This window comes from Pyrus communis, chromosome 5 (assembly GCF_041283825.1).
Source record: "Pyrus communis isolate YQ-2024b chromosome 5, ASM4128382v1, whole genome shotgun sequence".
Classification (NCBI taxonomy): domain Eukaryota; kingdom Viridiplantae; phylum Streptophyta; class Magnoliopsida; order Rosales; family Rosaceae; genus Pyrus; species Pyrus communis.
The window spans coordinates 30,946,363-31,063,926 of record NC_142569.1 but is presented as its reverse complement, the minus strand read 5'-3'; the positions used below and the strand labels follow the sequence as shown (position 1 = coordinate 31,063,926).

General features: G+C 37.6%; 7 protein-coding genes, 2 long non-coding RNA genes and 5 pseudogenes across 32 annotated transcripts in view; 6 read left to right on the top strand and 8 right to left on the bottom strand.

The window, feature by feature from the left end:
• Positions 1-6,507, bottom strand: part of LOC148697137 (uncharacterized) — a 7,216-nt gene extending 709 nt beyond the window's left edge. The window contains exon 1 of the long non-coding RNA XR_015963097.1: positions 6,053-6,507. This is a non-coding gene — a long non-coding RNA (uncharacterized LOC148697137). The remainder of the gene's footprint in view (positions 1-6,052) is intronic.
• Positions 1,568-5,576, top strand: LOC137725972 (metacaspase-1). 9 transcript variants are annotated; one of them, XM_088694926.1, is made up of 6 exons: positions 1,568-1,937; positions 2,027-2,251; positions 2,817-3,150; positions 3,422-3,533; positions 4,310-4,352; positions 4,508-4,935. In XM_088694926.1, exons 1-6 carry the CDS (start codon positions 1,742-1,744, stop codon positions 4,660-4,662), a joined length of 1,065 nt encoding a protein of 354 aa, XP_088551052.1. In that variant the 5' UTR covers positions 1,568-1,741; the 3' UTR covers positions 4,663-4,935. The 9 variants fall into 9 exon arrangements, 6 of the variants coding, with proteins under 6 accessions (XP_088551052.1, XP_088551048.1, XP_088551047.1 ...); XM_088694922.1 differs by lacking the exon at positions 4,508-4,935 and adding an exon at positions 5,339-5,576 and having other exon boundaries at positions 1,569-1,937; positions 4,251-4,436; XM_088694921.1 differs by having other exon boundaries at positions 1,569-1,937; positions 4,251-4,436; positions 4,849-5,137.
• Positions 6,508-14,005: 7,498 nt separating the features above from the next.
• Positions 14,006-16,118, bottom strand: LOC148697136 (uncharacterized; annotated as a pseudogene). Its single transcript, XR_015962162.1, has 3 exons — positions 16,110-16,118; positions 14,190-14,514; positions 14,006-14,103 (listed from the first exon to the last, which is right to left on the bottom strand). The product of XR_015962162.1 is annotated as an uncharacterized LOC148697136 (transcript).
• Positions 16,119-33,952: 17,834 nt separating this feature from the next.
• Positions 33,953-35,856, top strand: LOC148697135 (zinc finger BED domain-containing protein RICESLEEPER 2-like; annotated as a pseudogene).
• A 1,935-nt stretch (positions 35,857-37,791) lies between these two features.
• On the bottom strand, positions 37,792-41,270 carry LOC137725048 (metacaspase-1-like; annotated as a pseudogene).
• Positions 41,271-43,279: 2,009 nt separating this feature from the next.
• LOC148697134 (uncharacterized) lies at positions 43,280-43,953 on the top strand (annotated as a pseudogene).
• Positions 43,954-48,071: 4,118 nt separating this feature from the next.
• On the top strand, positions 48,072-48,722 carry LOC148697133 (uncharacterized; annotated as a pseudogene).
• Positions 48,723-55,994: 7,272 nt separating this feature from the next.
• On the bottom strand, positions 55,995-59,751 carry LOC137726446 (uncharacterized). The gene is made up of 2 exons (XM_068465380.2): positions 58,822-59,751; positions 55,995-56,551 (listed from the first exon to the last, which is right to left on the bottom strand). Exons 1-2 carry the CDS (start codon positions 59,660-59,662, stop codon positions 56,196-56,198), a joined length of 1,197 nt encoding a protein of 398 aa, XP_068321481.2. The 5' UTR covers positions 59,663-59,751; the 3' UTR covers positions 55,995-56,195.
• Positions 59,752-60,597: 846 nt separating this feature from the next.
• LOC137722942 (uncharacterized) lies at positions 60,598-62,337 on the bottom strand. The gene is given in 5 exon segments (XM_068462076.2): positions 60,598-60,698; positions 60,701-60,855; positions 60,957-61,024; positions 61,423-61,515; positions 61,630-62,337. Coding segments are annotated over 5 exon segments (978 nt in total). The 5' UTR covers positions 62,269-62,337; the 3' UTR covers positions 60,598-60,675.
• Positions 62,338-63,791: 1,454 nt separating this feature from the next.
• LOC137726027 (outer envelope protein 64, mitochondrial) lies at positions 63,792-71,007 on the bottom strand. Of its 6 annotated transcripts, none has more exons than XR_011067581.2 (14): positions 70,628-71,007; positions 70,368-70,520; positions 70,126-70,250; positions 69,720-69,845; positions 69,451-69,633; positions 69,112-69,256; positions 68,816-68,984; positions 68,059-68,193; positions 67,763-67,963; positions 67,220-67,347; positions 67,086-67,137; positions 66,000-66,069; positions 64,826-64,965; positions 63,792-64,162 (listed from the first exon to the last, which is right to left on the bottom strand). XR_011067581.2 is itself a non-coding variant. In XM_068464884.2 (13 exons), the coding sequence occupies exons 1-13, from the start codon at positions 70,870-70,872 to the stop codon at positions 64,883-64,885; spliced, it is 1,815 nt and encodes a 604-aa protein (XP_068320985.1). In that variant the 5' UTR covers positions 70,873-71,004; the 3' UTR covers positions 64,559-64,882. The 6 variants fall into 6 exon arrangements, 1 of the variants encoding a protein (XP_068320985.1); XR_011067582.2 differs by having other exon boundaries at positions 63,792-64,273; positions 70,628-71,004; XR_015963091.1 differs by having other exon boundaries at positions 63,792-64,264; positions 70,628-71,004.
• Positions 71,008-73,532: 2,525 nt separating this feature from the next.
• LOC137727027 (tobamovirus multiplication protein 1-like) lies at positions 73,533-77,061 on the top strand. Its single transcript, XM_068465974.2, has 11 exons — positions 73,533-73,834; positions 73,947-74,037; positions 74,134-74,186; positions 75,263-75,355; positions 75,454-75,525; positions 75,643-75,715; positions 75,943-75,988; positions 76,095-76,158; positions 76,255-76,308; positions 76,390-76,467; positions 76,752-77,061. The coding sequence occupies exons 1-11, from the start codon at positions 73,637-73,639 to the stop codon at positions 76,842-76,844; spliced, it is 915 nt and encodes a 304-aa protein (XP_068322075.2). The 5' UTR covers positions 73,533-73,636; the 3' UTR covers positions 76,845-77,061.
• A 731-nt stretch (positions 77,062-77,792) lies between these two features.
• On the bottom strand, positions 77,793-86,019 carry LOC137725142 (calmodulin-binding transcription activator 2). Its single transcript, XM_068463731.2, has 13 exons — positions 85,782-86,019; positions 85,576-85,695; positions 85,010-85,125; positions 84,756-84,844; positions 84,472-84,514; positions 83,356-83,533; positions 83,055-83,168; positions 82,607-82,905; positions 81,646-82,146; positions 80,388-81,079; positions 79,422-80,004; positions 78,645-78,968; positions 77,793-78,214 (listed from the first exon to the last, which is right to left on the bottom strand). Exons 1-13 carry the CDS (start codon positions 85,819-85,821, stop codon positions 78,101-78,103), a joined length of 3,213 nt encoding a protein of 1,070 aa, XP_068319832.1. The 5' UTR covers positions 85,822-86,019; the 3' UTR covers positions 77,793-78,100.
• A 16,826-nt stretch (positions 86,020-102,845) lies between these two features.
• Positions 102,846-110,214, top strand: LOC137726216 (Tetratricopeptide repeat (TPR)-like superfamily protein). Of its 10 annotated transcripts, none has more exons than XR_015963088.1 (5): positions 102,856-103,141; positions 103,299-103,432; positions 105,562-108,029; positions 108,493-108,878; positions 109,477-110,214. XR_015963088.1 is itself a non-coding variant. In XM_088694910.1 (5 exons), exon 5 carries the CDS (start codon positions 105,658-105,660, stop codon positions 107,704-107,706), a length of 2,049 nt encoding a protein of 682 aa, XP_088551036.1. In that variant the 5' UTR covers positions 102,856-103,141; positions 103,299-103,432; positions 104,515-104,591; positions 105,429-105,480; positions 105,562-105,657; the 3' UTR covers positions 107,707-108,200. The 10 variants fall into 10 exon arrangements, 6 of the variants coding, with proteins under 6 accessions (XP_088551038.1, XP_088551039.1, XP_088551036.1 ...); XR_015963087.1 differs by having other exon boundaries at positions 108,455-108,878; XR_015963089.1 differs by having other exon boundaries at positions 108,455-108,878; positions 109,474-110,214.
• Positions 110,215-114,048: 3,834 nt separating this feature from the next.
• On the bottom strand, positions 114,049-115,701 carry LOC148697132 (uncharacterized). The gene is made up of 2 exons (XR_015962092.1): positions 115,195-115,701; positions 114,049-114,294 (listed from the first exon to the last, which is right to left on the bottom strand). It is a non-coding gene; the product is annotated as an uncharacterized LOC148697132 (long non-coding RNA).
• Between the last annotated feature and the right edge of the window lie 1,863 nt (positions 115,702-117,564).

Genomic DNA, 117,564 nt, shown 5'->3' with positions numbered 1-117,564 from the left:
TGATGTGACTGTCTGCATCAAATACCAACTAAGATGGTATAAAAATGTGGTACAAAAATATAGTGTGAATAGCATTACTCTTGAGTAAAAGCAAAGGCATCTAGTTCTTGTTGGTTATGTTGGACAAACACGCTTTCTTTATGATCTTGTTTTCGATAGGCTACAACATGACCCACAATTAATAAAGCACAAAGAACAAACAAACAACCAAAACACCACACATAAAGAAAACGCACGCCATGATCACGAGGAATTATAGTAGTTCGGCTAAAACTGACCTACATTCGCTTTGGTGATTACCGAGTTATTTCACTAGTATGAAAACCCCTTTGGTTTACAAGAAAAATCCCCTTTCCTTTCACAAACCCTAGGTCTTAATATCTCTCACCCCTCACACTCTCTCAAAGTGCTTTACTCTATTGTTCATGTGAATAATCAGCCCCCAACAAGTCTATTTATAGTACAAAGATCAATTGTTACATACCTATTTTCTAATTAAGATTCCTATATTCTAATAAGGCTTCTAGGATTTCTAATCTGAATGGTACAAGCAAACTTAATTCTTTCCTAATTCTTTTTAGACAACAATCTATGCACCTTTAGTTTCCTTAATACAATCCTAAAAAAAAAAAAAGGACACTAACATTGATGAGCTAAATTCTTAATAAGTTCTAGAACCTGCTTTAGCACAATTTTGCCGGTTTAATTTTACGGATAACTCGACCTTAGTTTTATTTGAAACTTACGTTTGGCATGCTTGCCCTATGTAATTTCTTAACTATGCCAAATAAAATTTGAATTGATTTAAATTAAAAAGGTGAGTGATGTCAACACATTTTTTTCAAAGGATGAAAAGAAAAAACAAATCCACAAACAAGCAAACCATGGGCGAATATGTTGAGTGATATATAGAGATTGGTTTTTATCGGCCATTCCCCCAAAAATATAAAGTATGAATTAAAGTAAATCGAATCCCATGATAGTGGCTCGTCTTTCGTAGGGCATCTAATTCTTACTTTTATTACATGACTTGGAATAAAAAAAGAAGCATGGTTCATGCATACACTGCTATTTGATTGGACATGTGAATTAACGTACACTGTACCTTTAAATTAAAATGTATTAATTTTTGCAATATGTAGTGGATTGACCTGTGTTTGTGTTAAGAATGATCTGTGTTAAGAATGAGTGTCATATTAATGAGAAGATGAACATTACATTAGTTAATAAGTGGTTAGAGCTTTTCTTTTCAACGCTTGCATCTCAAATTTTCTAGGTATCAAATTGTATCCAAAATTTCTTTGATCGGTTGTTCTCCCACATTTTAAATAAGGCTAGGGATATATTTGATAAAATGAAGATGCTCAACTCAGCGAGAGATTTTCCAGTGTAACTAGTATACCGGGTTTTTAGTGTGACTAGTACACGGGATGGTGCATTTGGTATCATTATACAAATTGTAGGATATGTGTTAAAAAATTAATCACTTAAAAAATAAAATTTTCTATCACTTATATAAAAACACGTGGTGTACCACTCATGTTCCCGTCACAGTGAAAAATTTCTCTAACTCAAGGGACCAAAACGTCTCTACCATTGTTGGTTTTGACAATTAATTATTAAAAATCCCAGATGATATGAAAGCTCGACGTATTATGCTTCCCTATATGGCTACGCTTCTATATATTGATATTACTTAACTGGCCTTGTAGCCTTTGATATATATTATACATAGACAATTATGGCAAGCAAAACAATCGCTTGCCCTAGTTGCAAGCAATGGGTTCAAATGACGCCGTATGGCACACGGCACCGATGCGTCTGCGGTCATGTACTCACAACTCGCAGTGCTGCTGCAGAAACACAACGAGAAACTAGTGTTCGTGGTCGTGGAGATCACAAAGGTGAGCGTCATAGCTTCCAGAGATGGCAAATTGGTAGGTGTTTTCAAACCAAGGAATCATCATCAAACAATTCTTCTAGTACTAGTAATTCAAGTCGTAATATATAGTTTCAAGCAATCTAGCTTATACAGGGACAGGGACAGGGACGCTGATGTCGTTGCCCTCCTCCTGCTCGGACAAGCCAGTATGCAGTGGATCACGACCAAACAAGCGTGCACTTCTTTGCGGGGTGACATACAAGCAACATAAATACAAGCTCAAAGGCATTTATAATGATGTGAAAAACATGGAAAACTTGCTGACTAAAACCTTCGGTTTTCCTGCCAACTGCATACGCATACTTTCAGGTAATTAATTATTAATTAATTAGCTTTTCTTTATTTGTCAATCGTAATCCTATAACCATTCGCAAAGGGAATTGTTATTGGCACTCTAAAAATCTCATTCTACACTCCAAACTTTCTATATTGAGAAAGAAAAATACACTTGGGAGGAGTTTAGAATGAGATTTTTGGAGTGCCAATAACACTTCCATTCGCAAATTACATGTATAATTATTTCTCAATTAGAAAACATTGGTCTCCAATATTATGTATAAACGTTAAAAGAGAAGCCAATCATAAAAAATGAATCGAGAAAGAAAAAGGGGAAAAAGATGAAGGTAGTGGTTATTTGTGGTGACCCTGCGTTGGCATCAAACCTTTCACATCGCTTGGGGGAGGAAATGTAATGTAGTTTATAAGCTCATATCTGATCTCTCGTAGCAAGATGTTTTTTGGGTATGGAGACCCACGAACAAAACCGTTTAGGCCTTGCTCAAAGCGGATATTATCTTGTTGGAGAGTGGGCTATGACATTATTTGTGCTTTATAAGATAATATGTTTACGTTTTCAATTTACCAATGAATGCAGAAGATGATCCGCGTGACCTAGAGCGGATTCCTACAAAGAAAAATATAGAAAATTCCTTGAAATGGCTTGTGGAGGGATGCCAGCGGGGAGACTCGTTGGTGTTTTACTTCTCGGGGCATGGCTTACGACAGCCTAATTTCAAAGATGATGAGCTTGATGGGTTCGACGAGACCATTTGCCCTGTTGATTTTATGGAAGAGGGAATGATCCTTGACAATGATATTAATGAAACCATTGTTTGGCCACTCGAGGAGGGTGTCACACTTCACGCTATCGTTGATGCTTGTCACAGTGGAACGAATGTTGATCTGGAGCACGTGTATGACCGTAAACTGTGAGTATATTTACTTAGTCTTTAACTTCAAATTTATATGATTACATACGTTCGATCTGTGACATCAAATTTATATATTATGAAAATATAATACCACGTATTATAAATGTGATTAAAGTTTCACAATTTAGTTATCATGGGCATCAAATCCATAGTTGAAGAGTTAATACTGTCCATGCCATAGTAGCATGCAATGTAATCTCACCATAACTCTATAAAAATTCTCCTTCAACTGTGAAAATACGTTTTCTTTTTACGTGTTAATTTGCAGGAATACTTGGAAGGATAATATTCCTCTATCTCGTGCTAGAAAAAGTACAAGGGGTGGGTTAGCGATTTCTCTTAGTGCTTGCGAAGATGATAAAATGGCAATTGATACTACTGTAAGTGATCCCTCTATTATTGTGTTTAAGGAAAATATGATGAAAAGCCAACTTCTGAATGTTTCCAAATTGAAGCTAGATGTTAGTTGGTAAGGAGGGAAAGAAAACCTATCCCTTCTTATCTCCACTAAATGATGGGATTGGAAGGCATACGTTTTCTTTAATAAGGCCTTTCTAAACCGTTCAATAATACAATAACAACAACAAAACCTTATCCTACTAAGTGGGGTCAGTTATTTGAATCTGAGAACGCTATTGGGCTCGGTTTTGCCCAAGTCTCCATTAGCTCTAAGTACTCCACGTCTTTTCTTAAAGTCTATGTCCAAGTCTTCCTAGGTCTTCCTCTAAACTTTTTCCTTTGAGCTTCTTTCTCATAATCGTATTTTCTAACCAGAGCATATGTAGGTCTGCATTTAACATATCTAAACCACGTTCACCGATTTTCTCTCTTCTTATCTTTAGTTGCGGTCCCTCCTACTTTACCTCAGATGTCTGTGTTTTTAATCTTGTCCTTTCTCTTGTGCTCACACATCTAACAAAACATTCTCATATCCGCTACACTCATTTTTGCACGTGTTAATGTTTGACCGTTCAACATTCCTTGTCATAAAGCCTTGCTGGAGTTAAACATTCTCTAAACCGTTCAACATTCCCCCTTTCTTTTTTTACTTCATTTTCATTTGAGCCAATATAATATAGTATTAATCACAAATGCAGGATTTTTCTGGAAAAGTAATGAATGGTGCAATGACATACCTTCTCACTGACACTGTTAGGAAGAAGACCGACGTAACATATGGAGTTTTGCTCGACGAGATGGTAAATTACATTAAAAAGATTAACAGCGAAGGATGTACTAACTCAAGATTCTTGAGGACTGTACTTCGTCGCAAAACCATACAGGTTTGCTTTCACTTCATGCAACATGTTAAATCAAATGGGTTCGATCTTCACTTTTTTTTTCTTACATATAGGTGTACCATATGTGACATGTATGTTGACTACAAAGCTCATTCAGTTCTTATCAAAGTTGATATACCACACAGTTACATCCAGGCTCCGAATCATGAGTGCACATTGTAATAACACTAGTTTTGTTTTGTCAAGAGTATTCTATGTGGAAGGATGAATCTTTAGCATAAGTTCTTAAAAGATGTTGGTCCTCTCCATACAATGCCAATTGGATTGGATGCTTAAATGCATATATCTTACTTCGGTGTAAAAAAAAAAAAAAAAAAAAAATGCATACATCTCACTAGTGTCAAACTAAGAAATTGTCTTAGTTGCTAAATTTACTTAATGTGGTTGTGTGCAGGAACCTATATTGTCATCTTCAGAAATGTTTGATGTTAATTTGAAGAAATTTGTCTTGTAATGACATTTTCTTGGGTGAAGTTCTTGTCGGGAGTTGTGTCTTGAAAGCTAATTTTGTAATATTGAATATTACGTAACAATTTCATTTTAAATAATTAATAATAGGGCAATTTTAATTCATTCTTGAGTTTAGGCTTTTACATTATAGGGGTAATATACTATGAATGAGTTTATATGATTTAAGGTATGAAAATGATGTCCTAAACAAGGTTAGGGCAAAGAGACTTGTATTTTATGGTCACTTCGTCCTTAAACAAAGTTCATAGTTTAGTGAATAGTGACCACCCAAGAAGTTTAAACGTATGGATGGTTACAACATGTTAATAGCTACAAAGTTTCAGGTTGTAGTATGCAAATAGTTCTTAGATCGGATACCTTGTGCTTATAGATATGAACTTTGACTTCACATTAACGCCCCCACTATTGCGCAGGGCCTTATAGTGTGTTGCTTGGGTTCATATGCATGATTATGGAGATATATGAATGCGCAATAAGGGATCTATCACCTTCTAGTAATTGTTCAATAGAAAGAAATATCCCTTGATGTCACTTGAAGATCCATCTCAGAATTCTTCGGCCAAATTACTTGTTGATCAAACTATGTTTATAAGAACTGCTTCAACATGAGATGCATCATGGTGATCAAAGATATTTACACATGTTTTGACATTATTCCATATCACATAAATCTTGATCGGGATATAGATGATAGAAAAATCGAATTGCACTGTAACTACAATCAAGGTTCAAAAAAGTATCATAATTAGTTAACACTCTATCTTATTCGGGTAATCATGAATGCTGATAGGTGCCACTTATGGCTTTTAAAATTAAATTAATTTATTAATTAATTTTATTGCCAGCTATAATAAGAGCCTAAGAGGTCCCATACCTATTATAGTACTAACAACGTTACATGGATGGTGAGAAGATATAATTAATTGTTAATTGTACTGAATTAATTATTTGGATCTATTGAACATGTTCCCCCAGCCATACCAACTGGGTCACAACAAAAAGCATGATCAAAATACTTTTCATAAAACCTTGCCGGACTTATCCAAGGCACTTTGGTTTCCAATAAACCGAAAAAGTCCTGCTCCCTACTACTGCAAATTAAATTTAAGTTATAAAATAAGGCTTACCCAGCCCCCCACGGTTCCACACCACACACTTCATCAGTCTAATTCTTCCAATAACCCACTAGGACCCGCCTCTTCAGCAATCTCCTCACAAAGCCTCTTCCTTGGACTAATTCTTGGACTCAACTGTCCAACTTTTGGCCTTGTACATAGTAGTAGAATCCTCTTCTGCAGCCAACAAGGCAGTAACTAAATTCCCAGAACTTCCACCAGCTTCAACTGCATTCTTCGTCACACTTGACATATTGACCTCCTGGTTTAGTTCATTGCGACAGACATAGCAATCATCATTATCAAAACTCGAGTTATACTTACAATCGTAATTATCCATGCTACACACATTTATATTTTCAAGAGGGTCGATAAAGCAACCAAGACTCTCATCAAGCCATCGACCCTTAGTCTCCCTAATATTAAAGAGATTATATAATAAACCACTAATAATAAAATATTTAGCATTCGAAGAGCTTACCTCCTGCTTACACAAACCAGCACCCAACGTAGCATGGGATGCCAAACAACACTCACAAGCAAGAAAAGCGCGGAGAGAATTCCAAAAAACAAAGTTAATACTCAAACTTTTTGTCAGAATTCTACCCCATCTCAACCAAAACAACAGCAGATTAATCCACGTGACGATGAAACCAGTGCAATCCAAATCTTGCAACAAATCACATATATAGAATCCAACAGACCAAGTATACAGAGACTAATCAATTTTAGGTTGTAGTATGCAAATAGTTCTTAGATCGGATATCTTGTGCTTATATATATGAACTTTGACTTCACCTTAATGCCCTTACTATTGCGTAGGGCCTGATAGTGTGTTGCTTGGGTTCATATGTATGATTATGGAGATATATGAATGCGCAATAAGGGATCTATCACCTTCTAGTAATTGTTCAATAGAAAGAGATATCCCTTGATGTCACTTGAAGATCCATCTCAGAATTCTTCGGCCAAATTACTTGTTGATGAAGCTATGTTTTATGAGATGCATCATGGTGATCAAAGATATTTACATATGTTTTGACATTATTCCATATCACATAAATCTTGATCGGGATATGGATGATAGAAAAATCGAATTGCACTGTAACTACAATCAAGGTTCAAAAAAGTATCATAATTAGTTAACACTCTATCTTATTCGGGTAATCATGAATGCTGATAGGTGCCACTTATGGCTTTTAAAATTAAATTAATTTATTAATTAATTTTATTGCCAGCTATAATAAGAGCCTAAGAGGTCCCATACCTATTATAGTACTAACAACGTTACATGGAGGGTGAGAAGATATAATTAATTGTTAATTGTACTGAATTAATTATTTGGGTCTATTGAACATGTTCCCCCAGCCCTACCAACTGGGTCACAACACAAAGCATGATCAAAATACTTTTCATAAAACCTTGCCGGACTTATGCAAGGCACTTTGGTTTCCAATAAACCGAAAAAGTCCTGCTCCCTACTACTGCAAATTAAATTTAAGTTATAAAATAAGGCTTACCCAGCCCCCCACGGTTTCATACCACACACTTCATCAGTCTAATTCTTCCAAGAACCCACTAGGACCCGCCTCTTCAGCAATCTCCTCACAAAGCCTCTTCCTTGTACTAATTCTTGGACTCAACTGTCCAACTTTTGGACTTGTACATAGTAGTAGAACCTCTTCTGCAGCCAACAAGGCAGTAACTAAATTCCCAGAACTTCCACCAGCTTCAACTGCATTCTTCGTCACACTTGACATATTGACCTCCTGGTTTAGTTCATTGCGACAGACATAGCAATCATCATTATCAAAACTCGAGTTATACTTACAATCGTAATCATCCATGCTACACACATTTATATTTTCAAGAGGGTCGATAAAGCAACTAAGACTCTCATCAAGCCATCGACCCTTAGTCTCCCTAATATTAAAGAGATTATATAATAAACCACTAATAATAAAATATTTAGCATTCGAAGAGCTTACCTCCTGCTCACACAAACCAGCACCCAACGTAGCATGGGATGCCAAACAACACTCACAAGCAAGAAAAGCGCGGAGAGAATTCCAAAAAACAAAGTTAATACTCAAACTTTTTGTCAGAATTCTACCGCATCTCAGCCAAAACAACAGCAGATTAATCCACGTGACGATGAAACCAGTGCAATCCAAATCTTGCAACAAATCACATATATAGAATCCAACAAACCAAGTATACAGAGACTAGTCAATTTTAGACCTAAGGACTGTTGAATTATAATCTTATCTTGGCCCAAAGATAATTGATCCGGCCCATACACAAAGAAAGATCCATGCACATGCTAAAGAATTCTAGCAAAGTTCAAGTTGGTGGAAGAGTCTAAAAGAACGGTGAGAATTCCATCAACATACAAGATTAGTGTAGATAATTCTAGCTTAGGAAGGTAGTGGAATTATCTAGATATCTCTAGCATGATGCTTCCATGCTTCCCCAAGGTTCCATCCATGCCTATAAAAGGAGAAGGCATCCACACCATTTGTAACAACCAAGAGAACAATTAGTGCTAAGTCAGAGTGCCAAGTGAGAAGAAGCAACAAAGCTTATAAGAGTGTTTGAGTGTTTCCTCTTGTACTAAGTTTGTGAGTGAATAAAAAAAAAATCTTGTGTAATACTTTGAGTATTCTTTCTTTCTCTTGCCTATTAAATTCCGCTGCATTACATTTTTCTTTGTGAGATAAACATCTCCAAAGTAGTGAAGCATTTTTAAACCCCAACAAAGTGGTATCAGAGCTATGGCTAGCAATGCTATGGCAGCCTTCCAAATTCCAGTGCTCGACAACAACAACTTCGATAATTGGAGTATCAAAATGAAGGCCCTTTTGGGTGCACATGATGTTTGGGAAGTCGTGGAGAAAGGCTACACTGAGCCAGAAGATGAAGCTACTCTATCTCAACCCCAGAAGGAGAGTTTGAAAGATTCAAGAAAGAGAGACAAGAAGGTTCTCTACCTCATCTACCAAGCATTAGATGACAATGGATTTGAGAAGGTCTCGAGTGCAACCTCTGCCAAGCAAGCTTGGGAGAAGCTTCAAACCTCTTACAAAGGAGTTGAACAAGTGAAAAATGTTCGTCTTCAAGTATTAAGAGGTGAGTTCAAATCTCTACAAATGAGTGTGAATCAATCTCTGATTATTTCTCAAGAGTTTTAGCCATTTCCAATCAATTAAAAAGAAACGGAGAAAAGTTAGAAGATGTTAAAATTATGGAGAAGATACTACACTCGTTGGACCCCATGTTCGAGAACATTGTTGTGACGATTGAAGAAACTAAAAACTTGGAAGAAATTAGTATAGAGCAATTAATGGGTTCGCTACAAGCATATGAAGAGAAACATAAGAAGAGGCAAGGGAATGATGAACAGCTCCTTAAGACACATGTTCAGTCAAAGAAGAAAGAAGAAAGCTTTGACAACGAGAGAAGCCAATATGAAAGAAGTCGTGGCCGAGGTTGCAGACGTGGACATGGACGTGGATGTGGTTGGAACTTCAACAACCATAGCAACTATAAAAGAGGAGGAAGCTCAACAAAAGGTAGTGGAAGAGGACGCTTAAACTTAAGGTATGAAAAATCTTAAGTTCAATGCTATAATTGTCAAAAGTTTGGGCATTATGCTTGGGAATGTAGAGCTCTAAACAGCAGACTTGATGAGAAGGTCAATTATGTGAAAGAAGAGAAAGAAGATAATGGCGTTGTGCTACTAGCATGCAAGAACAATGATGAAGACCAAGACTATACATGGTACCTTGACACCGGCGCTAGCAACCACATGTGCGGAAGAAGAAGCATCTTCGTAGAGCTCAATGAATCAGTGAGTCGCAACCTTTCTTTTGGAGACGAATCCAAAATACCCGTAAAAGGAAAAGGTAACATCCTTATTCCCCTGAAAAATGGCGGCCACCAATTAATTTCAAATGTCTACTATGTGCCCAATATGAAAAGCAACATTTTGAGTTTGGGTCAACTCTTAGAAAAAGGTTATGATTTTCATACGAAAAATTATATCCTTTTTCTTAGAGATGACAAAGGAAGATTAATTGCCAAGGCGAAAATGTCAAAGAATAGGATGTTTCCTATGAACATTAAATGATGTTGCAAAATGTCTCAAGATATGTCACAAAGACATATCTTGGCTTTGGCATCTTCGTTCTGGGCATCTTAACTTTGGGGGACTAGAGTTATTATCTAAGAAGGAGATGGTGAGAGACTTACCATGCATCAGCCACCCTGATCAAGTTTGTGAAGGATGTTTACTTGGGAAACAGTTCAAGAAAATCTTTCCAAAGGAGTCGACCACAAGAGCTAAGAAACCACTCGAGCTCATTCACACCAATGTGTGCAGTCCAATAAAACGAAGCTTTTTGGGTAAAAATAATTATTTCCTTCTCTTCATTGATGATTTTTCAAGGAAAACCTGGGTGTATTTCTTGAAGTAGAAATCATAGGTATTTGGAGCATTCAAGAAGTTCAAAACCGTTGTAGAAAAAGAGAGTGGTTGCAAGATCAAAGCATGAGATCTGATCGAGGATGCGAATTCACTTCGAAGGAATTCCAAGAGTTTTGTGAAGCAAATGGAATTCGTCGACCTTTGACAGTTCCAAGATCCCCTGAACAAAATGGTGTGGTGGAAAGAAAAAATCGAAACATCCTCGACATGGCTCGAAGCATGCTCAAAAGCAAGAAATTGCCTAAGGAATTGTAGGCAAAAGCTGTAGCATGTGCTGTCTACCTATCCAATCGGTCTCCAACAAGAAGTGTGTAGGGAAAAACTCCGCAAGAAATATGGAGTGGAAGAAAACCAAGTATCTCTCATCTAAGAATTTTTGGAAGCATAACCCATGTACATGTACCAGACAAGAGGATAACTAAACTCGACGACAAAAGTGAGAAGTTCATCTTCATCGGCTATGACACAAATTCAAAAGGCTATAAGCTGTATAATCCAGACGGTGATCAATCAAGACGTGACGTTCGATGAAGAAAAAGAATGGGATTTTGGCTCGCATGCAGGTGATCTTCACTTCTTTCCTCAGTTTGAAGAAGATAATGAATAAGGGATGATGGAGCAAGTAATAAAGGTTCAACAAGAATCCACTACTCTACCTGCTTCACCAATATCAACCAATCATGGCAATTCACCAGCATCAGCATCGTCAAGTGGGAGTCTAAATGAAAGAGAAGTACCACACACAAGAAGTATACGAGATCTCTATGAGGTAGCTAAAAGACTTGATAATCTTACACTTTTCTGTCTTTTTGCTGATTGTGAACCAGTCGACTTCCAAGAAGCAATGGATGAAGAAATCAAAGCAATCCAGAAGAATGATACATGGAAACTCGCTATTCTTCCGAAATGACACAAAGCCATTGGAGTCAAGTGGGTGTACAAGATAAAGAAAAAAGCCAATGGAGAGGTCGAAAGATACAAGGCAAGACTAATGGCGAAGGCCTAGTTAAAGAGCCAGAATCGACTATGATGAGGTATTTGCACCCATTGCTCGTTTGGAAACTATACTATTACTAATTTCTTTGGCCGCTCAAAACAGTTGGAAGATTCAACAAATAGATGTGAAGTCCACCTTCCTAAATGGAGTCTTTGAAGAAGAAGTCTACATTCAGCAACCGTCAGGCTATGAAATTAAAGGGCATGAAGACAAAGTTCTGAAGCTGAAAAAAGCCCTCTATGGATTAAAACAAGCGCCATGAGCATGGAATAGCCGCATCGACAAGTACTTCCAGGAGAACAACTTCATCAAGTGCCTTCATGAACATGTTTTCTATGTCAAAGTCAAAGATGGAGATATTTTGATTATGTGCTTATATATGGATGATCTAATCTTCACCGGGAGTAATCCAAGCATGTTTGAAGAGTTCAAGAGAGTAATGACCAAAGAATTTGAGATGATCGACATCGGGTTGATGGCATACTACCTAGGCATTGAAGTCAAGCAGAACGAAGAAGGCATTTTCATCTTCCAAGAAAGCTACACAAAGGAGATACTGAAAAAGTTCAAAATGGATAACTGTAAGCTGTAAGCACGCCAATGGAGTACGGAGTCAAACTAACCAAGCATGACAAAGGAGAAAGCGTAGATCCAACATTTTTCAAAAGTCTAGTTGGAAGCTTGCGCCACTTGACTTGCACAATACCAGATATTCTCTATATCGTCGGATTAGTTAGTTGCCACATGGAGAATCCCACAACTACACATTTGAAAATGGCCAAATAAATTCTTCGTTACCTTAAAGGTACTATTAACTTTGGCTTGTTCTATTCAAGTTCTGATAACTACAAACTTGTTGGATACAACGATAGTGAATGGGCAGGAGATTCTGATGATAGAAAAAGCACTACTGGATTTGTGTTCTTCATAGGAGACACTGCATTCACATGGATGTCGAAGAAGCAACCTATTGTCACACTATTTACCTGTGAAGTTGAATACGTAGCGGCCACTGCATGTGTTTACCATGCAATCTGGCTGAGAAACTTGCTGAAAGAATTAAGCATGCCACAAGAAGAGCCAACAGAGATGTATGTCGACAACAAGTCTACAATAGCTCTAGCAAAGAATCCAGTATTCCATGACAGGAGCAAACATATAGATACTCGTTATCATTTCTTAAGAGAGTGCATTGCAAGAAAGAATGTGCAAGTGGAATACGTGAAGTCTCAAGACCAAGTTGCCTACATATTCACCAAGCCACTCAAACAAGAAGACTTTGTCAGACTAAGAAACCCAATTGGCGTCACAAGACAAGATTAAGGGGGGATGTGGAATTGTAATCTTGTATTGGCCCAAAGATAATTGATTCGGCTCATACACAAAGAAAGATCCATGCACATGCTAGAGAATTCTAGCAAAGTTCAAGTTGGTGGAAGAGTCTAGAAGAATGGTGAGGATTCCACCAACTTACAAGATTAATGTAGATAATTCTAGCTTAGGAAGGTAGTGGAATTATCTAGATATCTCTAGCATGATGCTTCCATGCTTCTCCAAGGTTCCATCCATGCCTATAAAAGGACAAGGCATCCACACTATTTGTAACAACCAAGAGAGCAATTAGTGAGAAGTGAGAGTGCCAAGTGAGAAGTGAAAAAAAGCAACAAAGCTTCTAAGAGTGTTTGAGTGTTTCCTCTTGTACTAAGTTTGTGAGTGAATAAAAAAAAAAAATTCTTGTGTAATACTTTGAGTATTCTTTCTTTCTCTTGCCTATTAAATTCCATTACATTACATTCTTCTTTGTGAGATAAACATCTCCAAAGTAGTGAAGCATTTTTAAACCCCAACAAGGACTTCCCCAGATTAAGCCTTTCAATATACCAAGGAACAAAATCATTAATCCTTGGGACAATACAAAACCAACCAGGAGGAGAAAGCATATGTCTAATTAGCTTCCCTAGACTTGAAATCCCTACAATTATTTTAGCCCAATCAACCACTTTACATTTTCCCTCTACTTTCCTAATTATCGAAACCCTAATTAGCAAATCCCCTCATTTCTTATCCCAAGAAGTAATAAACCCTAGATTCATAAGAAGAAGAACTAGTAGGACCTTTATTTTAATCCAAATTAACCCATCTTTAGCTCGAATGAATCTCCACACCAACCCTGTCGCTCAAATCCTAGCTCCCCCATCTAAACTCATTGAATCATGCAATATATATACTATTGGTAAATATGTCTTAGATCATCTCCTCAAATATTGAACCTAAAATTTAAATTTGACAGCTTATGTGGCATTTTGACATATTTTCATGTTTTGCTCTCCACCCGATATGTCAAATTAAACTATTATTTTATTACATTATTATTTTTTCTTAATTTATGTCTTATACTTTAAACTATTATTTTATTATATTATGTCAAATTAAACTATTATTTTATTACATTATTATATTTCCTTAAATCTCCACCCGACAATCAGGATTGAGAGATTGTGAATGATTTCCATCCGCATTGCGTACCTACGTGCTTCACCGATCCAGGCAGTTTAGTGAAGCCATTGAACTAAGCCAAATCTGAAATGGAACAAAAGGGATGGTCAGGATTGGGATTCAAATGAGGAAAAGATGAGCGAAGAGCCGTTGATTAATTAAGAGTGTACCTGATTGGGAGGGGACGTGGGAGAAGAGGAAGAGGATTAGGAAGCAGAGGAGGGTGAGGACCAGGATGACATGGATGGATTTGTGTGGTGCAATGGATGGTGGTGATGACAGACGATGAGGCTTCGATGCTTTGTGGTCTTCGTCGTCTTCGTAGGCTGCAGAGATTGAAGAAGATGAGGAAGAAGCGGTGGTGGAAAAGGCTAAAAGATCCCTAATGTGGTTGGGGGAGTCATCGATAGTGAGAGTCTAGTCCTTGGGTCCGCCGTGGGGTTGGTGGAGCTTCGACGGTGAGCTGCCCAGTGACTATCTTTGTATGGTCACAGACTCACGGACAGGGAGAAAGACAAAGAGAGAAAAGAAAGATAAGAAAACCGTTCAACAATCAACTAATGAATGACATTAAAATATTAATAAAAGACATTTAATAATTAGTAAAAATTTTTGAAGTTGCTGTCAAATTTGACAGCAAGCTCTTTTGCTACCATTTTATGTCATGCCATATAAAATTTGACATTTTAGGTTGGAAACAATTAGTGACCGTCTTTTTTTTTTTTTACTGTTATAGCTTCTGTGGACTAAATTGGTATACCAATAGTATTAAATGTTTTTTTTTTTTTTCTTTTTTTGGTCATTAAATGCTTTTGTTATTTAGGCATGTTATTGATCAATACTATTAGGCATATTCTTAGATATTAGGCACAAGGGTTATTCAGTATTTAATGCTTTTGTTATTTAGGCATAGTATCATTTGATAGTATTAGGTGTATTCTTAGATATTAGGCATATTATTGATGCTTTAAGTTGCTTATTAGTTTCAAAATATCACAATAATATTAGAATAATAAACCATAATATCACATAATCAAGGCTAACATACTGTGAAGTCATACCCTCAACTCTTCAAGCCTTACAACTCGGAAAAAACATAGACAAACTCGGAAGGTGGTAGTGGGAGATATCATCCAGATGAAAAGAAGAAAATGAGCTCCTTCCCTCCACACCCTTCATGCAGGGGAGTATAAACACACACACACACACACACACACACACACACACACACACACACACACACACACACCTTCCTCTTCTTTTACTTTTTATTCTTATTATTATTATTAAAAATAGATTCTAACCTACCTACATAATAAAGCTTAAATCAACTTTCATCAATAAATTAACTACCACATTTGCATTAAACTCCATATAGTCCAATTAATTACTTGAAACGTACCCCGCTGGCTTCCTTAATCTTTCGCTTTCTATAATCATTTTCTTTATACCTTCTCTCAAATATCCAAGAAACATTTTGGCATGAAAAAAAGTCAAACTCCCATTATAAATCAAGGCAGTCACATAAGGCTAGTTTATAAGTACATTGTTGATGAATAAAATAGATGAGACTTTGGAACAACGTATAGTATCAAGTTTGTGACCTTCACAAGGTTGCTCCAGTTACCTAGTGAGGACAATATGCAATGTTTGCATTGTTGAAGAGACAAATATCTGAAGTATATTCAAGAAGGCTAAAGAGCTTTGGAAAATGACCCCTTTGCATGCTTATGACAATAATCTTGTAAAAGTTTGGCCTTTGTATACAATATGTAGCTTTCTGGAGCTTCAAACTTGTCCAAGAGACTTGTAGATAATATGAGGTTGAAGTAGTACGCGTGCATTAAGGCCTTTGTTGGCTTGTTGGAGCATCACATACTATTGAAACCCTATTTGATTAGTAATAATACTTTGTTGTTGACAATATCCCTTGTTGGGCTTAAGTGTTCTTCTAGTTGGGTTCAGTTGAGTTTGTCTATGCCTTTTTCGAGTTGTAAGGCTTGAAGGTTTTCGTCTATTTATGAATACTAAGAATTCATAGGTACAAGTTGTACCATTCTTCACCTAGTTGGTGAAAAGAAGGTAAGTACCTTCGTCATCCGGTTGGTGAGAAGAGTGACGAGTTGCCGAGGCAAAAATGTTTATTAAAGTACTAGTTGTATCCTCCTAGTGATACGAATGTGAGTTCCTTCACCATCTAGTTGGTAAGAAGAGGGGCAAGTTACTGAAACTCAACACTGTTTATTAGAGTACTAGTTGTACTTTTCATCACCTGGTTGGTAGGAAGAGTGGCAAGTTGCTGAAACTTAAAATTATTCCTTAGAGTACTGGTTGTACTCTTCATCTCTTGATTGGTGATACAAAGATACGCTCATTCATTACTTGGTTGGTGGAAAGAACAATAAGTTGCTGAGGCACATTGTAACACGTGCTAAAAGGCAAAAATGTATGTCGACACACTTGTGTTCCTCACTTGGCTTATGTATGAATATGTTGTTTATGTTGATTGATATGAGTAATGCTTATGACATGAGTGATGTTCATGACATGCGTGTTGTTTATGAATGTTTTGCTAAGCATGAAGGAATCCATTGTTTCAATATGTGAACCATGTTGGTTGTACTAATTAGTTTCACTTACATTGTTTTAACGTACGTATGTCGAAACTTTGAGTTGGAGTATAGAGGTAGGTCAGCGTAGACCAAATGTTCTAGTGTTAGGAATGTAAAAGACTTAGACGAAGTTGTCTGAATTCTCTCTTCATTAAATATTTGCTGAATGACTTGTGTTACAAAGGATCTTAAATAGTTGAAGGTCAAAACATTCGTAATGTGTATTTCTTCTTATAATAGCCTTTCATTCAGTACCATGTCCCCCACTATGAAAGAGCAAGGCTTAACCTTATGGTCATAATAGTTGAAGTTATGTTTACCCTTGGTTGTCTTGATACGAACCTTTATCCCTCTTATTGTAATAAGCTTCCTGAGAGCAAAAATCCTTCCTTTTGCCAAGAGATGAATAAGTTTGGTGACTTAGCGGCTAGCTAAGTGAGGCATGAGGGGATGTAATGGGTATCTGAATGATCAAAACTTTCCCACTTGGTAAAGCTTGACTTCTACTCCCTACTTGTTGATAGGGGTTAACCATATGAAGGTTCCTTTGCTATGTCATTGTCTCAACAAATGCATGATTGTAAGCTTGCGGCATCACCTCATAGTAAGTCTTCCAAGTGTTAGCATTGATTATGTACTCGAAGAAGCATTCATGCACACCTACTATGAAAGCCCTGAGTGCTATTTTGTCATCTGCCTCAACGCGATGAGAATACTTGTGGCTGAAGCAACCGACATATTCATGCAATGACTTGTCTGATTTCTGATGAATGGTGTATAACTCATCAGCAAAGTGTAACCGTTGGGAGATATGTTAAGGCATGAAGAATCTTCTTAGCTCAGCAAAGGAATCCACTGTATCAGGTTGAAGATGACAATACCAATTGAGAGCTCCACCATAGAAAGTGGAGAGAAAAATGAGACATCGTTCCTCATCATTGTGTCTTTGGTATACCATGGTGGATTCAAAGACATATATGTGTCCAATTAGATCTTCCTTCGCAGTATATGATTAACAAGCCAAACTTCTGTTTCATTTCTCCTTGTAGAGGTATGCCAACTATCCTCCTTGTTAGAGGACTGGGACTTGGCTGATTCCAGCCAAGGATTGGAAGTAGGGAAATTTGGTAAAAGGAATGTGGCTTTTCCATAGATTCACTGTACTAGCTTTAGGGACTTGCCTGTTGAAAGTCTCTTGAGTTTTCTACACCTTCTTGCCCTTCCAATGTTTGTTGTCCATTTCTGGATTGGAGGTTTGCTCAAGCTATGGTAGGGGACCGAGTCCATTGATGACCCTTGGATCATTGATCCTTGAGCCTATATGGATAGGTTTTTCTCAATGTTGCCTCAAGAAGTATCAATAGTCACGGTAAATGGCTTTTGAGCCTTCCATTCCTTTTGCAAGGAGATGTCTTCCTCTACTTTTCTTATTTCGGTTTGAAGCAGTTGGGTTGAAAGAAGTCTCATATTGATCAATATCTTGGTGAGAAGGCTGTTCCTCACTAAGGACGCCTATGTTGAAGACATGTAAAGCTTTGCGTTGGTGTGTACTCATGTGGTGCCATGATCATGGGTGCGATAAGCTCATAAGACTGAGTCTGCCTAGGCTCGTTGAGCATTTTGAAAAGTTTCTCATATTGTTCAAGGATGATCTCATTCCTGATTGCTATTTTGTTGTTTTGAGTTTCCAGCTCATCAACTTTAGCTTGGAGGGCAACCTTCTTCCTTTCTATCATTCGTTTCCTCATACTAGGCATGATAGGGTGTCGTTCTGCGTGTTGTGGCTTCCTTCACTCCTCATATTGGAGAAGGATGCCTGATAGAAGGAGAATGTGTGAAAGATGGAAACCAACTTGATGAAGCTGGAACAACTTAAATTGTCAAGTTTGTGACTTTTGCAAGGTTCCTCCAGTCACCTAATGATGATAATAGGTAAAGAGATAGAGATAAGGAAACAAACACAAAATGTATGTGGTTCACCCTAAGTTGGGTTACGTCCATGGGGTAGAGGAATTCTCATTAATAGTGAAGAGTGTACACAATACCTAAGTTCAAGCATAATCATTATTAGTGAGTTCTAATGATGAGTTTAAGTGTAATAAGGGCATTAGAAATTCATTGAAGGGGAATGGCCTTATTCTATAGTTGAGTATGCTTTCATCAGTGGTTGATGTGGGACTCTAAGATCTTTATTCTGACGTTGACAGGCGTGGCATCATGATTGGCCTCCTAGTTGAAGAAAAACTTTTGTGCCTCGGTGATGTGATGATAGGAGCATATTTATGTGACTTAGTTTGCTTGTTTTCGTGCATTTATGTTATTAATTCTTAGTTATTTTAGTTCTTTAAGCTTCTTTTGTGTGTTTTCAGGTTCATGAGACGTATTTGGCGAAAGGATGCATTTTGGAGCCTTTTGGAGCGCTTTTGGGCACAAATTGGATAGCTTATGCTTGGAGCAAAAGGAATGGACGAAATTGAAGAGTTGATGTCGCAAGGATTCCTACTACGACGAGGATTCCAATTACGAGAAGGTTTCCAAATTGAAAGAGGTTTCCCACTCACATGAGGATTCCTAGTTGGACGAGGATTCCTAATCACACAAGGATTCCTACTTGAAGTAGGAAAGTTAAGCCAAAGTTTCCTATTTTGGTTGACCTTTCCTAAATCAAGAACGCTCTAAGTTTTAGCACTTAAGATGTCTCCCGAGCACCCTTGGACAACAAACAAAGGTTCTTTGCAAATTTCCCTTCCTTGCCGTGCAGGGAAGGTTGTTTCCCTTTCTTTGTGTAAACTTCCCTATTTTCCATAGGTGTTAGGACCTTTCCCTTATTCTAATACCTCTTGCTTTGTGCCTTACCTTTCCCTAAGCTATGTGCCGCACCCTTCCCTTGTGTTTCCTGATTTCAATTTCTTATTTCGTAGTTTAATTCACTTTCCTAGTTCTAAAACTCTCCCTAAAGTCCTAATTTCTGATTTCTTGCAAGGAATTGACTTTTCCTTCCTTCTTTTGCACCAATTTTGTACCTTACCTTAAATTCCCTTTCCTTGCTGTGCAAGAGGTTTAATTTTTGACTCCTTGCAAGGCAAGGACATTCCTTACTTGTTTTAAATTCGTGCATTCCCCTTTTCTGATTTTATTTGGACTTTATTCACTTACCTTTTCTATTTAGACTAGGAAATCTGAATCATAACTCAATTAGGTATGTTATTAACTTCCCAAAACACATATAATCAGCCCTTGGCTGAACCCTAGAGGGGATTCACCACAAAAACTCGTCTATACACTCCCACACACATCCATTCATCCCAAAACACCATTCTACAACCCAGAAACACAACCAGCCATTCCACCTTTTTCCACCATCATTGCCGAGTCCTTCACCACCTTCCAACCATAAAACACTTATCCACACTCAACCTACATCCCTTGATGTGCCTCTAAACACCCCAAAATCCATTCTACATCATCAAAACAACCCAGAAACCATCACCACCCAATCTGCCGCAAGCAAGGGAAAGGATACAGATTCACTCAATTGTTTGGCTCTTCATTCTGAGTTGTTGAACAATTTTAGGTGTATTCTATCTTATATTTCAATGTCTAATTCATGTAATCTTTGTTTTGCTTTGAGTATGATTGGCTAAATTCGTTTTGGCTAAGGGTGTATTCGAAACCATGATTATATATGTGAAATAAGTTGATTACTTCCAGTTATCGTTGCATAAGTCGTGAATACAATTTGCTTAACCGTTTGATTTAAAACTTATTCTTGTATGTTGATTGAGAGTGCACACTTAATTTGCATGCTTGAATCTGGTGCTAGGGTATAAGTTTGTTTCACCTAATCATTATGAATTTATATTCGCAAGTAGTGAAGGTCGCTAGTCACGATCGTGTTGAGTAGATTTCTGGCAGGAGTATCATGCTTTTCATAGTTACAAATGCCTTGTCAATGCTTATGATTTCCAAAGAACGTAATGATTCTAACTTGTGTTTTTATCATGCTGTTCATATAGAGAACTTGTTAGGAATAATTTGGTAGCGATGCATATTCATCCAATTCAATGATTCTAGGGAAATCTGAAGGTTAATTTAAGCGGACCTAATTAACTTGGAGTGTCGAGGTTTTTGATAACTAGAAATTGATTTATGTTGCATATATTTCATGTGTGGAGAAAAACCCCTTAGCTATTCCATCATCCATTAGTCTTTATAATCTGTCTTATTTTGTGTTTTTAAGTATTTTGAGTCACAATCACTTTCAAATTCGTCCAAATCAAGTTTTAGTTTCTGTTTGAGTCAATTTGATTGTTTTAGGTAGTTTTGAGTGTTTCAAATCTGTTTTGAGTCATAGTAGTCTAGTTAGAGTCTTTAAGTTTAGTTTTTGTGTTTTTAAGTCAATTTATATTAGATTAGCACCCCTAGTTAATCCCCGGTTAGAACGATCCCTACTTACATCATTACTACAATTGTCACAAATAGGGTTTAATTTGTGTCACATTCGTAACGCATCAAATTTTTGGTGCCGTTGCCAGGGATTAGCAAAGTTGCTAATCCCTTGTCTTGAGTCTTGTTTAAATTGTTTAGTTTTCTGTTTTGTTTTAAATTTTACACCGTGTGTGTGTGTTTTGATTTTGTGCCGTGTATAGGCACCTTACTTTGTTACTTGTGCCGAGTCTATTAAGTTGGTTACTGACCTTGTTTGCTCCTGTGTGCAGGTACTAGTTTATGACCCTAGCTCACAACCTGTTCGTGAGCATATCTTCGACTTTGACGGCGATTTCGAGAGGACTTTGACAAGAAAAAGGAAACTGCAAGAGTCTAATCCTCCTAGTCCCGAACCTAAATTAGAAGAGCAAGAAGTTGAGGTTGAAGAGGAGCCCACGGCAAGGTTTGAAGAGGAAGTACCAACCATGGCAGCGGACAATCGAACCATCAAAGAGCTTTCTGCTTCGGGTTTGGACAATGCAGCCCCTCTTTGCATCCAATACCCTAGGGCAACCCCTGAGAAGACCGATGAATTTGAGTTGAAGTCCAATTTGCTACATCATATACCCAAGTTCCATGGGTTATCAATAGAGGACCCCAATAAGCATTTAAAGGAGTTCGAAGTAGTATGCTCAAGTATAACACCGGTGAACGTGGACAGCAACATATTGAAGATGAAGGCTTTTCCTTTTTCTTTGTTGGAGAACGCCAAAGATTGGTTGTATGAGTTGGCTCCCAGAACTGTCACATCATGGGAGAGTATGAAGCGAGCCTTCTTAGAGAAGTTATTTCCGACATCACGAGTCATTCTTCTTCGCAAGAAGATTAGTGGAATTCAGCAAAGCCAAGGTGAATCTTTTCCAACTTATTATGAACGTTTTAAAACTCTTGTTGCTTCATGTCCACAGCACCAAATGAAGGAGGAGCTTCTTCTTCAATATTTCTACGAAGGTCTCTTACCAATTGAACGTCAAATGTTGGATGCATCCGCGGGAGGAGCTCTAGTGGACAAGACACCCATGGATGCCAAAACTCTCATTGCTAATTGAGCACTCAACGCAAAACAATATGAAGGTGTTGGGCAGAGAGACACCCTACGGCCACATCATGTAAATGAGGTAAGTTCTATTTCTGAGTTACAATCCCAAATGGCTAACCTTACGTCTATGTTATTGCAGTTTGTTGAAGGCCCCAAAACGCAAGGAACTACAATCTGTGGTGTATGCTCCATTCAAGGACACCAATCTGATCAATGCCCTCAATTAATTGAAAATGGAGGGTGGGAATCTGCCAATGTTGTGGGTTATGGGAGTCAAAACCAACCAAGGGGTGATCCTTTCTCTAATACATACAATCAGGGATGGCGTGACCACCCCAATTTCAGATGGAGAGGTGTACCACAACTTGCCCAACAAAGTGGATTCCGACAACCCCCGGGTTTCTTTCCAAGGCCAATGGCACCACAACCACCTCCTCAAGCACAATCATCCCAAACCAACTCAGGTACATCTATGAATGATGATAAAACATATCAGTTATTAACCACAATGGCACAGGGAATGCAGAACCAAGCAAAGGAGGCTAATGAGCTAAAGAAGCAAATGGGCCAATGGCAGAATTTTTGGGACAATTTCGTGAAAATGGTAAGTTACCAAGCACTACGGTGGTCAATCCCAAGGGTGGTTTCGAATCTGCAAAAGCTATCACACTAAGAAGTGGAAAAGAAGTGGGAAGCAAACCACATGAACCTGCCCAAAACAAGGAAGATGAGAAGATACAAATTGAAGAAGATGAGTAATCCTACCCCACGGCAAGGGTTGCACCACCCATTCCGCAGCCATCTAAGCCCTCCCATTCGTCCACCTCAGGTAATGTTGTCCCAAATGTTATGATTTCGAACACTAATCTGCCCAATGTCCCTTTCCCTCGTAGATTTGCACAATCGAAGAAGGAAGAATGTGAAAAGGACATTTTGGATACCTTTCGAAAAGTCCAAGTAAACATTCCTTTACTTAATGCTATTAAGCAAGTGCCCAGGTATGCAAAGTTTTTAAAAGAGTTATGCACAACTAGGAAAAGAATTTCAAACAAAGAAGTTGTGAAAGTAAGTGAAAATGTATCCGCAGTTTTGCAACGAAAGTTACCTCCAAAGTGTAAGGATCCAGGGAGCTTTACTATCCCATGCATAATTGGAAACACTAGATTTGAACAATGCATGTTAGATTTAGGTGCTTCTATTAATGTCATGCCATATTCCATTTATGCATCTATGAACCTTGGTGAGTTAAAACAAGATGGCGTTATAATTCAATTGGCTGATCGTTCTAACGCTTATCCCAAGGGAGTCCTTGAGGATGTTTTAGTGCAGGTCAATCATCTTATCTTTCCTGCAGATTTTTATGTCTTAGAAATGGAGGATTCGAGCCATGCTCCATCATTGCCAATCTTGCTAGGCCGTCCATTCATGAAAACAGCGAGAACAAAGATAGACGTGTTTACGGGAACATTAACCATGGAGTTTGATGGGGACATTATTAATTTTAATCTTTCTGAAACCATTAAATATCCAATTGAGGATCATTCTTGTTTTCCTATTGACATTGTTGATTCTTTGGCACAGGTGCATTTGGATCAAATGAACGAAGATGCACTTGAGGTAGCCTTAGTGCATGGCATATGAGCAAGAAATGAGGGTAGGTAAATCCTTGCAACCCATGGCATGCAATCTGACCATATTGCCATGCCCCCTTGTGGTGAAGTGATTGAAATGGTCGCTGCCCTCGAGTCATTGCCCTCACAATCTGGTAAGTCTCCACTCTCAATTTTAGATTCGGTTTTGACTAACAAGTTACTTCCATCAATTGTGCAGCCACTTACACTTGAGTTAAAGCCATTACCTAGTCACTTGAAGTATGTTTTCTTGGGAGAAGATCAGACACTACCCGTCATCATATCTAGCTCACTCACGGCCCAAGAAGAAGACAAGTTGATAAGGATGTTAAAGGAGTTCAAATCTACTATTAGATGGACCTTGGCGGATATCAAAGGCATTAATCCCACCACGTGCATGCATCGCATCCTTTTGGAGGAGGGAGCCAAGCCATCTCGTGAAGCTCAACGTCACCTTAATCCACCCATGCTGGAAGTAGTGAAAAATGAGGTTATAAAATTGCTTGATTGTGGTGTTATATATCCTATTTCTGATAGTCGTTGGGTGTCACCCGTGCAGGTTGTTCCAAAGAAGTCTGGAGTTACGGTGGTGAAGAATGAAGAACAAGAGCTTGTACCCACTCGTGTTGTGACCGGTTGGCGTGTTTGTATTGATTACAGGAAGTTAAATGCCATGACAAGGAAGGATCACTTTCCATTGCCATTCCTTGACCAAATGTTAGAAAGGTTAGCCGGTTATAAATTTTATTGCTTTCTTGATGGATATTCCGGATATAACCAAATTGTGATAGCTCCGGAGGACCAAGAGAAGACAACCTTCATGTGCCCCTTTGGCACCTTTGCATATAGGCGCATGCTATTTGGTTTGTGCAATGCCCCTGCGACATTTCAACGATGCATGGTGAGTATATTTTCTGATTATGTGGAGAAACTTATTGAGATATTCATGGATGACTTTAGCGTGTTTGGTAATTCATTCGATCATTGCTTGAATAATCTGACCTTAATTTTGAAACGTTGTGTTGAAACGAATCTTGTGCTTAATTGGGAAAAATGTCACTTCATGGTTAAGCAAGGTATTGTTCTAGGATATATTATTTCTAAAAAAGGCATTGAAGTGGATAAATCTAAGGTAGACCTTGTTCGTCACTTACCCTCTCCAACTTCGGTTAGAGAGGTTCGTTCGTTTCTTGGTCACACAGGTTTTTATAGGCGTTTCATAAAGGATTTCTCCAAGATTGCACAGCCACTATGCCGATTGCTTCAAAAAGAGGTGGCTTTCGAGTTTGATGATGCATACTCCACGGCATTCAAACACTTAAAGGAGGCTCTCACTTCGGCTCCCATTATCACACCTCCATATTGGAGCCTTCCATTCGAGTTGATGTGCGATGCTTCGGACTATGCAATTGGTGCTGTTTTGAGGCAGCGAAAGAACAAACAACCTCATGTTATTTATTATGCATCTAGGACACTAAATGATGCTCAATTAAATTACTTAACCACTGAAAAAGAATTACTTGATGTGGTATTTGCATTAGATAAGTTCCGATCATACTTACTTGGTACTAAAGTTATTATTTTTACTGATCATGCAGCTCTCAAGTATTTGCTCACGAAAAAGGAGGCCAAGCCTAGACTAATTCGATGGATGTTGCTTCTACAAGAGTTTGACATTGAGATTCGAGATAAGAAGGGCGTGGAGAATGTGGTGGCTGACCACCTAAGTCAAATGGTGCATGAGGAAGCATTGCCAATTCCTGAAACCTTCCCCGATGAACAATTAATGTCTATCCAGGTAAGTGAGCTTTTTGGTGTCTAAACATACCGCTAGCACACTTAATAGGAATCAACATGATAAGCTTAAAAAGGATGATAGGTTTTATGTTTGGGATGACCCATACCTCTGGAAATTTTGTCTCAATCAGATTGTACGATGTTGTGTGAATGAATATGAGTTTCAATCTATTTTAACATTCTGTCATTCATATGCATGTGGGGGACATTTTGGCACCCAACGCACTGCCCTTAAAGTCTTAGAATGTGGGTTTTATTGGCCAACCATTTTTAGGGATGCTAGGACATTTTGCCTTACATTTGATCATTGTCAACGAATGGGTAATATAAGTGTTGAGGATTAAATGCCACAAAACCCTATACTTTCTGTTGAAATATTTGATGTGTAGGGAATTGATTTTATGGGTCATTTTCCTTCATCACATGGTTTTCTCTATATCTTGTTGGCGGTGGATTATGTTTCCAAATGGGTAGAAGCAAAAGCCACACGTACTAACAATTCCAAAGTGGTTGCAGATTTTGTGAAGTCTAACATTTTTGCTAGGTTCGGAATGCCTCGAGTCCTTATAAGTGATAGAGGTTCACATTTTTGTAATCGCACAATCGAGGCACTGCTCAAGAAGTACAACGTTACACATAGGGTTTCGACACCCTATCATCCTCAAACAAGCGGGCAAGCCGAGGTATCGAATCGGGAGATAAAAAGATTCTTGAGAAGACGGTTGGGCCAACCAGAAAAGATTGGAGCTTGAGGTTAGAGGATGCATTGTGGGCTTATAGGACCGCCTACAAAACACCCATAGGAATGTCTGATGCGAGAATTATACGCGCACAAATTAAACCCTCTTTTTGACAATTGTAGTAAGTATGTAAGTAGGGATCGTTCTGGACCGGGGATTAGGAGGGATTGTTAATCACTTGGAAACTGACTCAAAAACGTAAAAACGCAATATAAAGCTTAAAACACTATACTAGACTCAAAGAATGCAAAGCTCAAAATAAGTCCACAAGACTCCAAATACTTAAAAACACAAAATAAGATAGATTAAGACTAAACAAAATATGGGGGGGGGGGGATTGAGTTTGGACGAGATTAAATTAAATGGACAGATTATAATTAAGGGCAAAAATGTAAGTATGAATGTGATGAAAATATGGATGGAATGCTAGCTAGAAGGTTCTTCTCCACACATGTTACACTTGCATACAAGATTGATTTTCAGTTGGTCTTTCGATGAGTTATGAAACTCAACACCCCGGGTTAATTAGGTCCGCTTAAATTAACCGTCAAGTTTTCCTTAAGTTAATGAATTGGATGATTGCATGCGACAACCCAAAGCATTCCCCACAAGTTCCCTACATGAATTGCATAATAGAGATACAAGCAAGAATCATTAAGCATCATGAAAACTATAAGTGTTGACGAGGCATTCGTTACTATGATGAGCATGAAACTAGTGCCAAGAATTCATTTAACGCGATTGTTTATAAGCAACCTCCACTACTTGTGAATATAAGTTCATAACTATTAGGTGAAACTCACTTATATTCTAGCGTCGTATTCATGCATGAAAATTAAGCGTGCACTCTCAATAAACATACATAAATAAGTTATCAATCAAACGGTAAAACAAATTGAATCCACAACTTATGAAATTCCAACCAAAGATAATCAATTCATATTGCAAGCATAAGCATAGTTTCGAATCACCCCCTAGCTAAAGGGGGTTTAGTTCCTCATACGTACAAGACAAAGAGAATTGAAATTAAACATTGAAATCAAAGAAACACCTAAACATTCCAACAACTCAAACTTGAATTGTATGAACGTTTAGGCCCTCTTCTCTTCCTCTTCGTTGCGGCACAAGGTCTAAGGAAGTGTTTAGGGCTTTAGGTGTATGTGGAATGGAGTGGGGAATGGTTGGAGTGGCTGCAATGGAGGAGAGAATGCTGGAAAACTGGAAGGGGATGCACGGCAAAGGTATTTGTGTTGTGTGTTGTGTTGTGGTGAATGGAATGAATTGTATGAATGCAATGCATGGTTTTATAGGGAGAGAATGGATGGGAGAACATGTGAATGGCAGCTAGGAATGATTAAAGAAGGGAATGCATGTGTAATGACAACTAGATTGGTTGGTGGAAATCTGAAAATGCAAATGGGAATGCTGGAAATGCAAGGGTGGCCACGGCATGGGTGTGTTTGTGTGTTGTGGCTGATTTGTTTGTTGGTTAAAGCTTGTGAGCGAATGATTAAAGATGCATGTGGATGAATTATACAATGGGAAAGTATGTGATTGACAACTAGGGTGAATGGTGGCTGCAATGATGAAGTGTGATGGCTGAAAATGGCAAGGGAAGGCACGGCAATGGGTTGGTTTGTGTGGCTGTTTTGTGTTGTGAATTATGATGAATGCATGTGGATTAAAGAAGAGTATGGAAGTGAATAAATCATAATAGGGCTGCAAGTTTAAAGGGCTAGGGTTTAAGTACATAGAATGGGCCTAAAATAGGTTGGTTTGCATGGCATAGAATGTGTTTGTGTGCATGTGGCTGAAATTGGTGGGTTATGCATGGGTTAGGCCCTTTGTTTTATATCCTAAGGTGCATACAAGGCCTTCAATTTCATCCAACACTTTGGCTCCAAGCATAAGCTATCCATCCTTAGCCCAATAGTGCTCCAAAAGGCCCCTAAATGCACTTCTTTGCTCCTTAAGCCCTTAGAACCTGAAAACACACAAAAGAAGCATAAAGGACTAAAATAACTAAAGAAACATAACGTAAATGTACGAGAACAAGCCATTTAAGTCTCATGAATATGCTCCTATCAATGTCCCCCTTTCGGCTTGTTTATGGCAAACCATGTCACTTACCTGTGGAGTTGGAGCACAAGGCTCATTGGGCCGTGAGGAAGTTCAACATGGATGTAGATGAGGCGGGAATTCATCGTAAGCTTCAATTGAATGAACTTGAGGAGATACAGAATGAAGCTTACGAGAATGCCCGCATTTACAAGGAAAAGACAAAGGCCTTTCATGACAAGATGATTCGCACCAAGTCCTTCTCTGTTGGACAAAAAGTGTTGTTGTTTAATTCTCGTCTTCGTCTATTTCCGGGTAAGTTACGTTCACGTTGGATTGGACCCTTTGTTATTACTAATGTTTTTCCTCATGGTGCAGTCCAAGTTCGTAGTTTCAAAACAGTTCAAGAGTTCAAGGTGAATGGGCATCGATTGAAGCCTTACTACGAGAGCTTTGTAAAATATGATGTGGAGGAGACCACCCACTATTCCGTGGGTTCCCATGAAGGTTGATCAATGTGGCATCGTCCGGCTGCAAGACGTAAAAGAAAGCGTTACTTGGGAGGCAACCCATGCAATCAACAAAGGACGAACTTAGGAATCGCTCCAAACTCAGATTTACATCCCTAAAACTTTTCCTTTGTTGCTTACTTTATGTTATGTGTGATGTGTTTATTTGTGTGTTCTTTTGCTGTTAGTTTAGTCTAAAACATTGAGGACAATGTTTAGTTTAAGTGTTGGGGGGGGTGTAACATTCTGTTTTGAGCTATTTTTGCATGAAATTCGTAGGCTATTACCACCTAACATGTCTAAACTTGTTTCCCACTGTTTTAAGTGTTTTTAACATGTTTTGAAGTCTTTTTATGTGTTACTTTGAAAAAATCCGAAAAACAGTTTGAAACAACTAAAAAGAGTCAGTTTAAGTCAGTTTTGTGTTTGTTTTTGTGTGTTTGTGTCTTAGGATACCTTCCAACACAATGATGAGGATTTGATTTTTATATGCATGGCTGTGAAAGAGAGTTATAAAAATGGATGGAAGTTTGATATATTCTTGGTTTATACTTGGTTATAGTTGTTGTTTATGAATTCATGTTTAATCCCAAAGAAAAAAAAAACAGTTTTTGTAATATGCTTGAAGGAAGGAACTTAGAATAACATTACAACCCTGAGAGACTTGAGCTTTAAACATTCTTTGGAGAGTATTATTCTGTGATTCTTGTTTTCAAACTCGTTGCATGATCTCATTATTCTTGCTTGGTTGCTAATTAGAAGGCGTTTCATCACTTAGTTCCAAATGCTAGAACTTGCATCCATTCCATTCGAAGCATGATATTGATTGCATAATATATATCAAGATGAAGTGTGTAGTGAAGCCATCAACCAAACAGCCAACCCATGCACTATATATTGTAGGTCATAACCCCCATTGAGCCATTGTTAGCCTTTGTTCTTTGTTTACCCATGTCATCCCTACCTAGCCTAGATTAGGACCACCCATACCCTTGTTCTTGAAGCATAGTAAGCATGACTTAGAGGGAATCCTTTTGATTTTGCAAAACAACAAGTGTGGGGGAATTTGTGTGTGTGTGTGTGTGTGTTGATATGCCACGAAAAGAAATAAGGCATGAGTGAAAATAAAAAGACGAAAAAAAAAATTGTGGAAAAAGAAAAAGAAAAGAAAAAGAGTATGAAATAAGTGAAAATAAGCTCACATGTTTGTGGTAGTTGAAGAAAGGGTCCAAAACATTGAATATGGCCCTAAGAGTTATGTGAATTCTCCCCTTGTGTGTCTAAGTGAGTTTCTGCAATCATAAGTGATTCTAAGTGTCAAATTTCATAACTTTTCTTGCTATTTCTTAAAGAACGTTTGTTATCTTTACCTTTCATTGTTAGCCAATCACCCTTAAACCGGTACAACCCTTATGCTTCAATCTTGATCATTATGTTTTCAATAATGTGGAGTTTGGAATTGATGTAAGCATATGGTGTCCCTGGTTCTCGCATCTAATTAGTAGCATTCCTTTCATGAGATCACATTCATATACATTCCAGAAAAGTGCTTTCATTGTTATAAACATATGTGAATGTTTAGTTTCATATTTACATCAATCTTCTCACATATACTTAGTGTAGGGTGTGTAATCAGAAATTCTGTGTGAAAATAAGAGAGTATCTTGTAAGGAATTAAGTGAATTCTCTAAGGCATGTTACTAGATTCAAATGTTGTTTTAAATTGATTAAATGAGAACTAGTAAGTAGTGATTATGATTACGTATGTGCCTAAGCGTAAGGATGACTAAAATCTATATGAGTAATGATCTTGAACATGTCATGTGCATTAAGAATCCCTGAGACCATTGTTGGAAGGTTTAGGTTTTGTTTTGTTTTTCCGTTTTGTTTGAGGACTAGCAAAAGCTAAGTGTGGGGGAATTTGATAGGAGCATATTTATGCGACTTAGTTTGCTTGTTTTCGTGCATTTATGTTATTAATTCTTAGTTATTTTAGTTCTTTAAGCTTCTTTTGTGTGTTTTCAGGTTCATGAGACGTATTTGGCGAAAGGATGCATTTTGGAGCCTTTTGGAGCACTTTTGGGCACAAATTGGATAGCTTATGCTTGGAGCAAAAGGAATGGACGAAATTGAAGAGTTGATGTCGCAAGGATTCCTACTACAACAAGCATTCCAATTACGAGAAGGTTTCCAAATTGAAGGAGATTTCCCACTCACATGAGGATTCCTAGTTAGACGAGGATTCCTAATCACACAAGGATTCCTACTTGAAGTAGGAAAGTTAAGCCAAAGTTTCCTATTTTGGTTGACCTTTCCTAAATCAAGAACGCTCTAAGTTTTAGCACTTAAGATGGCTCCCGAGCACCCTTGGACAACAAACAAAGGTTCTTTGCAACTTTCCCTTCCTTGCCGTGCAAGGAAGGTTGTTTCCCTTTCTTTGTGTAAACTTCCCTATTTTCCATAGGTGTTAGGACCTTTCCCTTATTCTAATACCTCTTGCTTTGTGCCTTACCTTTCCCTAAGCTATGTGCCGCACCCTTCCCTTGTGTTTCCTGATTTCAATTTCTTATTTCGTAGTTTAATTCACTTTCCTAGTTCTAAAACTTTCCCTAAAGTCCTAATTTCTGATTTCTTGCAAGGAATTGACTTTTCCTTCCTTCTTTTGCACCAATTTCGTACCTTACCTTAAATTCCCTTTCCTTGCTGTACAAGAGGTTTAATTTCTGACTCCTTGCAAGGCAAGGACATTCCTTGTTTTAAATTCGTGCATTCCCCTTTTCTGATTTTATTTGGACTTTATTCACTTACCTTTTCTATTTAGACTAGGAAATCTGAATCATAACTCAATTAGGTATGTTATTAACTTCCCAAAACACATATAATCAGCCCTTGGCCGAACCCTAGAGGGGATTCACCATAAAAACTCGTCCATACACTCCCACACACATCCATTCATCCCAAAACACCATTCTGCAACCCAGAAACACAACCAGCCATTCCACATTCTTCCACCATCATTGTCGAGTCCTCCACCACCTTCCAACCATCAAACACTCATCCACACTCAACCTACATCCCTTGTCGTGCCTCTAAACACCCCAAAATCCATTCTACATCATCAAAACAACCCAGAAACCATCACCACCCAATATGCCGCAAGCAAGGGAAAGGAGACAGATTCACTCAATTGTTTGGCTCTTCATTCTGAGTTGTTGAACAATTTTAGGTGTATTCTATCTTATATTTCAATGTCTAATTCATGTAATCTTTGTTTTGCTTTGAGTATGATTGGCTAAATTCGTTTTGGCTAAGGGTGTATTCGAAACCATGATTATATATGTGAAATAAGTTGATTACTTCCAGTTATCATTGCATACGTCGTGAATACAATTTGCTTAACCGTTTGATTTAGAACTTATTCTTGTATGTTGATTGAGAGTGCACGCTTAATTTGCATACTTGAATCTGGTGCTAGGGTATAAGTTTGTATTTATAGGCTTAAACCCTAGGGAAATCAGATAAGGTTTGCAGAATCCTAGGGGAAAAGGATAAGGATTCCACGGCAAAGACCAAGGAAGAAAGGGAAAAGGATTGCAGATTCTAGGGCTTTTAGAAGAGGGAGAGGCGCCACTTTTGTAGGGATTCTAGAAACAATATGTTTTATGGCAGAAATTGGACTTCTAGAAAGAGTATTTAGGCAGATTTCTGGACCTAAAGGACAAGAACACATGGCATAGGTGTAGGATATGAGTTACAACTCCTAAACTTTAAAGGAATGGCATCTATGCAGCACATAAGGGATTAGGCTTCTAGAATCTGAGTTTATGTGTTTAAATGTATATCTAATCCCTTCTAAATAGCTAGAATTAAGGCGCAAACTGATTTGGATAAGATAAGATAGGATAGGATAAAATAAGGTTGGATAATGTTCCTTATTTCTTGCTCTTTCCTTATCTTCTTTGTATTTGAACTTCTTTCTCCAGATTTGTAGTCTTTCCTAGCCTCTCTTGACTTCAATTTCATCCATCCACTTTGCTTCATAGTTAAGCTATCCAATCCATGCCCAAAACTGCTCCAAATGGCTTCAAAATGCACTTTCTTGCTCCTTTTGCCATTATGACCTAAAAACATACGAAAATAGCTTAAAAGACTATAATAAGTAGTACTTAACTAACTAAATGCAAGGAAACAACATAGCTAAGTAGCATAAATATGCTCCTATCACTCGGCAAGGGTGCCTCAACACGAATCCTTCAACAGGTCCTTGAAGGTATGAAGTTAATTAGTGCTCGGTAGTTTTGGGATTGGTGAAATATGGAACAACAAACATAAAGCCTCCAAATGCATACTTAGATTTAGAAAACACATGAAAATGCACATTCTAATGTATTATTCAATCACCAATTTCAAATGAACCATCTCAATAAACTAATAAATTCATATCAGTACGCATCAAATCCACCAAATTAACCAAATCCAAAATACAGAAGAAGATGATCAATTGCTAGCATATGTACAAAATCACTTCTTGAAAAGTGAGACCAAACAAAGAAACCACAATCAATTCAACCCCATTCTATAATTCAAAGTATCAAATTTTATAAAAAAAAAATACAACATTTTGTAGAATTTCACCTAAACATAAAGAGAATATGTAGAAACAAATAGTACTGTTAGATGTTGAAAAGAAAAAAAAAAAGGAAAATGGAAGATGGGTTTTATCTAAGGAGTCGAGTTGGGTTCGTGATTTCTGAGAGAGATAATTCACTAATTAAAAAAATTCCTAGATGAAAGATGAGAATAATAGATTTTTTTTTTATTATTATAAGCAAAAACCAAATGTGAAGATGATGCATAAGTAAGTAACTCTGACGAAAGCGTAGTTGGGCTTGGGAGCATTTTACAACATACTATGACGAAAAAAGTGAACACAATCAATGATAAGGGGGAGGAAGTTTGGGTGGATAAAAAACTTAGGAGAGCTAAGTGTAATTATTGCCCAAAAAAGAACAATGATGGTGACTATGTAGTTGAATCGAGAGTAAATGGCACCTCAACTATGCAACACCACATTGAAAAATATTGTAAATTTTATCAGGGGAACAAATGTAAAAGGCAAAAAGTGTTGGTCGAGGATAAGAGTAAAGGTAACAATCTAGTCGTTGTTGGCTTTTCAAAAGCTAGTGTATTAGAAGCATGTGTCAAGATGGTAGTCATAGATGAGATGCCATTTAGTACCGTTGATAAGATGGGGTTTTGGCTTTTTGTGCTATTGGTATTCCATTGTTTAATGTGCCTTCTAGAAGAACACTTGTTAGAACTTTTCTCAACATGTATAAAGAATGGAAGACTTATCTGAAGAAAAACTTAAGTGGGCATAGAATTTGTCTCACCACCGACACTTGGACAAGCACACAAGACATCAATTATATGGTTCTTACTACACACTTCATTGATGATGAATGGAATATGCACAAGTGGATCATAAACTTTTGTGTTATTCCTAACCATTATGGAACCACAATTGCAAAGTTAATTGAAAATTGCTGGTTGGAATGAGGGATAGACGAGTTATGACAATCACAATGGATAATGCTTCCACAAATAAAGTTGCTTTGGATCAACTATGGCAAAAATAAATAGGTGGGAAAATTCACAAGCTATTTTCTAGGTGGCAAGTATTTACATGTATGACACATTGCTCACATAACCAATATAAATGTGAGTCATGAGATGAAAAGGCTAAAGAATGGTCTTTTAGGTATACGAAATTGTGTGATGCTTGTGAGGAGCTCTCCACAAAGATTGGAGTTTTTTAGGCAAGTCTTGAATTTGGTAAAATTAACATGCAAATCAACGGTTTTCCTTAATTGTCCTACTTAGTGAAATTCTGCATTTGTTATGTTGGAAGTAGCCTTGAAGTTTAAGAAGGCCTTTGCTACTATGGCGGACGATGTAGAAAGTCCCTTTGTGGCTTACTTTAAGGAAGTTGAAGATGAAAAAGATGAAGATGGGGTGATTATTGCTTGCCAAACTAAAGGGTGGAAAAGGGTCGGACCATCTACGAAAGAAGATTGGCTCAAGGTGGAAGTTTTTATCCAGTTTTCACTGGTGTTATATGATGTGACTTTGAAGGTAAGTGCTTCTACACATCCCACGGTTCATACCGGCCTCCATGATGTCATAAAAGTAGAGATCGCTATAAATAATTTGGATTCCCAAGCTAACATGCAAGTTGGTCTACCTTTGAGGCAATTATTGAAGGCAATATGGCTTTCGACATGAGATCAAAATATGAAAAATATTTTGACTCATACCATGAATTGAACCCTCTAGTAGTGATTGACTTGTTTTAGATCCAAGGTTCAAGTTGAGGCATGTCACACAACTCTTTAAAAAGAAACTTTCCGATTTTGAGGCACAATTGAAAGCTAATGAAGTAAAAGATCTATTGCATGCCCTTTATGATGCATATGCCCCAAATGCCGAAGGTGGAAAACACATGAAGAAAAACCATTCACAAGCACAACATTCTTCTACTTCATCCGATGTGACATCAATGGAAGATGATCTTGTTTATGAATGGATGCATTTTGTTGAAGAGAGTAATGAGAAAGTGGTGAGAGATGAGGTGGACTCTTATTTGTTGGATCCTTTGGTACAAATTACAAAAGAGGAGTCCACAAAGTATTTTAACATTCTCTTATCTTGGTCGCCATTGCAAAAGATATTCTTGTTATTCAAGTCTTTATCGTGGCATCGGAGAGTGCTTTTAGCACCGGGGGTTGAGTAATTTCAGATTTTAGGAGTTCTTTAACTCCTAAATCGGTAGAGACCTTAATATGCATGCAAAATTGGTTGAGGGATGAGAACATTATTACTTTGGAGGATGATGCACATTCGGTTGAGCACATTGAGTTCTACGAAAGTATTCAATCGGGTAAGTATATCATTTCAAGTTAAAGAACTTTCTTAGCTTTTGTTTTTCAATATATTTTGTTACTTTTGTAGGCTTTTTAAAGTTTATAAGAACTACAAGACAAGCAAAATGAAAAACAAACAATACATGTTGCTTATATAAGAGAATTGAAGTGTATATCAAAGGAAAATGAAATGAAATACAACTAGGTAACCATAATAGCTTTTTCAAACAATGAAACCAAACCAAAACCGTTTAAAACCAGATCGAACCAAACCAAATGGTTTGATTTCATTTCGATTTTAGCCTCAAAACCGCACTGAACCAAACTGCAAAAACTTGCGGTTTTGGTTTTGGTTTCACTCAAAACCATACCAAACCGAACTGCGCCTGCCCTTAGTTGGGAGAGAAAAGAAGGAAGAAAATTAGAAAATGAAAGGGTAAGGGAATGAATTAGATAGCTAAAGGGAATTTTTATAATTATACTGTGCATAATAAAAAATAATAAGAAAATGAAACAATGAAACAGAGGCAAAAAAAGTCAAAACGCTTTGTCGAGTGATAACCATTTTTATGGATTTTTGGTTTGCAGCTTTATATTAATTACTTACGATAAATTATGAATAGATTATCAGCTGTCAAGTTGATTACAATATTGAGATAAAATGAATAATACTTGGTTACTCAAAGAATGAGTAGGAGTTCTTATTCAAAATTGTTCGTTGACGCTTCATAAAACTTTGTGTTTAAGATCAGAACAGTTCATATTATAAATCATTCTATAAAGATCACTTGCAAAAAATGAATTAAATCTAAAGTCGTTTAGTCATTGAATTGTATAAAAACAGATAAACGGAATTGTTAAAAGCATTACGAGCCGTCAACCTTAGTTTTAATTCATCTTTTGCAGATATGATCTTTATAATGTGATTTATAATATGAACAATTTTGATCATAAGCACAAAACTTTATAATTCAAATCAAACACAAAGACATTTGAATAGAAATTTTTACTTATCTTGTAGTAGTCAAGTATTGTTCAGAAAATTTCATACTATGCTACCAAGATATTACTCAAAAACTTTCATCAAAATTATTATCTATTTTCAGTGGGAGTGATGGAGGATAGGGAGAAGGGAAGGCGAAGGGGTTAAAATTGGGTTGCTGAAGTAGAAAAAGGAAAATAAAATAAAAACTTACACTTATTCATATATTGATTAACTCACATTGAAGTACACATAGGCTACGACAGTAGCATGGTAAGAATGACATGTATATCTTAATTTCTAAGTTACAATACCAATTGTCTTGAGTAAATATCAAATATCTTAGATGTTGACAACTGGGGCTCCTACAAATAAAAAACTAAACATTTTAATAAGTTCTTAAAACATAAAGAATTAATGTCTAATCAAACTTTCAAATTTATGGGACAACGAAAGTACACTCTATTTTATATTAACTATATTTGGAAAGGACCTAGCTTATCTGCCCTCCTACTTTCCATATACTCTCATCCCCTCCTATTTTGTGCGGTCACGGTTAAACCACGTCAACATTTTATATTGATTTTTTTATAGAGATAATAAGACAAAAAGCAATAGTAATATAAAATGTTGACATAGCTTAACAGTGACCGCACAAATAGGAGGGGATGGAAGTGTATGGGAAGTGGGAGGGCAGAGAAGCCAGGTCCATTTGGAAAATAGGTTACCACCTAATAGTTGTAGTGTTGCTTCGATTTGTGTGTGTGTATGGAGTGTTTGTGGGTTTATCCAACGGAACTGGATCCCCTCCAGATCCAAAAAATTTGTCCCCACTAATCAATGCATCCAGACTATTGAAATTTGATCTAATGGCTACAATTATTATAACTTTCAGAGAAACCCCTTATTTGTAGTCATTGGATCAAATTTCAATGGCCCAAATGCATTGATTAGTGTGCTCATATCCCTTGGATCCGAAGGAAATCCAGTTCCTTAACCAACTACATGATTCTTGTAAAGATACTTAAGCGTATCAATGCCAGTTTTAGCTTCACGAATTTAGTGGCATATAGCATTCAGTAAAGAGTCGTATGTCGATCCACGATCATTTTCCGCTACTTGGATAAAGCTATAAGTGAAGGCACCCATTGAAGTGTCTTCAGACAAAACCTGCACAATCCCATGAACTTGTGTTATTTTACTTTGCATTTTTTGTGATTTGAATTTAATTGCGTGTAGTAGAATATCTCTGCTCCTTGATATGGTACTAATACAACTTCAAACAGGTTGTCTTTGTTTAACACACATCATAGTATAGGGTTTAAGGTTATCAATATGGAGGAGGGAGAGAGTTGAACTTGCAACCTCTTTCAACATTGTGGAAGAAAAAAATCATATTAATTAAAAGCTAGGGTTTATCGCACATCAAAATTATAGGGTTGATTTCCTCACATATTGATTATACTCATAGTGGTGTCTGTAGATTTTTTATGGTCGTCACAAGCGCTTATGGAGACAGCTAGTCTACCACTTGTACCTCTATAAATAGGCGAGCATTGTTGAACTTCCCATGAATATCCTTCTCTACATTGAAAAAAGATATATATACACACACACACACACACACACACACATCATGTTTAAATTCTCAATTAGTTGGGTATAGTTAAGAAAATGTGTTGAGGATAGTAATTAAGACATGTAGCTGGGTTAGTGCTGCAAAACATTACCTGTTGATCTTGCAAACAAATCGTAGGTCAAGAACAATTCCATTATGGCAGGCATTGACTGTGGCGTTAATTTCATCATCAATGATCATCCCCTTGGTCTCAAAATCAACAGGGCATATCGTTTCATCATTGCCGTCAATCTCATCATTCGAAAAGTCATGCTGGGTTGAGCCATGGCCAGAGAAGTGGAACACCAACGAGTTTCCTAATTGGCAGCCTTGCATCAACCATTGTAACGTCATTCGCATGTTTTGTTTTGTTAGGATCCTGAAAGGGTCCGTCTCATATTCTACAACACAGCAATATCAAGTCACCTTACATACTTTTGGTGATCATAACATTGAGAAAAATATGTAAGAATAAAAAAAAATTTGATTCTTAGTTTAAACCTCACGAAATGTGAAAAGAAATAGCTTTCGAGAGAAATATTAGTATGCTTTCCACGATTGATAGTGTGAAATTAATTAAATAAGAATACCTGTGAGCATGAGTATGGAAGCAGCTGGAAATCCTAATATGTCAACAAGAAAGTATTTCATGCACTGAACATCGTTCACCGTTCCTTGGAGCTTGTAACTTTTCCCATTGTAACTCACTCCACACAGCACCGCGCGCTTTCTTCCATGCGCAGAAAGTGGCATCAAGGGTTTTGGTACTAATGGCTAGGAAGGCTGATGATGGTAGTATCAAGGATTAGCAGGGAGGCCCGTATTCGCTCCCCATGTTGGAGAGGGATGCTTAGTCAAAAAAGAGTTTCTAGCTTTGTTCTAACATTGACACATGTCGTGCTGTGATTGGCCTCTGATGTTGACACGTGTTGCGCTGTGATTGGCCTCGACACGTGTCACGTTGTGATTGGTCTCCTAGTTGGAGGGAAACTCTTGTGTGTCTTTGATGGTATAATGTTGACCGATGCTCAGCAGTTTCGGGATTGGTCAAGTATGGTACAAATAGTGCTCCCCTAAGTTCCTGAGTGAGGGAAGCTCCTCGGTTAGGTGATTGTTGTTTTCCTTCTTCATGCTAGAATATGTTTAGTATAATGGCACAAGTAAGGGTGTCGAATCCACAGGGACTAATTGGACCTATATAATCACTTGTTTTGCAAGAACTCTTTACTAGAGAAATAAAACTAATCAATGTAGGCAGATTTGTTGTTGTAACTTGAAAGCATAAGGAAATGAAGTAAACACAAAATGAATGAATCAACAGCTAATAAAATGAGATAGTACCAATGGAGATGAAGCTAGGGATTCGATTTTACCATTGCTAACCCAAGGCCATGCTTGTTGAATCAGATTATACTCATCCATCTACCTATTTCTTGAGTTTGTTTCACTTAGATATGATCAACCATATGATGTGTGGATTTGATCAAATGTCTCTAATCATGAGCCTAATTGTGATGTGCAACTTTGGTTCCTAATCAAGAATATATAGTGCACAAGAAACTTTCACAAAACCAAAGGGAACACTCGGCAGGATGTTTGCAAAACATTCCCTTCATTCATTCACATATCCACCAAGATTATGCATGATGTGTGCTTTAATCTTGGCTAAACAACCTGTGGTTAATTCCAATGATGATCAAGCATTAAAATCAACACACTAAGTCACAATTAAAACGGAGAATGAAACAAGAAATAGATAGATTAAATGAGAATTCTGAATTAACTACATGGCAATCTTGCAAGGCTACATCGAATTCCTAGAGAGAGATTAGTTACACTTCATGTTTACAAAAGGTTTGACATAAAAATATATAACATGAGTGAACATAGGATTAAGAAGAAAGAACCCTTGAAGCAAAACTGATGTCGAAATCCCTTAAGAGTTGCCTTCGGTGTGGGTGCTCCAAGTGTGTTGTAAATGAAGGTGGAGCGGCTAAGGTTGAATGGTTTCTGCGAATGGAAGAGTGTATGGAATGGAATGAAGCCAAGAAGAGATTGTGTAGAAATGGAAGGGGATTTGCGGCAAAGGGGAAGATTGGATGTGTTTGTGGTGTCTTGTGTATGAAAATGAGATGTGATTTTTGTGTATGAATGCATGGGTTTTTATAGGGGGAATGGGAGAATATGTGGGTGATTGTTTAAGAGTGAATGTGGTTGTTATGATTGAGAGTGCATGTGGATGAAATGATGAAGTAGGAAGGTGGAAATGCATGTGTTGAATTGGTGGTGCAATGATGAAAGAGTAAGTGCATGTGTGTGTGAATGGTGGTAGCTAGGGTGAATTATGATGAATGCATGTGGAATAAAGATGGAGAAGGTGGTGTAATGATGAAGGATTAAGTGCATGTGTGTGTGAATGGTGGTTCTTGATGGTTTTGGGGTTGTGATGCATGTGAATGCATGTGGCTAAGGGTTGTTGATTGGGCTAGAGGTTTTGCATGGCTCAAAGGATTGTTTGATTGGGCTAGGCCCTTTGTTTTATGTCCAAAGTGCATACAAGGCTTTCAAATTCGTCCAACACTTTGGCTCCAAGCATATGCTATCCATTCCAAGCCCAATTTTGCTCCAAAATGCATCTTTTTGCTTCCTTAGCCATATGAACCTAAAAACACACGAAAATGGCTTAAACTACTAAAACAATTATGAATTAACAACATAGATGCACGAAAACAAGCTAAGTAAGTCGCCTAAATATGCTCCTATCATTAGGGACTTGCAAGATCCAAGCCATTGAGTAATCACTAAACTTCTAAGTACCGAAGCGTGATATCATTTTCACTTGCCTCTGCCCCATAGGTAGATGTGGCCTTTTCTCTGGAAGTACTTTTCCTCCATCCAGGAATGGTATCTTTATCTGATGTTGACACACAAGGTAATGTATCATTTTCATTTGAAGCTTACTTGTAGTTTCGGGCTTGGTTAAGTGCGATACAAACCCTATAGTAGAAGTCCCCCAAGTCTCTGAGTGAGGAGATCTGCTGAAAGAGGTAACAGACAAGGTAAGCAATCAGAGTTCCAAGCAATCAGTCTTAGATTAGAAGTTTTATTTCTGGTTTTAGCTTATTGTTCTCCTTCTCCTTATCTTACAGACCGTAAGAAGAACAAAGAAAATGATATGGAGAATAGATGATATGAGATACTTTTGCTTTTGAAGAAGTAATGGATGAATGGGCACGTGTTTTGTTGCACTTGTTCACTTTCCATAGGCTTATTCTTGAATTGGGCTGGAGGGTTTTTCGGTTTCCTCCAAAGAAATAAGCCGACTCAAGAATTTGAAGGTCAAAACAAGTCCGTCAAATCTATAAGTACGTTCGATCCTGATAATATAGGATACTTCTGCTGTTGACACAGCAATGGATGTGGTATGACGAGGCTTTGTTCTTCGACGTCGATGCTAGCAAAAGGCTATTGAAGTTTCTCGAGCTCTTCAATTAAAGCAACGATGCCGATCTTGGATTTGACTTGGACTCATCCGTCTGGATTGCACGGTTCTATAGGAAGGGCGTCGTGTTGTAATGATCTGTTCCAGCTTATCATTGAACCTTCTGCTTCAATCTTTTGCATAGTAGAAGTGGTGCGCAACCTTTGCATTTGAATTGTCCTTCAAAGCATCACTTCTTGACAACTCATCCACGCTTGGCAGCTTCAGTGTAAAGGGCCACCATCATATCAACTATTCTGAGGCATTTACCGAAAGAATTTGTGACCTTGACAACAGTTAAGGATGAGTACTCAAGAGCAATGCTATATAAGCAACAGGCAAAGGTTTCCGGCAATCAGTTCCAGATCGGAAGTTTGATTTCAGGTTCCGACTGATTGCATTATTTCTCCTTGTCCTGCAAGTAAGAGCAAGGGCAAGGGAAAAGACAAGGAAAAAGCATGATATAGGATACTCTTGTTTCAACCCTGATGATATGAGATATTCTTGCTCTCATGTGGCTGGTTGGCAGAGGAATTATTGAGGGGGAAGAAAACGGAGTATTTCGAGAAGCTATGTTGGGAGTCTCCTTTCTGATGTGAGGAAGGGTTGAGCATTTTTGCAGGTCTGCGTAGCCGTTGAGGATGGAGGTCGACATATATAGGAATTCCTCCAACAGCAAGTAGTAATGTTGTTTATTTACCCTTCTCGGTCGTAGCAATGTAGTGGGAGCTGCAAGGTTCACATGTTTTAACTTTGTCAGAGATCTTTGACAAAGTTGTTAACGTTACTTGGAAAGCTAATGTTACGTGTGAAAAGCGTGGACAATTTTTATCCAAGAAAATTCGGCTCTCGAGGTTCGGAGATGGTGCTCCTTCGATTTTCAAAACAAGCGGTGCCTCTTCGATTTCTGAGCAAGCAATCTTGTTGGGAGTGCTTTCTCAAATGTGAGGAAAGGTTGGGCATTTTTGCAAGTTTGCTTTGCCACGGAGCACGGAGGTTGACACACATAGGGATTTTCCAGTTATCAAGCAGTGGTGTTGTTCCTTTACCCTTATGGGTAACAGTAAGGTAGTTGGACCTTCAAAATTAATATGTCTTAACTTTGTCAGAGATCTTTGGCAAAGTTACTTGTGGTATCCAAGGAGTTGATGTTGCATGTGAAGATTGTCGACAAATTTTTCTCAGGAAAATCTACTTTTCAAAATCCGGAGAGTGGTGCTTCTTCGATTTTTGAACAAACGACCATGTTGCCCTTTCTTTTATATGGGCACCAATTGTGTGCAAAAAGTACGTTCAGAGAGTTATTGCTTGTAGGAAATTTTCCCTTATTTTTGTACTTTAGAGATTTATTAGACCTCATTTTTCCTTCATCATTTCTGAAAATGTCTAGCCCATCTGACAGTCATTTTGACTTGAACGTTGGTGAAGAAGCAGCCATGTCTCCTCAAGACAACATATGGCGCCCATCATTCTTATCCCCTACTGGTCAGCTTATCGTTGAGGACTCTGTGATGAAGAATGATATGACCGCTGCGGTGGTGGCCAGGAACCTTCTCACTCCCAAAGATAACAGACTACTTTCCAGACGGTCTGATGAGTTGGCTGTTAAGGATTCTCTAGTTCTCAGTATTCAGTGTGCGGGTTCTGTGTCTAATATGGCCCAACGCCTATTTGCTCGAACCCGCCAAGTTGAATCATTGGCGGTTGAAGTGATAAGTCTTAAACAGGAGGTCAAAGGGCTCAAGCACGAGAATAAACAGTTACACAGGCTCGCACATAGCTATGTTATAAGTATGAAGAGAAAGCTTAACAGGCTACAGGAATCCGATGGTCAGATTTTAAGTGATCATCAAAGGTTTGTGGGTTTGTTCAAAAGGAATTTATTGCCTTCATCTTCTAGGGTTGTACCATGTACTGAATCTCCAAATTACCAACCGTCGGTCCTCCTCTTTCTGGGGTTCTGCCCAGTACTGAGGCTCTGAATGATCAACCTCTGGTGCCTCCTCTTTCTGGGGCTCTGCCGAGTACTGAGACTTCTCATAAGCAACCTTTGTGAAGGCTCCCTTCTGTTCGTTTGTTTAGATTCATTTGTATGCATATATCTATAATTTATCAAAGATATCAATAAACAAGCTTTACTTCATTCAATGTATTGTGTTAAATACAGTAAGGCATCCTTCACTAAGTTTTTTGAATTTTTTCTTTTGTTGAAATTTGTATGTTGAAACTTCGTGGGTGGATCCTGTAGGTTGAAACAATGCTCCTTTAATTTCCCGAGTGAGGAAAACTTCTTAGTTGGGGACTTGAAAAATCCAAGTCACTGAGTAGTCGCGAAACTTTCGAGTACCAAGGTGTAGTAGCATATGGTAGGAATCCCCCAAATTTCCGGTCGAGGATAGTTGCTGAGGGAGGTGTTTTGCTAATAGCCAAATTGTCAAAGTAACGAAGCCTTTTTTTTATGTCACACTTTCATGTATGCCTCATCCCAAAAATATTTCAAATTAGTTTGAGCTTCACAAAGGTCCAACATTTTCCTTTTGTGTTAGAAGCCCAAAGATTTCTAAGCCTAGCCCCAAGGCTTTCATTTTAGATGTTGTCCCACAAAAAATTGCATAGGGCTGAGACCCTCTTCCTTTTTTAATTATTTATTTATTTTATTATTATTTTTTTTTTTTTTTTACATTTGTTTGGCCCAAGAGAGAGAGGATCTGTGCCCAGCCTTCCTTTGATGTGCAGCCCAACACCAGTGGCCCTTGTTGGCTGCTGTGAAAGCTTTTGAAATTGTGTCCGACTCCCTTTGTACGTGGAACACAAGATTAGCTCCCTTTTGGGCTGCTCTCTGTGTGTGTGTGTATTATTTTTTTTGTTAGCTAAGTCCGGTCCAGCTCCTATTTTATGTGAAGCCCAATACCAGCCTAGCCTTTGTTGAAAGCGGCCCAAGGCCTACTCAAAACCTAGCCTTGTTCCTTGTTCCACCCTTGCCTCATTCCCCATTTCCTCTAACTTTTCTCACCCTTGCATAGCTGTCTGTGTCTGTCGTCCCCAGTGTTCTTTCACCTCTTTGTTTTTTTATAAACTTTTGTTTCGTAAATTTTGGGACCTAGCTTGAGATAAGCCCTATTTTCACATCTCTGGAACCTTTGTCTTTGTGTGAATTTTTCTGTTGAGATTTGGGGGAATCTGGGCTGCAAGTTGCAGTTAGTGTATTTATGTATGAGGCCTAGGGACTCAGGGAAGCTGCAATAGGGATTAGGTGAAGCAACAGGTAAAGTCGGTCTATGGATGATGTTGGTTGCAGGTTGTAGTACCTTCACCATTGGTGAACTTTTTGTACTTTTGTTCCACCATGAAACTTAGAACTTTGACTTCTTGTTTCACCTATTATAACATGTTTGAAAACATATATATATATATATATAGTCAAATAATAGAAGTAGGTGTGATATCATGTTTTCTGGTAGTGGTATGTGATATCACATACATAGCAATAATAATAACATTAAATAATGAGCTATCACGGTAATAGGCATGTATGTCTATTTATAACAAGGACTTTGTGGATGTAAAACAAAAAAAATGTTTATGTTTACCCACGTGTTTTTGTACAAACTTAAGAGAATGTTGGGTTTTGTGAACCAAATTTATTTATTTGCAGCAAAGTTTTGTTTTTGGAAAATAGTTTAATGGGTAAGGTTTGTTGGTAATGGGTTTTTGTTTGGGTATATAACTTGAATAGTTGAAGCCATTTTTAGAACACAAAACTTGATTTTGCTTCACACTATCTTGATCAAGAGTGTGTGAAGCTTTCACATGTTTTCGTGTTGAAGTTTTGTAGTGAAGCTTTGTAGGTGAAACTTTGTGGTTGAAGGTTGAAGCTTTGTAGGTGAAGCTTTGTGGTTGAAGCTTTGTGTTGGTCACCATAAATTGGTTTTGCTTCACACTATCTTGATCAAGAGTGTGTGAGGCTTTTGACATTTGTAGTTGTCCTTCATTTGTAGAAGCTTTTGTTGGCACCATAAATTGGTTTTGCTTCACACTATCTTGACTAAGAGTGTGTGAAGCTTTTGAGATTTGCGGTTGCCCTTTCTTGATGAAGCTACTGCGTTCCCCCTTGCCTTTTATTTTTTTTTTTTTTTTGGAGTGAGGGAACTGAAAATTTGAAATTTGAAACTCCCTAGCTTGTGTGGAAGTTTGAAGACTTTCTATGTGGGGCTTTCTCATGGTTTGAATTTGAATTTTGAATTTCTTTGGCCCTGTTGAACTATATAAAAAGGATAAGTTTCCACTCTTTACCTTGCCTTCATTCGCTCATTTTGTAGTAATTTTTGAAGACAAAGTGTTCTCTAGTTGAGAGGAATTCCAGCACTGCTTTGCACTATCTTCAGGTTAGTAGTCTTCTCTACTAGATCAAATGCTTTCATTCTTGTTGAATTGTTTCAGTGTTCATGTATTTGGTTGAGAACATGGTGAATTGGTTGAGCTTTTCTTCATGCCCTAGGGACTTCCTTATGTTTCGATCCTTCATGTAGTGATAGAGTTTGTTTCTGTTTGTTGTAGATGTCAAAGCCTGGAAGTCCTAGTGATGAGGGCTCCCCTAGCTCTAGCTCTAGGTTTGAGCCTACAATGTCGGAAACTTTAGATGATCTTCACAACTGTCAAACCTTAGTTAATGTTAGTTCTTCCTCTTTCATGTTCGTGGATGAGGAGGTTGTTTTTAACACCATACCCATATTTCGCTCTGAGTTCGCAGCAGACCATTTAGAGAACAACGTGTTAGATAGCAAAAAACAGCTTGAAGCCCTAAGGCAGTCATGTAGTATCCCCCGTAGTGTAGGAATACATTTGGTACATTGTGAAGAATTGCCCTCTGAGCCGCCCAAGGGTCATGTTATGTTCTACACCCAAATACTAGTGACCTTAGGGGTAAAGCTACCTTTGCACCGGTGGTTGCAACAGATGTTATCTTTTATCGGATATGCGCCTGGGCAAATCAACCCTGGTTTCTAGGATACCTTAATCGGGTTTTATATCATTTGGATGAAGTGTGGGTTAGGTGAGACTTCCTTCCATCAATGGCGTTACTGCTATAAGATGTGCCCGGTGAAATCATGCGCTGGTTATGCTGAGTGTGCGTGTCGAAGCGTGAGAGAACGTATTGTCTTTGGTAAGAAAAATGTGTAATGCACATGGAAAAATCGTTGGTGCTTTCTTTATAATAATTGGGAACATGCTAAGGGTGTCACGCCTGAGTGACGTGTTCCTACGCACTTCCAGATTGTAGGTTGTAATGTATCCATTGTTCGCATTATTTGCTATTTGTTGTGATTTTCTCTTGCTTCTAACATTTTTCTTCATGCAGTGACACGAGGCACCATCATGTTGTCTAGACGGGAGCTAGCTGACGTAGAGAAGGTGTTGAGGATGCCCAAAAGAGATAGACACCTGGGCAAGCTGCGACCCTTATTTTGACAGTACGGTTTCCAGCCCGAGTGTTAGAGACGAGCGAGTAAGTTGTATCCTTCACTTGACCTTTGTTCTTCTTTTTTTGGTTTTTTTTTTTTTTTTATAAAGTTGTATTCCTTACTTTGATTTTCCTTGTTCAGTGGAGAAGGTAAGCAAGAAAGGGGAGGCTAGGATTAAGAAAAGGAAAGCACCCATGTTAGTTTCCTAAAAAAACATTCTGTTTCACAAGGAAGCTCGCAAGCACTGGGTGAGACTAGCCATTAGACCTAAGTCTCAAGATGAGGTCCTCAAGATTGCTGCCTCGAGGAAAGCTGAAGCTGAGGCTATCGGATGTGTTATTGCCATAGTTGCAGAGGAAGAGAAATGATTGTTGCCTCATCTTCTTACTATTGATCTCATCTTCCCTTCAACTATGGAGCACACTAGCCAAGAAAGTGATCATGGTTCCACTCGCAAGAGGAAGGACAAGGAAGAGGCTGGCAGTGTTAAAGGTTGCTATGCAACCAAACAGCTTTGGGTATGTCAACAATTGCTTGGCAAGGCGTCGATTCACTTTTGATGAGCTCGAAAAGCCACTAACTAAGAATGAATCAGATCGCGACCGGATGTTAAAGTTATCTTCTTATATGAGTGTTACTTTGCCATTTCCTTACTTTCTCCTATTTATTATTTTTTTTTTTTGGTAGTGATGATCATCTTGTCATGCAGGTCATGACTGAGTACGACGATAGACTTCGAGAGGCTGAGCGGTATAAGGCAAAATTGAAAGAGAATAAGCATCTAGTGGATGATGCCAGGAAGAATAAGAAATTTTTTACTGAGGCCGTCCAGCTCAAGGACCAAACCATGGAGAGGTTGACGAAGCGAAACGGTGAGAACGTAAGACTCAAAAAACTATTTGAGACGACTAAGAAATAGTTAGAGGCGGCTACCCTTGAGGCATCCAAGGTTAGGGAGAAGTTGGATGGTGCCTTGGTCGAGGTTTCTGAGCTAAATGGGAGTATCTCAATTGAGAAGGAAACTGCCTTGCAAGAGTTCTTGGGTTCCCAGGTCTTTCACTGTGCCATTAGACCTCACTACACCCAGGAGGTTCACTTTGAGAAAAGGAAATGGATGGCCATCCTTGAGCGTTATGACGATGGAAGCATTATTCGAAAGTATCGTGAGGAGATACATGAGTATCGACAAAAGGGTGAAACCTTCATCCTCGCAATCGATCCTAGTAGTGAAGAGGAGTCTGACAATGAGGCTAATGTTGATGAGCAGACTCAGCAGGGTGAGGATGATCTTGGAGATGCAGAGCATGGTGGTGGGATGCAGAGTGATATTGTCAAGGGTTTGACCTCATATGAGGATGACTAGTAGTGACTTCATTTTCTACACGTACTATGGATATACTAGTTTGTTATCTGTATGGCATGTACTATGTACTCTAGATGTACTAGTTTGTTGTTTGTATGGCATGTGACATGTACTCTGGATGTACTAGTTTATTGTTTGTATGGCATGTGACATGTACTCTGGATGTACTAGTTTATTGTTTGTATGGCATGTGCCATGTTATAAGCCTGAGAGCTTTTTGTTTATGGATGTTTATGACTTTGCACCATATAATCTGATGTTAATTTCCAAGTGTTTTGCACTATCATTGATGAATGTTTGGCTATGTTTGAATAGATACTTTGTTTGGATATAAGCCATGACTTGGGTATGATTGAACGAATATACTGTGGAGCTGCTCGTTTATTGGTATAGTCTTGTTGACATATACTTACACTTTATTTCATGTTGAGAGCATTCATGTTGAAGCTTTGTACTTGAGTGTTTCATTGCTAGGAATGTAAAAGAATTAAGACCGAGTTGTCTAAATCACCTCTTTATTGAATTCATGCCAAATGGTTTTAGTTACATAGGATGTCGGACAGCTGTAACTTAGCACTTGTACAATGTGAGTCTACTTGTAATAGTACTTCAAGTGATCAGCGTTCCATAGATGGCCAAGGGTCTTGTCATCGAAGCTTTTGAGCTTATAAGAGCCAGGGCGACCGATGCCAACAACTTCAAACGATCCATCCCAATTTAGACTGAGTGTGCCTTCACTCGGGACTCTATCGCATAGTAATCTTTTCTTCAATACCCAGTCTCCTACTTTGAAAGAGCGAGGTTTAACCCTTAAGTCGTAGTAGTTGAAGATGTGCTGCTTGTAGGCAACATTTCTCAAGTGAGCTTGGTTTCTATGTTCCTCGACTAGATCCAAGTTAAAAGTAAGTTGTTTCTCATTTTCACCTTGCATGTAGTTCTGGACTCAAAACGTTGCTTGCTCAAGCTCAACTAGGACAACTGCCTCTGTACCAAAGGCAAGTGAGAATGGAGTTTCTCTTGTTGAAGTCCGATATGAAGTGTGGTATGACCAAAGAACTTGGGGTACAAATTCTGGACAACAGTTTTTAGCCTTATCCAAGCTGGCTTTCAAAGTGCGCTTGATTATCTTGTTGATGGCCTTAACTTGTCCATTAGACTAGGGATAAGCTCGGGAGGCAAAATATAAGTTGATGTTGAACTTAGAGCAGAACATCCTGAACTTCTTGTTATCGAATTGTCGCCCATTATCAGTGATTATAGCATAAGGAATGCCGAATGTGCAAATGATGTTCTTCCATACGAAGTCTTCTATTTTTGTCTCAGTAATGGTTGCCAAGGGTTCTACTTTAGCCCACTTTGTGAAGTAGTCAACTGCAATAATTGCATAACGGACCTTGCCTTTCTCTATAGGCAATGGGCCGATCAAGTCAAGTCCCCATTGGGCCAAAGGCCAAGGGCTAATCATAGGAGTAAGAGGCTCGGGAGGAGAGTGAGGAATAGTTGCATAGCATTGACACTTATCACATGAGTGAGATATTCTAATGGCATCTTGGTGGAGTGTTGGCCAGTAATATCCTTAGCGAAAAGCCTTGTGTGCTAATGACCGAGATCCAGCATGATCTCCGCATACTCCTTCATGTATTTCCCGAAGGATAATTTCCACCTTTGCAGGTGTAAGACATCTTAAGTATGGTAGGTTAAAACCTTGCTTGTAGAGTTGGTCATTAATAATCAGGCGGGTAGACTTGTATCGAATCTGCTTAGCTTGGACTTTATCATTTGGGAGGGTGCCATGAGCAAGGAATTTATAAATCGTGGTGATCCAACTATCCCTCTGTTGTAAGTTGCACACTTCTGCGAACATGATGCTTGGTGCTGCCAACAATTCGACATGAATTTTTCTCCCAATCTTGTCTTCCACCGCTGAGGCTAGGCCAACCAAGGCATCTGCATGACTGTTTGTCGCTCAAGGAACTTGGGTGATCTGGTAGTGGAAATGCTTGAGCAAAAGTTGTGTTTGCACAAGATATGCTACCATAGAGCTATCCTTAGCATCAAAGTTGTTTGTGACCTGGTTAACCACTAATTAGAAGTCACTGAAGATATCAATTTGTTTAGCTCCAAGGTGTTTGTCCAAACGTAAGCCTGCTAGAATGGCTTCATACTTAACCTCATTGTTTGATGCCTTGAATTTGAAACGAAGAGCATACTTCATTGTCACTTTGTCGAGGGTTGTCAGTACTAGTCCTTCTCCACAACCATGTTGGTTGGATGAGCCATCAACATATAGAGTCCATACTGGGAATGTTGGTTCTGAGCTTCCGTGGGTAATAAAGCCACCGATTTAGGTGTAGAAGCCACATCAACAAGATAAGTGAATTCGGCGATGAAATCTGCAACTGCTTGGCCCTTCTCAATTGGCTTTGGTTGATATGAGATGTCAAACTCACCTAGTGATATCACTCATTTGATCATTTACCCCGAAGTGTTAGGACTCTGAAGTATCTGTTAAATAGGGTGATTGGTAAGTACGATGATAAAGTGTGCTTGGAAGTAGGGGCGAAGTTTCCGAGTAGACATGACTAATGCTAGAGCTAGTTTCTCAATGTTAGAGTATCATATTTTCGCATCTTGTAGAGCCTACTAGCGTAGTAGATAGGCCGTTCGACACTACCATCCCTTCGAATAAGAACGGAACTGACTACTAAGCCTGAAACGGACAGATAAACAATAAGGGTGTCACCAATTTCAGGTTTAGAGAGTAGAGGGGCTTTACTCATGTATTCTTTGAGGTTCTTAAATGCTTCAGCACATTCATCAGTCCACGTAATGTACTTCTTACTTCCCTTAAGCGCTTTGAAAAATGAGTGTATTTGTCTGTGGCCTTAGAGATGAACCTGGTCAAGGCTGCCACCTTGCCAATAAGGCTCTGGATGTCTTTTGAAGTTACTGGTTCTTTCATGTCAATGATTGCTTTGACCTTCATGGGGTTGGCTTCAATGCCTTATTGGCTAATCATGAAGCCCAAGAATTTCCCAGAGCCCACGCTAAAGGCATATTTGTTAGGGTTCAACCTTATTCGATACCTCTTCAAAATGGTGAAGGTTTCAGATAGGTTGGTGATGTGTTGGTCAGCATGTTTGCTTTTGACTGACATATCATCAACATAAACTTCCATGTTCTTCCCAATCTATTCAACGAACATTGAATTGACTAATCTCTGATAAGTCGCCCCTGCATTCTTTAGGCCGAATGGCATGACTTTATAGTAAAATAGTCATCTATCAGTAGTGAAGGTCGTGTGTTCTTGGTTCGAAGGGTTTATGAGGATTTGGTTGTACCCTGAGGAAGCATCCATGAAGTTGAAGAGTTCACACCCTGCTATAGTCTATAAGTCTATCAATGAGAGGAAGGGGAAACTATCATTCGAGCATCCTTTGTTTAAGTCGGTGTAGTCGACACATATTCTCCATAAGATCTTTTGAAGCAAGAGACTTTCCTTGGTCGGATTTTTCTTAACAAGGACCACATTTGCTACCCATGTTGGATAATTGATTTCACAAACGAAGCCTATGCTTTTGAGTTTTTCAACTTCTGCCTTCATTGCCTCGTATCATTCAGGGTCATAAGATCTTCGCTTCTGTCTCACCGGCTTGGTCTTGGGATCAATACTCAAGCAATGATAGATGATATCAGGAAAGATGCCTGACATGTCTTCGTATGACCAGGCGAAAACTTCAATGTTCTTTTGCAAAAAAAAGATCAATGTCAACCAAATGGGTGGTGCCAATCTTCACTATGCACTCTGTATAATATTTTGAGATAGAGACCTTCTCCAACTCTTCAGCAGGTTGTGCTTGCTGTGTGAAAGAGTCATCTCGAGGATCGTCGGGTTGATTGTTACCACCATGAAGATCCAAGTTGGCTTCGTTCGAGCTGGTCTTTATGACTTAGTCATGTATAGAAAGTGTTTCTTTGGGCACAGGCAAGTGTAGTAGTTGCTTGACTGAAGTGTTGTAACATGATTGTGCACTAAGTTGATCTCTTCTGATGTAACCGTTGCCATAGGGGGTTGGAAATTTATCAACAACATATATATGGATACCATGGCCTTAAGATCATTGATGCCCGTGCGCCCAAAGATGACATTGTATGCCGTTAGGCAATCAACCACTAAGAAGTTAGTGATGACGGTGGCTATGTAAGGGCCTGTACCGATGGTGAAAGGTAAATGTATACTCCCTAAAGGTTGCACAACATCACCGAAAAAACTTATCAGATGAGAAACTGAGTGATTGAGTAAGTGTTCAGCTACATTAAGTGCCCTGAAAGTTTCAGCAAACATAATATTAACTGAAGCCCCCGTCTCTACCAGGATTCATCGTATGTCAAAGTTAGCTATGTGAGCCTCTGCGATCAGTGGGTCGTTGTGAGGGAAGGTGATACCTCTTTCTTCCTCAAGGTAGAAGCATATTGGATCCCAGTTAAGCTTTTGATACTTGACTCCCCTGATGTCTTCCACATGAAACACTTGGTGGTCAGGCCTCAAAGTTCATTCACTGTTTTTCATGGCCCTGTTGGAAGATTCAGATATGGGTGTGCCGCCGCTTATGGAATATAACACATTCACTTGGCATTGCTTATGGTTATCCCTTTGAGGGTGAATAAGGAATTGATCAATTTTTCCTTCACGTGCTAAAGCTTCAATATGATCATGGATTGTGATACACTTCTCGCCATCATAACCGTTATACTCGTGGTAGCAGCAAAACATGCCCGTGTTCTTCGTGCACTTGTAATCTGGTTGCCTCAGCTTTGGCTTCGGTATCAAGTGAGCTATACTAGGGTAAATGGCCGCACATGTGGCATTCAAAGGTGTGTACGTATCATACCTTGAGGTAGGGCCTGTCTTGACACGTGTTTAGCCCACTGCGTTGACTTCCTAAGGGCGGGCATTATCGTGGTGATATCCTTGGCTATCGCGATAATGCCCCTTACTCTTTTTACTAAAATGAGATTGGTAAGGATGGAAATATTTCCTCTTTCCCTGAAACTGATATATCTGTTGACTTGGTAAAGCATTAAGCAAGGCAGGGGGTGTCGTTGCCGTTTGGAAGGTTGAGGTCTTCTCATTTGGTTGGATCTAGCTTCCACTCCCCACTTGCTGATAAGGGGTGGCTGTAGGGGGTTTCCCTTGATATGTCCTTACCTCGATGAAGGTGTGGTTGTAAGCCTGTGCCATCACCTTTGAGTAAGTTTTCCAAGGGCTGGCATTGATCATATACTTGAAGACACAGTCACGTAGGCTTGCCGTGAAGGCCTTGAGGGCGGTCTTGTCATCTGCCTCAGCGTAGCGAGAATACTCATGGCTAAAGCGACTGACATACTTTCGCAGTGACTTGTCCTGCTTCTGGCGAATAGTGTACAAGTTATCTGCAGAATGCAAGCGATCGGTCTAGAAGATGTGTTGAAAAACGAACAGTTTCCTCAATTCCTCAAATGAGTCTACCGTCTCAGGTAGAAGACGACAATACCGGTTTAGAGCTCCACCAGAGAGGGTGGAGAGGAAGATGAGACATCGTTCTTCGTCAGTATGTATTTGGTATGCCATGGTCTACTCAAAGAGATTAAGGTGTTCAATCGGATCCTCTTTTCCAGTATAGAGTTGTAAGCCGAGCTTCTGTTTTTTCTTCGCTTGAAGGGGGTATTGAGGATCCTCCTTGTAAGAAGGCCAGGCCTGGGTTGGTTACAGTCAGGTATCTCAGCCTAACTTTCAGCCTTCAACTTGTTTACTTCCTCAAGGAGCCGAAGGATAAGGGGGTCCTGAGTGGAGTCATGTACTACTGGAGTAGGAAAGTTTGATCAAGAGGGCGTGATTTTTCCTTAGACTCGCTGTATTGACTTCTAGAGCAAGTCTGTCAGAATACTTATGAGTTCCTAATACCTTCATCTTCCTCTAGGACCTGTCACTCCTTCCCTAGATTGGCAGCTGGCATGGGTCGTGAGAGGGGACCGAATCTTTCAGAAATCCTTGGGTCATTGATTTTTGAGCTTATGTGGATGGGATTCTATCAACATTGTCTCAAGAAGTCTCGACAGTCGCGATAAACGGCTTTCGATCATTCCGCTCCCTTTGCAAGAAGGTGCCTTCCTCCACTTCTCCTGCTTCGGGTCGAAGCATATGGGTTAAGAGATGCCTCATGTTGATCAACACCTTGATGATTAACTCGCTCCTCATTAGGAACAGCCATGTCGAAGATCGGTGACCCTTTGTGTTGTGGGGCACCCAGTTGATGGTAGAGTTCCACGGGGGCGATAAGCTTGTGTGTTTGAGTATACCTAGCCTCATGAAGCATCTCGAAGAGCTTCTTATGCTGCTCCTAGAGGACCTCATTCTTCATTGTTATCTTGTTGTTCTAAGCCTTCAGTTATTCGACTTTAGTTTGAAGAGCGAACTTCTTTCATTCTTTCTTTCGTTGCCTCACACTAGGCACGAGAGGGTGTCGTTCTGTGTGATGTGGCTTCCTTCGCTCCCCATGTTGGAAAGGGATGCCTGGTCAAAAGAGAGTGTATGGATGGTGGAAACCAGCTTGACAAAGCTGAAAAAAGTAAAAATAAGTGTGTTTCCCACAGATAGCGCCAAATGTTGATGCACAAAATCAGCGAGGACTTTGGTACAATAGAAAGTGTTAAGTTTGTGACCTTCGCTTGGTTGCTCCAGTCACTAATGAGAATAAGTATGTAAATGGATAGAGACAAGGAAGCGAACGCAAGATGTACGTGATTCACTCAGATTGATTACGCCCACGAAGTAGAGGAGTTCTCATAAATTGTGAAGGGTTTACACAAATACATAGGTTCAAGCTCTCCTTTAGTGAGTTCTAGTGAATGATTTAGTACAAATGACATTAAGGATTATTGTGGGAGAATCCTTTTTTATAGAAAAAAGTTTCTAGCTCTGTTCTAACATTGACACGTGTCATGCTGTGGTTGGCCTTCGATGTTGACACGTGTTGCGCTGTGATTGGCCTCTTATATTGACACGTGTCATTTTATGATTAGCCTTCTGGTTGGAGGGAAACTCTTGTGGGTCCTTGACGGTATAATGTTGACCAGTGCTCAGTAGTTTCGGGATTGGTCAAGTATGGTACAAACATGTATGATTAATTAAAATGATGTTATTACATAATATCTAATATTATAAAATTTCTTTTTAGGCACAACTCCAACTAAATGTACCTTGAAATAGAGAGTGAGTAGTGAGCACAAAAAAATATAATGGAATTTTGTATAATGTGGAAGGAAGACCAGAAGCTATACTAGAAAATGCTAGTGAAATCACATTTTGCAAATTATATCTAACTTCTCTCTAATAGACGTGGGATCTACTTGTATTGTGGACCTTAACTCTATAACAGATATGATTTAGGTATGATTTACAAAATGTAATCTCCCTAGCATCACTCCTATACATCATGCATGGTGGTGCAGCAAGAGCTTCCGAGAAGTGTTACACCAGCGAGCATAGGAGGCATGGAGGTTGGGCCCATCAGAGAACGAGCTATGTGTGAAGTGGTGGAGCCACAAAGACAGCACTTTCTCTTGATTCTCTTCGTCTTCCAGCATCTCGATCGTCTCTTCCAATACGCTCTCCAGCTCAGTCCTTTCTGCGATGCTCAAAACCGGGACGTCGGTTCCGTTGCTGGCTCTGCATAGCAATGGCAACCACGACATTAACATTTGCATCTTTGTTTGCTTGTGTTGCTCTTTCTTGATTCCGTCGTCAGCTTCGTCTTTTCCCAACTGTTTGGCATGCTTGAACAACAATGCTGCACGAACACAACAGTTGATTAATCATCACATCCAAAGCGGAATTAATGTTATATATTTTAAATTGAAATTTCGTGACACGCATATATACATTTATGTGAGAACCAAGGAAAAATGATATGCATATCTTGATACGGTAAGTAGAACATGCCATGTTTCTTAAAAAAATAAATATAGTCTAGTTTTACAACTAACAATACGCTTGATGGCCTAGTTTGCTATGGAGTTCCATACTATTTAGCTAAGTTTGGCCTTAGTATTAGTGATGGTCTATTTGGTTTGAGGAAACCTCCCGACCATGTACAGAACGTTCTTTTCCAAGACTTTTCTTGTACTTGAGTTGATGTTTTATTAATAAAGTCGTTTCTCTAGTCGAAAAACAATTACACAGGATAAGAATTTACAAGCTTATAGAATTTTGTCTTATTTTTAGGTACGTCTCTGGAACTCAATTTTCATCTCATTTTGACCCCCTATGACTCAAATCACCACTTTAGTCTTTGAAACTCAAAATTTGCTCCACTTTGACTCCTGGAACTCACTTTTGGATCTCATTTTGCTCCATGAAACTCAAAAGTCGTCATTTTACTCAATAAAAACTCAGCATTTTCTCCACATTGCCTTAATTATGCCGTTATGTAGAATGTTGACGCATAGTGGAGATTTATAATATTTTCTGTTAATTTCATCATTTTATTCTATAAAACTCCATTTTAATATTTTTTTTATTGTTGAATGTTAATGCATAGTGAATATTTATAATATTTTATGTTAATTTCATCAGTTTATTCTATTAAACTCGATTTTAATTTTTTTTTTATATTATTAAATGTTAACGCATAGTGGAGATTTATAAACAACTTCATTGGCATATGTGGCATTGTCTTATTGAGTGGTGGGTCGAACATATATATATGTTTTAGGAGTGAGTTTTGAGTTCAGGGAGAAAAGAGAGTTTTGGAACAAATTTACAGTTTCAGAAAGTAAAGAGGTGATATTTGAGTTATAAAGAACAATGTGAGATCAAAATTAAATTTCAGAGAATATAATTAAAAATAAAGAGTAATGCTATTCATACCATGTTTTTGTACCATATTTTCATATCACCTTAGGTGGCATTTGATGTGGATAGTCACATCATTTGAATTAATTAGATTTTAAAATTTAGTTCATTATTTAATAAACTAATAATTAAGAAAACTAGTTAATTAAATGATGATTGTGGTATACGAAAAGTCTTTCTCCTTCATTTCCTTGGGTTTTGCAAATTTTTCAAATGATGTGACTGTCCACATCAGATGCCACCTAAGGTGGTATAGAATGTGGTATAAAAACATGGTATGAATAGCATTACTCAAAAATAAATCTTAAAAGTATTCACCGTTACACTCAGAATACCGAGTCTGATTCCACACTCACCTTAATTCAAAACCAATGTCATTTTGGTTTATAAATAGTAATAAATTAAGGAATGTACTATCCACACATCCCAAATTACTTCTTACACACCTCTTGTTAATTTTTGTCCGTTGATCTTCTTTAATTCATCCGATCCGACGGCCAAAAATTAGAAAGGTGTGTGAGAAGTAAAATGGGGTGTGTGGATATCACACCCCTAAATTAATATTAAAAAAAATTGTTAACTTCACAAATTGAAAAGTCAAATAATTGGAGCCATGCATAATTATAGTCGTCATGAAGTTTCCAGCCACCACGCCTAATTTAGATGTGATCTCAATCACCAATAACGACAAATATAAAGCAAAAAGAAGAGATATCCAAAATTTGGTGCCGTCACGCCAGTAGAAAACCATGAAAATAAAATATTAATAGTCAAAGGAATATTAAACCATGCATAGGAATATATCACCCCTATACAATAATTCGTAAAGATATATATGATATATGGGACAAGTGTTACTCTTATTTTCTTCAATTTTGTGTTGCTCTTTATTCTTCAACTTTTTTTTTTTTTTTTGAAAAAATGAGTTAAAAATAAAAGCCTAAACAAAACTAATTATTAATAAATTTAAACCAAAACATAGCTACATTATCCTTCACCAAATACGATATTATCGACTCGTGCTCTTTATTGTTGAATGTAAAAACTTTAATAATGCACTGCTATGAGTGTTTAGTATTAGACTTAATTTCTACAATTATTTAATTTTTAATTTTTATCTGAGTCTTTTTTTTTTTTTTTTCGATTTTACTTTGAGAAAAAAATTCGTTAATTTGAAATAAAAGAAATAAATAAATAAAAACTTACCCGAAGTCTTGACCAAGGATGCTTGTAAGCGCGGCTCAACCGAAAGAGAGAGACGAGCCAAATTAAAGGCAGCGGCCCATCTCCGCACTGCTTCATCAGCCGAGTCACAAGCTGCCAGCTTCTCAGACAGCCAAAGCACCTCAGCCGCCAGTTTCTCCGCCGAGCTTCTCGTCCCGCTCGCCCTCGTCTCCCTTATCCACGACACGTCCCGTATCGATCGAACCACCCGTAGAACAGGGCTCCACCGGTACTCCACCGGCCGAGCGTTTCCCAACAAATCGACGCCATCACCACGCAGCACTTCTCCTTGTTGTTCGAGAATGGCGGCAGCTTCAAGCTGGCTCAGAGTGGTGGAAAAAGCCGCGGATAGAACCGTACGGTTGACTTGACGTAAAGCCTCTACGCCCTCTTTGTGGTTGTCGTCGATGAGGTTCTCCGCTAAAGAGCGAACAACTTGGTACTTGCGGGAGCTTACGGGGATGTCGTTGACGAGGGACAAGAGCTGCGATAGTGCTCGAGCGATAGCGGAGTCGCCGCCGCCAGTAATAGTAGCACCGCCGCTGAATGAGGCGGGCGTATAATCATAATGATCACTAGTGTGATTACTAGTATTCTTGTTGGGAGGCTTGTAGGGTTGGTTATTGTTAGGTTTTAGAGGAGGAAGCAAACGGAGGAGGAAGAGGAAGGAAGTGACGAAAGTATAGCGAAGGAGTTGGAGGAGTTTAGATTTCTGAGACAAGTTTACGAAGGATTTGTCTGCGAAGATAAAGAGGGAGGCTATGAGGCTGCGGGGAAGCAAAGGAGATATGGTAGTTTGAGACCAGCCTTCCATCATCACCATCCTCCTATGTGAAATCAAATAGTTTAATTCCTTTTGTGTCCTAATTAGGGTTTTTCTTTTCTTTTTTCTGTTTGGTGAGAAAGTTATTGATTTTGATTACTTGCGTGAATATATATATAAGTAAGATAAAGTGTGTGATGTAAACTTGAGAGGAAGAAAATGAATTAGGATATCGAGTACTGGAGGGATTGAATGGGTGGTGGTCCGTGGTCCGGCCAGTTGTTTGGACCATGACCGCGTTTTGTTCTGTTTTGTTCCGCGGTTGTGTTGCTTTCCTGTGTACGTTCTCGTCGTCGTAAGGAACGTCAAATGTTGCACCTATGCCAAATTGCCAATTTTTGATCTCTTTGCGTGCCGTACATCACACTCGCACTGGCAGGCATTATCATTTGTTCAAGTCCCACGTTGAGGAAAACAATATATAATTAGGTTATTTTTCATATTATTAATTAGTTTTGTGGTAGAACATCAATTTTTTCATGATATATTCTTAGTTGTCTTGCATATGAAACACAACAGTTGCACTTGCTTTACATTACTCGATCTGTGTCATTCACATATTAAGTTTAAAAATTCGTTACACACGAAGAGGCATGTTGAGAGTATAAATCTCACGTCAAGTTAAAATCCACAAGTTGAATCATACTAATTTGAATTCTAATTATACAATTCAATCACCATAAAAATTGGGGTCAAAGGCCATGGATGCACCTGTGCTTACTAATGATCATAATGCCCACAGATACCAAGTACGATTTTATTGGATTTTGACTGGTAAAGTTCCCGAGAAAGTTTCCCTAATACGGTTTTACCTCATTAAATCATTAAGCACTGAGTTAATTTGGCGCTTCTGTGTACTGTTATAGTATAGGACTGATTTCTGTCTGCAATCCTCTATATAGAGGTCCTAAACATCTTCATGTGCAAACAAAACCGTGTAACATTCTTTCTTTCATTACGTAATCATCGGCTCAACGAACAAAGTGTTCGTGTAAATCATCTTCAGTCATGAATTAATACACTTTGTTGATGTGAAATGAAAGTGATCTTTCCATGTTGGTGGTGACGGTGGAGTTGAATGTGAGTCGCAGAGGAAAGATTTTAGGTGCTTGGCAAACTCCTTGGGCTTTTCCAGGTTCACAGCATGTCCTGCGTTCTTTATAACGACTAGTTCCGCACCTTTACCTACATGACTATATATTTCAAACCAAAATGCAAATAATTAGTTAAGAGAAATGAAAGATCGAGCAATGAGGAACAGTATTATTATATATCCATCAGATTTCTCATTTACCTCTTTAATCTGTACCCTAGTTCCACCGGGAATATCTGATCTTCTTGTCCCCATATTACCAGTGTGGGCTGTGTTTACAATGGAATAGTACATAAGCATTGAGCATTATTTATGAAAATTTCAAGGCCTGTTCATAATCAATTTATCTGTAAAAACTAAAATTAAAAATTTGTTTGAAAACTATTTCAGTTTTTAGAAAGGAAAATAATAAACAAACACCAAAGTTAAATTATGTTCGTTGATTTATCTAATTCAATCTCCATAATTCAAGAGGGGTGTGATAAATACAGCTCCTACTAAAAACCAAAAACCAACATCAACTGTTTTGAGTTTTCAAAATTTGCCTTCTGAAAATTAAAAGTAGCTACTAATTAAATTTTTACGAACTAAAAACTGATATGGTTATCAAACGATTCCAATTAAATAACTGCAAATATACATAAGCAATAAGGGGAGAATTAGTCACCTGTGAGATCTTGGGTAGATTAGACAGCTTTCTCTCCGTTAGTATAGCCCGGATCAAGTCTCTCTTCTCTTCTACATAGTCTGTACACATGACCTATAAAAATATTACAGAAATTTATGTTCTTTTTTAGTTGAAAAGTATACTTCAAAAATTCAGCTAATAAGCATGTGCAGAGTAGGAAAATAGATTTAAAGGCTGCTTACGTACATGAATGAAATCCGCGAGAAAAAAGGAGGGCAGACCCTTGGCGGGCTTGAAAAATGAATACCTCATCAATTCCTTCAGCTTCTCTGGAGTCTGAGGCAACAAAATGCTTGCAGCCTCATCCAAATCTGAAACCCTAAACAACCCTTCTTCCATATCCTTCTCCTCCAAGCACACCCCGGCGCAACACAGCGCCACCCTCTCTACCATCTCCGGACACTGCACGGCCACGTTGTACGCCACAAAACCACCATAGCTTATCCCCACCATGCTCATCTTCCCAACCCCATGTGACTTCATCAACCTTATTATGGACTGTGCCTGGAACGACTCTGTACGTTCCAGGCGTGACGTGTAAGAGTGCCCAAAGAAGAGGAGATCGGGCACGTACACATTGAAGCGGGTGGTGAAGTGGCGGAGATGCTCGCCGTATTGCCACATAGCGTTGGCTCCAAAGCCGTGGAGAAGGAGAAGGGTGGGTTTGTAGGATTTGGGGGATTTAGGCACCCAGCAATGGATGGTGGTGCCGTCACCCAGATTTGTTAAAACTGAGCGGAGACCGGCATTGGCAAAATAATGCCGATAAAACCAATCAACGGAAGCCGTAAAGCTGATACGTTTCGGAAGCTTAAGCGGAAACATAATCGATCGAAAAGCTTTTCTGTAAGAAATTAAACTATGGGATTAATTTAACCAAAACAATTAACACAAAATTTACGTACAAATGTTGCATGCATGGAATGTTCTTGCTAGGATATGGAAATTTGTATGAAGTCAATATATATACACACAATTATACACATATATAACTAACCAACTAATGTTCTAGAAAGAATGCTTTTGGTGATGAGATAACTGAATTATTTAGTTGGAAAGCACAGAGAGGCTTAACTGATATCTTCCTCATAAGCCACAATGAAGGAACCAAGATTTCGGCTATATAGAACAAGAATAACAAGGGAAATTAAGGAAAACGGTGACACGTCATCACAAGAAAGTAGAAAAGCTCTAAAACATTGGTTGGCCAAAAGAGGTGGAAGCTATGGACCAGTAGGGTGCTTGTGTGTACGTAATTAAACTACTATTTATGTGTATGAACCATGTAATCCCAAAGTGCTATATGTATATATAGGGATCATCAAATATATGAACCAATTGTGCTATTTTTGTATATGCAACTTTCACATATTTGGCAAAAACATATTGTTGGAATTTTCGTTTGGATGTACAAAGTGTAAAAGTTGCATATATAGAAAATTTATGCAATTAAATTAATTTTCATCCTTTTTTTTTTTAACCAAAAAAAGGTAATTAATTAATTTTTCAAAAATCCCTACTTTTTCTATTTTTGTCCCCCTTTACTTGTTGTATGAGTGATCTAATACTCGTTCATACTGTTACTAATCATACATATGCAACTCAAAAGGAATTTAGGAATGATAGTGCAGAGAAAACAACGAGTAGAGTAGAGGCGGGGTTAAGAATTTATGGACAGTTTTTTTAAGAATAACGCTAAGGAGATCAAATTTATAAACTAAGTTTACAAATCAAATGATGTGTCATTAATAGGAAATAAGCACATTACTCAATACTTGATAATTCAATCATCAATAATCACATCATTTGATTTACAAAATTTAATTTCTCTAGCATTAATCTTTTTCTAATATGCATGCAAGATTAGTTGCAGGGGAAAAGAGGGGACACGTGCCCTCTTTAGTTTCTAGAGTATTGACAAATATGGCAGGGTTCTTCCAGAGTGGTTAATTGTACTTGCAGTTAAATTTACTGACGGCCAGTCAACAACCATATTAACCATATGCAGGCAATTGTAAGTTTGCAATACCAACAATATCGATAATATATCTGCATTTAACCAGCACAATTAACCGTATTGTAAAAAATCTTTGTATGGTAAATATAGATACTAACAATTTAGTAAACAAGGGAGAATGAAATTCGAACTTGAGTGTAGACAGGAGAGTATAACTATAGCCAACTTGGCTATGTTGTCATGATCTCAGTGGCAGTTAATTTGTTTGATAATTATTTCGTTTTCAATTTTCTACATTTTTTTACAAAGATGTACAAAAAAAAAATGGATAAAATGAGAGTTGGAGTGAAAAAAGCATAATTGAAGGGATAAAAAAATGTTAGACCAATGAAAAATAAAAAAAGGAAACAATCTCAAGTTGCTTTTCAATTGAGTTATTCTTTCATACATTCTCCTTCATTACTTCCTCCCTCTCACGTTCTCACCCATGACCCATCTTTCAACTTATCCTTTTCCAATATAATTTCACCTCTATCCCTAACATAAAAATTGAAAACTAAAGACAATGACAAAATGACTGCAATACCGGCCTTAACAAATTGCATTAGCATCACATTAATTGTCACTGAATGAGTGATTTAATCTATGTGCTGCACAAATTTCAAAGTTCATACTCATCCAACGGCAGTTGATACGGCCTTCATGGCTTCATGTTTAACAAGCTTTGAGTTAATCTTACACCTGTGATTGCGGGAGCGCAAGCTGCAACGCTTAATCGGATCCGATCAATGAACTTGTAACAAAACAATTCTGACCGAATGAACTTCTAATGTCCTAAAAGTAATAAGGACATCAACTCTCTGTCTGAATGGTCTAAGTCATCAAGAGAATTAAGGGTCAAAACAACACAAGTAAAAAAGGATATACTATCTCAAAAATATACTCAAAGCACAGAGAATCGCCAATTCTGTTAACGTTAATCGTAATTTTGGCTATGAAAAACATAATAAATCAGGAAAGCGAGTGAAAACTGAATGCAAGTGATGATGAACTCAGACTAGAGTCTAGACAGAACCAACGTATCTGTATAATACTAAAGGCTATTAAGGCAGTGCTTAGCAGAGCTCACAGTCAGGATAAAAAATTTGACAAAACATCTTCCACCAGAAAAGAAAATTTTCTTCATTGATCGACAAAGGAAATTTTTAACAAGTACAATATTGGCTCTTTCTTTTTCCCTATAACGATTTTTCTGTGAGACAAACAAAGTATGCACTTTTCATTTCTCAAAAGGGGATGATATAAAAAGTATGTAAGTATATATAGGGCCTCTCAACATCACTCTAAAACAGATTAATACAAAGATAAATAATATACACATAAGAGGAAATAAAAACTTGTCGCAGCCGCTAAACAAAGAATCACCTCTCTCAGTTTTCTTCTGCACGAGTATTGTGCCACATAATTTTTGTTGGCAGGGACTCAACTCAGCAGTTTCCTTAGTCTTTTTTCAGCAAGACTGGCAACCTTATTTTGAGGTTCAAGAACAAGGGCATGCTTGAAATCTGCAAATACCAAACACGAAAATAAGAAAGAAGCTAAACCAACCATAACTACTGCATATTTTTGTTTTAATCAAACTCCGTAACTGTATGTTTCACATGTAATCCTAACACAGGCACACTTTAACTTCCAAACAATATTTGACATAGCATGAAATGGTATGACTTCATGGATAAGGTCAATGGAATATGTGACATTCAAAATAAGCCACCAGCAGAATACATTTTCGATTAGCATATTTGACAAAGGATTGGTGTGGGTCAAATTTCTTACTTTAGATAGAAAACTAGACATTTGAAAAAAGTGAGAGCCAGTTTGTCTTGTGTTAGGTTTATTTCATGACGTTTGGGTTAATTTTGGGTTTTAGCATCATGAAGGTTTCAAAGTTTATCTATTTAAAGTATTGTAACTTCTCTTTCTATTTTATCAGTAAGAATACGCTAGCTTTCACAGTTTGTTCTATTGGATTTATTTTTACAAAAGTGGATGGCACTAAACATGAGATACTACAAATTTTTACTAGGACTAGACATCACCAAAAACACCTTCCTTTCCCAAACCCAACTTTATGAATTCCCTTTCAACCACTCGTCAAGCAAGAGGAATGGCAACCCAATCAAAAATATGTAATGGTTTTAATGATTTTGATGCAGATGACAAGAGGTCCATGCTCCACGGTGTTCCAATTCAGTCGCAATTTTTGTGGATTTGACCACATTTTCAAATAACAAAAGGTTCTAAAACCATCTCTATATTAAAAGACTGGATCCAATTCACAAGTATTTACCCAACAGAAATGCAGATGGCTTAAGGCAACTAACTAGGAGGGTGACCAAACATACTAGAATGGATCTAGTATTCCATTAATCAACGAACTGAGAAGACTGCATGACTACAGAAGTAGTTCATCTTATAATCATACAATTGAGCAAAAGTGATCATACAAGATATGTCATAAATGATATATCACAGCAGTGTTCATAAATGTTGAAGAAGCAACAGAACGCGACAAAGCATATGAAATTTGGGTTCTGACCTTGAGCAGCCTCCTTATAACAAAGAAGTGATTCTCTAGCTGTTCCACGCCTAAGATATGCCTTCACATTCTGCAAAAAAGTCAAAAAGTGAAAAGATAAAAAAAGGTCACAGATATTGAAAAGTTTGTATGGTTTTGAAGAAACAATCTACATTCACAACGATATACACAGCACAAATCTGTTAGAAGTAGGGAGTTGGCCCTCATAAAGTAGACATACTCAATAAAGGGTTGCAAGCAATACAAGAGATTAGATAAAAACAATTACGACTGAGCTAAACATATGGATCAACTATTGGCCTATCACACAAAGAACTGTCTGTAAGTCATTTCAGTAACCACTGTCACTTCAATCCCTAGTCCACAACCTTTCCTGTTCCAGTCCTGACACGTGGCCAGACTGACCAGAAAACGTGAATCAACTACACTGATTGACATGAAACTTGTGTGGTCAAATTAGCCTGACATGTAAACGATATGTTCACTACCATGTGAAACTTAGAACATATAACTCAACCAATTGCCATTCATTGGAGAAGCCCAGAATTTTATGAATCTGTGATGCAAGGCTTCAAATTCTCTGTGAGATTTCTATTCTCAACACAAGTAATTTAAGAATTCAGTTGAGCCCAAATTTCCACCTTGGCCAGGAGTGTACTGGGGAGGTCTATGAATTTCATTGACTAGCTTGATTGGTAATTTTGGATCATTCTATTGAAAAGATTCTCCTGGAAACAGTAAGCGTTGAAGAGTAAAGAACCACAATCAAACAAATGAAACGAATTACCAGAAACAAATAACTCCTAATGATACTTGCTCATCCACTTTTGCTACCTTACTCCACTATAGAACACTGTTGAACAAAGGAAATCCCTAAATTACATAGTGGTAACATAATACTGTTGAACAAAGCAAATACCTAAACGACTTAGTGGTAACCATCAGGAGGAGGTAAATTGAACTCCAACTGCCCTTTTACTAACAGAATTGGTTACAATATAACATGAAATGGTTCGTAGTGCTTCGACCAATAGTTATAAAAACAAAGAGTCTAAAAATATAAATGCAATAGAATGATTTTATTACCTTTTTGTCAAGTGATATTGCCTTGCTGCAGTCCTCTTCAGCTTGCTGGAAGCTGCATGATTGAAATTGATAAGCACATAGATACAAATGCAATGCAACAGAAGGAATTGACAGATCAGATGGGCATTTCTTACCACCCCAACTCCAAGTAAGCAGCTGCGCGGTTGGAGTAGTAAGTTGTGCTCATCATGTTCAATTTGATAGCTTCAGTATAATAGTTGACAGCCTTATTCCATTGCCTTCCCTTAAATGCAGCATTTCCCTGCAAAAAGTGTACACATAGAAATTGATATAACAAATAATACTAATTGAAACAGTGATTTCAAAACTCTTTTGCTGGTAGAAAATCAAATTAACAGAACTAAGCAAAATATTCGACAAACATAGCAAAGGGGAAGAACGACACCCCCTGATCTTTGACCCTTGTCTCAATTTTGTTCATATTTTATGCGAATGGAAAATGTGACATTATGCACACTAAAGGTTATCGTTAACAGGAGAGGACGAAGATTCAGACCCAATACATCAGTCTATAAAGGTGGGAAGTACCATTCATGTAGAGAATGCAGTTGCAACACTGCCAGTGTAAAGATGACAAAAAATAATAAAATATTGAAGAAGACTCGACAAAATGAAGCATTGAAAACTAAGATGAAAAGATTTTAGCAGGGAACAACCTTCTCTTTTAAGAGTTCTGAAGCATCCATGTTCCCATTGGTATCTGGCAATGGCAACGAATGGGATGCAATGCTGACCTTCTCCTGAACTGAAGAGTACATATCCAAGACTGTATCAAGGAGAAATTTATCTACACCATGGAACGCGATGAATGACACAGAGATGGGGCAGTCATTGTGCTTTCCCACTGGTACTGTAACCTGGCCATGTGCAAATATAATCGTGAAAATAAGTTTCAAAGCTACAGATACTCAAGGATAAATGTGAATGTTCAGACTTGAAAGTACTCAGTTACCTGACAGCACCCAGACATGCTGGCAATGCTTGTTAATGCTAATGTTCTATCATTAAACTCAGATGACCCCCCTTTCTTTGTATTCAGCTTTAATGGAGGATCTGCGATTGTTGGAATCACTAATATTCCATCATCCTGGGGCAGCAAGAGGTTGTAAGAAATAGAGATACATAAAATGAGGTATTGTACATATAAACAATCGGTTTCACAATAAGGCAACCTCAATATTTTCACCAAATAATCTTGTTCAAAACAATTTAAAATGCAGACTCTGCAGGAGTACTGGAGCTGCAGCAGTTATTCCCCCTTTTCTGGTTTCAGAAGAGGGAGGGGTGGGAGGAATAACAATATAAGGAAGCTCAGGTTGTTGAATCTCAACACGCCAGTGAAAGTAGACAAGAAAGCTACAGCTGACCCACCTCTTCAATATTTGTATAATTTCAAATTTTTGGCCAAAACAAATCAAAGGAACAAACTTAGCTGACTTGTACATATTACAAGGTTGGAGAGATTCTCAGATATGTTAGCCAAAGTTATTAAACTGACAAAGGTTTCAAATATAGTTCCTATCTCTAATAGTCCAACCGAAGCGATACAGGAAAGAGAAAAGGGAGAAGCCAAGAGCATCAAAGATTATCCAAGTTGACTCCAAAGTAACAAAAATCTGGGAGTCACTTTACTACTACTTAACACCAGTGAAGTAGATAAATCGATAGAATGCCAAATGAATATAAAAATTTGCATAGTGTTGGGATACCTTTAAAAGACTTTGAAGGGCAGCTCTCATCTCAGTCCTTACTTTATATAGGGTTTTCATGTTTTCATTTGTAGAGTTAATTGCTGCACGAACACGATCTGATACATCTGGCCCTAGCTTTGGTTTCGCTGATTTAACCCATTCTTCATGATTGGTTTTGAATTCACAACTGAAATAAAGTTGTAGATGTCAAATTAATAGAGAGCGAGAGAGAGAGCTTGTCAAATTTCCTTTCCCATAAAGGTAACCCAAAGGAATTTGAGAAGATTTAATTGACCTGAATAATCTTAGAATACCTCTGTATCAAAAGCATCACAGAAGAGAGAGCTTTCAAAGTAAATACTCCATTTTGATGTTTTGTGGATTCTTCACGAAATGCTTTTAAACTGGGTACATTTGAAGCAATATACTGACTAAAATTCATATGCTTTGGAGGTTGGTCTGCAGAAGCAGTAAAAGAAGCAACTTCAACATAGTTATACTTGGTTTACTTTTTTATGAACTCCCATCCCATTATGACAATAGAGAGATTGCATTTTACCATTGATATATGAAAGATTAAAAGAAAAGGCAATCACTACGGAGCCGTATATGTGTGTATGTGTGTGTGTATATTCTCAAGTGAGGTTACTTACACCCAGATAGATGTTCAATTGCTTTGCTGACAACATGTACTGTCTTCTCAGTAGGAATTTTAGGAAGCTGAAAGAGATCATCAGCAAAAATAAGGCGTCTCGCCCTTTTAGGTTCCACAGAATTCAGTTGAAGCAAAACATGTCCAACACGATGTAGAATAGATGGATCGCAGGCAAAAATTCCTAAAAGACAACAACAATATCAAATTAAAGAAGATGAAAGAAATATAAAAGAGAAACCATAAACAAGAAATTATTCCCAAGCATACCAACAGCGTCTAAACTCTGTGAATTTGGCAAAACTCCAAGCATAGATACAGCCCCATGAGACGGTCGGTACCCAATGACACCACAAAATGATGCTGGAATTCTAACACATCCAGTTGTATCAGTACCTATAAAAGTATAAGAACTTGAAAGGATCAGCCGATATTATAAAGAAGCCAAACCACGAGGGTAAGTTTATAAGTCCAGGATCACATAGTTAGTCCGATTTCAGTGAGCAGGTGACTTGATACCTACAACCTTTATTCATTGCGACTTGAGACGAAACATGGAAAGTGTATGAATCTAATTCTAAAAGATAAGGCAAAATTATAACCAAACCAAGAGTAAAATGAAGCAGAAATTCTGCAAAGACAGTAAAATGAAGTAGAAATACTCAAAGAAGCTTACCAAGAGCAAAGTCAACAAGACCGGCTGCAACAGCCACGGCAGAACCACTGGAAGATCCTCCCGGAATGTGAGATTGTAATTCGGGATTCACAGGCGTTCCATAATGCACATTCTCACCAGTGATCCTGATAGTGATACAAACAACAAGGTATCGAAAGGTCGTTGCTTTCATTTATTCTTAACTGTTTTCGCCATTTAAATTCAAAAGGGAATACAAAGTGACAGAGAAAAATGATCAGTACCCAAAATTGAGCTCGTCCATGACGGTGTGGCCAACGCAAGTAGCCCCATTTTTTAGCAGAACCGTCACAACGAACGCCGTCTTGGTCGCCGCTTCATGCGTTCGCGCCCAATCGGGACTCCCAAACCCCGTCACATAACCCTTCACATCAAATCTGAAACAAACCCACCAACCCATAAACCAAATCAGAAAGAATCACAAAAAAATAAAAAAAAATATTGCTAGTAAAAGCAAAATAACAAGAGAGAGAGAGAGAGAGACATGTCGGAGATAGCGAAGGAGAGGGAGGCGAGGGGTTGAGTGGCGGCGGGGAGAGGGGGCTGAGGGAAGGGAAGGAGTTGGAAGCGGGGCTCTATAAATGGTTCCGTTCGGCGTCGTCTTCGGCGGTGGGTCTCGGCCAGGACCACGATCCCTGCGACGGTGAAACCGATAACGATCCAGGTTTTTGGGTTGGAGGAGACATTGGCCTTGATCGCCAGCAGAGGCTGGGGGTGAAGCTTCCACATGATCAACGATCACGACAGGGACAGGTCAGAGGTCAGCAGTGAGCCCAGCAGTGAGCAGCAGCGAGGGTTTTGGGGGGTTTGGGTTTTGGCAGGGTTTTACATTTTCACTTTCATTTTATTAACATTTATTTTGTTTGATCAGTAACTTGTAGTTTAATGGCGACCGTGGGTTTGACGCGCGATTACTCTTCTTTCTTCTTTTTCTTTTTGATTTTTTTTCCTTTTTCTTTTCTTAGTTGCAATGTTTAACATTTCTTCGATACGGTCCATGAAATTATCTAAAAAATGAGAGAAATATATGAAAATAGAGGGTTAATATGGAAATACAGGGTGAAGTCTAAATTTCACCTCATATCGAAGAAAGTCTTAAGTTTAGGTTATAATCAACAAGTATCGTCGATATTTCTAACACATCTATTGAAATCTGAGAAACTCTTATATTTCGTCCAAACCAATATTTGACAATCTCAAAAGTTTTATTTTAAATTTTCATCATTTCCATAAAAAACAACTGATATTTGATATATCCATCTTTATTTTCATAAGTTTGCATATCGATATTCCATATACCGATATTTCAAACACTGCTCAGTTGCTAGCTACTTGCTATCGAATGGGCCGGTGAGGTTTCAAAATATCATTATATAAGTAAAGAAAGTGACGGACCGAAAACAAAAGTAAAGAAAGCTACAAAAATAATCATTACTAATAATTAAGTTAGTTCAATTTGAAAAAAAAAAAAAAAATCAAATGAACAAAACCTTTAAAAAGTACAACATTGAAGTTTCACTTAAAAATGATTCTTGGTGCATTCTTGGCTGCAAAATCATTAATTAAATTGTAGTTACAAGGGCCACCAAAATACTATTAAATTGCTAGAAAAATAATAAATGATATAAACTAAATATCATAATCGATATAACAATTCATAGAAAAATTAATTCATCTTATGCGGTAGGTTACAAGCCCGAATAAAGTAAGAGGGGAAGGGCGTCACGTAGTCGTTTTGCACATTGAATCCCCATGAGAAAAATTGGTTTCAAGTTATAGCAACAGCTAACAAGGTCGTGATAGTCCATAAAAACAATTCTAGCCACATGCTAGGCACGGTGGCAAAATTTGATGTCGGAATACGAATTGGATATGTTGTTACTGTATATTCAATTAGCTACTACATATGGATTACTGAGATATGCACACTCATTGATATGCATCTTATCTTAGTGCATCTATGGTTGAGATGCATGTCCTGAACTTTGGTCCTTATCAGATCCAAACCGGTAGTTCTTAGGTACGTATTGCTATATCTCCCTCTTTCCAACCCTTTTTTTCCTTGATTTTTTTTTTTTTTTTTTTTCGTTCCTTCTAGTGCTGAGAGACAATGGCTGGTTGAGATATTTTTGTTTAGGAAGTAGGTAATTTGGCTGAGGCGTTTGTACCCAAGACCTACTCAAACGCACGGGGAATGGTCTGCCCGGAATGCGGTGATGGTCCTGTAGATCCAACCAACGATTCCAAGAAGAAGGGATCTACCGTGAAAGATAACGAGAAGAGTAAGAGGATGAAGGGCGAGTCGTCTCATGCTATATGGAAAAGTGAAACGGAAATGCATCTTCGACAGTAGTTTGAGCAGCAGATGTTATCCTACCTGGAGCAGCATAACATCTTTCAGGTTTTATGATTTTTGTTTTGGTTCTTTTATCTTTCAATAGAGGTGACCGCTCCAGTTCATCGAAAATAATTGAAACAGTGATCACAGCAGCTGGCCGTCACCTGGTCGGGTTTCCGGAAGGTCCGAAGGTGACCTACTGGTTGCCTGAACGCCAAGTTACCTAAATCTGTATCTTTTAAACGTCCCCAAATGCCACCTGGGGATTTGTCGCCTTGAAAGATAAATTTAAGAGACACGGTTATCTCATGTTGTAATAACCCTGAAATTTGTCACCTGCCGTTAACTCCTCAGGGTAACTCATGCCCAAAGAAAAACCCTCAAATTTTCAAAACTAATGTACATGTGACATTCGTATATCTACATTCAGCTGAGTTGGTTTCAGCAACGTGTTCTTACTTTTGCGCTCAATTTTAAAACTTTATTTCCGTAACTTAAATAAATTTAGCATAGAATATAACTTAGGTGGTGATCAAAGATATGGTGATGTGGTGTATTAGAGGCCGTTGATTGACTTTATATCTGTAACTTAAGTGAACAAGATGGTGCTATCCAGACATTATTCTTTATTTTCTACACACTCCTCTTAAATTTCGATAGTCGGATTAAATGAATTAAAAATAATCAAATGACATACATTAATAGAACAACGTGGATGTAAAATTGATGTGTGGATAGCAAACACCAAAAGTAACTTGGTGCTTCGATAGTGAGCAATGATGGAGTGATGTGGTTTATAGGAGGCCTTGGATTATTTGGGTGGTTTAGATGCTATTTAGTGCATGCAGACCAAATGGTGAATGCACGCACTTAAAAATCCAGATCCGATCCGGTGAGGAGGAGTCCGTTGCGAAAGCGACGAACATGGCTGACCCACACGTGGCCTAACCCATCGCCGTGTGGCCTAACCCATCGCCGTGTCCTAGTTCTCCTTTCTCCACGTGTTATTTCCCCTTGGCACCGTCATTTTGCCAACTTTCTCTGCATCTCCAGACAGAAATCATATTCCAATCTAATTAGTTTCCTCTCTGAATAGCAAAATAGAAGAAAACATAGTCTGTTTGTTTTGTTTGAGAGAATTGAGAGGTGGCGGTGATGATGATAGCCAGGAAGGGCTTAGTGTTTAATTACAGCGGGTCCGGTGGAGGTGGCGGTGGCGGTGGCGGTGGCGAAGGCGGAGGCTTACAGGATTGGTGGAATCAGGACCAGAAACAATGGGGGAGTGGCGGTGGCAGCAGCAGCACTTACTATATCTTGTGTGCTTCTTATGGATTGGTTTCCCTTGTTGCACTGGTACAATCAACAACATTGTTATTCTCATTTTTATCATGTTTTCTTTTTATGGAAGGAAAATATTAATTAGCGAAGTGCTCGAATAATAATAATAAAAAAAGATGATTTTCAGGTACAACTTGTGCGCATTCAGTTAAGAGTGCCAGAATATGGGTGGACAATACAAAAGGTTTTCCATTTGATGAACTTTCTAGTGAACGGATGTAAGTTTTTAATTTATTCATTTATTCATTTTTTTTTTTTTTTTGTTAATTCATTGTATAAGCTTTTTGTCTGAAAACCAAAATGCATTTGGGCAGTAAGGGCTCTCCTATTTGGTCTCTTCAAAACTGTCTTCCTTATTAAACCGAAGGTATGATATTATATTTGTGATTTGCACTCCTCAATTATTTATGTATAATTTTACACACACATACATATATAAATGTTGTCCTGTTCTAGGATTATTAAATGTGTTTTTCGCGAGTGTATGGACGATGCTTTTTCTAGTACAAACGATATTCTAAGCTAATCTCTACACTAAAGGGAGCGGTGAGGGTTTGAACCTGGGACACAATGGCCTAGTGGCGAGTGTATGACGTTTAAGTAACAATTTTCATATTTTTAGGACTTTTAATATTCCATGGAAAACAATAGTGATTCGCGAGGATGTGAAAATTGTCTCACCTAATAGAGTTAAGAAACCTGGCAAAGGCTTATTGCTTTTAGGGCGGAGCCCCAACTTCTTTTCATGCTTAGTATGGAAAAATATACTTGAAAACGCGTAGGTCCATCAATTAAGTATGTTGGAAAATTATAAACAGGATGTGCAGGGTCTCCTTCTTTCATGGAACGTAGCACAGGAATACATTTCCATCTTCATCATATAGATTTTCCCTTATGAGTTTGACTGGTGAAATATGAACCTTCAACCTTGTATAAGTGTATAAATTTATCTTAGAAAAAAGTGTAGCTTATCTAGTCAGAATGCGAATACTGAAGAGTTGTAGTAGTAGTATTAAGATGATACATGAAACTTGTAAGAAAATCTCAAGTATATTGTGCTTGCTCTCCCACATTTTCAACCACGTACAGCATTGTTTAGTTTTTCTCTCCTGTACGGTAAATGCAATGATCACGTACGTATAAGTTTCTGTCTCTCCCGCACTGTGAAAATAGGCTTCGGGCTTGACCAGGCTGATATTTTTAGATTTGTTGGAGCAGTTAAATTAGAAATGCATGATAATGAGCCTTCAATAGCACTGGTTTTGTTCTCCAGTAGCATGCATCATGTATTATACTCTTCACGGGTCATACATCTGCAATTCTAAGATTTGAAAGTGGAGTTCGATTTATTGTAGCTTTGATCCCTAACATCACTATGTTTCGATGCTTTGCAGTATCTTGATATATAACTTCTTCTGATGACACTGCCTCATTGTTTTGTAGGCTCTTGAAATGCTACTTATGGATCTTCCTGGACTTCTATTTTTCTCCACGTATACATTACTTGTCTTATTTTGGGCTGAGATCTATCACCAGGTACGTATACCAACTTTTCTTTGCCTTCGATTCTGATGTGAAATAATCACTGTTCCCCATTAACGACTGTCATCTAATTCGTTTTATGACTTTTTTAGGCCAGAAGTCTTCCAACAGATAAACTTAGACCTGCATATTATGTTATAAATGGATTTATATACTTCGCACAGGTAAGTCAAAACGATGTATTTCCTGTTGAAAATGGTTGGACGCAATGTTGGATTAATTTTATTTTGCTGCTACACTGCGGGCATCACTGTTTCCTGGTCATTGTGTTATGATGATAGGTGTGCATTTGGATTTTCTTGAGATTAAGCAGAAGTCCTGTTGCTGTAGAAGTTGCTAGAATCTTCTTTTCAGGTCAAAAGTCGATATTATATTAATTTTTTTGCCTTTCGTTAATTTATTTCCCTCTAATTTCAAGTGCTTATCAAACATTTGTGCAGTTTGAATAATAAGTTCATTGCAGTAGGCAACTATTATCCCTAGTCAGCGCATGAAGTCGACAGTGACTTCATTTGCAAAAAAAAACTATTATGCAGACGGAAAAGCTAAACTATATACGTTTATGTTCATTTTGTTTGCAGTTATTTCACTTTGCACTGCTCTGGGATTCTTGATATATGGTGGAAGGCAAGGATTTTTGTCGGCTCTGAGAAAGCATCCAAGTTTTTTGGACTTTAATTTTATTCTGTTTTTAATAAAACAAGTGTTTACTTTGACTTGTTTATCACTTTAGGTTGTTTATCATGCTAAGGCACTTCCCCATTGAGTCAAGAGGACGTCAAAAAAAGCTAGAGGAGGTTTGTGCTTATATTTTGCTCATCAGTGGCAGTTTTCAAACGCAATTCTTGCAATTTGTGTTAGGAATCACGGTTCCTAACTTATTCACGTGGCAGGTTGGATGGGTCACAGGCATTTGCTGCACATGTTTCTTGATAAGATGCGTTGTGGTAAGTCCTTCTCAATTGCAAAGCACATGTAACCAGAAAAGTTATTAATTTCCAAGGACTTCTTTCGTGATTGCATTCCAGCTCGCAGTTTCTGCATTTGACAAAGATGCAGATGTCGATGTCATTGATCATCCCATGCTCAACCTTGTTTATTACATGGCAAGTATTAAATCCTGAACTTTGGAATTTTATATATTGCTGTTACCACGACGCGAGTTTCATGTAGTGTATTTGTCTAGCCACTGTAGTCTTTACTTCACCGGATCATCTAATGTACCTTACCTATATCTGTTTCACACTTTGGAAGGGACTTCCTGGGTGAAAATATTAGAATCTATCGCCCGTAGGGAAGGACCAAAACCTCGATGGACTACTTGTGTCTTTGACTGCTTCTTATATAAGCGCTTTTATCTGTCATAAATTATTTTCACTTCTTTTGGCAGTTGGCGGAGATTGTTCCATCAGCTTTGGTGCTATTCATCCTGCGAAAGCTGCCCCCAAGACGTGTTTCTGATCAATACCAACCCATAAGTTGAAAGCTCTATCTGCCGCTAGCAACCTATTCAGGGAAAGGAAGAGGAAAAAAGTAGTACTCTTAAGAGGAGAGCCTCGTTCCTGCACGGTAAGTGCTTCCCTCGGTCGCGTATCACCTTTGTGTGATGACAGGATGTTTTAAGCCAATACTGAAACTGAATTTGTTTGATGATTGTGTGAACTGCTTCAGTCAATTACATGTATATTCTGTACTTAATATTTCTCTTGTATTCTTCTTATTATTTCTCCTGCATATGCTTTTTTCTAGCAATGGGAACGCTATCTATCAATGCCCTCTAGAATTCAGCAAGAATTATGCCGGTACGTTCAAACCGACTAGTTCCCTCTCGTAATACAACTTGCTTTTTCTCATTGATGGGGAAAGAATAAACATAATTTAGACCGCGTCTCATGGAAACTTCAAAAGGAACCGGGTTAAAATTCCTAAACTGGAACGCGGTGGTTGACGGCATCGTCAGTGAGAGACGTCGGGGGAGGCCTGGGGAAGAGTTAACCTTTCTGTTTAACACCCCGCCACCTTGGAAACTGCTCGGCTAGAGGTAGAATCTAGAGACTGGAAGAGCACCGCACGCGCGTGGTGTCTAGTGGGCCTCCGGTTAACTTCTCTGTTTAACAGCCCGCCCATTCTAGAAACGGCTCGGCTAGAGGTAGGCTCCAAAGTCTGGAAGAGCACCGCACATCGCGTAGTGTTTAGGGGGCCTCAGGGGCCGTTGAAAATACAAAGACAATTCTCTCTCTCTCATCCAGTTCAACTTAGAATATTTGGACGTGCACAATGCTATCAGAATCCAGCAGCCCGATACGCATCCAATTCGGTACCAGATTTCAATGGATTGGGGGGATTATTTTTATTTCGACAGTATCCGCCGGTCTGAAATCTAATGTTTACATGCTGATTTGCCAAGCTTAGTCATATGAAAACATTCAGGTTATAAATAAATTAGCGATTACGAAGCTTTATTCAACGTCCTAAACAAATTGTAACGAGTATACACACTACACATTTCCCCCCACTGGGGTGAAAAACATACATAAAATTACAACTACATTCAAATTCTGTGAGGAGGAGTAGGTTTTGGTTGTCCTCACTACACTCCCGCCTGCTCCTGCAGAACGCGGAATATCGTAAACAATTCCCTAAGTTCATTAAACATATACACAGATGAACCAGGATCTCCAAACCAGTATAAGGATGCCAGTCATGTGTAATGTACAGGTCGAGTAACTCAGAGTCGGCTCAGTCAAATGCTATAGACATGAAAGTGTCATCGTCCAACAACTTGTCAATATCGATTAGATCCTCACCACCCTCGGCCTTTTCTTCTGATCCCTCGACAGCCATACCACTTACCTGCCGATAGTCCATAACACGCAAAACGTGTTATCAAAGTGGATTGGTATTGCGTAACGGTTCCATTAATCGTCTAATAGTAAATGACACAGCGACATCCAATAAACGTATGAACATGTTTTTTTGTATAATGAATTCAGACACAGCAAGGTAGAAAAGGAATATTTAACTTTGGAACAGAAAACTGAACCAAAAACAAACACGTTAATTAGCACATCCTTATGATCGACAAGAAATGCAAACATTAGCGACAGAGAACCATAACATAGTATCACTAAACTATATCCAAAAATGTCATCGGGGTTCACCAAGAACACAAGTAAACTAACTAAAGACAAAATGAAGCGCAATTGAAAATTCAGTCCTACAAAAAGTAACTCAAATAATAAGACTATGAAAGCAAAATGCACCAGTTTAGATCCATCAATACCTTTGTTTCACGGAATCCTTCGACAACATTTAGCAGTCTACGGTATTGAGCTCTTCCCTCTGGATACTGAACCATAGACTTTACCCTAGTGAGTGCTTTTTGTAACCTTTCCTCTGTTTGTTTTCTTCCCTTCTTAAGAAAGTCATAATCATCCTCCTTTGAGGGCACAGGTTGTGGGCTCGGAATCTTGGCAACTGCATCTGGTCGGAATCCTCGTAAACCAGTCCCCTTACGTCTCCAACGCAAAATAACTTTCTCCAGAATTCCAACTGACCAGGTGATTGCCTTATATTGTTTCCTTACCTGGTGTCCTCTTACATGGGCCTTTATAAAATGACAAAATGGGAAATTAGCATTCACAGCCGTAGTAAAATCATTCAGAAAAGTAATAACCAGAAAGATAAAGAGGGTTTTTCAAAAGTTCATCTCGAAATTCATTTTACTTAACCGCTGCAAAAGTTAACGCATGGGAAATGGAGAAAATATACAATTAGGAGCCCGCTTGAAATCAAATAGTTAATAAAAGCGGAGAATCAGACCGGGATCCAGTTAAACCCTAAGTGGTCCCAAAATTAATTCCATCATTTGTCTAAGAAAACTAAAAGTATTAACTTTTATATGCGAAACAACCCATGGTCAAAGTACTTTTATCGAGAGCTTTATATAGATCACTTGTGCCACAATAAGATTGGTTTTTTTTTTTTTTTTTATGATGCAAGTATATAATGATAACAATAATAACAAATAATAATCAACAGGAAAAAAATTGTAGCGGACCTGGATTTTAACAATTCTCTGGCGAATTATCAGGAATTCTTTTCTTTTCTTCCAACCACGAAACTTTTTCTGTATCTGAACTGCAGCAGTATGAGCAAACCCATTGACCGGTCCCACCTTGTGTGATTTGGAAGTTATGAGTGAAATTGCTCGCTCATCCGGCATTCCCAACTCATCAATGTCATGCTCAATAATTCGTCTCCTCTCAAATGACTGCATCCTTAACATTTGCTGTATACGATCAGCAGCTTGGGTAGCATTAGTTACAGCAGTAAGTGAGTCCTTCAGTGACAGTGCATCGGGCATATCACCGTAACTCACAGGTGTAGCTATCCGTTCTGAAAAAGTTTTGACAACTTTTGTTCCAGGTATTTCTGCAGCACTATCTTCCTTTGCATCATTCATTTTAAGGGATTTAAAGTAAGTGGTCAGGGAAGACTCTGCGAGGAAGCCTGAAATTCCTTTGTGACTATTCACAGATGCCAGGTCTGCTGGTGTTATACCCAAAGGTACCTCTGGAGACGGATCGGTCAGTGCTCCAGGATCTGCACCAAGAGAGACAAGGACTGCAACTGTCTGCTCTCTGAATTTGGCATAGGTTCAGGAAATAAAAAACAAAAGAGTAAATGTAAGGTGTTGGAAATTTGCAAGAAATTTATAATGGTTAAAGATAAATGACATATATAGCTCAGAGCTTAAAAAGTGCGGGTTACTATGAAATCACTAGTTAACTAGTGGCACCTACTCCATGTCTCAGAGAAAAAAGTCAATTGTCCAATGGCATCCTCATCTCACATATTTTAGATGAGATCAAGCTTTGCAACAGTTATGGTAAAACAAACTTGGGATGCTTTAATGGGCTCCGAGGGAAGTGTATAAGCCAAGTCCCTTAGTAGACAACATAGGTAGAGAAGATTCAACAGAAGCTAGACTAAAATAAAATGGAAAGGGTTCTGATGTCCTTGCCTGCCATAGAATGCAGCCCAATGAAGGGCAGTCCATCCATTAACATCACGAAAATTGATACTAACTCCCGCAGTTACAGTGGGTTTTATGGCCCAATTGTAGGAAAGGGCAGCTGCTAAATGTAGCACACCTTGTCCTTCAGCATCTAATACACTTGGTCCTTTACCATCTTCTATTGCTTTATAAAGGAGCCAAGTGTACAACTTCTCTTTCATCAGCTTTATAAGATGTTCCATCCCTTCATTTTGGAGCAAATAATTCACTACTGTTGGTTCTGCTGCATGTAAATAATCCTCTTCCTCCTTCAGTGATATGATTTTACTAATTATGTTTCGATTCTCCTTAACACCTCCAAACAGGTGACCTGAAGGGCTGACAGATCTCAGAGACAGTAAACTCTCAAGACGTAAGTGAAGATGCATTTCGTATGCAGTGTCATTGGATATATCTGTCATATCTAAACCTTTAGTGGAGCCCACTTGATAATCAAACTCTCTTACTTCACTACAAGCTAACCTGTTGGAACAAGTTACATAGAAGGGGACTTGCCCGGCACTGTGAGGTGGAGCAAAACAGAAAAGAACTCCACTGGCTAAAACCTTTGCTGGAACTTCCACCTCCCCAAACATACAAGACCAGCTGTATTGTGTTACCTCCTTTTGACTTACCAAGAATGTTCCAAAAACCAGAACCTGTTTCACATTAAGAAGAATGAGATGACAACTAACACATCGGGAACATATACAAATAAATGACAACCATCAGATCTACATTAGACATGTCAACATATTCTGTAGCCCTTTACAAATAAATGGAGACAATATAACATTTGATAGTAGCCTTACTCAATTATTGAAATTGAGTTGGAAGACAGATACCAAAGAACATATATAACAGTAAAACTGATTAAGTGGGAACAGAGGAGAAGCAAAACCAAAATATGTATAAAATCTCAAGTATAAAAGTAATAGAAATTAAATAGGCGGTTTCTTTCTTTTCTGCTCCGTGAGTGGTACATGTTAGTATTGCAAGAAGTCCTAAGCACAATGTACAATGTCTAACTAAAAGTTAGACTTGATCAGAGTAATCATGCTTATGGAATAATGGCATGTTATAAAATACATTTTCATCAAGGAAATTATTTTGGCGCAAAAACCATCTCTAAGGATGCATCCTAGTGAGCATCTGACTAGATATATTTACGTGGCAGAAACTCAGTCCAAGATACCAGTTACTATTTTTCTTCCCTATTTTGTACCTCAATTTCAGAGTCTGTGTACGCCCACTTTGGTGAAAAATCAACTATGCTGAAAAGCTGGTCCTGGGAGATAGAGGGGCTCAACGAGGAATCATCAACTACATCTCCACACTCAGCAGTGATCCATGAAATACCAGATGAGGATTGCATCTGCAGATCATCTACCTCTCCAAGTTCCTTGGAAACCCACCTAGAAAAGCTGTCAACTTTCTTCAAACCCTCTTCTCGATCTAATAATTGCTGTCTCAAAGTGAAAGCATAGTTGATATTCCCATCTTTAGGAACATCATGCTCAGGACTTGATATGATTAAACATTGAGATTCTGCATTTGTAAGCTGTGCTTGAAGGTTGTCCTGCACAAGCTGCTCATTTCGTTGATTGAGATAAGCACTACCAAGGTCTGGAGCATTGCTCAGATTCGCATCAGGAGTTCTTTGCAAATTCATCGACTGATCCAGGGACCACTCAGGCAACTGCAGTGAATTGTCTCCCAAAGGAAACTGGATAAAGAATGTGACAATTAGAAAATTAACGTAATTCTTATTTCATAATTTGAGAAATCCATGCTGTTTATAAGATACAAAAAGGTGACAAATAAATATATGTAGCAAATCAGAGAATCCATTGTTGAAATCCCGCAAACCAAAAAATGAAATTAAAATTGTTGAGCATTCGGTTACCACGCAGAGATGCTCCTTGTTAATAGACCAGGTTTTTTACTGTATACTTGTATTATTGTTTGAACCTTATAAAATTCAATACCTCAGCCCTTTTGGATGTCTATATATAAAACAATAAGTAGTGATGCAGTTCAATAAAACATAAAAACCCAGGGCATACACATGGAAGAAGCATTGCACCTCATTTCAGCAATTATCTGTATCAATAAGCCCAAATGATATAAGCTAAGGAGCACGCCAACTACAGATTAAAAAAAAAACCACAGAAGCTATTAAATACCTGCCAATTTGTTTGCAATGGCAGAGAACTCCCAAACTCCTCCTTTAACAGGTTATTCCCAGAAGTTTGTTGTTCAAGGGGAACTCCAGTAGAACTAATTTGGGTGGAAGACATTGATGCATGAGAAGTTCCATCGTGGAATCCCATTGTGCATTGTTCCAATATTTCTTCCCAAGATCCCGCACCAAGTGTTTTTTGAGAATCAATCACACTAGTAGAGTCATCAGTGAAACGACATTGATCTTTGTCAAATTCTGGCCTGTATACTCCATGAATTGATGACTGGCCATCATGATTTTCTGATAAGATTGTAAAATCAAATCACCGTGTTACACCACATAAGAGGTTACTCGATGAATCCATTCAAATGAAGATAAATAAACAGGCAAAATCCCTTCCCCACACCCCGCGAAAAAAAGAGGAAAAAAGAAGAAAGAAAGTGCATTACTTGAACTTGAATGCAGTGAGAGATCAATCTCTGCATTGTCCACGAGAGGACCATTCCCCATTTTTGGTGACTCAAAAACTGAGTGAAATAAGGAACTCGCTTGGCGACTATCTCCTGCATCAACTCACATGTTAAGTGGAAGATCTTGTGCATATTTAAGAAGTGCGCGAGTTTCGCAGTCAATTTGGCATTATTATATACATCATTTCCCAAATGAAGACCATATATTCTCGACCCAAAATAAGAGAAAAATGACATGTAAAAGATAACCTCTTTTAATAAAGTCAGAGAAAAAGAATACCGGAATCAACATCTTCCCATGATGATGTAAGGGTGCTGCTTGGGCTTGCATAATCTGTATATCCTGAAGGTGCTCTGCCATTGCTATTAGAGGGGCTAGAAGTCCAGGGGCTGCCCCTTTGCAGATCCGGTGCAACCTCATCATTCTCTCTTATGCCTCCTGCATTTGCCCTATGACCCTAATAACAAAATAACCAAAAGGTAAATCACAAGCAAATATATTTTATGCATAAAAAATTTCAGAAAGCACCAACAATAAAAAAGTATGCACAGGTGAGATAAACTGGTTTGAGAAACTCAGACAAATTTCAGTATTGACTCTGAAAAAACTTACACTCAAATGTCTTAACGTCAAAAAAAATGCAATTTTGAGAAAGTACGTGGCCAAGGTCAAATATCTGAACTGTGCAAGGCATTTTTATCATGCAAACTGCAATTGTGAAACTACTGGCCCTCCTCTCTTTCCTTTGCACCTTTTTATTTTGTACACCCCCTCTATTTTCTATAAACCTATCCTTCAGATCAAGATTTCATGAGGTTTCACCCCTATTGTAATTTCTGTCTTTCTTGAGAATTGAAGAATTACAACAATTGCTGCTATTTGGAATTTTGGATCAAGTCAACCGCAATGCCATTCCAAATCAACGTCCATTTGGTTTTTTTTTCTTTTCTTTTTCAAGCCACTTAGTACTGTTCCAGGTCTTCCAAAAACACCGTATCAATAGTTCCTGAGCCTTGGCTTATGTTAAAAATGGTGAGCAGGGCCAAGGGCATATACTGCGTCAACTTACACCAGTACAGAGAGAGAGAGAGAGAGAGATCCAAGAAAATTATATAAATAAATATATAGTATTACGCCAAGAATGTGGCTCAATCAACATCTTATGCTTTACAGAGAGGTCAATGATTGGAACTTCGAAATCCAACTAGAGTATTATTTTTACATGAAGAAAAATTGCAGCCCTGCTATTAATTCCTTAGATTAACTGTTAGGAAATAGGAAGACTCAAGAGAGTAGCATGATCAAGTACTTTAACTGGATTAAAGATGGTCTAAATAACATAAACAATAAAGGAAATGAAAAGCAGATTAAGAACTAGGAGGAGGATAGTAATACCTTTACTTGCAAGTAATGAACAAAAACTATGTGCATTAAATCCCTGCACATTGAACAAGTACACAAAATTAAAAACAGAAACCTTGAAAAAGAAAAGAGAAGTTTTAAAAAACAGAAAACTGTAGAAATCTAACTGTATTTGTGCATTCCGAAAAGAAATATAAGCATAAAAGTTTGGATCTTTATGGAAAGGCATGAACAGTCCACTGTGAAATACATGATTTTAATTACCAAACACAGTGTGCATCTAAATATATAAATAAACGTCTATAACTCAGACTTACTGCTCAAGCATCCAATAGCAGCGCCTTTGAAAACTTTCATCATCTTCTCCATGGGCATAGTAGCAGTGTAGAACATCAACACTGCCAACCTGAAATAAACTGAAGAGTGTTACCTCACAGACTCCAGTAACTCTTTCTTGAGTTTAATGATTTCAATTATTTACATGAGTGTCCTTTCAGGGCATACTGAAATAAATATCATCTTTAGCAAAAATTTATTACAAACACTCAGAGTCCAGATACCTTTAGCTTACCTTTAGCTTCTCATGGGCCTCCTTCACAGTCTTGCCGTCTCGTTTCTTCCTCCAGTTATGTCCATCCTTTCTAAAGTATCTCAGAACCTTCCTGTCAAAAAGATAAAGAGAACCACCTGGCATGGTGGAAAAAGTTCCACACCAGAATGTTCTCTATGTGTAAATACTACAACTGAGACAACAATCATAATCACATTTTATGTACATAAAGAGTACATAAAAAGCTACATCGGACTTTGCCTAACATGATCAAAGGGTTCAATAGAAAAGATACGAAAATGATATCCAGAGACTTCAGGGGGCACTCAATATGCTTTTCGCTAATTTAATTTAAACTTGGAAATGGGGATTCGAACTTAGGTGCAGAGGGGCAAGCTCGCTTTTTTAGCCAACTTGACTATGCCGGGGTCTACAGATAGCTGATCTGTAAAAGCCCTAAACAAATTGGTAATCTTTTTTTTTTTAAATAAACCCATTAAGAGGAAATGACGCAAACATGAGCAAAACATGAAATTAAACAAATATTTAGTTAATTAATTATAAAGTCAATAACCAATTAACCATACTAGGTGGTTTGTTCGGAGGCTCCGATGAGATTTGGAACTTCCCAAAATTGCTAAGAATTTCACAGATTTCAGCAGGGCGCAGCCATCGGTGTTGGGCTTCAACAAGTAATTGCTGAAAGTCTGCAAAACACGAACGAAATCAAACCAATCAGAAACTGATCGCATAGGAATTGAAATTCGAGATAATTAAGGGTTGGAAATCTGACCTAATCGAGGGCCCTGAGGGTACGATCCACTTTCCGCCATGGGAAGACCGGTTGAAGCCAAGGAAGCTGAGCTGAGCACAAATTGATTCAAACTACAGACAATAAAAGTTTGTTTAAGTCATCATCTTATGTAAGGAGTCAGTCAACACAGTAGAGATGGATGTACGAGAATTATATTTATATATTATTTTTCCTCCTTTTATTTGGATCATTTTTTCTATATTTATTTTCTTTGACCAAGTATGTAATTATAAGACCGTCATTTTCAATGAAGGGCTAATCTAATCCCAAAAATGTTAGGACTCCCAAAAAATGTTTTGGCTCCCCCTAAATACATTTTTTTTTTAGTACAACGATATATTTTACACTAACGGGAGAATGAGTTCGGAAGTTACATAATGGACAACATAATATGGTATCAATAAATGCAGTGTATACACGTCACAGAACAATAAATGTTAAAGGGGTCTTTGATTTAGACCCAGTCAACACCTCATAGTTTAGAGAAAACTCAAATTAAATGTTTAGTTTATTACTGTTTATCGATTTTATTATGTTAGGGTTGAATGATTTTTAGTGATGAATTTACTTTTTTAGATAAATAAGGAAAATGTTGAAACCAGATTCACGCACATCCAAGAACAGAAGCGAGTTCCATTTGAATTACCCATGATCTCTGCAAGAGGAGAATGAGGTTGATAGGGGGTCTGGTTAAATCCAGATCAGATTGCCTACATATCTCTGGGAAGAAGAATCAAGCCACAAGTGTAGTTCTAAGAAATAATGGTGTGATGTGCAATATATTGTGAATCATTTTTGGCGAATAAGCTATGGCTAGGCGTTAAGGAGATGGGTTCTCCATGAACGTGCCTATTCGTCAACAACAGCGTGTGTGCAGGATGAGCTCCTATTAGGCATAAAGAATATATAAGAGGATAGATGTATCTTCAATTGTGATCAATTAGAGAATCCAGAGAAGAGTGTAGAAGAGGTCATCTGATAAACATCCAGCTGTAGTACTTATAGAGACATTGAGAGTCCTTGTAGGAAGAGTAATTCCAATTAAATCGACATATTATCTTAGAGAGAACCTAGGATAAGATATCCAATTCTCCTAAGATTATGCTTACGATGCATAATCCCCCAGATATCATAATTTCACTAGAATTAGGGCTTCCTTACTTGGGAGATAAGTAATATATTCAATGGGCTTAAGCCTAGCCTGTTGGACCAAGGTTGTTGGACTACGCATCATGGGTTATTGTCATTCCGATCATTCTTGCCACCTGAAGTTCTACATGTCATGGTCGCACAAAAAACAATTTTAAAATCTTGACTAAATCCATTATTTGATCAAATTGTAGATTTTAATGTTTGAAAGCTTGGATCCATAAGAAGTAACTTGTCAGTCATAAACATATTGTTGAGGTAGAATAAAATGTCACTTAAACAAAACAAAAAACAAAACCCAAAAATCATCAACACATGGACGCTTAGGCTTGTCAATTGAAACATTATCAATAGGTAAGCTAATTATATCTACACCACCTACGCAATACGTATCAAAACTTATATATCAACATTACTTACACATTCAGTGTCAAATTCATCCACATATACCTACACATTCGGTGTCATACTCATCCTCATTATCTATGAATAAGATTCGAATATGCAATTTTTTTTTAGCCAAAAATTAATTTGTTCCACATAAATAACATTAAATTAGAAAAATGATGGTTGGCAAAATAAAATAAAATTATAGAGGATATAAAAGGCATGAAACAAAGTGACATATGAAAACCCTTGCTATTAATTGACATTATCATCTTACTATGGTAAGTTTTTTATCATGAAAATATAATCAAAGAATGTGTATAGCTTTCCTAAAATATTCTAATAACGTTAAGTTGATATCAACTTTTCTAAATATTAAACAACCTATCATTACCACTTTTGCATCAGTTAGGAGATAATATTGGAAATTTCAACTCAAAGAAAAATATATAGAATAAGAATAGATGGTGACTCAATGTCATAGACGATACTTACACAGTGCACACATAAATTTTCTTTAATAGTGTGTAGTTTACATAGCACTTAGATGATAACTTATTCTAGTTTAAATTTACTTTATAAGCTTAGGACTATTGCTTTGCTAGAAACAAAGATCACCATGTACCTTTTCATTATATGTAGAGATTTACAACTGAATTTTGTGACAACACATCTCAATTATTTAGTAATACAACAACTAATAAAATAAAAGCTGCTGAAAAAGTCTTATCAACAACTGCTCAAATTTTACTTAGCCTTATTTTCTCTCACCTTTGTGACAAATAACCCAACCTTCTCCTCTAGCCATTGACCCTAATTTTGATTAGGGTTAGTGGTAGCCCTTTATTTTTGGTCTTTTTCATCTCTTTTGTCCTTAATTTCGTTTTCTTTGTTCTCTTTTCTAAGCCTTTTGTTTTAGTTCTTCTAAACTTTTATCTCAGTTGTTTTAAGCTTTCGTCTCAAATTTGGATTTTATGTCTATCTTTTGCCCCAAATATCTTACCCTTGCATCAAATTCCTCTTTTGTTGTTGGATTCTCATTACGATTTCCTTCTCCTCAACTCTCCAAGACACGCCTTGGTGGGCTAGGGTGTCTTGGTGACTATGCCTTCAATTGGTCGATTGATGATGTGCATGGCAACATCCCCATCCTTGCATGTCTTTTGACACTTTTTTATATTGGTTTTTGTGGTGGAGTCCTCAGGGACGACAACAACAGTTGTTTGGGTTAATGTGTTTGTTCTTATGCTTGTGGATCTTGACTCTTTGCAGTTGTGCCAACCTTTGACTGTCCAGTTGGACTATTTGATAAAAGGCTATTTTTAGCTGTATTATCTGAAACTCAATTTCATCCCCTTGAAACTCAAAAGTCGTCACTTTGCTCTTGGAACTCAATTTTGATTTGACTTTGCCCTCTAAAACTCAAAAGTCGACACTTTACTCCTTGAAATGCTTTGGTGGACTATGGTGCCTTGATGACTATATCTCTAATTGATTGATTGAGGATGCGCATGTTGATGTCCTCATCCTTGCATAACCACTTTCTCGAGTGTATTTTGACACTTCATTTATGTTGGTTCTTTAGTGGTGGAGTTCTTAGGGACATTGGTGACAATTGTTTTGGTTTTAAGATTGTTGATGATAGGGTATCTTGTACTTATGGGCTTTTTTAGTTGGTTCAACTTAATGAGTTTGTGTATTTTGCTTTAAGCTAATGTGTTTGTTATTATGTTTGTGGGTTCTTGACTCTTTGCATTTGTGCCAGCCTTTAAATGTTTAATAAAAATGTTGAATAAAAGGCTTATTTTAGCTATACTCTTTAAAACTCGGCTTCGACCCCGCTTAGCCATCTGAAACTCAAAAGTCATCACTTTAGTTCTTGAAACTTAATTTTGATTCTATTTTGCCCTCTGAAACTCAAAAGTCGACACTTTACTCCTTGAAACGCCTTGTTGGGTTATGGTGTCTTGATGATTATGTCTCCAATTGGTCGACTGAGGATGCGTATGGCAACGTCCCCATCCTCGCATGACCACCTTCTCGAGTGTATTTTGACACTTCTTTCATGTTGGTTCTTTAGTGGTGGAGTCCTCAAGGACAGTGTTGATGATTGTTTTGGTTTTGAGATTGTTGATGCTAGGGTATCTTGTACTTTTGGACTTTTTTAGTTGGTTCAACTTAATGGGTTTGTGTATTTTGTTTTGGGTTAATGTGTTTGTTCTTATGCTTATGGGTTCTTGATTCTTTGCATTTGTGCCAACCTTTGACTGTCCATTTGGATTGTTTAATAAAAGGATATTTTTAGCTACACTATTTGAAATTCAATTTCAATCCCACTTAGCCCCTTGAAACTCAAAAGTCGTCACTTTACTCCTTGGAACTCAGTTTTGAATCCACTTTGCCCTCTAAAACTCAAAAGTCGACACTTTACCCCATGAAACGTCTTGGTGGGTTGTGGTGTCTTGATGACTATGTCTCCAATTGGTCAATTCAGGATGCGCATGGCGACGTCCACATCCTTACATGACCACCTTCTCGAGTGTATTTTGACATTTCGTTTATGTTGTTTCATTAATGGTGGAGTCCTCAAGGACAGCGATGATGATTGTTTTGGTTTTGAGATTGTTGATGCTAGGGTATCTTGAACTATTGGGCTTTTTTAGTTGGTTCAACTTAGTGGGTTTGTGTATTTTGTTGTAGGCTAATGTGTTTGTTCTTATGCTTGTGGGTTCTTGACTCTTTGCATTTGTGCCAACCTTTGATTGTCTATTTGACTGTTTAATAAAAGGCTTATTTTAGCTACGTTCTCTGCAACTCGATTTCGATCTCATTTAGCCCCCTGAAACAAAAAAATCGTCACTTTACTCCTTGGACATCAATTTTGATTCCACTTTACCTCCTAAAACTCAAAAGTTGAGACTTTACTCCTTAAAACTCAATTTTGATCCCACTTTGTTCCCTGAACGTTAAAACTCACTACTTTAGTCCTTAAAACTTAAAATTCCTTTTATAGCGCCTTGTTTATGTTTTTAAAATAAGCATTCACTTAAAACTTATAATTGGTAATATGCCAAATTTCCCCTGAAATAAATGAATAATAAGAAGGAACAAAAAAAAAAAAAAAAAAAAAAAAAAAAAAAAAAAAAAAAAACCCAGCTACTCTTCACCAGTCACCTCTAGTAAGAACATATTGTTTGTTGCTAGTTTTCTTACTTTTCCTCTTTTTAATACGCTAGACAATGTTTTAAAATTAATCCTTCTTTCTTTTGTTTTATTTTTGTTTCAATCTATGTGTCACCATTTGATTGGATATGTGAGCTTTATACTTGTGCTACGTCGGTCATAGGTTGTCCATAATTGCCACAGATGTAACTTAGCGGTTATTTAAAAAAATACATAGAAACAAGCCAAAGTGGAGTGAACATTGAGTTTCAAGGAGTAAAATAGCGACTTTTGAGTTTCAGGGGATAAAGCGAGATTGAAATCGATTTGCAAGGAGCAAAGTGGTGACGTTAGATTTTCAAGGGCAAAGTGGGAACAAAAGCCGAGTATCAAAGGCAAAATGACGACTTTTGAGTTTCAAAAGGCAAAATTGGATCAAAATCGAGTTTCAGCGAGATTAGCTAAAACTAAGCTTTAATAAAATACACTTTCCCCTAACAATAGGAATCAAAAGTTTGCAAGCAGTAGCAAGGGTAACATTAAAGCTGAATTTGAATATTATGGAGTTGGCTTATTTCTTCATCTTTCTTAAATCTCCTTTTCTTCATTAATGTTATTATAATTTCATAAAGCGGTTAGATTACAATAAACTATGCAATTAGATGAATGTTATGAAGTAGGTTGCGAAACAAAAGTTTATTGCTTATAACATTTTCAATCATGCTCTCTATTTTATAACAATGTTTTAGTTAAAACTATCAAAAAGTTATTTTATGTCAAAAGACAAAATCAAAAATCTATTTTAGGAGCTCTCTAAAAGTTGTACTTCAATCATACTTCCCTACTTTATGAGAGATTTTTAATTGTAACCAGAACACGAGGGGTACACAATATGTCATTATTCAAGTGCAAAGATTTTTTTTTTCTTTCAAGTGTCCCTCTAATTGTATGATGATATATGGTGTATGTGCTTGTGTTTCAGGCATACTAGGAAATTTCTCCTACATTAAAGAGTCATAGTGACTATGATTCGTTTGGAAATGCTTTTAAAATAACTAAAAACGTTTTTGGTGAAATTAATTTTGGATTCCAAAAGTACTTAAGCATATCAGATATGTATTTCTTATAGGAAACACTTAAAGTGTTTTTTCAGGATCAACTTGGATTTTACTAGAGATTGGTTTAAAAACATTTTCACTAAAAGCACTTACAAACGAACCGTATATGTCAATAATTAGCCAATTAATTTAATTAATTGTTTAAACAATATTAAAATAATTATACTTTCTCATTCCCTACATTGAGGGGATCTTTGGTGGATAAGAAGCATGATTGAAGTTGATTTTTTTTTTTTTTTTAATTCTCCCTAAATTCTAGTTAGGAGTTCATTTAGAGAGCCTATTAAAGATGTTCTTATAACAATAAATTCCACAAGTGGAAATATTGTCCACAAAAAAAAAATCAATTAGACAAAAATTGCAACCTCCCGAAAATGGAAACTCATAAGGCTAAATAACTGATGAGAACAATTATATATATATATATATATATATATAGAATAACTATTATATTCATTGATATGATGAAACAAATACGCCTTGCCAAGGATTTCAACATGACCGAAGGAAAAAAAGTGTCTGCCACCAAATATTACAAAAAAGTACTATCCTCAAATATGAGATTAATGATTACATCAGGTGACTTCTCAAACCAAACTAACTGTTGCTCTAACGACAATCACAATCTTACTACTTTGTAAATCACCTTATTTGCCTGCCTTATCATATAAGTGTGCTTAATTTGATTCAAAGTATGCAAGAAATGACTAGCGTTATTCATCATATGTCCCAGCAGATAAGTATCATTGGCCTCATCCATCTTTGACGCAACAAGTACCACTTGTGCATTACCTTCGAATTCCACCGACCTTGCAGTCACTTCCTGTGCAAATAGCACCACCATTCTCATTGTTTCCATCTTAGCATGCCTAGTAAGTACCACTTGCGCATCACCTTCGAATTCCACCAACTCTGTAATGACTTCCCGTACAAATAGTACCACCGTTCTCATTGTTTCCATCTCAGCATGGAATGGTGATGAAATCCTAGCCATCTTCAACGCCATCACAACCACAAACGTCCCAGTTTCATCTCGTATTACCACACCTACTCCTCATACACAACCATGCTCAACCCAAGCTCTATCAAAATTGCATTTCAACCACTCAAACTCCGACTTCTTCCCATTTTACACAACTACATGATGTGTGATTTTTTTTCCCACCCATGCCATATTTTAAACTCTTGCAGCCATGTTTATGATTTGTAATTAATGTTCATCGGATTTATGACAGTGTCATTCCAGCAAAAGTCATTTTTGTCTTTTCAAATGCTCTATATAAGAATCATTACAAGATCAAAACTGTCCCTTAACAGAGACTTTGCCAGCCTTGCAATCTAATCCATCCAACTATGGTGTCGTGCTTTATTCACTCAAATCTCAACGAGCTCAATAATCAGATTGTAGCTGCCCTTCGACAATCTTTCAATGTGTGTTCAACTGTTTTGTCTGCCATGTCATAGAACAAACAAGCAATATCATTGGGGATTTTCCTCTTTATCAAAGTTACTCATGTTGGCGTTGCATTCCAACAACTTTGCCATAAACAAACCTTAGCCTTACCTGACACACAAGCTATCCATAAAGCTTTCCGCAAAAAAATGATATCAACCCCCAACAATGATCCACTTAATACATTGTCATTCTCATCCCCACAAGTGATGAGTCAATTTCATATTGTATATTTTACCCTATTTTTAGTATGTTTTGGTAATTATTTTGGTAGAATTTTGATACTTTGCTTTCATTGCCTCCTGGAAAAGTGTTTAGAATATTCCAAGCTTTAAATTGAGCTAGTTTGGGCCAGTTTTGGAGCAAATATGGGTCCAAAACGTGGTTGTGCATATTTTGGGCAAATTTTCCTATTTAATTTAGGGTTATGTTTCCTAATTTATTTTTGGTTTATTTGGTTTCCTAGTCTGATTGGAAGACCTTTTTTTAGGAGAATTGAATTATAGCAATTTAAATAAGTTTGGCCAACCCTATTTTTCCTTCTTCTCTATGCGATATCTAAGAGAGGAAATTGGCCAAGCGTAGAGATTTTCAAAGTTTTACATTCAAGGTGTTTTTGATCTTTTATTATTTCAATATAATTCCTTTTGATTTTAATTATGAATGTGCGTAACTAATCTCTTTTGCTAGGGTGAGGCCATGAGTCTTAGCAAGAATATGTAGTTTCTTTTCAATTTGCTTATGATAATATGCATGCATATTTTTGAATTATTAATTACCGGTTTAAACTATCTAAATATCTTGATGATTTAAAACAATTAGGATATTTAGATGCAATTTTGGTCGGAGGCCAATCCCAGAAAATGACGAAAGCTTCTTGTGGTTAATATGTGCAACTTCACTTAGGATGAATACCACGTCTTAAGGGTTGCATGGTTTTTCAGAGGGTTTTCACAAAACGTAATGAGTCATGCATATTTAGAGTTGATCTGAATATCACAGACGGATTGCATGTTTGATATACACTCTATATTAGGGGTCCAAGTAGGCATATATTAGGAAGACATAATGTTCAAAATATGCATGTATAGGTCATAAGTAATTGGGAGAATTATATAGGCTTGTTAAGATGACGGCGAAACCCTAGTGCTTTCTCAATTTGATTTCTAAAAAATTGTTTCTTTCTCCTCATCTTTAATATTGCAGATTTTTCTACTTTTTTTTTAATTAAATTCGCTTTATTTAATTAGGTCATAAATTCAATCATCCCAAATATTTGCCTTTAAATAAATAATTGAGATTTTGTTTGATACGAATTATTTAATAATCCTTGTGGAGAACAACCTTATGATAACCATTTATATTACGATATCCTTGTTATTCTTACAAGTATCATAGATGTTTTTAACCCTTTTGCACATGTGATAAAATCCTATCAACAAGCACGAGCTAGATGGTAAGCACTCTTAGTTAAAAATTTATCATTTCTTTCTGTATGCCAAATCAACTCATCAGGTGATTGGAGGAAGCTTAACGGAATGCTTTGAATCAATTGAGTTGATTACCCCCTGAACAATTAAATTGATTACTGTATGGTTCTATTCAAATATGAAGGAATAGGACTGAGAACTTTTAAGAAAATTTGACTAGGCAGTTATCTATCACCATACACCTTAATCAACAAACCAACTCCAACACGCTATCTTGCGCCTTTACGAATGATCTTGCGTGCCTCCGCAACATTTTTCCAACAGAACGAGGAATTTGGCTTAACTAGAGCATTCATAAAAATCAGTCGTGGGGTAATACTTAGCTTTGAAAATTTGCAAGACTAATGAGTTAGGCGTTTGTAATAATCTCCACCCTTGTTTAGCAAGTAAAGCTAAATTGAGTACATATAAATCCTTGAATCCCAATCCTCCCTCACCTTTAGGTTTACATAATTTTCGCCAGTTAGTCCAATAAATTGTTTTCTTGCCAGGTCATTTCGCCACCAATATTGGGCTACCATCTGATTTAACTCTTCACAGAAAGTCTTACGCAACAAAAACATGTGCCTAATATAGTTAGGGACCGGTTGAGCCACCGTCTTGATGAGCAATTCCTTTCCGGCACTACTCAAAAGGTTTCCTCTTCATCGTGCAATTTCTTCCATAAACAGTCCTGAGAAAGATACTTTCTTCGCTTTCCTCACAAAACCAGTAAACCCAAGTAGCGATCATAGTACTTCACTCTTGTCATGCCTAAACAATTCGCAAGCAGTTATTTGTCAAACACAACGAGATTCTCGCTAAATGCCACACAACTTTTTGCAAAATTTATTGCTTGACCCGATGCCTCCTTATAGGTTTTCAATAAGAGTTCAACCTGGATACACTTTTAAAGCATATTCTCTCAAATATAAGGCTATTGTCCGCAAAAAGAAGATGATTTGCACTTGGAGTCTTCCTTTGCACATAGCACAAACAAATACAGTGAGAATGAGTCCCTCTATGTTATACCTCTTTTTGGATGAACATAGCCCCCATGATCACCATTCAATTTAAATGAGTGTGTGACAATAGTTATACACAATATGGTCACATTTATCCATCCACCACAAAAGTCATTTTTCTCAAAACACTATTCCATCCATTATTCTTGTGCATGAAGTGAACAATCTCCAAATCAACTAGACTATTATCAGAAATTAACCTGTCTGGAACAAAAGCACTTTGTATATGTGAAATTATCTTCGGTAGCACGAGCTTCGATTTCTTTGTTAAAACCTTTGAACATATATTTTATATTACATTGCACAAACTAATTGGTCGGAGTTGGGTCATAGTTGTAGGATCTTTTGCCTTCGAAATAAGGGTCACAAGGGTGTAGTTAATTGTTTGTAACATAACCCCTGATGAAGGCAAAGAATGCGCACCATTGCAAACTTCATCACCAACAATCCCCTAGTGTTTTTGGTAAAACCTTATAAACATGTCATCAGGGTTTAGAGCCTTCGTAGGATACATCTGAAAGAGCGCATGCTTGATTTCCTCGTCTATAAACGGTACCATAAGCTCTTTATTTATTTATGTTGTAACCCTTGGGCTTACAATCTCAATCATCTCTGTCATCACAATTGATCCATGTGAGTCAAATAACTTAGTGAAATAATCCACAATAATTTTCTCCATACCTGGTTTGTCGTCATGATATCTCTATTCTCATCGAACAACCCATGAAGGTAATTCTCTCGTTGCTGTCTATTTGCTTTTTGGTGAAAATATTTGGTGTTTTGATCCCTAAGACATAACCAATTCTCCTAAGATCATTGTCTCAAAAGTACTTTTTCCTGAGCAAGCATGAAATGGATCTGTGTGTATAATTCTTGCCCCTGAGCAATAACTATATTAGTGAATAGTTGCCTAGATGAACTTTTCAACTTATCTTCCGTAGTCACAAATTTCCCTTGAGTGTGCTCTCGTTGTCGATTTGCCCAGTCTAATAACTGAACACGGGTAAACTTGATATTTTTAGTAACCTGGTACATAGGAGAACCCTGACATACCTTACCTCGTCTCCTCCTCGTGGGATTTAAGCAACCTCTTTCGCTATTCAACACTCATATCTAGGGGTAGGCATGGTTTGGTTCGGTTCAGTTTTGAGTGAAACCACAACCGAAACTGAAACTTTTTGAGGTGCGGTTTTGAAGCCAAAACCAAAATGAAACCAAATCATTTGGTTCGGTTCAGTGCGGTTTCAAACGGTTGCGGTTCAATTTTTGTGAAAAAAATGTATAATTTAAAATTTACACCAATTTATGCATAAGACAGTCTTATTTTTCACACAATACATTAACTAACCAACCCACATGAGAATTCTTTTCTTTATTGCTCTCCCCACTCTCTCATGTACATTTGATCACAGCAAGAAAATGGTATGGGAGAATGGTATATAATCAACTAGCTTAGCCTAGCTAGCTAATTGCCCAAATGATAGACTTTGTGAGCAGGAAAAAGCACCCAAATAGAGTGTTGTGGCATATTATTCGAAAGATTGAAGATGCCAAGCTTGATGAGTGTTATAACTTAGGAAAAATAATCCACATGTACATATATATAAATGTATCCTCATTAAACGAATCAGCTTTCTAGTTTCTACAGAAAGCTGATGTATTGACATAATTTAGCATTATGTATGTTAGGGTTTGGGTGTTGCAGAGCTTCCGTGAAGGGGAAGGATATTCAGAGTTTCATATGAGACCGAGAAGGATAAAAGCAGCGAGCGAGAGCATTGCACTGAGGTTGTCGAATCTCAAATGAGTTTTAAGAGAGAGAGAGAGAGAAAAACCGATGACGATTGAGGGATAATTTGAAAGTTTGTCGAATAGGGGTGGAAATGGATGACATTCTAGTGTGGTTGAGTTCATACTAAATGTATGAACTCTAACAAATAACCAATTAAAACATGACATCTAATTTAAGGTGCGGTTTCGGTTTCAGTACGGTTTTCAAAAGTCAAAACCAAAACCAAATTGTTTCCTACACTACGGTTCAGTTTCAAAACCGTAACCGTTTCAAAATCGCAAAACCAAACCGTTTGGTGCGGTCTGATTTGGTTTGTGTTTCGGTTTCGGTTTCGGTTTTCGATTTCAAGTGCCCACCCTTACTCATATCTGAACATTTTCTTTCTCTTTTCTCTTTTTGTTGTTGCCCATTCAATCAATACAGAATCTAATCGGAGAAAATAGGGTTCAAATGAATCACTTTGAACCCTGGAAATAAATCGAGTCATGCTTGAGTACCTAAGGCATGAACTAACTTCAATTTAACTCCCCATCAAGTGTTGTTGCGCATGTAAATTTATTCCCCTACTTCCATATCTTTTAATTGACAAGGCATCACTGCATTGTGAAAATTCATTATCTGCCGCTCACCACGTATATCTCTTCCTTGTTCATATGCTTAAAACCTTATGTAAAGTTCCCAATACAACACTAAGGCAAAGTTGAATTGGCACTCAGTAACTCCAACAATTGCAAGACTTATGTTGATGAACTTCCATAACCATAGAAAAAAAGTCAACCTCTAATGTAACAAACTCCAAAGCCTCCTACCTCCAGATTAATATGAATCTGGGAGTAAGATCTTAGAGCTAAGTTGGCGTCATATTTCCACATCACACGCAAACCACCTTAACGCCCCCTACTTGGTACTTTAAACATAAATTGAAACTACAACTAGTCATTTGCGAAAACTAGTCTTTTTAGGGCATGAATTGCCTAGAGGTTCCCATGGCCCCATAAATTCCAACTGATGCAACTCATTGTTGACGACGAGGCTGAGACTCGTCAACCACCACCGCTGTAAAATTAATAGAAGCATGGGATACAAACCTTTTTTTGGATGCATGTATATCCCACCCTTCATCCTTCTCATGCACAAATCGCTTGCCGAACTTTGAGAAACCCCGTTGTTTACTTTCTTTTTTCCTTCGAGTGCTACTTCCATACTGCTTTCTACTTCCCTTTACCCATTATTTCCGTAGATAAATGGTGGTAAATTAAACGGATTAGAACTCATTGATAGCTCTGGCGCCATCCTATATGTTGGCCTTGAAATCAAATTTCTCGTTAGGCCCGCCAACTTGCTTTGTATGCCCTGACCCACCCAAAAATAGCAAGGGTTGAATCCTGGATGCTACCCTCACCTCCAAGCCACTATTCTTGATACCCCTCGTATGGTGCCTAAGATTTTTTCACCAAGATTGATGCACCAAACAGTTTCAACTCCTAGTTGTGCTCTACACATAATGATCCACTAGAATTAACTTTGTCAAGACTTTCAGTGAACCCATTCACTTCCCCAAAAGAAATAATTGCTAAATGATTCTTAATTGTATCATTTAATGACGGTGCCTCATTAAAGTCTGGAAGATCAGGCTGTGACCCACACTAATCCAACATTCCTTGAATCTGCTCAGTTATACCATTTATGTCTACTAAATCTCCTTCGAACGTTAGTGACTACATGTGGTCCTCCGCATTCCACCCATGTACCTCCAATTCAAAGTCCATCATCACTTCATCAGCATTCTCAGGACAATGAGCCCTTATGGACTGCACTTTCTTAATTCCAAGGCCAAACCTTCATCCCAGAGGTTTCTTGTAATCCGAGACCAAAAGATCATCTTGAAACCACCTACCATATGGTTTCGAACGATCATCATTGTTTTTTCCTTTGAACTTACTTCTCACTTTGTTCCTCAATATGGTTCATCATACCACACATGAAGCAAGTCAATGGTAGTTTTTCATTACGCACATCAACATTCACAACTTCTCCATTTAAATGTAACACCAAGCTTCGTCAAAGTGGTCCACGTAGAATCTGCTATTGGCCCAGACCTATCTTGGAATATTAGTCGTTTGTACATACTTTCTACAAGTTTTTGCAAAAATGAGCATATGACTCATTGGTTAGTGGGATTTTGCAATTCCAAGTGGCCATGGTTCAAGATTTGCTAGTATTTAGTTTTTTTTTTTTTTTTTTTAACTGAAAGAATAAAAATACCCTTATATTTTGCCTTGTTTTACCATATTAAAACTAAGCTCTTTTCTTTTTTCCTTTTTTTTTTTTGGTTATAATTAGCCTTATGTTTTAACATATAAAAATCATACCCTCTTTGTTGATATTAAACAAAGGCAAATACAGTCTAAAGCATAATCTTATTTTAAGTAATGACTTTAAATTGTTGTTCGAATTTAATGTGTTAATGCGTTTTATTTTTTTTATTTTTATTTTTTTATCAAAACTCGTAAACAAGTTTTGATTTATGATATAATCATTTCAAGAAAAGTTTTTTTTCCATACAAAACTTAGAGCTCCACCATATATAAAAAAGCAAAACTTTTAATTTTTATCCCATTAATTACATTGCAATCTTTTGTATGCTCAAAGGTCACTCCTAGTCTAGTTTTTTGGCTCCACCCCTCCATGAATTCGAACCCCATCCTCAAATACTGCCATATTGTTCTTCCCTTTGGCTTTAGTCTAACAAAACATATTCAAAGACGATCCCAATAAAAAATAATAAAAACGAACTACGTAAATTTTTTTACCAATATTATCGTACCAACTTATGAAGCATATCATACCAATTTTACCATACAGTACGGAATTGGTACGTGGGTTTTGATAAACCCAGTCATCTTTAAATAATCTCCAATCCTTAGATTAAAATCTAAATTTTTTTGCAAGTGGTCCTTTATTACAATGGTGGAAGAGAGTTACGTCATTGTATCTCGGCGTGGGTTTGAAACATATCGGCTCTCTAATCTAACATTTAACCACTAAGTTATCGTCTTTTAAAATAAAATAAAATAAAATAAAATAAAAATAAAAACTAAAATTTTTTACCCAAAAACATCTACTCCAACCTTTCTGGATTAAATTTTTAGCTCGAGATTATTAAAGCATGAATTTACGATAATTTATTCTTAATGTAACTTAAAAAAAATTATGCAGACTTTCATAATTTAATTTTATAAACATTGTAACCTAAAAATATTTAGATTCCGATTAATATTAAAAAATCACTAAATTGACATCATGTATCTCGTAGAACACTATGAAAGAATGTGAAACACATGATGTGACATCCCACATCGTCCAAGGGAGTGATCCTTAAATGTATATTCCCATCCCTACCTAGCACGAGGCCTTTTGGGAGCTCACTGGCTTCGGGTTCCGTAGGAACTTTGAAGTTAAGCGAGAAGGGGGCTAGAGCAATCCCATGATGACTGACCCACTGGGAAGTTGCTCGTGAGTTCCCAAAAACAAAACCGTGAGGGAATGGTAAGTCCAAAGCAGACAATATCATGCTATGGTGGTGGAGTGAGGCCGGGAAGTGATTCGCCTCGGGTCGGGATATGACAATTGGTATCAGAGCCTAACCCTGGTCGCGTGTGTGCCAACTAGGACGTCGGGCCTCTAAGGGGGGTGGATTGTGACATCCCACATCGTCTAGGGGAGTGATCCTTAAATGTATATTCTCATCCCTACCTAGCACGAAACCTTTTGGGAGCTCACTGGCTTTAGGTTCCGTAAGAACTCCGAAGTTAAGCGAGAAGAGGGATAGAGCAATCCCATGATGGGTGACCCACTGGGAAGTTGCTCGTGAGTTCCTAAAAACAAAACCGTGAGAGAATGGTAAGTTCAAAGTGGACAATATCGTGTTACGGTGGTGGAGGGAATGGTAAGTCCAAAGCAGACAATATCATGCTATGGTGGTGGAGTGAGGCCGGGAAGTGATCTGCCTCGGGTCAAGATGTGACAATTGGTATCAAAGCCTAACCCTGGTCGCGTGTGTGCCAACTAGGACGTCGGGCCTCTAAGGGGGGTGGATTGTGACATCCCACATCGCCTAGGGGAGTGATCCTTAAATGTATATTCTCATCCCTACCTAGCACGAGACCTCTTGGGAGCTCACTGGCTTTAGGTTCTGTAAGAACTCCGAAGTTAAGCGAGAAGGGGGCTAGAGCAATCCCATGATGGGTGACCCACTGGGAAGTTGCTCGTGAGTTCCTAAAAACAAAACCGTGAGAGAATGGTAAGTTCAAAGTGGACAATATCGTGTTACGGTGGTGGAGGGAATGGTAAGTCCAAAGCAGACAATATCATGCTATGGTGGTGGAGTGAGGCCGGGAAGTGATCCGCCTCGGGTCGGGATGTGACAATTGGTATCAGAGCCTAATCCTGGTCGCGTGTGTGCCAACTAGGACATCGGGCCTCTAAGGGCGGTGGATTGTGACATCCCACATCGCCTAGGGGAGTGATCCTTAAATGTATATTCTCATCCCTACCTAGCACGAGACCTCTTGGGAGCTCACTGGCTTTAGGTTCTGTAAGAACTCCGAAGTTAAGCGAGAAGGGGGCTAGAGCAATCCCATGATGGGTGACCCACTGGGAAGTTGCTCGTGAGTTCCTAAAAACAAAACCGTGAGAGAATGGTAAGTTCAAAGTGGACAATATCGTGTTACGGTGGTGGAGGGAATGGTAAGTCCAAAGCAGACAATATCATGCTATGGTGGTGGAGTGAGGCCGGGAAGTGATCTGCCTCGGGTCAAGATGTGACAATTGGTATCAGAGCCTAACCCTGGTCGCGTGTGTGCCAACTAGGACGTCGGGCCTCTAAGGGGGGTGGATTGTGACATCCCACATCGCCTAGGGGAGTGATCCTTAAATGTATATTCCCATCCCTACCTAGCACGAGACTTTTTGGGAGCTCACTGGCTTTAGGTTCCGTAAGAACTCCGAAGTTAAGCAAGAAGGGGGCTAGAGCAATCCCATGATGGGTGACCCACTGAGAAGTTACTCGTGAGTTCCTAAAAACAAAACCGTGAGGGAATGGTAAGCTCAAAGTGGACAACATCGTGTTACGGTAGTGGAGCGGGTTCGGGAAGTGATCTGCCCCTGGGGGATGTGACACATGAAATAATTTTTTATAATTATTTTAACTACTGAATTTAAATTTGGACCGTTAGATCTTTTCTTTGACTATTCAATTTGATCATATTAAATCTTAGCCATTAAATTCAATAAATTTATAACCATTAACCCAAGAAAATTCTGGTCAAAATTTATCTTAAAAATGAGTTTTGGGTTAAAAAATATATTTGGCCCAAGGATTAAAGTAGATTAGAAGAGATTTAGAACCTAATATTTGAATTTTACTAGAGTAGGTATTAGCGAAAACCAACTATTCTCTTGAAACCAAAAAAATAAAATATAAAAATGTTAATTAAAATTGTAAAACCAGACATCCCCTTTCTTCACCTGTTGCTCCAGAGAAGCCGTAAACCCTCCCTTCTTTCATGACGCCATAGGTTTTGATACCTTACATTGTTAATCAAAACCCCGCCCTGTTCTCTTTGTTTAGAGCGTACTGAAGCGAAGCGGAACCAAATTAGGTTTTTTTTTTCCTTCAGATTTTTTGAGTTTTGCACCACGATTTCTTAGTTTCTCAATTCACTTTTTCTTCTGATGTGAGTTGCTCAAAAGTTGGGAAGTTCTCACTGTCAATGTTCAGATGTTAGTGGACTGGATTTTATTAGACTTGGGATAATTAGAGTTGGGATTTTTGTTCCAATTATTTGAGGATTGGGAATTGGGGATTTCAATTTATTGCTTTGATATTGTTTAGGATTAATTCCTGTGCCATTTACAGATGATTTGGATACTAATGCAGGCCCGCATTCGACACCGAGTGCTAGAAATTATCCAGTCCTGTGCTTCTACAAGGAAATACAAAGTAGCACATATGAATTTGTCAAAGGAAGATATGTACCTGCAGCCGCTGTAAAACCCGAAAGCAAGCCGAAGGTATTTCTCGTTGGTATCAGTATTTATGTGGTCTCATAGCCGGCAAATCTCAGTATATTAAAAAGAAATGGTAACTATAAAATGGTAACCATGATTTAGATTCAGATGTGATGAAAGTTGATTTTGTTGGTTATCTTTTAGCATAAATGGGGAAATGTATGAGGCTTTTGTTCAGCAATTTATCTTCATTGCTAATCAGGTTACATAGTAAATATACAAGTTTTGCAGTCCCTAAGTTATCTTGTTATGTCAAACAGTTATTCTAGTTAATACTTAAGTCAACTTATGAACGGTACACGAAAGGAACATAACGGGTGATTATTTAGGTCGATGTTATACGAGTCCATCTGGCTGTCCCATAGTCTGCAAATCTTAGTAATAATAAAAAGAAATGGTAACTATGCTATGTTAACCATGATTTAGGTTCAAATGCGATGAAAGTTGATTTTGTTGATTATCTTTTAGCATAAGTGGGGAAATTTATGAGTCTTTTGTACAGAAATTTATCTTCATAGCTAATCAGCTTAAATAGTAAAAATTCAAGTTTTGCAGTCCCTAAGATATCTTGTTATGTCAAACAGTTGTCCTAGCTAATACTGAAGTCAATTTATGAACGGTAAATGAAAGGAACTTAAAGGGTGATTATTTAGGTCGATATTATACTAGTTCATTTGGCTCTCCCTCTCTCGCTCTCTCTATATGTGCGACTTGCCAGTCTATGTTACCTTTTTTTTTTCATGAAAAAGGTTGTCTTTTGTTTAAGAAATATTGTTTAACTAGGGAAGAGCTAGACCTGAAGAAAATCTGGGATCTGGATGATATCAAAACCTTATGAAACTGAAATAGGCAAGTCAGGACGATTACAGTTTCACTGTTTCCATTATATGTGCTCTCCTTTTCTTTATTATTTATTACTGAAATTTGCAGACTATAGGATTCATTCAAGTTAATTAATAGCTTTTCTTTCTTTCTCATCTTCTATTTAAATCTGTTAACGTTAATATATATATATATATATTTTTAACAGCTATAAAAGTACAGAGTGTTGCCATCTTCTTATGAAATGTATTTTTTTTTTACAGGATTCATATCACTTTTCTTTGCTTTGGACATGGTTTTATTTATGATTTCTCGTCTTAAAAATTTAAGTAGTGTCCAGGTTAGTGGGCTTCTACGTATTTATTAAATTTCTTGGCTTTTAAGGTTGTTATCAGAGATGCATATTGGGGGAGTATATGGGTAAATGCCATGTCCATTTGACTTGTTTCTAAATATATAGGTAAATATCTTATATTTGTCTTGATCTTATTAACTAAAAACATTTGGGTTGCGGTTAACTCAACCATGGATACTTACTGTTGGCTGCTAGGAAGATTTTTTGCGCTGTTTTTTGTCTCATTTGGTGTTATATATGTTGTTAATTTTCATTACTATTTTTTATCTAGTGTTAGTGCTTATGGATGATATGGATAAGAGTTCGATGCAAATTCAAAAGAGGCAAGACACGATGTATGAGGAAGGAGTTGAATAAGTTCCTAAATTTTGTGTCTGGTAATACAATAATGTATTGTAACACTGCTTCTCTGCACCTTCATGTCATGGGTGGCCGATGATGAAGAAAAAAGCAATATGTAATGGTATTTAAACATAAAAGTATCAAGTGTGGGAAGTAAATTTTCTGTTCTGTTTATTGAATAGTGAGACATCAATGTTATATTTAGTGGAATAACCGCCATACTCTGGAGTGCTGCCTTTGTTTTATAGGTTTAGTCATGTAAGATTAATTCTCATTGTGTTATTAATGAAATTTACCTTGGTTCATTGCTTTGGTATACACACTCACACATATATATTAAGTTATTAACAGTCGTTGTTGTTCGTTTTAACACTTTTGCTGTCGGGTTTTCTTGAAAAATGGGCGTTCTTATTTTTTATTTTTTACGTACCGTGAGAATGCTATTTGTTTGGTTAATCTGTTGAACTTTTTTGTTTTAAGGCATATTTGTTTGCTGGAACAGAACTTTGGATGTGCGGGAATGAATCTTAAGGTGTTATCAGTTTGTAACAAATTGTGATGCAGCTGGGTTGTATTTGATTATACATTGACTTGAGGGAATCCTTTTGTGCAGGTTGTTGGGTTGCAGAAATGAGAGTTGAAATTGAAACAACTGGTGGACTTTTTCTGGCAGAAAGTTTGTATCTACACACGTCCATAGTCCATATTGATGAACCAATGTAATCTAATGAAGAGACATATTTTGGGAAGTCAATCCAAGGCCTTGCCGTTTCTGTACAACTACAACAATGCTGCCGCTGCTGTTGGCATTCAAAAACTCTTTTCATTATCAGCACGGTTTGGGACATTGTCTGCAACTCAGGCTTCGTGCGCCAAATTAATTGGGGATGAAGACTCTGAAACTTCAGAAGACGAAGACTGGTTTGCTTCTCGTATCATCCAAGACAAGGACCTTCTCCGCAGCAGCCTCCATATTTCAGGAACAGGGCTTCATGTTCTTGACTTGGTGAATTGTGGCTCTTTGGAAGCGGACCGGACTCTGTACAATAAGCTGCTACACCGGTGCACCCAGACAGCCCAACTTAAACAAGCCAGAATTGTGCATTCACACATCCTTACTTCTCAATTTAAAGATGACCTTCCCATCCGCAACACCATCCTTCACATGTATGTCAAATGTGGCAGTTTGGACGATGCTCACAACCTATTCGATCAAATGCCTCACAAGGATTTGGTCACTTGGACTGCCTTGATTTCTGGCTATTCTCAACACGACCGACCTCAGGATGCCCTTGTTTTGTTTCCTGAGATGCTCCGCCATGGGCTGGAACCCAACCAGTTCACCTTATCTAGCTTGTTGAAAGCTTCTGGTGCTGTCTCTGATGACAATCATGGCAGGCTGCTTCACACTTATTGCTTTAAGTACGGTCTTGATTCCAATGTCTATGTGGGCACTGCTCTTGTGGACATGTATGCTAGGTGTGGCCATATGGATGAATCCCAGTTGGTCTTTGATGCCTTGGACACCAAGAATGAGGTGTCCTGGAATGCTTTGATTGCTGGGCATGCTAGGAAGGCTCAAGGACAGCATGCACTCGAGTTGTTCTGGAAGATGCTGAGGGAGGGCTTCAAGCCTACACATTTCACTTATTCTAGCGTCTTGACTGCTTGTGCTAGTGCAGGGTCTCTAGAGCAAGGGAAGTGGGTTCACGCCCACATGATCAAATCGGCTGTTACCCTCGTCGCTTTTGTGGGGAATACTCTTCTCGATATGTATGCCAAATCAGGCAGCATTGAGGATGCAAAAAAGGTTTTTGATAGGATGGTTAGACGAGACGTCGTTTCTTGGAATTCAATGCTTACTGGATATGCCCAGCATGGGCTTGGAAAGGAAACTGTGCAACGGTTTGAAGAAATGTTGAAAATTGGAATCCAACCTAATGATATAACCTTTCTTTGTGTTCTTACTGCCTGTAGCCATGCCGGTCTCTTGGATGAAGGACAATATTATTTTGACTTGATGAAACAGTACAACATAGAACCACAGGTTTCACACTATGTGACGATTGTTGATCTTCTTGGTCGTGGAAATCTGCTTGATCGAGCTGAGAAGTTCATAAGAGAAATGCCGATTGAACCTACTGCAGCTGTTTGGGGAGCCTTATTAGGTGCTTGCAGGATGCACAAGAGCATAGAGTTGGGTGCTTATGCTGCGGAACGTAGTTTTGAGCTGGATCCCCATGATTCAGGGCCCCATGTCATACTTTCTAATATCTATGCCTCTGCTGGCAGATGGATTGACGCAGCAAATGTGAGGAAGAAGATGAAAGAGGGTGGGGTGAAAAAGGAACCTGCTTGTAGTTGGGTGGACATCGAGAATGCGGTCCACATGTTTGTAGCGAACGATGATGCTCATCCGCAAAGAGTAGAGATCCTTAGGATGTGGGAGATGATTAGCATGAAGATAAAGGAGATTGGATACGTCCCAGACACTAGCCATGTACTTTTCTATGTGGACCAGCAGGAGAGGGAATTCAAGTTGCAGTACCATAGTGAGAAGCTTGCTCTAGCATTTGCACTTCTTAACACTCCTCCTGGCTCCACCATACGGATTAAGAAGAACATCAGGGTTTGTGGTGATTGTCATTCAGCAATCAAGTTCGTTTCGAAGGTAGAAGGGAGAGAAATCATTGTGAGGGACACCAATCGGTTCCATCATTTCCGTGATGGCTCTTGTTCTTGTGGGGACTACTGGTAGTGCTAATTTCATGGTCCTAGTTGCATTGCATACAAAATTAACCCATTACCTGGCTGTTCATGTTCGAGTCCCCTGTGTTTTACGTGCTTGTGATCTGTGATGAAAAAAGCTTCCTCTTTAAAGTGAGAAGAGGAATTTGAGACTTCTACACACACAAATTGTAAAATGGTTAATGCCAATGGTGCCTTCCAGAAGCAACTTCAAGTTCAAGGTAGCGAAATGTTATTTGCGCAGTTGTTACCTCATGGGCTATGCTAGGAAAAATGTGTGCTGAAATGCTGTGAATTATGAACACCAAAAATAGATGACACAGAGACAAAAAGGTGAGATGCAAGTTAATTTTTTTTCTGGTGTATTGAAGATCATGAATACTACCTGACGACATGTAAGGTTTCTGCATACGGTGAGCTCTGAAGTGCAACAACCGACGAAGGGCCCTGTAAAAGATTCAATTTATATCCTATTTTACAACTAAGATATGCAGAATTTCTATATTTCGTCTCTTGAATACAATTGATGAATTAGTTTTTTCTCAAAAAAATAAATAAAAAAATAAAAATAAAAATAAACAATTGATGAACTTTTTATTTCTTGAATTCAACTGTGGATACCTTCACTCCTTTTCTAATCCTACAGAGAGTCAGTTCAATTTCTTTGTTAGATGGAGATCAGGATCTGCTATGAGTTAATACCTAGTTTTGTTAGACAATAAAATAGAATGAACTTGATTGCTTTTGCATCTTTTTAGCTTTTTCTGAACGAAATTGTACGACATGGCAAAACTAGTGGAGACAAAAAGAGGAAGAAACAGCAAGGTAGAAAAAGATTGGATGTGCTGATTGCCTGTGGTATTTGGAAAGTTGGAAACTGAAAAAATAGAGAGGCAAGAAAGAAAGGAACAGAGCACAAAAGGAGGAACAAACCCAACCCATCTGTTTCATTTCATTCTTGCAAAGGGGAAGAGATGGGCGGGTAAAAAGGGTGATGGAAGTCTGCGTGTGTTTACGTGTGCTTAGAGATGGTTTAGCTGAAAATTGCATAGCTTGTGAGCAAAACTCTTTTGTAATCACCATTCTTCTCAAGCCAGCAGATGTTACATTCATTCAACAACAACTCAGATATACAAACTGCCTCAACCTCAGCGTCACCCTCAGCCTAAGCCCAATATACAGGTACGTAATGAATGACATGTTTCGATAAGTAGCACTAGAATTTGCATGACCCTTAGATAGATTTGATATTCAAAGTTTCAGCATTACCATCAGGTCAGACTCGCTCTTTAATACCACTTCAATTCGATCTTTGAACCTCAAGGTCACACTTTTTAGGGTTCATCTTTTTCCTGCATTCAGCTCATGCATTCGCTTTATATATTTTCAAAATTTCTGTATATATACGTATGTTTCCTTGCCACTTTTAAATTAAGCATCTAGCTAATAATTTGACCTGTAGCCTAGCCACCTGATTTTAATCAGCATGTGTCCTTGCTCATGAATCAACTTTAAGCTTTAAGTTGTGTGAAAAATTTCCCGTTTGTATTAGCACTAACATTGTTAGCTGTGCATTCTTTTGCTATGTATTTTCCTCATATATATTGTGGACGAATTAAACCCGTAAATCAAATCAGAAGAGGAGCGTTGCACTTGCTAACTCTCCCTAAGTTTGTTTCATTGTATTAATATTTAATAGTCCATATATCGTGATATTTTTATTTTTCTTTGTCGAAGTATCTTGATATTGATTTATATGTACGTAATTTTTCATTAGCAGGGAGGGTTTCGTTAAAAATCATGGAGTGTGACAGCAAACAGAGAGTAAGAGGAGGAGATGAAGACAACAACAATTCTTCTTCTTCTTATTCTTCATTAGAGAAGCATGCAAAGAAAAATTAAGTCGATCCTAACTGCGGTATGTTGGACTTAAAAAACGACCTTGAATACAACAGCAACAGCAACAGCGACAGCAGCAGCACTAGCAGTACTAGTAGCAGTTATACAATATCGGATTCAGAAACCCACTTGGCATTAGGAGTATTTGATTTTCCGTGGCTGAAAGATGGTGTAATCTCCAAACCGGAGGACTTGAATTTTGAAGACGTGTTCTCATCACCATTGGCAGTACTGGATGTCGACACACTCCCCTTTACCACCAGTTGGGTAGCACTACTACTACTCCTGGACATGTTACTGATGATCAATTTTCTTTCTCCGGGCAGTGTTTCTATCATCATCACCAGACCGATCATCCTGATGCACTACTCCTAGACTTTCCAAAGGACAAGCTTGAGGAAGATCTGGAGCGACTGCGAGATCTTAATCAAGGTGGTGGCCTGAAGACCGAGGCCGGTGTGGTGGCCTCTAGTAAAAAAATTATGAACTGTCTGTCTATTTGCTATAATTAAGGGACTAAACAACCTTGTTTTCAATAGATTTTTTGTAGAAATGATCTTTACTAAGTGATTTATAATATAAACAGTTCCGATCATAAGGACGGAATTCCATAAATCAATTATAAAGTATCCTGAGGAAAACTGCTCAATTTTAAAGAGTCAAACCTCCTCTCTTTACAGTTGACCAAGACACAGCAACAGAGCAATTTTTGGTGGAATATCCATATAAATAAATGGAAATGCACCTTAAAATTATTTATGAAACAAACAAACAATGTTTAAAACACTCTTTACACGTGATGATATGGAGATAGTGCTTTTTCATCCGGTTCATAACTTTTTATAAAGCATTGATGGATATGTGGGAGGCTATGTTGTCAGAAGACCCCACAATATTTTTGCAAGATCTTGAATGTATGTACTCACTAGCAATATACACAAAACAAAGTTTATATATTAATGAGGCATAATAATAAGTTAATAACCTTGTTAAAATATTATATTATTTGTTCAAAATACAACCAAACTTATTAAATACAACACATATGCCACGACAGTTTAACATAATGTCCATTCATAGATGCATTATATTTCTTATATTTTCTTATCAATTATTTCTAGGTTTTGTCGAGGAAGGGATTTTAAAAGAGTTCCTCCACTCGCATTTTCTCAATTTCGCCAATCTGCGCACTTGAGATGTTTTTTATTTTATTTTATAATAAATCAACTTTCCGGAGGAGTTTTGGCGTAAGGCCAGTGAAATTTTCCATGAAACTGTTTGTATGTAAAACACAAAATAAATATTGAGTAGACATTTAAAGAATTTCATTTCATATAATTCAATAACAAGGGCTAAAAAAAAAGTATACTCATGGAGAATTTTAAACATAATTAGTGCTTTATCATTTCCCTCAAGCACACTTTATCATGAATAAATGATATCCATTCTCGTATACCCTCGTATATCTCTTTGATAAGCTGTTACGAAAATAAGTTCATCAGAAACAACATGTGCCGTTGATTATCATATTAACTGTCAAACAGTAACATATTAGATATTTATCAATATTTACCCAACTAAAATAAATAATATATAGTGTAAAAACCTACTCCTGAAAGCTGAACCAGTAGTAGGAATCTTTAGTCCAGCTTTGAACAAAACATGGAACATGTCATCCTTTACTTTTTCTTGTCCAATGGCTAAGTTGCATAAAAACTCAAATTCAATTGCATAACACTTCCACCATATTTGTTTTTCTAAGTCATTGATTGTAGTCAGTTTGAAATTTCTTTGATACTTTCGACATTATTTTTTTAGGTAATCATTTTAAAAGTGGTAGATTTTGTCGATATTTTTGACATATTGGTTAAATATTAAAAAAATTCTTATATTTCGTCCAAACCAATGTTTGACATTCCCTCAAGTTTAATTTAAATTTTCATGTTTTCCATCAAAAGCAGCCGATATCGAAATCGATAATCCATCGACATTTCTACAAATTTATTTAACGATATTTCTACTGATACCAATATTTTAAACATTGATTGCAGTTAAAAAGCTGGATCTCATACCAAAGACCCCTTCGGTCATTTTGAAATATTTCATTTGAGGGATGTATGGACAACAACAAGAATTGTTTTGGCAGCTCATAGCATGCTCGATTTCAGGAAAATAGCTAAAATAAGTCCTGATCCTGCATATTAAACAACATCATAGAAAACTATCAGTTTCGACAAAAATAAAAAATAAAAAACTATCAGCATTAAGAAGAACTTATGCATTAAACACGGAAGGAAAATTAGTTTAAAACTTAGGGGGTGTAGTCAAACTAAGATTTTAAAAGATTTTAAAAGTGATAGATTTGATAGGATTTAAGAGGATCAAAGACTCCTACAAAATTTATATAGATTTTAAAGAATTTGAATGGATTGTGGTGGAAGGATTTGAAATCCTCGGGGGTGATGTTGTATTCTTTTTACTCTTGGTTATAAATACTTTTTACTCTCAAATCCTACAAAATTCACAACTTACTGAAATTCTCCAAAATCTTAATTTTTTTTAATACATTTAGATTTGGATGGATTTTAAAATGCTTTAAAATCTTTTAATTGACTACACTTAGATTTGAATCGATTCTAAAATCCTTTAAAATCCGAATTTGATTACACCCCCTTATATTTGCACAGTAGATGTAAACCTCAAATGATTTCCTTCAATTTTTATATATATGCAAGGGCACAGTGGATTAAATTTTTATTGGATGGTGTGCCCCGGGGTTTGTGTTTACAATTTTAACTCATCAATAAGTTCATTTACCTCTAAAACTTTCCCAGCAAAAGTTGCCAATACTACGCATCCCATTTTATTTTTTACATGTCTCTTGATAATTTATATTTGTTGATTTTCTTTAATTCATTCGATCTGACGGTCAAAAATTAAAATGTGTGTGAGAAGTAAAATAAGGTGTGTGGATATCACACCCCTTAAATTTTTATGTTTTCCATCAAAAGTAGCCGATATCGAAATCGATAATGCCTTGATATTTATACAAATTTGTATATTAATATTTTCATTGATACCGATATTTTAAATATTGGTTGCAGTAAAAGCGTTGGTTCCCATACGAAAGACCCCTTCGGTCATTTTGAAATAATTCAATCGAGGGATGTATGAATAAAACAAGAATTATTTTGGCAGTCCATAACATGCTCAATTTCAGGAAAAAAAACTATCAGTATTAAGAATTAAAAAGAACTATGCATTAAACGGAAGGAAAATTAGTTTAAAACTTACATTTGCAATGTAAACCTCAAATGATTTCCTGCAATTTTTTCTGTATATTTACAGAAATAAAGGATTAAATTTTTATTGTGTAGTGCTCTGGAATTTGTGCTTCCAATTCTAACTCATCAATAAGGTACCGTTTGGTACGTGGGACGGGACGGAACAGAGTGGGACAAGGCGTTCCGTCCTACATTTGGTGCGCCTAAAACGGGTGGAACGAGCTGTTCCACGGGACGAGTTTTGGGTGAATTTTCGTTCCACCTCACCCCCCTAAAACGACTCGTTCCACATCCATGGAACACAAAATTATAACATATCCGTCTCCCTCTTCTTCCTCCTTATTTCCATCCGAGGGCATCTTTGCTCCCGCTCCGTTTCGTTCCGTCCTGTCCCGTCCCGTCCCGTCCCGTCTGCATATCAAACGATACCTAAGTTCATATGGCTCCAAAACTTTACTAGCAAAAGCCGTCAATATAAGTGGTTCTTTCATTATATGGGAAACCTTCTTTCCTTCATAGCAAATTATTTTGTTTTTTATCACTAGAACGTGCTAAAATCCTTGAATCGGACCCTATAAATATCTTGTCTTTCATAATAACAATGATGATGGTGTTCCATGAAAATTACTCCTCCTAGTAACTGCGTCGGTAAGATATTAGATATTTATCAATATTTATAACAGTACAGATATTAGATATTTATAATATTTATCCAACTAAAATAAATTCTATATAATATAATAATATAAAAACGTACTCCTGAAAGGTGGACCAGTAGTAGGACTCTTTAGTCCAATTTTGAACAAAACATGGAACTTGCTATACTTTAATCTTTCTTGTTCAATGGGTAAGTTGCACAAAAACCCAGAACTCAATTGTGTAACACTTCTACCATATTTGTTTTCGAAGTAATTGATTGCAGTCAGTGTTTGAAATTTCTTCAATATAGTCGATATTTTCATAGAAATATCCATAAAATCAAAGAAAGATATGGGAAAAGGGATGAAGTCTAAACTTTAGTACCTACTAGAAAAACTCTTAAATTTCGATTAAAATCGACAGATTTTGTCAATGTTTTAAACGTATATGTTAAATATTGAGAAACTCTTATATTTCGTCCAAACACAAGTTTCATTTAAAATTTTTCATGTTTTCCATCAAAAGCAACCGATATGGAAATCTATATGGATTTATCCATCAATATTTCTACAAATTTGTATATCGATATTTCCACCGATACATATATTTTTAAACACCGGGGTTGCAGTAAAAGCGCTAGATCCCATATAAAAGACCCATTTGGTCATTTTGAAATATTTCATTCGAGGGAAGTATGGACAACAGCAAGAATTATTTTGGCAGTCCATAACATACTCGACTCCAGGAAAATAACTAAAATGATGTCATGTGTAATCCTGCATTTAAACAATAATATAGAAAACTATTAGTATTAAAAATAAAAAAGAACTTATGCATTAAACACAGAAGGAAAATTAGTTCAAAACTTACATTTGCACAGCCAATGTATTAAAAGGCCGAGGCGTGGATGAAGCGTTCGAGGGATAGCCCCACTTAGACATGAGGCGAACTTTCACGGGATTAAATTTTTTAAATATATATGTTTTATATATTATACATATAATTGTATAAAAAATAATACTTTGTAAAATAAACGTCTATTCTCAATTTATCATTCAAATTCATAGTCATTCAAAAGATAATATCATCTAAATTCATCATTCAAAGGTGATATCATCCAAATTCATCATTCAAAAGGTAATACAAATAAAGAAATTAATCATTCATCCAAATCCTCTTCATCTAAATCAAAATACAAGCATTTTAATGCATATTCTTCAATGCCTAAATAATATATAAACAAAACTATATAATTAGGCCACATGAACATACTATTTAAACTATATAATTAGGCATTTATATGTTTTGACTTCACACTTACATGAGGACCGTGAAAGTATATGTCTTGACTTCTTATAATTATATGAACATACTATACAAACAATAATTAGGCTTTTATAGGGACCGTGACTTCACACTTTCACACTAGTGTAATTACTAATTAGGCATTTATATGTCTATAACCTACTAATGCACAGCAGTTTTGTAATTTGTAGTTACACACAAAACTATATAAAATCTATATATTATGCACAACAGTTTTGTAAGCACAGTAGGTCCCTCAAGTAATCATTCAAATGATCAAATCGCACAGCATAGGTCAGTAAGATCACACACAAACTATATAAAAAAAAATTAAAAAAATCAAAATCGCAAACTTTTTCAGAAACCCTAACCTCTAAAATTGGGGATTTGTGGGCGCTTGCTGACGGCACTGTTGCTGGGTGACAGTGGTGTTGCTCTGAAGTTGGCGACTGTTGCTACTCCAAGCTAGCGGCCGCTGATGTTGCTGTGTGCTCTGGTGAAATTGCATGCGTGGAAGAATGAGGAGTGAAGAAGGTTCCAATGAGGAGTGAAGAAGGTAGAGAGGACACGATTGAAGAAGAGAGATGAGATATGGAATTAAAAACCCCTACTCAAACAACGTCATTTTGGGTTTGGGAGGTTTAAAAAATAAATAAAAAATGACAAACAAGACGTCTGGATGCCTTGAGGCTCGCCTCCGTCGCCTTGGCGTCTCCAGCAAAGCCTTTTGCCTACTCCTTTAAAACAAAGGCGGGAACACTAACACCTAGCCTCAGAGGCTGCCTAGGCACGCCCTGAGGCGAGCCTTTTAAAACACTGTGCATAGCAGATGTAAACCTCAAATGATTTCCTTCAATTTTTTCCATCAACATATGTACGGGCACATTCGACTAAATTTTTATTGTATAGTGCCCTGAAATTTGTGCTTCCATTTCTAACTCATCGATAAGTTCATATGCCTCTGAAACGTTACCAACAAAAGCTGCCAAGAAGGGTGGTTCTTTCATTATCTGGCGAACCTTATTTCTTTCACGACAAATCAATTATTTCTAAGTTTTGTTAAGGAAGTGATTTTAAAAGAGCCTTTTTACTTTCATTTTTCCAATTTCACCAATATATGCATTTGAGATTTTTTTTTTCTATGATAAATCAACTTTCCTATTGAGTTTTGGTGTAAGGCCAATTGAAGGAAGCTAAGAGGACGTCTCAAAATTTCATAATTTTCCATGAAGCAGTTTGTTTTAGTCTTGCAAGTTAATCCCGTGAAAGTTACAATCCCGTCGGTATTACGCAATTGTGGGAGAATAAAGATTCAAAGTCTTTCCTGATTTTTCCTAGCAATAGGTGATAGGTGCTTGGAAAACTAAGACATAGAACTGCAAGTTTCTTATTTTTTCTTCAGAAATTTCCTGAAGCTGAATCTAACCCAAAACAGGCATGCAAAACAAACGACATGTTTTCCAAGCCAAGAAGAATTTTTTCCTAGTTTGTATCATTAACTGTTTAGAAATTTGTTTCTTTTTAGGAGAATTTCTACCAGACCTTTTAAGGTTTTTCTAGAATAAATAGGGTCATTGTTTTATTTTTATTCCTATGTGTAACTAAGCTATTTGCTAAGGTTTATGATGAAGTCATGACATGGATACTTGTGAAGTACTTTGTTGATTTGTATTCAATTTATAGTTATGTTAAATTCTTAATCTTTGTAATTAATCTATTCTACATTCAAGTTTCTAATGGTTGATCACCCTTAAAAATTTTGCATCCTAATAGTTAGATAAATCTAGGAGAGACATGCCATCCACTAGGTTTATTGGCACTGTGACTAAGAAAAGTAGACAACTAGGAGAGAAACCCCATCCATTAGATCACTCGGTTGACATAATTCTTCTATGTGTAATGGATCTTGCATGTTAAATTTAGCACATTAACATGGTAGAATTACATATAAGGGTACACAATTTATTGACTTTGATGGGCTTCGTCATACTTCAGAAAAAATAACCTTTAAAATTGGCATGGTGAAAAGGAAATTGAATTATTGGTGGCAGACCTTTGGCTTAACAATGTCCAACTCCAATCTTGTAGCTATGGATTTATACAAAACTGTTAAGATTTAACTCTAATGGATCATGAAAAGCACTTGTTGATAGAGAGGTGAAGAGATTTATCCATTGGTCTCTACTTACAACTTCTTCAATCTCTTATTAAGGAATGCTGAGACCTAGCTAGATAATAAATACCAAATTTTGTGGAGAGGACAGGCCATTGGACTGTTGAGCATGGATTTGGGAAGAGAGAAAGCTCGCTTTGAGAAGGAAGAGGATCCTCTCTGGATCCACTTTGTGGGGATCCCCACATCCCAGCCGTTCATCGTACATCGTACAGTCAGTTTTTGTTATTTATTATTTGTGTTTAATTTTAAATAAAAAAAATCAAATGATTTATGACTATACAATACACGATGAATGACTAAGATGTAGGGATTCCTAGGATTCTCACAAAGTGGATCTGGATGGGATCCAATTCCCTTCGAGAAAGATATGGAGAGAGAGAGAGAGAGGAAAAGGTTGGACATTTTTTTTCCGACATTTAATAGAGAGTTAACGAAAATCTCATTTTTGGATCAAATTTGCTACCAATATTTATCACGATAATTAACATCTTAATTTTTTTTTTGGGTTACCAGAGGCTATCTTTCAAATACTCTATCACTAGGGGACCATTAATTCAATTTTTCC

What these genes read in the sequence shown, in the direction of transcription:
- LOC137725972 (XM_088694921.1), top strand. Translation starts at nt 1,742, where the DNA reads ATGGCAAGCAAAACAATCGCTTGCCCTAGTTGCAAGCAATGGGTTCAA. An exon ending in CTGCATACGCATACTTTCAG is followed by an intron (nt 2,252 to 2,816) that starts GTAATTAATTAT and finishes CAATGAATGCAG; the next exon opens with AAGATGATCCGCGTGACCTA. An exon ending in TTCGTCGCAAAACCATACAG is followed by an intron (nt 4,437 to 4,848) that starts GTTTGCTTTCAC and finishes GGTTGTGTGCAG; the next exon opens with GAACCTATATTGTCATCTTC.
- LOC137726446 (XM_068465380.2), bottom strand. Translation starts at nt 59,662, where the DNA reads ATGGTGATGATGGAAGGCTGGTCTCAAACTACCATATCTCCTTTGCTT. An exon ending in ATCCTTGGTCAAGACTTCGG is followed by an intron (nt 56,552 to 58,821) that starts GTAAGTTTTTAT and finishes GTGTTCGTGCAG; the next exon opens with CATTGTTGTTCAAGCATGCC.
- LOC137726027 (XM_068464884.2), bottom strand. Translation starts at nt 70,872, where the DNA reads ATGTGGAAGCTTCACCCCCAGCCTCTGCTGGCGATCAAGGCCAATGTC. An exon ending in ACAGAGTTTAGACGCTGTTG is followed by an intron (nt 69,634 to 69,719) that starts GTATGCTTGGGA and finishes GTTGTCTTTTAG; the next exon opens with GAATTTTTGCCTGCGATCCA. An exon ending in CAATATCACTTGACAAAAAG is followed by an intron (nt 66,070 to 67,085) that starts GTAATAAAATCA and finishes ACTTTTTTGCAG; the next exon opens with AATGTGAAGGCATATCTTAG.
- LOC137727027 (XM_068465974.2), top strand. Translation starts at nt 73,637, where the DNA reads ATGATGATAGCCAGGAAGGGCTTAGTGTTTAATTACAGCGGGTCCGGT. An exon ending in TTCTTGATATATGGTGGAAG is followed by an intron (nt 75,989 to 76,094) that starts GCAAGGATTTTT and finishes TTATCACTTTAG; the next exon opens with GTTGTTTATCATGCTAAGGC. An exon ending in GTCAAAAAAAGCTAGAGGAG is followed by an intron (nt 76,159 to 76,254) that starts GTTTGTGCTTAT and finishes TTCACGTGGCAG; the next exon opens with GTTGGATGGGTCACAGGCAT.
- LOC137725142 (XM_068463731.2), bottom strand. Translation starts at nt 85,821, where the DNA reads ATGGCGGAAAGTGGATCGTACCCTCAGGGCCCTCGATTAG. An exon ending in GCCTCCGAACAAACCACCTA is followed by an intron (nt 85,126 to 85,575) that starts GTATGGTTAATT and finishes CCACCATGCCAG; the next exon opens with GTGGTTCTCTTTATCTTTTT. An exon ending in TGGGCTGCATTCTATGGCAG is followed by an intron (nt 80,005 to 80,387) that starts GCAAGGACATCA and finishes TGCCAAATTCAG; the next exon opens with AGAGCAGACAGTTGCAGTCC.
- LOC137726216 (XM_088694912.1), top strand. Translation starts at nt 105,658, where the DNA reads ATGAACCAATGTAATCTAATGAAGAGACATATTTTGGGAAGTCAATCC.